Genomic DNA, 144179 nt, shown 5'->3' with positions numbered 1-144179 from the left:
CAACTAAAATAATGCAAAATAGCAGAGATATCTAGAGCACAGTACAGCAGTACTAACCCTCCTGACTTCGCGTGGCAGCTAGAAGCTCCCTGCAGATTTCTTATTTTTCCCTTGATTTACAAGGTTAATTAATTACATAAATTTTCATATTAAATATCTGATCTAATGTACACTAAAAAATTATAGTCTTGCCGTTGTCAGGGGGCTTTGAGTCATGCTTAGAGCAAACACAGGTACATTACAAAAAATAAAAGTTGCTTTTGATTACTTTGACAAATACAGCTTTAGAGCAAGGAAGCCCAAGTCCTGACTGAACTATAAATGCCATTACATTTCCCTCTGGATGCAACAGGAGCTTTGCCAGAGGCTTCCAGGGAGCCGAGATTTCACCCACTGCATTTGAGGTCTCTGAACAAAATGATGTCTCCCTAACATTGTTAAAACATTTTTTTTTTTCCTGTAACAAATAGGAGCAAGCTATATTTATGTCCTCATCTCTAAAACACGATTCTCTATTATCTGTCATCTTTGAAAGGTCCTAGAGGCTTAGAGGTCCCTAACGACTGGAGAAAGGCAAATGTTGCACCCATCCCCAAAAAGGACAAGCTGGGGAACTACAAGAACTAAGGGGACCTTGTGAGATTCAGCGAGGACAAATGCCAAGTGCTGTCCCCAGGAGGGAAGCACCCCTGCAGCAGCCTGGGCTGGGGAGGGAGAGGCTGGGGAGCAGCTCTGCAGTAACGGGGTTCCAATGGGCAGCTGTGTGCCCTGGCAGCAAGGACAGCCACCTGCCTCGTGTATGAACAGGGATGCAGCGGGAAGGGACTGTTCCCCATTTCTCAGCACTTGTTAGACCACATCTAGACACCGCGTCCAATTTTGAGCCCACCAACACAAGAAAGAGGCGGACAAACTGGAGTGAGATCAGCAGAGGCACCCGAGCTGGTTGGGGACTGGAGCATTTGCCCACTGAGGAGAAACTGAAGGAACTGGGCTTGTTCAGCCTGAAACAGACACAGCTTCAGGGGGAAACCAACAGCCCCTCAGCACCTCTGGGGAGGTTAGCAAGAAGACAGAGTCAGACTTTTCACAGCAGAGCATAGAGAGAGAACAAGAGGCAGCGGGCATAAATTGAAACGAGGGATTCAGGCTGGATAGAAGGAGAAACATTTTTCCCATGAGGGCAGTCGGGCAGTGGAAGAGGCTGCTCAGAGAGGCTGTGCAGTCTCCATCCCTGGAGTTTTTCAAGACCCAACTGGATAAAGCCCTGAGCAACCTGGTCTGAGCTCAGAAGTAACCCAACTTTGAGCAGGAGGTTGGACTAGAGACCTCCTGAGGTCTTTCCAGCCTGAAGTACCCTATGAGCCAATTCTAGTATTCAGGAACAAAGTTCCTGATGACAGGTCTGTGTAAACTGCACTGCAACATCAAACCAATTTTTAATAATGTTCTAATTGGGAATTTTCCATGTAATAGGCTTTACAATGTATATTGAACCTTGAGAGAGAGAGCTGCCTGAGCTGAGAGAAGGTGATGAAGGAAGAATATTCCTAGATCTTTCTGGAGAACCTCTATGGCCCTTACTTACAGGTCCTTATACTGGGATAAGACTAGGATCCACAAAACCTCAAGTCCTTTTGTATTTAGGCATCTTCTGGATAAAGATAATAAGCTCCTATTTTTGCAGATACTCTTTTTTAGACCAAAATACTGGGGGTTTTATTTCATATATCATAGGCCATGGCACTTAGGCTGAGCACAGTGAGGACTAGGAGGTCTGAGGGGCAGGAGAGAAGGCATTTAAGAAAAGCCCCACTCTGCGACCTGGGGACGAGTTCTCGCATTCTGCTGCAGGATTGCCTCTGGTATTTGCATCAGCTGGCTTGAGGCTGCCTAGCTGTACACCTGGCTAAAGCATAAAAAATGGGTATCGTCTTTCTTTGTCACTGAATGTATTTTGGCTAAAAGAGGCCCTAACTATTATATTTAACCTTAAGTTTTTCATCCATTATACACACCTGGATCCTGCTGAACAAAACAGGCCCTTCCAGAAATTTCAGCAAAACCAGGGCTCCAGGGCAGGCTTAGGCATGGGACAGGCACTGGGGGTACCTCTACCTTGGGGGGGTTGACTGACTCCCATGGGCCGTGGGAGAACTCAGAGCTCATGGGGCATTTAACTGTTGAAAATACAGAGTTTGTAGTTGCCCAAAAGCTGGTGAGAAGTCTGGTTGGACCAATGCTGTAGACACAGGGGCCTGTAATCATACTTTGAAGGTTGTGTCTGTTAAGGATCTGGTTGAAACCGTATGATAAAAATTTCAGAGGGTTTTTGTTGGAGCTAGTTGTAGCTAGAATGATTATAGTCAGTAGGAGGATACTCACGTCTTTGGAAATTAACTATTTTATAAGCAGTATGAACCAGCATTAGTATTTTTTGTCCTAACCATAGAGTTACACAAGTTTTATGAAGTCAAATATAAAAATGAAAGTTCTGTCTCACCTTTGTTTTGGGTCTTGCCCAATTTGGGCATTTGACTTACTTACTTAGAAAATTCCTAAGTCAAAATTAGTGAAAAGATCATTACTTATTTTAGGAATACTTCTTTTCAAATTAGAATAGTGTTCATTGTCTTGGTGTACTGACGGCTTTTTCCTGACATGGAGCACTATTTCAAGCATGTGTTAATACTGTTAAGCTTTCAGTTAAGATTAAGGTTATACCTGAAATATGAGTGATGAGATTCAGAGTATCATGGGGAGCAAGGCTGTATGCATAAAACTGTGCTGTGGTGAAAATATAGGATTGCATATAAGAAATCCTCTTTTTCTTCTTTTCTTACCTTACAGGTTGGCATGGAATTGTTGTTTCTGTAGATTAGAAGCTCCTCAGATGTGAGATACGCTATATTACCTGTGCTTGGTGTCTTTTGCAGTCTTCACTTGTCTGCTTTTAATGTGAGGCCAAATTAGCATATCAAGCTGTAGATGTTAATTTACATTTTGCTCTCCAAGCAAACAAATAGCAAAGAAGCCATTTCCTTTCCCAAATTTTTACAAGTATCAAGCAATGTATTTGAATTTCTGTTATTACTCTAAAAACCTTTTTCTGATTATTTTCACAAAAATGTGAGAATAAATTTTGACAATAAATGTGATCTAAGATTCATTAGTTTAAAATATCTCTCTTTTCCAATACTTTCAACTATTTTTCTTTCTCTTCACTAAAATTCAGCCTTACAATTTTTTTCTGCTTTGCACAAATGTGCATCTGTTACAGCGTGTTTATATATTACTAGAAAAAATTATATACCTAATTACAATTCTGATGACGTCTCTCAATTTATATCCATTTAATACCACTCTCTTATTTCATTTAAGGAACCACTTTTCCCCAGTGTAAAATGTCACCATCAATACCACATTTGATGATGTTGCGTATCAATCTTTTATGCGATGCTAAATCAAAAAGCCTCTTTGTAGTCAGCTTCAGATGTCTCCCTACTTCACACCTGCCAGTTTTCATTGTCTTTCCCATGAAGAAGTTAATCACGTTAGTTAAACACAATTTTCCCTTTATATATCCATGCTGACTAGTGCATATCTGTTCATATGTTTCCCAGTTATCTTTCCAGATAATTACTGAAACAATTTTTGTGTTTTGTTTTGTTTTGTTTTTATGTAACAAATCATACCTAGGTAGCATGTATTTGGGAGGAGATCAGTTGGCCCTGAGACACTAGGCCAACAGGGAGAAATTATTTAGGCGATATCCTAATGTTACAAAGAAGAGATGTAATTGCCAGGGTATGGCCCTCTGACATGTTTACCATGTGTTATTTAACCTATCACTGTTTGTCAGTCTGTCTGTCCTATGTACATAAACTTTGATTGTGCATTAACCTTCTATAAGCACATTACTGCACCCAGTAACCCCTATTTAACCCCTCTTCTCAGCTCATTGATATAGAATTCAAAAGGATGTGATCAATTACTCAATTAAGGTAGATTGTAATCTAGCCAGGTATTTGCATAGCACCTACTCCCTTGTATACAATTACTTCTCTTCTTTCTTCCCCAGGCACTCACGTAATTTAAATGTCTTATTTTTTTACCCTGCAGAAGAATGAATAACATCTGAATGGTACTGTGTAAGAACCATTCCCTTTTCATTATTAAAATCATTACAGCTAGTCAAACACTTGCTGACAAAATATTTTTGGTTGGAAAACAGCCATTTGAAAATACCACAACCATTTTTGTCTAGAAGTTCATTAACAAAACTGAAAACTTACGTATTGTTACTATCGGCACTTGGTTTTGATGCTAAGATACCAAGTAATCACTCTCATCAAAATGAAACAGTAAAATCATCTACATGTTTCAGGGGCAACACTTAACCTGAAATTTCCCTTTGTAGAAAATGGTAATGTCCCAAGTTATTATTCCAGTAGGGAATGCAATTTCAAAAGGTCAGAAGTGATCATGAAATAGATTACTTGCAGGGTTTATGGCTATGTGGTTTTCTGACTGTCCTCATGCCAGCCTCAACGGGAGGGCTGTTCTTTATTCTCAAGCTACTTGAAATATAGTGTTGCCAGTCACCACTACAGGATCTTCCCTTTGACACTTACAGGCAATACCTTATCAGCTGCTGACAATGTGGAGTTTTTCTTACTGTTACTCTGTTTTGATTTTAAGTCCAGTCACCTCTTTGGTTTTTTCCTAGATACCAAACCCATGGCTGTACTTTGGTATAGTTTCGTAACTCCACTTGAAGATGCATTTGTAATATCCTAGCATCATCTGCCCTTGTTAGACCCCTGCCCAACCTTTGCACCCCATACAATAAATCTCTCCTCCTTTTCAGATCTCATGCAATCACCCTTTTCTTTGGTCTTAGTTAAACCCGCCTTTATGATTTTTTTTCCCATTTGATACCACTTTAGAAGGCCTAACACTCTTATATCATTGTACAGGATCATACCATTGTATGGGGTTCTGTTGAATTTCATGTATGATCCTTCGTAGGTGCTGTACATCTGGTTTATTTTTTATAAAGGTCACACTGGAAAGCATCCATTTATCTTGCTCCTATTCTAGTTGTCCTATTAGTTATCCTAATTACTGCTACTATATTATATTATTTTTACATTAGTGGTAATAGAATTGGAAAGTCTAGAGATCAGCTATTCATGGTCCATTGTGCAAAGAACTGCATATGCAGCTATAAAAATCGGCATGAGTTTTATTTAGCCATAGGTGCATTATGACTATTCACTGACAGCACTTGGAAACCTCAATTTCTATTTCAAGTCAGTCTGAAGAAAACTTTGAAGTTGAGCTGTACTATCAGATAGAGCATGGACCCTTGAAACGCAGCAGTGAGGGTCCCATGCTATTTGTAAGATTTTAATACATTATTACTTTATTTCTTGCACCTGTGGTGGTGTGCAGCAGACGTTCATTTTTAGCTTCTCCCATCTCACCAAGGACTTGTCCCTCAGCACCTGGGAGTGAAATTCTGGTGAACACAACAAAACACAGAGTAAAGATGCAGCTTATTCCAAGTAACGATTTCATCTAATATAAAAATATTATCCTGAAAAATGTTGAAAGAATGATGTTACACACAGCCTCTGCCTGTTTAAGAATGCCAATAAATCCATACAGGAAACATTAAAATCATCAATGATCTGCTGGTGATTTTTATGCTACAATTTATCTAACAAGCCTTCAAGCCATATAGTTGTGCTGTTAAAGAGCAATGACTTTTAGTGGACTCAGTTCAATTAACTGCCGACTTAACTTTTCCTCTGCGTTGTAATTAGAAACAACAGCAGCTGGAAGAACATTTTCTGCATTTGTTTGTTTGCACTGCTTCTGAGACAACAAAGTGAAAATCCCAGATTATTGCTGTGATAGCTTCAGGAGCCTTCATGTTTACAGTGTCTTGACCATGTCTCAGATTAAATATATTTGGAGGCCAAAGGCCAAAATCCTAGGCCACAGTCAGACATTCACTGCAGAAATGCTTGTTTAAATGCTGCTGCCCCCCCATTCCTCCTTTCTCTGCATCCCCAAAGCAGAGATGCCAAAATAGATTGTGTAAGTGGCTCTGCATTTTCCTGAATCCAAATATCAGCAATATCAGGTACATTTAATCAGCTGTGAAAAGCTGTTTAGGATAAACTCAGTGACTTTGCAGCGAAGACAGTGTGGGTCCTCACATGAGCCATTTTGGACACGCTGCTGTTTGAGGCTATGTTGAAATTGCTGCTAACTGGTTTCACGTTTTGTCCTTTGGCCCTCCCACTTGTCGAAGGTACCGTGAAGTTGGAGGTGGCTGCTGTCTTCAAAAATTCCCTGTTCATACTGCGTGTGACCAGTGGGTCTACCACCTCACCTCATTGCATCCTTCGCAGCATCTCCCTTCACTCTTCTAATTGCCTTTGAATGAAGCACAGAATTTTCCACTGGCCTCTTCCTTCCCCCCTGTAATTCCTTTCAAAATTATATTAACTATTTGGGCTTAGTTAAAGGTAAGCTGAGATGAAACAGTTGGGGGCTGGAGCTAAGGAACTCCGAGAGTTGTAATCTTATGAGTCGAGGCAATTACACGGAGATGGCATAGTAACTAAAAATTAACCAAACTGTGGCTGTGGAAATCCCAAGATCTTGCTTTGTAATGGCTCTCAAACAAGCAGGGCACAGGCTTTTCTATGGTAGGCAGTGAGCGTGAAAAAATCACACCTGATTTGCCAGGCAGGGTTCATTGACCAAGAATTGACTATGAACTTATTTGTCAGCAAACATACAGCATTCCTGCACTGTGCCAGTGACCCAAATCCATTCTGGTGAGTCTGAAGGGATATGACATTTCCTTAGCAGACTGTCTTGTTTGTATTTATTTTACATTGAATCCACTGACAGCACCAAATTGACTTACACAGTAGCTCTTTTTAAAGTAGAAAAATTCCACATTGACTAACAAAACTAGTTTTGCTCCCGGGGAAGATACACAGGTGTCACGCGGTGCTACTTTTGTATTGCTGGTATATTAAAACAGAATAACAAATACTTGCCATATGTTTCTCCACTGATTTCATAACATAATGTAATAAGAGGAATACCCCACCTAGATGCCATTTATGTGCAGACAACAGTTTTCCTACTTCAGCTTCCGACACCTGGCCAAACCCAAAGCTGTAGTTATTTTAATGTCAGCTGCCCCTTCTTAGAGCAAAACCTCACACAGTGAATGTGGGAAATGGCCAGGAATCTAAATAGGTTCTCCTGGTGGATGGATACCTTACTGTGAAATATTGAAAGGAATCTTTGCCAGAAAAAATTATCTACACAATTTTCCTGTTTTCCTGAAAAATAAAAAGCTCTTAGGGTTTGATGTAAAGTGGGTCCCTTTGGTTTGCAAATCTGTTGTTAGTGTGTCTTTACAGAAAGTGTAGAAATTCTGAAAATGATACCGAAGGCTACCGCCCGGCGAGCTGCCTGCTGCTGCCCAAAGCAATGAGCACCAGCTTTCAAAGAAAGAAAAATGTTTTAAAAATCAGTACTTTGGGTTTTCATGTCAGAGCCTTAACTACAAAAAACCCAGTTTAAAATACGGTCGAGACACTACCTACGTTGTTGTGCTCAGAGGCTGAATGCTGCAAAAGCCTTAACAATCCAGTGTCTTAGATGGGGAGGTGTTTTATACTGAACCCAAAGCCATAATGAACTGTGTTGTCGTCCACTAATGGCACACAGGATATTTACCGAAGATGCTGACACTTTGTAGAGACAGGTAGACAGGTGGACTATGGCCCAAGAAGAGCAAACGTGTTTTGTCGATGGCAGAAGAGCAGTTCTTTAGTCTTATCTTGGTTAGGGTCAGACTCTGACAGCCTTCTGCAGCTTTGGTAGTGCATTACTCCTTCAGTAACTCAACTGCAATTCAGGAGAAAAGGAGCATTATTCAAGGCAGGTAAACAGAGCAGAACCTGGCCCTCGGTCAACAAGTGATTTGCAGAAAGGTCTTTTAAAAACCTACTGTGAATGACTGTTTACTTGCCTTGAGGCAGCAAACAAAGACAACCTCCAAATCCCACTATAGCAATTGGCAAGTGTAATCCTACCCAGCGTATTTCAGTTCATTTCAAATACGCTGTCCTAAGTGAAACGGGAATTTCAAGGAAGCAAAGTTAAAAGATGCTGGCAAATGAATCTCTGCTACAAAGGCTGAAATGGGGGATTACAAATGAGCGATCCCTTTAGTTAGCCTGCTAAATTGGTGTGCAGGCCTGGAAAAAGAGAACAATGAACACCTCCTGACACCAGGCTGTTTGTCTGGTGAGTATCCCTCAGTGCAAATGTTGGTACTGTGTGAGTATTTTTTGTGTTTCTATAAAGTCCTAATGAGCTCCTTGGGTGAGAGTGAAACCCTTTGCTTTTTCACACTGTGCTCAAGACCCTTAAACTTCATGGGGTCAGGCCTAAAGAAAGGGTAATGGACCATGAGGTCCAGCTTAATAGACCTGATATTAACACAGCAGCAAGAATGTCACCAAATGCAAAGTTTAGGGCAGGCAATGAATGAAGTATTTGTTACACTTAAATAATATACAAAGATTATAACAGAGTAGTGGCACTATATCAATGTCATCACGCGGGACTTTGAAAATCCCCCATGTATGAAATAAGTTTGCAATGCATCCTTGTATTATAAACACCACAATTTACCTACATGCCTTAAATGATTAATTAATGTATGTTAAATGTCATATCTAGCCAATAATATTCATCAGAATTTCACGTTAATCTTGGACCTTGAAAAACCTATGTGTAAGAAAACCTCTCTAATCTATCAGATCACAGTAAGACAATATTTGCATATGAGAAGCAAACAGTTTATTCATTCAGTGGCTGAGATTCCAGTACTGGCAGATCAACGATTTGATTGGAAAGTGAATGAGATTTCTCACTTTTAGTTTAGCCCTGAAATGCTTACTTATGCATATAGCATCTCATCTGACTAATGAAGTGATAACTCATGCCAGTTTATGAATCAATGTGGGGCCCGAGCCTTTGTGACTCTAACATGCATTTTAATATGAAACAATAAAGTATCATGTGCTAATGAAAGCCCCAATTAAAGCAAAGGAATAAATACAGATATTTAGGAACACCAGGGATCAGCAATTCAACAACCTATTTGATAATTATTTAACTTCTTTTCATAGGCAAACGTTTGTAAGCCCAGAACTGCCTAACACTATATTTGAAATAGCCCTATATGAAACTTTATTTGTAGATAAGGAGCTTTTATTATCTCCATTTTGTATTGTTAGAAGAATTAAAATGTAGATATAAATAGTGATTTGGTGAGCTTTCTGAAAGTAGCAAAAAGGTATTTCTAAAAAAACATTTTTCATTGGGCAGAGGTTACTTTGTCTTTTAATGACTGACTGAGAGCAAAATACTTTCCAAATATATACTTCAAGGAGCAGCCATTCTATGAGGAGTGTGTATTGTCCCTTTAAAATAAGGCCCCACACAGATGTGTGGTGCTCGAAATGGAAAACAGAAAAATTAAGCAAAACAAACATTGGTAAAGTTACTGATAATATTTAATTTGACAAAAATAACTTCTTTTTACTTTGAAAAAAAGAAAATTCCCCACATGTAGATGCCTGACATCATTCTGACCTGGCATTCACCAGTATGCGCTTGCAGCTGATGGGAACAAAGAATGGCCCCCAGCTGCCTGGGCAGGAGGTCTCTTCTTTTGGTGAGCAAATGAAAATAATGGAGCGGCATTGCCTCCTTTTCTGCCAGAGGACAGCTGCAAACAGGTTGCCTAAAACATAGATTGTTTTTTTCCTTCTGAGGGTAATTAAAGGTTGATGGGTTGATGGAGAACAGGTCCTCTTCTGGGGGACTTTGTGTAGAAACTCACGCATTGCTGAGCTTTCCCCGAGCTGGCCAGGGAGATGGCAGGAGACGCTGAGCTGGGCTGGCCCGATGTCCGGAGGTGGCAGCAGAAACTGCACAAAACCGTGGTTGTCTCACTGTGGGACTCCGGTGGAGACCTCCCTGTTCAGCATGAAAACTGAGCCCACAGCAGTTGTGTTTCTAAAGCCAACTTCAGTTGTTAGTCTAACCTCAGGTCCTGGGAAAATTATGGAGAAGATTATACTGGGTACTGTTGAAAGGCATTTAAAGAATAATGCCATCATCAGGCATGGACAACATGGGTTCACAAAGGGAGAGTCCTGTTTAACTAATTTGATATCCTTCTATGATAAGGTCACCCACCTAGTGGATGAAGGTAAGGCGGTGGATGTAGGTTTTCTGGATTTTAGTGAGGCTTTTGATACTGTCCCTCACAGCATCCCTCTGGACAAGTTGTCCAACTGTGGGATGAGCAGGTTCATGGTGCACTGGGTGAAGAACTGGCTGAAGGGCAGAGCTCAAAGGCTTGGGGAAGAGTGGCTGGAAAGCTGCCTGGCAAAAAAAGACCTGGGGGTGCTGGTTGACAGCCAGCTGAACATGAGCCAGCAGTGTGCCCAGGTGGCCAAGAAGGCCAACGGCATCCTGGCCTGTATCAGGAACAGTGTGGCCAGCAGGAGCAGGGAGGTGATCGTCCCCTGTGCTGGGCACTGGTGAGGCCGCACCTCGAGTCCTGTGTTCAGTTTTGGGCCCCGCACTACAGGAAAGACATGGAGGGGCTGGAGCGTGTCCAGAGAAGGGCAAAGAAGCTGGTGAGGGGCCTGGAGCACAAGTCTTATGAGGAGCAGCTGAGGGAACTGGGGCTGTTTAGCCTGGAGAAAAGGAGGCTGAGGGGAGACCTGATCGCTCTCTACAACTACCTGAAAGGGGGTTGTAGTGAGGTGGGTGCTGGTCTCTTCTGTCAGGTGGCTGGAGATAGGACGAGAAGAAATCGGCAGGGGAGGTTTAGGTTGGATATTAGGAAAAATTTCTTTACTGAAAGGGTTGTCAAGTACTGGAACAGGCTGCCCAGGGAAGTGGTTGAGTCACCATCCCTGGAGGTATTCAAAAAGCGCGTAGACAGGGCACTTCAGGACATGGTTTAGTGGGCATGGTTGATGGTTGGACTCAATGATCTTAAAGGTCTTTTCCAACCTAAATGATTCTATGATTCTATGAAAGGGTTGTAGTGAATGGGGCTACATCTGGCTGGTGGTCGGTCACCAGTGGTGTTCCTCAGGGTTCAGTTCTGGGGCCAGTTCAATATATTTATCAATGATCTGGATGCAGGAGTTGAATGCACCATTGGCAAGTTTGCTGATGATACCAAACTGGGAGGTGCTGTTGACTCTCTTGAGGGACAAGAGGCCTTGCACAGTGATCTAGATAGATTGGAGCATTGGGCAATGATTAATGGGATGAAATGTAACAAGTCCAAATGCCAGATCGTGCACCTGGGAGGGAGTAATGCCAGGCACAAGTATAAATTGGGAGAGGAGTGGCTGGCAAGCAGCCCTGCAGAAAGGGATCTGGGGGTGCTGGTCGGCAGCAGCCTCAACATGAGCCAGCAGTGTGTGCCCGGGGAGCCAAGAGGGCAAACCCCATCCTGGGGGGCATCAAACACAGGATAACCAGCCCGTCAAAAGAGGGGATTATCCCGCTGTATTCAGCATTGATGCGGCCTCACCTCGAGTACTGCGTGCAGTTCTGGGCCCCACCATTTAAGAAGAATGTGAAGGTACTCGAATGCATCCAGAGGAGGGCAACAAAGCTGGTGACAGGGCTGGAAGGGATGTCCTGTGAGGAGTGGCTGAGGACTTTGGGCTCATTGTGCTGAGCTCTTCTCCCTGGGATCCAGTGATAGGACACATGGGAATGGTCCAAAGCTGTGCCAGGGGAGGTTTAGAGTGGACATGAGGAAGCATTTCTTTACCAAGAGGGTGGTCAAACACTGGAACGGGCTTCCTAGGGAGGTGATCGATGCCCCAAGCCCGTCAGTGTTCAAGAGGCATTTGGACAATGCCCTTAATGACATGCTTTAGCTTTTGGTCAGCCCTGAAGTGGTCAGGCAGTTGGACTAGATGATCATTGTAGGTGCCTTCCAACTGAAATATTCTATTTCTATTCTATTCTTTTCTTTTCTATTCTATTCTATTCTATTCTATTCTATTCTATTCTATTCTATTCTATTCTATTCTCAACTGATGAGCCTGTCTCCACATTTCCAGACCTCTCAGGCCTGGATGGCAAGCCAGGCTGCACAATGGAAGAGGAGGCCATTAAAAGCAAAGAGACAAATTGCTTCACTGACCTCTGTCTCGTGACTGCTAGAAAAAGATGAGGAACCAAGGTAACTGTCAAGGCACGCAAAGAGCGTTAATATTACTGACTGCAACATTCTTCTCATACTGACCTCAAAACATAGCACTGTACCAGCTACTAGGAAGACAATTAACTCTATCCCAGCTGAAACCAGGACACTCTTGCAGAAGTATTCGGTGCTTGTCCTCCATTTTTTAAAGTTCGTGGTTTAACATTTCATTTAATCATGAAAACATCATAAAACATAATAATCCTTTAAATATTAATCATTATTCTTAAATTATTTTGAAAAATGGTTCTCTGTGTTTTAAAACTTAGTGTTCTTGAGTAGGGAAGGAAGTTCGTTGAACTCATGTATTCTAATATAATGTCCCAGACTTTGGTATAGCTCAAAGCTTTGCATGCAGAAGCCCTACATGGCTGAACCTGGCACTTTCCAGTAGCAGCACTGCTGGGAAGTTACCTCAAGAACAAGGCCACCAAAATTATAGTCAAGAAGGTGAGGTTGTGCTAGACCACCATGCTGGATGGAAATGCAGCTCTAGTGCAGAAGTATGCATGTCTGCATGAAGTATGAGCTTAAATTGTATCAATACTGAGTGAAATTAAAGTAACATCTTTAAAACATCTTCCTTGACTTAGGACTCTGTTCCATTTTGAATTTGACTTGGACACTTAAAAAACAACTTCTTCCATCTGTCAATGAGGACATACTCAGTGATCCAGGAGAATAGGTGCCTTTTTCCTCATTGCAATGTGAGCAAAGTGACCAGAGACTATCAGATCAGAAGGAGAACAAAGCGACTTTCAGGTTTATCATCTGAGGTTACTTCATACCATCCACAGTTGGTGAACATATGTTGCAGCCTTGAAAGAAAACAACAGCTCTGCAGGATTTTAAGCTTTTTATTGAAAAATTATTAAACCAGCAATTCAAAGTTAATTAAAATCCAAACCAAACTATTCTAACTTTAGGAAAACTAACTACAATGAAACAATCCAGTTACGAATTAAGCTTAATGAGAATCAAAGTAATTATTGTATAAATAAAATATTATGAAGTCACAAATTATTCTGAGCAGTGGGTGAAATCATCAAGGAAACACTGTGTGCATTAAATCATAAATTTATGTAACACAAACTCAGAGGAAGACTTGAAACGTGCTCTCTCAGTTCTTGAACAAGTGTTATGTGAAGTATGGAAATATGAGTATATACACACATATGAAATATGCCTTAGCTAAAGAGGCAGGTAGGGAGGTTAGGCTTTTCTGTCTGGTGTTTTCCACTGGTTAAGGTTAGACAGCTTCCTGCTCATCATTTAGGTCTTCTAGATCACTTTTCAGGTGTCATTTCAGGTAGCAGGTTTGAGATGCACTGATTGAATGGGGACCTATGCTCTGATTTTTGACAATCATCTGGCTCAGACCACATGTCTCGTGAAGCCTGGTGTAGATGATGCAGTAGGTAAGGAAAAAGATAACATCTTCAGATTGTACGGTCTTTGGAACATGAGGGTTAGAGCTGTGGCCAGCCAATTTCATTTCTGTTTGATATTTCATACCATGCAGTTCTCTTTAATCATGAGGCTCCTCAGGCTAGCATGATATGTGGCTTCTTACTGTTCTCATTTGGCCTGAAGACATCGGTGTTTTCCAGAGAAAACCATGTGTCCCAGGTTTTCTAACTCAATAAGAAAGTACAGTCCATACTCAGAGGCACATACTCAACTGGACATCAGTCTAGCATGCAGCAGGCTTGCACTCAAAATATACAAATCACGAACTCCAAAAGAGGTGACTCCAGAAATTGTTTTGTCTGTCTCCCAGCTTCTCTATGAGGAATAAAAATCCCTCCTAAGGAATAAGAACACTATGTGCATCTATGTATGTATACATATATATGCGTATGTATTTTTAAAAAATACAACATACTTTGAAAAAATAATAAACCTTAGGAAATACATGAATTTGAAGTTCATACATAGTAAGTTTTATACCGGTTTATATCTCTCTGCCTAGATATGAGGTCTTGACCTATGTGTCTATGCAAGTTTTGAACAGGAGCTAGTAATTTTAGAAAGCTCTTATGTTATGCAGGGCTCTGAAGAGCAGGAGTATAAACACACTCAGTCTCTTGTGGAACGGAAGCAGAAGGTCCCATTTGTAGGCAAGGAATGTGCTTTTATAATGCTTTTTCTCTCTCAGGAGCTGTATAACTTCTGAATTATATTTTAACATTTATACTGCTACTACTACTACTATTAATAAAATAGTCACTTACCCAGATGTTGTTCCATCTTGCTTTACTGTAAATCTAAAAAACCTATTGTTTCCTGGGTTTACACTGTTACAAATAAATCAGAGAGATCTAGCAAACTCTGAGCAACTGGACCAAACTCTCCAGAACATGCAGTGCCATATATCTTGGATCTTGAAGTCTCTTGTATTTAGATTGTAAGTATTCATTCCAATAATCATTCATTCCAATATTCATTCCATTATTTCATGTATCACTTAGCTTTTAGCTGGAATTTTTCTCGCTCTCAGCAAAGACGTACTGTAAGTGCTAGTACACTTATATAAGTGCTCACAGAGTCCAGAACAGATCTTATCAGAAGTGGCATATCTCAATTCTGGTGATGGAGAGAACAGAAACGGGATGCGAAAGCCGTTGCCACAAAATTCTAGCTTTGTAGAAAGCCTTCCTCAGGAATGATGTAGCGTCTAATATATGTTACCATATTAATATACTTAGATTAATAACATATGCCATTTTGCAGTCATCTGACAGCAAACACAGTACAATCTTCTCCCTGACAAAGATGACAGAAGAAAAATATAGCGATAACCTGTTATCCTGTTACATTCCTTTGCAATGACAGAGCTTGGTAAATGCATTTCCAGTAACAGCCTTCGCACAAGGCTGTGCACTAAGACCAACAGACAAGTCAGCTGGCAAACAACAGTTCAGGGCTGTGGCCAGGTTTCTCACCCAACTGCCACTGAAATCCTGGACTGCATCTGCCAGGTGGAGAAGAATGGGTATGGTAAGGCTAACTCGACTTACTTCAAACTCAACTCCTGCTAGTCAAGAGTACAAGTACATGTGACTCCAAAGCAAAAGGCTTCCATCTGCCGAAAGTTATAGTGTAAACAATGAAATGAGCAATACCATTCCTTTCCTGGAAATCTGGAACTGTTTTTTCAACATGACAAAAGACCATTTTTCAGTATAGCAATGGTAGCAAGAGCTCTGCCCACAAAAGTTTCCGAGAGTATAGGTAGCCGGGGGTGAAAGCCTGCCTGTTCAATAGTGTCCTGGGCTTAGATTGTCTCTCCAGTAATTGTAAACTAACAGTTATTTCCATAGACAGAATTAAAACAAAACCAGTGACAAAGTGAAGAATAAATACTTTGTTCTCAAACCTAGGCAAATCTTCAAAACTTTACACTCGAATGATCAGAATAATGGAACTTCTCTTCCTAGTGTGAAGGTGCAAAATGTGTAACAACCAATATTTTCCCATCCAGTTAAGTACTGAAGGGTCTATTCTACACTCCAAGCAGAATCACATCAATATATCAACTCTGTTTTGTATTGTGCTAGAGAGAAGCCTTGCAAGGACGCTGAGAGACAACATAGGACACGTAAGCACCACTAACTTTCCTCTATTTTTATAGCCCATGAGACATCATTTCCCTCGTAGGCAAAATCAAACATCTGAATCACTCCTGCATAATGGTTGCATCCTGTCTGAATTCCTTTTATTTACAAATGGATTTGCAGTGTACTGAATCAGATTAAGTACCAGTCTGTCACAGTGAAAACAGAGATAACGCACTTCTTTAAGTGGCTGAGAGTAGAGGAAGAAGACTGTAAAATATAAAGGCAAACACTTTCAATCCAGTTACTTTACTTCAGCACACAGAACTTGGGAAGATTACTTTCACAGCAAAATGGGGTCCCATAGCGGACCCCTTACGGTCCTATAGGGACCCTATTTCTTCTGTTAATTAAGGCAACTGCTTCTACTTAAGGGTTTGGCAAAGATGTGTCGTGGTTTAACCCCAGCCAGCAACTAAACACCACGCAGCCGCTCACTCACTCCCCCCCACCCAGTGGGATGGGGGAGAAAATCAGGAAAAGAAGCAAAACCCGTGGGTTGAGATAAGAACGGTTTAATAGAACAGAAAAAGAAGAAACTAATAATGATAATGATAACACTAATAAAATGACAACAGCAATAATGAAAGGATTGGAATGCACAAATGATGCGCAGTGCAATTGCTCACCACCCGCCGACCGACACCCAGCCAGTCCCCGAGCGGCGAATCCCTGCCCCCCCCACTTCCCCGTTCCTATACTGGATGGGACGTCACATGGTATGGAATACACCGTTGGCCAGCCTGGGTCAGGTGCCCTGGCTGTGTCCTGTGCCAACTTCTTGTGCCCCTCCAGCTTTCTCACTGGCTGGGCATGAGAAGCTGAAAAATCCTTGACATTAGTCTAAACACTACTGGGCAACAACTGAAAACATCAGTGTTATCAACATTCTTCACATACTGAACTCAAAACATAGCACTGTACCAGCTACTAGGAAGACAGTTAACTCCATCCCAGCTGAAACCAGGACAAGATGGGAATGCTGGATAAGGTTAACCTCCATTTTGGATTATTATTTTCTGGGGAATAAAATAGTGCCTCTTGCAGACAGAGACAGAGGAAAATATGTTAAACTGAAAACATGTAGTGAACACGCAGCCTCTAAGCGCCACTCTCGACACAAAAACATGTTATCCAGCACACGGGACTCATGATCAGAACTCAGGTTTTGCATTTGAAAGCAAACAAATGAGCAATCCTCCCCAAATGTTACTGCATAGTCCTGCTTCCTTATCTATTGCAAAAGGAAAGTTCCTATCGGAGTTCATCTGCCATTACTTTAACTTGGTGGCTCTCCATGCTGGGGGTTCCCTCGCTCCCTGTAAAATCAACATACATTGAGATCCAGTTGGTGAAAGCTGCTGCTTTTCTGTCTGCACCTGGGGTTTCCTTGCTGAAGAAGGGGAAATGGGCATGTCGGGGTCGAGGAAGGAGATTACCCGGCACTGAGAGTAGCTGGAGACAGCAAACTGGAACTTTGCAACTTTGGTTTTCCACCGATGGGAGGTCCAGACAGACCTCACTTCAACCGGACTAGACGGGACATGCCTGCCTCTCAATGGGAGTTTGTAACAGCATTAAGTGAATGAAACTCAAGTAATTACTATAAGCTCCCTGACAGCTTCTCCTTCACCCTTCTTCTTCTGCTCAGCTGTACTGAATGCAACTTAGAGTGGCCCAGCTGGAAAAAAAAGAAAGTTTTTTTTTAAAAACCCATGGGGTAATGCCTTTTTCTCTTTGGCGGAGTGCATTCAGTGGGCTAGGGTTTGGAAAGGGAAGAAAATAAACCTAAACAAAAAAATTTAAAGTTGACTAAAATCTTCAGTATTACACTCTCTTATTTTCTTTTTGTTAAATTTTGCCTATTTTTTAATTCTTGGCATGAGGATCCACAGGAGGAATGGATGGAAACTCCATGAGTACCCTGTACCGGGGCAGCTTGTCCTTGTTGCAAATTTGCTTCCAGTACACATATGTCAAGAAAGGACTCCCTGGGACCAACACCACCTATTTTGGGGATCAATTTTCTAGAAGTCTATTTCTCAGATTCTTGTGTGGTGAACAGGACTGCTGTTCCATGTTGCAACCCCCATGCTGGGTTGGCAAACCTAAATTTTCAGTACCACAAGTTTATTTGTGCAAGTGAAGGCTTTTTTTTCCTTTGAAAAAGCATCTACTAGGCATTGAAATAAGTAACTGGGAGGCAAAATGTGACCAGCACTTGTGTATTTTCTTGTGTATTAATCCTTTGCATGGTTAAAAATACCAAAACATTCTTATTCAGTGTAAGTTATGAGTTAAATCCTCTTTATGGAAGGAACTTACATAGAGGGGAAATAAATTAGTATGTTTGAATATAGAGTGCATAAACCATACAAAATGTTTTCCTCCTTATATTGTGTGTGGTCAAATTTACATCAAAATGCCAGCAAATGTCTAATATTTTTTAATTGTTTAAAGGCCTCCAGAGGTTTAAAACAATAATTAAATGCATTTTTTTCCCTAGAGAAATGTCACCTAATCTGCTCTAACACCATTTCCAAACCCCAACCTGTTAGTATAACAAGCGTCTTTTTTGTCTGTCTTCTCTTTCTTATTTTCTCTTTTTCTCTTTTCTCTCTTCTCTTTTTTCTTCCTCTCCCCTTTTTCCCTCCCCTTTTTCTTCTTTTCTCCTTTCTCTGGGTGAGTGAACTCTGCTGTAGCCCTGGGCTGAGGTGGTAAATGAGAGCATGCTGCCACCAGGAGGCTGGTTGCCTTGCTCTGGGTTTCACTCCAGCAGCTCCCTTTCTGCTTCAAAGGTAGCTTATAAACAATCCCCAGCTCTTTGACATGGCTCGTGGGTATATAAATAGCAATAAGGGAGAACTAATGAGCTACCCTAGGGCTGCATATAAATTATGGCTAAAAGTGACTTTAGTTAAGTGGCTATTACTGCCTACACTGGGCATGCATGAGTGAATGTGTGTTTAATTGCACTAACTTGATTGCCACATACTGCTAAAGACACCGGTGGAAATCACTCCGCGCTAGCGGTGGAAATCACTCCGCGCTAGCGGTGGCTCTTTCAAACTGGGTTCAGGAAACTAAGAAGTGCCCAGATGAAATAACTATGTACTCTTTCTTATAAGAACATGACAATTTGATATTATTAATCTTACTAGTAAAACATTATATTTGTATTGGGGGGGGGGGGTTCAGTTACTTTCAGTAGCAATTTAAGTATATTTCTAGATTACAGACATATACATACATACTGGGCAGGTGTAAGTCTCCTAATGCAACTGTTAGTGGAGCTACCTCAGTATGTATCAGCTGAAGAGCTTTTCCTAAGAATTTCTCTGTAGGAAAACGCTGGTACTACAGCTACATGCTGCCCTCACAGTCTCTGATAATTTATTTAATGTTATTTGTGCAAAAATTTATACATCAAAAAAATATTTTATCCAAAGCTAATGAAGAGTTTTCTTTTTTCTAGAGAATCTAACTATCCAATCCTGGACTATTCAGCTAACCTTTTCCATAAAGATCCATTTTTATAGACAGGCACAATGCTCTGTAAATAAAAAACCCTCATCTTTACTGATCTGTGAGTCTGGAGTCTTTCCATTGCCATTCCTTGGTCTATCAATGATTTGTCCTGTGGTCTTGGGAGAGTTTCCTAGCCTAGCAGTGTCTTGTAATCCTTAGATCAAGATCAACTAAATAATCATCAGGAATTATTAACCTCTACGGGATTGGAAAGGAGTTCTGAAGCATCATGGCCTTTCCCTCCAGCCAAAATGCCTAGTAGCATCCCTTCCCCCAGAGACTGCAATAACATCTGCTGAGGCTTTCTAGTAACAGCTTGCTTCCGACGGTGGTGAGTGACACTGTAGGGGTGAAGCAGCTTACAAATGCCATTTTCACACACCCCATCTCAGTACCATTGTTATACACACCATTTTATAGATCCTAATGAACACTAGTTAATAAATTACCTATGTTTCCATGAAAAGCCATCCCAGGTATGACTGGGGAAAGGACTCGTTTATAGTTCTGATTAACAATATCATTCATCTAGACCCCTTAAAAACCCCAAATATCCGCAATACCAGGTAGACAGTTGGCTCCTTTACTGAACACTGAGACCATCCGAAGATGGCCGATATGGCAGTGGGAAGTGGGGACAGCTCCATAATGTTCCTATGGGCTGGCAGGCACGGCTGAAGGGTCCCGAGCTCCCAAAAGCAGCCAGAAGACATTGTTTGCCTGTGCCCGTAGCTCTGCTCTCCCACACCTTTCCCAAAAGCCAGACAGATCCCGGCAGTTTGGCTTACTTGATGGGCACCTCTCCTGAATCAGGAAGAGGCAACTTCTCAACGTCCAGATATTCAAAGCCCATAACATTTGTATGGCCATATCACAGAATCATAGAGTCATAGAATGGTTTGAGTTGGAATGGACCTTGAAGACCATTTAGTTCCAACCCCCCTGCCATGGGCAGGGACACCTTCCACTAGACCAGGTTGCTCAAAGTCCCATCCAGCCTGGCCTCGAACACTTCCAGGGATGGGGCATCCACAACTTCTCTGGGCAACCTGTTCCAGTGCCTCACCACCCTCATAGCAAAGAACTTCTTCCTTACATCTAATCTAAATCTACCCTGTTTCAGTTTAAAGCCATTAACCCTTGTTCTATCACTACATGCCCTGGTAAAAAGTCCCTCCCCATCTTTCCTGTAGGCCCCCTTTAGGTACTGGAAGGCTGCTATAATGTCTCCCCGGAACCTTCTCTTCTCTACAGCTGAACAACCCCAACTCTCTCAGCCTGTCCTCATAGGAGAGGTGCTCCAGCCCCCTGATCGTCTTCGTGGCCCTCCTCTGGACTCAACAGGTCCATGTCCTTCTTGTGTTGGGGGCCTCAGATCTGGACACAGTACTGCAGGTGGGGTCTCATGAGAGCGGAGTAGAGGGGGAGAATCACCTCCCTCGACCTGCTGGTCATGCTGCTTCTGATGCAGCCCAGGATATGGTTGGCTTTCAGGGCTGCAAACGCACATTGCTGGGTCGTGTTGAGCTTCTTGTCAACCAACACCCCCAAGTCCTTCTCCTCGGGGCTGCTCTCAATCCATCCTCTGCCCAGCCTGTATTTGTGCTTATCTATGTGCATATCTATTTCAAAATGTAAATAGGAACAGCCAAATTGCAAGAGCCACTCCACTTCTCTTTAAAACAATCACCTATTTTCTAGTTTTATTAGGAGCTAATGGGCAGCCTTTTTTTCTTTTGTACTGGTGGTATTTATTCTATTTCCTCTACTAAGCTGTTGTCCTATTCACAAGAGATAGCATCTCTCCTTTGAATTTGTGAGTGTGTTGTACCACTGGCCATAACCAAAGCAGCCAGAACCATCTGGTAATTCATTCTTAATGAAAGCATATGTTTAGAAAATTACCATTTTGCTTTGTTTTCTGTCTGTACCCTGTTGGTGTCAGCATCCTCTTCCTATATTCTGCACTTCAAAAATGATAAACGCATTTTAAATACTAAGTCCAGCCTGGATTTTCAGGGATGAGTGCAACTACAAAAAGTTTCAAAGAGCTCTAGGAAATGGAAATTCACTAAAGAACTGACTAGTCCGACAAGGCTCAGGCTAATGAATGCACAAATAAACTTCACAGGAGCTGCTGCTAGTCTGTGCTTCCAGGCTTGAGCTTCCTACCTACTTTCACTTTAATGTACGTTTTCCCTTGGTGACTCACTTTGTCTGCACAAGCCCCTGAAGGCCTTCTGCTACAACCACCCTTTCCTTTTTTATACATCTTGGTGTATGGAGTCTCTTTAAACTTTGACCAGTTGAGTCAAAAGGATGCTCCACAGGTGCTGATCCTTTGACCTCACAGGAAAGGAAGATTTTCCTCATCTGAGGAAGCTATAAGGAAGCTTTGCGGATTATGAAGGAAGAGGCTATCCTCAAGGAAGCCCAAGCTACCATACAGATGAGGAACCCACCAAAGAAGAGAATCTAATGCTCAGACTCGGTTAGACCTAGTGGCTGGCCTTCCATGATGCTTCCATGACCCACTATAGCTCCCTGTGGGGCCAGAAAGAAACTATTCCTGGCGTTCAAGGCTCCGAATGCTACTTGAAGCCAGTTAGTCCGGAAACGGCATTACTCTTCCCAGTAAGTGGCAGAGGGAGGTTCCTCCAGGCTGACTGAGGTAGGAGTGCTGGGGTGAAACACCCCGCTTCTGCGGGCTGGGCACAGAGAGGTGCTACCACTGCCCGCTTGATCACCCCTACCTTGGTGTGCAAGTAGGGGAGGAGAGGTAGAGTCCTTCTGGTTGAGGTATGAAACAAGCACAGGCTATAATGATGTTTTTCTGGTGCTCTTGTTACTGTCCTATTAATTATTCATGGCATGGTACATTGAAGGAGTTTCACATTTTTTAAAATAGTTACAATTTAATTTTTTAACTTTTTTTTTACAATTTTTACATTTTTTGACATTTTTTTAAATGGTTACAATTTGAATTCTGCTCTGCCTGGCAGGACCATGGCTGCCCCAGCCCACCTCCCAGAGCCTGCTGGAACGATGGCAAGATTCTGGGGAGAGATGCTTTTCCTTTTTGGATATGAGCTGCTATTCAGTGTTTGGAGTCTTACTGGAAGTTTCCTTCAGGAAGAAAAACTGCTGTTAAAGTCAGATCTTCTTCTGACTTTTGTCCTTTTTATGTACAAAGACTAAAAACAAAGTTATCAAAAAAGGGCAAGCACTTTATTCTCAATTTCAAAATCCGTTCAGCAGAGCTCTCACGGAAAGACATCTCTGGCTATAGACTTTTTAAGAGTCCACATGCCTAATACTTGCTATGGTTATCACCTTGCTTTTCTAATGTTTCTATGTCAGCCTGTGACAGTTTTGCTGCTTCTCTTCACGTCCAGCTCCATCAAACAGTGCCCACACCTCTGCATTTGTATTCAGCCCAAAGAAAACCTTCTCTTTTATCTGGGATCCTTACAGTGGTGTACGTTGCTATGTTCTTGGCAATAGTTCTTTTTGTTTCAGCTATCTAATTCCACGAAGGAGCTTTACTGTTTCTTACATTCTATTCTGAAGGAAAAACAGCTCTTAGGACCAACAGCTACAAGGAGATTTTGTCCAAGCCCTAGCCTAATGCACCCTAACCCAACCTCACCAAAACCATCTTTCAGAACAAAATTCTGACTTTGAGATTTGACCTTTACAAAGGTCTGAAGTTCCTAGAGAAAACCTCTTGTGCTAATTGGATGTATCAAAGTTGAAAGTTCAGACTGTAGAGTCAGCGATGTTCTTCTTCAACAAAAAGAAATATAAAACCAGACCAAAATACTGTATCGTGTTACTGCAAGGCAGACATTGCAGCCAGTCTGGGAATTCCAGGCGTATAGCTGGGGGTAGCTCAGCACCTCAGTTTGTTCCCCTCATGACCAGAGAGGACTCTTGTCTTACACTGGGCTCCTTCCACCATCAACCGATCCATCAGCGCATCAGTCTCAACTCACAACCAACTGCGCCTGGCTGTAATTTTAAAGAGCAGTTCTGTCTGATGTCCCTTGTGTCTCATATGCACGCTGTCTCGTGCATGTCGCAGAGCATCACTGTTCCTTATCGCTAGAAGGCCACACCAGGAGGATGATCCCCAGAAACATCTGGGAAAAAGCATGTTTAGGGCCCTTTGTGGGACCAGGAGAAGTGTGTCTCCAAGGGCAGAAGCACCACAAACATGTGAAGGAGGCTCTCCAGGGCCCTAAGCAGAGAGACAGGCATGGAAGGGATGAAAAGGGACCAGATTTCCCTCACACCAGTATAGAGGTGAGCCCCACTAAGGGCTGCCCCCCTCCTTTACCTCTGCTAACAGAGAGATGGATGGATTCCCACATTCCCCAGGAATGGCATGGGAAGGTTTAAAATCCTCATCTCCTCCCTGAAATATTGGAGTGCTGTTCACAGCCCTCCAGACTAGAGCAATGGGGTGTTTTCCTTCTGGCTTGTACAACCTCCCTGTGTCTTAAACCAAGCCCCAAAACCGAATCAAAATCCATTTTCTCTGTGCTGAGATGAACTGGAGATCAGTGGGTGTTCAGCAGGAGCTTCTTGCTGCAAATGCAAAGGGTCAGTCACTGCCAAGGCAGCCCACTGCTCGTCCCTGTGCCTGGCTAAAATGCCATGTCCTTCTTCTCTAATGCGTGACCTTGTGTTAAAAAGGTCTTACCAACCATCAAAACATAAACGTGCAAATGGCAAATGCGAGAGAAGTTCACAGCGCTGCATCCGCAGGTAGCTGCAGCATGTGTACGTTGTTCGATGAGACTTCTCAAAAACTGCCGGTCACATTTGGAAGCAGAAAAAGTCACCGTGCAGAGGCAACTGAGTCCAGCATGGAGCAAGACATTTATATTCAGTGGCTGAGAATAAAACTGGATACAATATTTTCTGTGGCATTTCGGTGGCAGAAATCCATCACTCCCAGAAATGATCAGGCAAATTATTTTATGCAAGTTTCCTTCTCTGTTGTAAATGATGTAAATACTGTATGGATAATATAAACTTGTTTGTATTACACATGCATAAAGGCTGCTGTTGAAAAAACTTGTAAGGTCAGGGATCTTCAAGTTAGCAAAGGCTTTTGCAACTTACATTTTGCACTAACTGCAGTTACATTATAAAATACTATTTTCACCACAGGACCCTTACTTCACCCATAGGGCAGAATGTGGGACCCACTCGGAGAAGAAACCATTCGGTGTTCTTCTTTGGCCACGCTATTCTGCATCTACCATGGTCCGTGTGCAGGGCTGTGTTCAACTAATTTTCCTATGGGCTCTGCTCCGACACTCCTTCTCTGAAGCAACTCTGTCACAAGCACGTATTCATAAGGCTTCCCACAGCAGGGCTTTAATATTATCTTATGTTAGCTAGCTAAGGCTCCATTCCTGAAAGCACTACTTATTATGTGGACCTTTTTGTCCACATAATAATTATGTGTAATTATGTTGTTGTGGTTGTTGTTGTTGTTCTTGTTGTTGTTTTTCCCATAAGATTTATGGGAAAAAAGTAACATGATGCTGTTTTATGGAGTGTAAACTAAAGTACACACACTGGGTAAACCCACTAAGGATGTGCAAACAGACAGCATTTTGGCATTTCCTAAATTCTTCTCAATTAATATCGCAGCCATTTCATGTTGTTTAATTATTTGTAATGTCATTTTAGAAAGAGTGACAAATACAGTATTTTGACATGCCACATTCCTACAGCCAAGCCAAGTGGCTCCTGCTTAAATAAGTGCACCAGAAAATAACAGATTATTGAAAACAATTTTAGCAGAAATTAACAGAATTAATATTAGTCTTGTCCAGTTAAGGGTGACGTTTGCAGTTTAGGGATGGATATTTAGAAAGAGGGTAATCTCCTAGCAAAGAAGTAAATAAAGGTTAGTGAGCCAGGCCCAATATTAGACTTTGCTGGAACAGTTCATGTACAGGGCAATTGGAGTATATGGCCAACAAAAAAATCACTAAAAGTGAACACAACCTCTTGGGGGGTCTTGAGGTGGAGGGAAGGGTCCAATTCTCATTGCACCCTACCCATGGTAAGATGAAGGCTGTGCTGCAGTATTTCCACAGAATTTACTGTATCTGTTTAGAAACTGAACTTCATAATTGATGCAATACAAAAATATGGTGGTGAAATTGCAAATAAGTAGGCAGTGAAGGTAGTAGGTAGTGTTTCTGAAGTGAACTTGCAAGTTAATATAAGCAGAGTTGATTTTCTTCTCGCTTGTTAGCAGTAAAAGGCTGTAACTCTATCCATGCCTCTGCAGGGTACGCACAGAATTGATCAACGCAGAGGTGAACTCTTCACTTGAGCTGTGGTTACTGAAAACCATCGGCTGCTTTCAGGGGAATCAGAGTAGCTGGTGGCAACACAAATACAGTAAAAGCATCCTGGGTGTCCTGAGGGGATATCACATAACAGGGAATCGACCGATCGTTCAACAGTACCTTCCACGAATGTGTTGCTGTGAGAATTAGCATGATTTAATGGGCTATCCAGTGTGGACGAAGCGTGCCCCAAACAACCTGAATTTACTGAACTGATTCTCTTTAAACTTGCCTTGAAAGGGCCACAGCAATCGTGTAATTTAGTTTCTGCATACTTAGTATAATGTGGAAAATAATATGCAGGGCTATTTTGGGTTGCAAGGGCATATTGGCTTAGAGAGAGAGCGCAACACATCAGGCATGCTACCATGTTTATGTAGCTTCTGGACTGGCTGACTGGCAGCTAGTCAGCTCATAGCTTGGGCAAAATAAGCTCCAAATCTGTTCACGCCCTTCTGTGCATTGGCAGGGATGTGTCTCCACTCACATCCCCATACTGAAACATCGAATTTAACAGAAAATATTCTCGTGGTATTTGACTTTGATTTACTGTTTCCCTAATATTTTTCCTTCAGAATGGAAGGTTAGGAAGAGTAAGAATGAAGAAGCAGGAGCTGTAGTGATTTGGTGTCTCAGACCCACATTTGAGAACGGTCACATCTGTAAACGGGGAGGATTTCTTGCTTTGAAACATTAATTTCCAATTGCAACAAGCAGAGTTACTGTTCACAAAGCAATCACCATGGCTTCAAACTGCAAATCGGGAAAACTGCTGCAAAGTGTTAAACAGATCTTCTGGTATTCTGCAGGATCACAGTATGGCCTTGACCACTTTGTGATCTACCAGTTCATCGGCATCCTGGACCCTGTGGTTAGGCACCTAATTTCTGTAAGGAACGAGATAGGTATAGCACCTTTCAGAAAGAAACTCGCTTTGAGATGGAAGGGGAATGCTGACAACCTTTACCTGGAAAAGTTCAAGCCACAGAAGAGCATTATGTATTTGCTGTATTTCCCCTGGTCTGATTACAATACCTGATGTGAGGATGTTTCTGCTGCAGCCTATGTGGTCACAATAGCGAGGAGCTTCAGGTCTTCACACACCAGCCTGAGCAATATTTCTGTTTCTCCTTAGAGGAAGTCAACGAGTTCCTCATCTGCATGGTTAGCCTTTGATCCTACAGTGCTTGAACCCAACTAGCTGATTTCAGGAACCTGGGAGTCAGGAAAAACGCTTGTGCTATTTCTTGCATTTTTTTCTACAACCAGCCCCAGGCCATTTCTGAGTACAGGATACTGGCACAGTCATACCTTTAGTTTGAGCAGCTACTGCTGGTTTTCACCTCAACCATCAGGTGAGTGCTTTCAAAGGCTTTTATTTCTTGTTCGTGGAATTTTATGTGCCTGCATTTGGGGGAGAACAAGGTTCCATTTAATTCCTGTTTATCTCACTCTTGAGTTTCTCTGGGTTGGTAATAAGTCAGAGGCAAGTTGTTTGCAAGACGTCATCTCACAGCTCCGTTGTGAGCACGTTCACGTAAAGCCGCATTCTGCCCTTGTTTACACTCTGCAGCTCCAGTGGTTTCGCTGGGGATTTGACGAAGGAAATAAGGTCAGGATGCAACTCTTTGAGTCCAATTCCACCGAACTTACTCTGGCAAAAAAAACTCGTGGGTTTCCTCCTCCTAATACCCAATGCAATGGGAGGAAACATATGTTCCTCCAAGTGACCATGGAAACTGGTGCCTGGGTTTCCAAGGTGATTTTCTGGCAAGCAGCCAAAGGAGGAAGCGGTAACAAAACAAGATCCCGTGCAGCAGAAAGCATCCACATTCCTGCCGATGCAGCAGCCTGTGCTGAGGAGGCCGAAGCCACAGAGACAAACAGAGCAAACTCCTCACTTTAAAATCACCGCAGGTGTCAAACACACGGCAAAGGATGGGTAACTCAGTCTGCAGTCCCAGCTGCCTCACACATCTCTCTGCTTCCTTTCCTTCTTCTATCTGGTGAAGGATATCGGTCTTATCCAACTAACAGCTTAAGGCTCATATAAGCTTACTTTCAATAGAAGATAAAAGAGAAAAATGACACAGGGAAAGAAAAAAGAAGCTGCTTAAAGCCAACTCATACCTTGAGGTTAGGAAATTCTCACACTCTGTAGATATACATATTTTTTTAATGTTTCATAGTAGTAAATAAGAGTGTTTTTCTATCTTGCATTTTGCTAGACATGGAAGATATGCGAAAAAGGATCAATTTCTCTTTCAAGTGCAATAAAGAGACTTTGCAGAGCACATTGGTATTCCTCCCGGGGCTCCAAACCAGCATATAGCAGAACCCCTCCTTCCACATCTTCCAGGAGGACCAGGCCTCTCCTTATCTGCCTATCAGCGTAATTCCTTCCCAGAGTACAGGTGCAACACAGTGAGGTGCAACATGGCACAACAGAGTGGCGAAGGAGGAAGGACTGGTGACAAGACCATTCCCTTTTGCAGCAGAGAGGAAGGGGAGTTGAGATACACATGCAGAAATCTGTTCTCCTCTCGCTCCCGCGCAAGCATCAGAGCCTGTCACAGAACACTCTCACATCGTGAATTGTGGAATCTACTGATGTACACCAGTTACATGACCACAAGCAAGTACAGACATAGCTAATCTAACGGCGGAACAACCCAGCAACAGGGATGTTATTGAAGACGGGATGAGGGACTGTTGCAAATTAAGACCACCCCCAGCAGGAAAGCTACCCATCCTGATATAAAAAGTCTGATCCGGAAATAGCAGAAAGCTGTTTCCTTTCTGCTGGAAGAGAAGGAACCAAGGGAGTTTGAAGCTTCCCTCTACCTGTCGGGAGGAACTGCTGAGTATCAAAACCTCAGACATGAATCAAACTGTTGCTAAGTGTTTCCTTGTGCTTTTATATTCATGCTTTCAGCTATAAGTAAAGCCTTATGAAACTTGATTGCCAGGTTTTTCATTAAAGCCAGAAGGTCCTATTCTCTCCCTGCAGGATACAGTTATTGACAAGTTATTTTAAGATTGTTTCATGGCCACAGGATAGAACCAAATTATCCTTAAAACTGCTGTGAAGTATTTTGTCATTAAATCTTCACTTATCTAATTGTGGGGTTGATTTCAGAATTCCTCTTTCTTCCTCTCCCTTCAGCTTCTAATGGAAAATCTGTGCTTGCAAGTGGTGGGGGAGATGTACAACAGCAGTCACTGAAAGCACTTTGCCTACCACAAACACAGAGCCTTTCCGAAAGCACGTGGAGGGAGCACTTGCTTATCCCGCTGGAAGTACAGCAGAAATGAACACTAGCTGCAGTGTGGGATGCATCGGCATCGCCAGTAAGGGGAGGCGGTGACGATCAGGGGAGGGCATGTAACCTGCACGAGTTAGTCTGACTGTGCCAAGACAACCCTTTCCGATCTTATCATCAATAAACTCCCGTTTGCATATTTGTCACAAGGTAAGTTCAGGTTTTTACTCCGAGACTGTATGTTCCACTGATAGCACTGCCCAGTGTAGCCTGGACACTCAGTTATATCTTCTCAGAGCGCTAAGACAAAATCTGTTTGCAGTCTCACAAGTGTGGGACATACCTTGTCCATCAGGTAAACGTGATGCCCAGATACTGCCGCTAATTCAGAGCAGCTTGGTATATCCCCATGTAAAGGGCAGCAACATGCAGAGGTACTAGCACAGGCTTTGAAAGGACTAGTCATGTTAGTAATGTACCATACGTGAACTAACTAACCCATGTGGGTGACTTTGCCTTCCATACCACCTACCTATAGTAATGATTACAGTGTACTGAGCACTTGCAGGGTAAGTCGGGATAACTGAGAACGTGCTCTCTCTTAAAGAATGAGTAAGATCTGCTACAGTCATTTCCTGTGACTTAGGGATATCCAGACAGATATGGGACTAAACTGTTTTTTTGTAAGTACAATTAAAATATTGTAAAACTACTATAGCACACTGCAAATTAAATGATTGTAAGCCATCGTTCATAATTGACCTGGTGCAATAACCCCATTAACCCCCTGAAATTTAAATATGCTGAACTATTTGAGTTCAAACATTTGTGTTAGAAAAATAAAACTATTTGAACTCTGAGTCTCTTATTCTAAGATATCCATTGGCCATATATAGACCTTTCCTAAGAATTAAAACCATTGTATTAAACAGGTCAGAAACATCAGACAAAAAGTTTGCTGTAAAATTACCATGTCTACATCCCATACTAAGGACAGCTAGTGAAAGAATGTAAAATGAACACATAGGTAGGAGCCAGCGGAAGACTTGGCAGCACTTATGAGACTTCTACATAAAGTAATTACACACGCCACTGGTCTGAGATCAGGTATTTATACCCTCTTTTATATATTGTAGTTCACATTTTATTGGCAATTGTTATTACCAATTCACTTCAATAGAGGGCAAAAGAGACTGAAGTTGTCATCTCAGACTGGAAGTTGCATGCAAGAATGAGAATTGAGAAATCTGGGAGGATTACAAACAATTGGAAACATGACCAAAGTAAAAGAAAAATACTAGAGCTGGACAGGGTTTTGGTAATTTTAATTTCCCTTAATGCTTCACTGCTCTCCCTATCTGTGAATCATACTGAAATAAACACCAGAGCTTGGTGAAACAAAATGAACTCCAAACTCTTCACAGTCAGTCTTCTCTAGTCTTAAACAGATAATAAGCACTAATTTAACAGCACCAGGGAATATATGGTTTGGTGAACTGGAAGTACATTCTCCTACATCTTCTGTTGCTGACTTTTAATGCAGCAAATTTCTGAATAATTCAGTGCACTTAAGGGAATTTCTTGTGGGGAGTGACCATTTTATTTGGTTTTATTTTCTCTCTGATTTTATTTCTCGATTAGAACAAGGGCTTTGCAGGCTAATACAGCATTTCAAATAGTCTCTTTTCTGTTAACTGAGGTTCAAACAGTTTCAGTAATGCTTTCAATTTCACCTGCTTTCAGACACAAAGGTACAATATCCCAGCAGTTATTAAAAAGTCTAATGTTTTATGAAATGTGAAATAATAGACTTTGTTTGGTCTCCAGGATAATTACTCCTTTCATTCCACCTAAGAATGCAGAACAGAAAGACAGCTGTGTTCTCTGCTCTGGAGTGAACCCCACTGTGATGGACCACTTCGACCTTCGTATCCTTAAAGAACTCCTCACTTGTCTCCTGCTATTCTTCCCAGATTTTGCCTTCACTGATATAATTTGCTGTAGCAGCCTTAATACAGTTTCTTTCAATAACTGATAGCTTTCCCACAAAACTCTTTCCCTCCAAGTTTTTTTAAGTACACTTGACCTACCAGTCTTCCACATTTGCTGACTGTCTGCTTCCTTGATGCTCATGGTCTTTATTCTGCTATGACTATGGTTTAAGCAGTATGGATTTTGTCCCCCAGCAGTTCACAAGCACTGTGAAAGACAACATTTGAATCCAAAGTTATCTTGATGAAAGAGAAAGAGTTGATCAAATGAGGAAAGATAATAAAAGCAAGGGGGGAAAAATGTCCACTTAGAAGCAGAAAATCAACTACAGAAATACAAAAGGGTAAATAGCGTGACAAAGAACTCAACTGCAGAAATTAATCTAAGACTTATTGCAGAGTGCAATAGAAATATGAGCAGACGATGCGATACTGCTGCAAAAAAAGTAATTGTCGCTCTGGGATATGTTAGAAGGAGCATCACATTCAGACTGGTACAGCAATTGTATTCACTGCGGGTGAGTTGTTACCTGGAATACAGTATTTGTTGTTGGGCGCTGTACCTTAAAATAAAGGGTTAGGCAATGAAAGAAGGTGTACAGAGGTACTGACTCGTAATGAAAATATTAAGATGTCAGAAATGAAGTATGAGTAGATATAGTTGCATAAGCATGAGAACAATGTAAAAAATGGACTATATTCGTAAACAAGGACACAGTCCACAACAGTAAGATCGAGAACTGTTGCCTGTGTTAAGCCCAGGAGGCCTGCACTCCAGTAAAACCAGAGAACAGATTACCTGTCAGCAGAAGACCCTACCCTCTAACAAGAGGAAGATGGGAAGAAGGTAACAGCACATCATATATGCCATTCCTTTTCCTTTCAGCCCAGCTAGAATACAGACTATGGCCTTAAGGAACTTGGAGCAGACTTGCCTAAAATTTATGGAGGTAGAAGTGAGCAAATTCTGACACAGAAGAATCATGCCACAGTGATTTTGGGCTCTCGAGTATAAAAGACCTGTCCAAAAATTAGTTTCTCATTGCTTAACAGATGTGATGAGGACCTGATACCTTGTGTCCCTTCGCAGATTCACAGGTTGGAAGGGACCTCTGGAGGTCATCTGGTCCAGCCCCCCTGCTCAGGCAGGGCCACTTAAAGCCATTTGCCCAGGACCATGTCTAGATGGCTTTTGAATATCTCCAAGGACAGAGACTCTGTGTTCCCCTTGTCCTCTGTACTGGACACAAGTAACCCTGGCCAGACCACCTGAACACTTACATCTTGGTTCTTCTAGGTATGTGAGTGTGGGAGTGTAAGTGAATTAAATCATTGAGAAAATGACTGTGAGTGGGTAAAGCTAATGTACTTAGAGATTTTGTAAAATAATATCACCTTCTCCTTCCATAGAGTCTCATGCTGAGCTTTTTACACTAACTTCTTATAAGAGAGGAAAGCACAGACATTGATACATGCTGGAAGGCTGAAAGACCCGAGTTTGTGTAGTCTGGATGAGAAAAGCTTCAGAGGCATTAAGGTGATAGTTTTCCACATGTAATATGTTATTATTAAGAGGACAACAACCAGCCATTCTCATGGATGCTGGGAGAAGGACAAGAAGAAAACAGCTTCAATTGCTGCAAAATTATTTTGGCTGTGTAGCGACAGGAGCGAAACTCTGGCAAGAGCTTACCTGGGGACCTCAACGGACTCCTCACCGGACACTGTGAAGCACATGACTGGCAAATATTTGTCGCCAAGGTCTGGATACGTTCAAACCTGTCTTACTGTGGGGCTGCTGGACCAGACCAGCGTTCGACAGCGTATTTCTGATGCTCAGTGCCAGATTCATTGTTGAAGGCCCTGTGACTCAGAGACCCTGGTGCCAGCCCAGATCCATGTCAGTTAGAGACTTGGTGCCTGCGCCAAAGTTTTGTCACCGCTGGACTAAACAATCTCTTTTCGTCTCTTCCTGACCTATGTTGTTATGGTTGCTATGAAACCCTTACCCATGGAAGCAATTTTTCCACTGGCTCCATGGTCTTCTGCTCTGTTTCTCACTACCAGGAATGTTAAAACATTTTTATTTCTTCTTCAATAAAATTGAAAACAGCCAGGCTTGAACTGGGGGGGGGGGGGAGAAAAGAATTTGGTTTAACCTAACTTCTTCACTTCAGCTGACTTTTGAAAAAGTCTGTTTGTTGGCTAGAGGTTACACAACCACAATTCTTTGAGTGGATCTGTTGTTATTATCGGTCTGACAAAGAGATGGCAGCAGGGTGGTGCTGTTGCATTTTTCTCTTCCTTTGCTATTTTTTTTTAATCTCTGTTTTTCAGGAGTAACAAAACCGAGCTTCTGAAGCTTTGGTGCTTTACGAGAAGTACACATGGAAATATTTGCTTCAGGCATAAAGTTAAAAAACAAATAGCTATACATTTTCAAAAAGTTTTATGGGAATTTTAGACACAGTACTCTCATTGCCTTTTCAGATAACTGCAAAACTCAGCTTTATAGTAATCTATGAAATTGAACGTTCAGGTATTGAGGGCTGAATGAAGCCTACAAAATATTCATGTTCTGTAATTGCTGGGAGAAATCTTACAGTGGACTGAAGAGGAAGATCCTCTACCTGTAGTTTTAGTAGGATCAAGTTAAAAAAACCCACATTTTGTGTATAGCCTCCTGGTTTTGAAATGCTCCTCTTTTCTACACTTCCCCCACCCCACTTTGCAGGTTTTTAATTACATTTTCATTCATGGAATGCAAAAATAGGAAGTGTGTAACTAAGGTAACAATGATGTCCCTGGTGTGTATGCGAGAGTGCACAAATCTCACATCAGAGTCCTAAATTGGACCTTGTCTGTAACAATCCCTGCTCTCCTCCCACCATTTAGGAAATAAGGTCTCACCAGTGGGACCACAGTTTGGGGAGGACCCACAAGAAAGGAGGGCAGCTGAATATTACAGAATACAGGTATATAATGATGTGGCTGCAACTGTTTGCCGGACGCACTGAAACCATGTGGTGTCTGTGGCTGATCCAGCCTGGAGTAAACGCTCCTTGGAGTGGTGTAATTCACTCTCTCCTTGTAACCTCACTAAGTGCAAAACCTGACAAGTTGTCCTAACAGTGAGTAAGGCACATGCTGGGATGGTCAGAAGCAGACTCGCTGTGTCGCAGGGCAGCACACCAGATTTCTAACTTGGGACACAAAAAACCACGTCTTACTATGCGTCGTTACCCTCTACTGGGTATCACCCTATCGTATTGCCCTCCTTCTCTGTATTGCCCTCCTTCTCCAGTTCAGCTCTGTGAGGCTTTCTTTATCTAACAGAGTGAGAAAAATGCTCGGTGTCAGATGGCGCAGATAACGCTCTTTTGCTAACATGGGTGCTGGCATCAATAAGGTTGAGAGGGGTAGTTTCTGTTCTGATTGATTCACTTATGTCCTTACAGACCATTTCTCTTTTCGAGCGATGAGTGTGAGGGGGGTCTTTGCTAAGCAGAGTTGCTCCAAAACTTTCCAATTAAATTTCTCAACTCATTTTTGTCAGAAAGCACTTGCACTTAGACTCGCTGTACTGCCAGGCCCTGCTGTGACCCTAACACACAGCTGCTTGACAACAGATAACCATATTAGCAAGTGATAAGCTTATCTGACAAATGGATTTTGGTTCAGATTCTTGGTTTGTACGCTTTAGACATCCTGGCTCTTGTGGGCCATTTGGGTATCAGCAATAGACTAGAGATTGAAAATAGATTGCTTATAGGGCATTTATTGCTTTATGCAGAAAAAAAAAAGGTTATCTTGCTCTTCTCTTATCTTCTCCTTTCCCCGAACACGACTCCCCCATTTCTTCAATCCATTTTTCCAGTATTATTTCCATTTCTCCTCACTATTCAAGCTCGGTCCAGTTCCTCTCTGGGCACCCCTCCAGATGTCTTTCAGTTTTAGGAACCCTCCACTTCCCCCCTGGAACCAACACATGTAGGTAGATTTGTGCATTGCTGAGGACTCAAGTCCCCCTTTTATGAGTACTTCTGCCCCCACCACATTTCTGCATAGTGACCATTTCGCATTCCCTGTGTTGCAAAATTCTCCTAGTTTGTATCTGGAGACAAAGATGGAGCTGAGGACAAGCTCTTGTGAAACAGTCAACCGAGATGAATACATCAGTAGAGCTCTAGAGATGGGCTTTTTATTCAGTCCGTGAGCATTCCCCCTCCAACTTCTGCTACCTTCTCCAAATAACTCTGTCAGTACTTACTGGTTTGGGGCTTTTTACATATGTGGGCTTCCCATTTTCAGAAGTATTTGGCAATGGTGAGTTCTTCAATGCTTGGGTGCATAATTTGGCCCACTTCAGGAAGACCCACGGGTTTCACTCCTAAGCCAGTTTTCAAAAGGTAAAGATATGGGCGAAACAACCAGAGGAATCGTTGTAAAATCTTCACCCTGGATCCCGTCAAGAAAAACTGTTCCCTAAACGGTTTTAAGATGGCGTTTGCTCAGCTTATGATAGGATCACGTATATGCGTTTGACGATGGGGCCAGCTGCAAAAACCAGAACAAAACGCACAATGAATACACGTTTTATTCCACGTCCCCCCTTTTGGTCCTTCAGGATGCTATTCGTGAAGTAAGTAAGCGCGCTCGCTTACAGAGCGCAGGCTGTGACCACCCTCCCTGCCTCCCTCAGCCCAAGGACCCACCAGCCGAGTCCCTTCGCCCCGTCCCGCCAGCCCCTGACAACGACGTGAGGACATGGCGCCGGTCCCGCATCCCGCCTGGGGCTCACCTTTCCCCAAATCCAGCGGTTTCAGGCGGGAGCTGCCACAGCCTCGCTCTCTCTCTCTACCTTGCCCAGGTCCAAGGGCGGGATCTCCTCTCAGCGCTTCCCCGCCGCTCCGCCTCCGGGGCAGGCCGGCCCTCGGGGCGGGCTCGCCTCCCCGGCGGCGGGAACGGGGTGAGGAGGGGGGGGGGGGGGGGCGAGGAGGAGGAGGAGGAGGGGGGGGGGAACGACACACCGCAACTTCGGGAAGATGAATGCGGAGAACCAAGATGTGCTGCTGGATCTGGAGGAGGAGGAGGAGGAAGATGATGATGGGGAGATCGGTGAGTAGGGGGCTGGAGCGGGGAAGGTCTTCGTCCCCCGCGGAAGTTGAGGGGGGGGCAGCTGCTGGCGCCGGGCTGGCACGCAGGGTGCTCGCCCCTCAGCTCACCTCCTTCTGCTACAACTTCTGGTGGTTTTCCTCTGGAAAATACGTGCTGGCTCTGTCCGTGCTGCCCGGGGAAGGGGGTGGCCGGGGGGTTGGGGGGGGTCTTCCTCAGGGAGCGGCGTCGCCGCCTTCCCGCTTTCACCGCATCAGCCCGGGCGAGTTTTCAGAGAAACACCGAAAAACTTGACCTGTTCCCTTTCCCTCTCCCGAGGAGGGAGGGAAAGAAAAGCGTGAGGCGGCCGGGGAGCAGCACTTGGGATGAAGCGCGATGCCGGAGACCTGGCGGTGTTGGCAGCGATCTCCCAGCCCGCAGGCACAGCCGGGGCCGGGGTGGTTTTGCTCCCGTGGAAAATGCGAAGCATGCCATCGCCCACGCACACCCACGGGCTCGCAGCAGCCCCCGGGGCTGATCCCTGGGGCTGGCAGCAGCTTCAAGGGGCAGCAGCTAGCCCGACTCCTGCCAGGCTTGCCTGTCTTCGTTTGACAGCCAAGGAAAGGAGGGGGAAAATTATCCCCCCCCCCCCCAAAAAAAAATAAGGGGGGGAGCAAATTGGCAAAGCATAGAAAGATAATAATTTTGCTGGAAAACAATGCATTTTTGTGTCCGCCAGAAATGCAGACAGCAAAATGACCGGAGAGTTTTAAATTCAAAGGCGGTGTATGTTAGTCTTGTCCCAAGAGCAGCAGCCCAGGACAATGACATTTGTATGTACTGTTGGGAATGAATTCTATTAAAGTATTTCCAGAAAACAGCCCGAAAGGGGTTGGTTCTCAGCTGGTTCGGGCTGAAGGGGTCTATTCATTTCACAGATTTACTTCAGTTCAGAAGCTGTTTTCAGCTGCAGTACCCAAGATATTCTGAAGCCTTTTATTTCTACTTAATTTGTTAAAACGAATCTGACAAACGAGGAATGCAGGCAAAGGTCAATTAGACAAGCAAGTAGAAGATAGATCTGTATATATACATTTTATCAAATAAAAAGGGTTCCTGCTCATTTGCGTTCAAAAGGTTGTGGATATTTTTACTGACAAGTACTGAATTTTGATTTTTTTTTTTTAATATTGGGACTGAATTTCTGCATTAGTCAAAATTTCTAGTGGCATTAACTCCCTCTGACACTTATGTTGCCTCCAAATACTAATCCTTAATAATGGCCAGTACAGTTTGCCTCATTTATTCAGTTAGCTCACTCCAAAAGTGTATAAAGTTTGAGCCTCACCCAACGTCTGTGGCAATCAGGGAAAGTCTTTCCTCCAACATTACTCGCCTTTGTTTCAGATGCTGTCGGAGTATCCTTTGCTTTACAGCAATAGTCCAAAGACAAATTCAGTTTTCCATATGAAGTGAGGTGGAGGGATTGTTTGACTCCACTCCCTGAATCAAAGGGTGGATCAGCACTGCAATGTAGTAATCAACACATGCCTTTCTCTTTCCATTCTTCACCCCAGAGAACAATGAAATTGTTTCCTACTCGTGACTCTATCAAATTTGGGGTTAGTTCAGCTCCCAGAACCAGCAAATCATGAGCTGCATGTTCTGCTTGCAGGATACAGCAGTTTGGAAAAACACATGCTATGTGGCAAAATCGACTAAAAATTGAGCAGCAATGATTTCATGAGCTGTTTCGCAAAGCCTGTTACGCAGTGCCCGGCTCTGTCACATTTGCTGTTCTGCCTTGCAAAATGCATGGATAATAGTCTCGAGGATTTGATGTTAGGTATAATTACAGGAGATCTATTTGATTAGTCTGACAAACTTGTAAATCATCCATTTACCTCCAGTTTTATTGTACCACTTGCATCTGCATTTTTCCCAAGAAAGCCATCCCTGCTTTAACAAGGAAGCAGGACTTCTGAACTCTTTCCAGTCCTATTCAATATCAGTCCCAAGTGCTTATAGCTCATCAGGAAAAGCACTATTATGGCATATCAAAGCTTGTAGTCATGGCACATAAAGGGAGAGCTCTGGCTCATATTGGCACACAGTTGGTTTTGGTTATCCGTGCTGATGACTAGCAAACCACTCACGTCAGAAGCAGACTTCGGCAGGAGTCCAGCAAAAGAGCTGGACTCATGAGCCCCAACCCACAGGAAGGTACCACAACCACGCTGCCGGCTGTACATAGCTTTGAAATGGATTGTTTCGGTCAGACTTGTGCTTAAGGAAGAAAGTCTTGTCCTAAGGTTAGGCTTTTTTGACAAGTTGAAAACCTTTTTTTCTAGTGATTAAACAAGATGGGCAACTTTTTCTTTTGGACTCAGACTGTTTTTGAGAGGATTGTTACATTAGTGGCATCAATTTTTTTTCTGAGATACCTTATTACCAGGCAGAAACGATGGGAAGGACATTGACCTGCGGTTGCCACAGGATTTAAAATTCTCCAAACCCATTATTTCCTGCCTACAAACTGTAAAGTTTTTCTTTCCCTGGTGCCAAACCTCATACCATATCTAAATTAGTTTGCTTGTTTGTGTTTTGGGATTTACAGAATATCTGAGTGTGTTTTCCAGAAAAATTAACTTCTGCAGACAATATCCAGAGGCATCCACTCTGACTAACCATTCCACATGAAATACTTTTCATTGGCATATGTCAGCATCTTGCTTACTCTTTGTTGTCTTGGTTCTGCTCAAATACATTCCTAGTTGTTCCTTGAGCCTTGAGTGTACAACATCTTCCCATCTTTTGACACCGCTGCAGTAATCATCAGGCCATGCTTTATAGCTGACCAAGAAATGGATGTTCACATGTTAACCTTTTTCTTGTCACACAGTAGATACTGTGCTGATGAGGATTCCAGCTCTTCTTTCTGAAAGGGATTTCATGTTGTTCTTCAGCAGACGTTTTTACCAGCTACAATAAAAATGTACAGCGGCGCTGGCTTATTCAAGCAACATTATTTGTGGAGTTGCAGCCTAAAATAAGCAGGTGTGTGCAGCCCACTGTACAACTGGAACCCTGTCCTAAGGGGTGATGTTGTAGTCCAGATGGTGAAGAGCAGGCATAGCTATTCTTCACCTCATTACTTTTTCTCACTCTTCTGTTCTCTGCTTGTTTCCTCATGGCCTACACTGAATTTTATCATATTGCCTAGAGCTTCTATTTTTTCCTATTCAATAGCTTCATTAGCTTGACCTGCTTCTCACATGACCCTACAAATATTATTGATATCATATACTGTACTCCAATATGAATATACAGGATACCAACAGTGTTCTACAAATTACTCCAGTGTTTGCCTTCATGATGCTGTGAAGTGGTCAATTCTCTACAGAAGTCTTCTGAAGGCATTGGAAAGCCTGAACAGTTAGATTCCTTGTTTGACAAATGTGGCTTTGTCCTGCCATTTATTAACTGTAATCCCCACACTGTGGGAAATTTAAAAGTGGTCTACTCGGCAGTAGGTGCAGGGATCAGATCTGATAATTTCATAACATGCAAGGCTTTATAAGCAGATTCTTTAAAAAAAAAAAATCTGTTTCTGGAAGGACAATATCTTGCTTTTCAGTCTATCTACCGCAATGAGTAAGACTGCCCCAGCCCACTCTTACCACACCTGATTTTCTTCTCTTTTTCTTCTCTGTCTTGTAATCAACCTGAAAATTATTGGGGCACATTTCAGTCACCCACTCCCCTGAAGAAGACTGTAGGATGGGGATGTCTGATGAGCTGAGAATCAAGAATTTCTGCTCCCCAATTCTGTGCTCTGTTTGCAACGCTGTTCTCGCACGTGTGCATCTAGGGGATGAGGAACAGGAGCAAGCAGGAATGTAGACACATGGTCTCATTTATTCTGGTTTGCTACTGGGGCAGTGAGAGACTCTTCATGGTGAGCTGGGACTTGTAAAGATCCAGGAAACACTGGCCTGCGATACTGGTCAAAATTTAAACTACCTTTCATGCCTTCATGTTGTTCCTCTTATATCTGTTACTGTGATGGTTTACCTGTGTTTCTTTCTCTCTTCATACTTCAGTAATTTTATTTTTTGACTTTCTACCCACTTCACTTTCACTGAATCCAAGCCACCCAGGGGTAACAGCCTTGTCACCGAGTATGGCTGTATTTGAACACTATGCTGCTGGTACCGCTCACTTTTTAATTCTGATTCAATGATTTTTCTACAAAACTACTAAAAAACACATAGTGAGAGTATAAATATTTAACTACAATATAATTACTATTTTGCAGCTATTTATAATTCATAATCTCTGGAGGTGATCAGAGTATTTCAAGAATCAGAAATTAGGAGACTGATATACTTCACAAATTTACCAGATCTTTCTCTTTTTAAAGTTTTTCTACTATAACAGAATTCCCAGTTGTCCATTAGAAACTTCCTGTACTTTGAAAGTATTCTTTGTGCCTGTGTTTTAGACTTAGCTGTACTGAACAGATGAGCGCGGTTTACAGATAAATCTGTAATCTGTAGGACGGACTTGTTATCTGCCATTGTATCAACTTGTGCCTTTTGCACAAGGTTAATAGTAATAGTTTTGGTTTTTTTCCTGGTTATTAAGTCATTAATTTTATGTCAGATATTTATCACAGGTGATTCCTTAAAGTTTTTCCTCTATTTACACAGCTCACAAGTTCTTTTAAAAGGAAAAACACCCTATACACCTTTATGCTCTACATCTTAGATTTTTTAAATTACTTTTCAAGCGTTATCATTTGTAAAAAAGAAAACTTATTAAAATTGATATGTAGGAAACAGCCAGGCGTGTGTTACATGGTACAGAACTCCAGCAGTTCCATAGTTGTTGCAGTTATTGAAAGTAATGCAATCAAAAACTCGCAAAAAATGTCCTAGTATCAGCTGATTTGGAATTTATACAGTATATCAAACTGCAGGTAGAGAGCTTGAATTTCAGGAGACCAGAGACATGGAAGGGGTGATCTATGCATACCATAACAGACGTCACACAAATGGGCCTTTCAGAAGTAATTAGAGAAGGATTATGAGTAAGATCTGTTACGATATGCATGGAAAGTTCAATAAAGTTGTTATCTTTTAAATCACCTCATCCTAGTATTTCTTGGTACCTGCCATTTCCTAGGAAATGATGGGTTGCATGCTGTGGAATTAAGGCCTAGTTTGTCACCAGACATGTGGCAAACCCCAAGGGGGAACTGATACTAAAACTGATGTTTTCTGCCGTGGTAAAAAAAAATACAAAACACAGGAATGATTTGTATGGGTGCAATTGACTGTCATAAGTTAAATAGTCTTTGTAATGCCTTCCAGCTTAGCCCTTAGAAAGAACAATGGATTTTTTTCTTCTATTGTTTATTTTTATTTTGAGATAATACTTTCTTGTACCCGCCCTAAAAAAAATTAAATAAAAAAGCACTAGCCTAAATTTGGGATTAACTGGGGCAGGCCAGGAAAAGACTTGCTCATTTTTGTGAATTATAAATAATGCACAAATAATGAAACTAAATGTCCTGTGCTTGACATGAGAAGATCTTTGAAAAAAGGTGCTGCAGGATTTAAGCATATGGAGCCGCTGCAGGTGTGTGTTTAACAAGGTGATGCATTTAACAGGGTGTGAATGTCACAGAGGAGGGCACTGAAGAATGGTGACATGGGTTGGATTGTGTATTGTTCGTACATTCAGAAAACAAAGGTGGGGATGGAACTATTATGCAAGTGCTGATCTCTGTATCCTAATGAATAGAAAAAATAAGCTTGCTTTTACTGAATTGTTACTATTGCTTAAGTGCATGTCTCTGGCATAGTCCTTTCTAACAGTCTGAAGTATTGCTCTGTAGAATATATACGTTATTAAACTGATATTTGATTGATGTTTTTAATATAAAATTAAAAAAGCATTTCACCAAGGCACGGGCCTAGTATCACTTGTAAGTTTTTAGGGGTATTTGATTCAAATCCACGCTCACAGTGAATGTAGGTGGAACAGTTTTCCCACTGAAGAACATATGTGTTCACCCACTGCACTGGCTGCGATGAGAGCCTGCTGGGACCTTGTTAACATTTTGTGTTAGGGATCAGGTCTGATGAATGTGGAAGCTGAAATGAAAGCCATAGGCCGTAATATCACAAACATGTCAAGCCAGCACCGATTGGCTTGGCTACCAAAAGAAGTATTCCCCCCACAACCACCTTAAAGCGGCAGCTTAAGACTTCGTGGCATTTTGGCCTTATTTTTCATTGGGGTGTATCAGTGGCAGTGTGGTAGGAATGCAAAGCTATAAAGAAGGACACTGTACCCTTTATTTTCTTATTTCCAGTGTCTTATGTGGGAAACGAAAACTGGCAGTCATGCGAATTGCCGTCAAACAATGGATTTTGTTAGATAATCAGTCTAAGAAAGCAAACATCTGAGCACAGAACCCTTTGTCCTCTCCACCCTTCACACTTTCCTCAGGCATCCCACATCTATCTGAGGGCTTCGTGACAGGATGAGTGTCTTGATTGCTTCCTGAGGAATTATACGGGCATCTGAAATATATTTTTTGCTTGGTTCAATGGAATTGTTTCTACCCCTTGTTCTGAGCTGTCCCAAACTCTGCATATGATAACAACAGGAGACATGTAGGCACAATCCCCTGCGTGGACTTCAGAAGTGAGATCCCAAAGCATCACTAGAGCTAATGAAAAAAAAAGTCCTTAACCTCAAGTTGGCTTGATTTAATCTCTGAGCAGTCTCCACTCCTCTGCAGGATTCAGAATCACTCCCCAACCTCCTTATGTACACATGGGATACCTTCTGTCAAGAGGTGTGCCCAGGCCCCATGTTTGTATACACATGGTTTAGTACTCTGCCTAGGAGAAGATAATTCACCTAAAGCAGTTGTTGGTTTGTCAGGGATGGGCTGCTGAGTGGCGAAGGGTAGAGAACGGAGAAGACTTACACTCGCATTAGCACCCGGCAGCCTGGCATATATTCTTCCATTGCATGAAACTATCAAATGGGAGTATAATCCCTTTTTCCCATTCCTGTCCTGCATGTCAGAACCATTTCCTCTTCACAAGCCTTTCAGTTCCAAACCTTATCAATATAGATGGTCCGTTTCCTATGCAACAATTGACCTGTTGAAGGGCCTAATATTACTGAATGCAAAATAGGCAGAGCCTAGACAGTTTTGCTAACGGCAATAGCCATATTAATAAAATGTGTGTGTTATGTTTGTAAAAGGGCAAGATTCAGACCAGCATAGACCCTGTTAGCAGGAAGAACCAGGAAGACCAAATGGTTTTGGAAAGAGACCACATTTAAACATCTTTAATGAATACCAGATTGAAATTGGAAAATTAACAAAAATGTATTAAAAGACAAACTGACTGAACTTTAAGCAGTGTAGTTACAAGTCTGCTGGAGCATAAACATTCTTTAATTGATTTTATGCCTCATGTGGTAGAAATTGCAGCTTAGTTTCAAAATATTGTATAAAGGCTGAATAAGATTGAACCCTTCAATTTAGTGTTTACATTAAGTAATTTCCAACTAAACCACTAATCATCAATAGTCTTTAGACATAACTGAACATCAAAGTTTTGTAGGAACTGCCACCAATAGCAGATTTGGCTTTGCTTGTATAGTTTCCCTTCCCTTCATTTTTTTGTTGATGGGTTTCCCCTGACCCCATTAATCTGGTTAGTCAGGTTCTCCAGCATTTTTTAGATGTGATTTAGCATGGGACGTTAAATATTTGCATAGGAGACTGCTTACGGTACAGTCATCAAAATGAGCTACTGCGCCAGTGTTCTTCTGTAGGAAGCAGCCACCACCTCTGTTCTGTTCAAGCGCTGTTTGAGAGCAGTTGCTGCAGCAGAATGTCTGATAACTTGAGTGTCCATGGTGTGTTTCTGTCCCGTGGGCTTCTAGCTGGGGTGGATCTTTTGCTAAGACATCTGACTGTCACAGTGTCTACAGGAAGATCTTTGTTCCTGCTCCACTGCTGCAGCAAAGACCCAAGACCTGTCCCTCAACCATTAACTACTTTGGGAAATTACAGTCAGATGAGGAATCTTCACTGGGTAGGGAAGAGAATTTGGAACGAAGAGTGGGAGCAAGAAGCACTTGTGTTGAGATTCATTGAGTCTCCTATGCTGTGGTGGTGCTGATGGGGTTTGGTCAGGAGAAGAGGATGAGATTAGTGACTTTTCAGTGGGTGAAAGATTGTGGGTTCCTTTGTGGGAGGAATATTTAACTAGAAAACGTCATCTGGATTGCAGATCAGGGTGGAAAGTATGAGAGCCGATAATAAAATGTTGTCAGTGTAGCAACCCTGCTGAAGATGCTGGGGACTGATATGAGTAATCCAAGGACTGTGTAATCCAAGGCTAATCCAACCTGCTGTGATCTGGCACAGCGCAGGAGTTGAAGAAGAGCCACCCACGTCCTGCCTGTGGAGAAGCTGGGGTCTGTGGCTGTCAGTGGAGGGAGCCTGAGATAAGCACCGAAAACTAGAACTTAGGTCAGTGGAGAGACTCCTGTCGCACACACTGGGGTCTTGGCTGAAGGGTCTGGTAAAATAAGAAGTGTCAAAGAGCTGAAAAGAGTTAGGAGATGGAAGTAAAGGCTAAACATCTGCTGAGTCCTGGGTACAGACTAAGAAAGAAAGTAAGTAAAAAGGAAAGAGGAAGAACTCTTGACAGTATTCATAAGGGTAAAGCCGACCAGTGCAGCTCTTCACCTATTTATCTGGCTAGGAACTCATAAGCAGTGGCATAAAGATTCTTCCAAGTCAGTTCATCAGGAAAATAAGCTACAGCAAGGGACTAAGGTAATATAACTGTGGGTGCAGTGAATTGAAATAATTCATCTGTGGTATTTTCGTGCGTATTTTTAATATATAGTAAAAATCACAGTGTGTTCATAGGTAATTTATCCAGCAGGAGAAAAAGACAGTCTTTATACCATTACTTATTTGCAAAAAATTTCCAGTGCTCTAGGTTTGGCACTGCACTTAGAGATAATAACATTTAACGAAACAAGACAGAGATGGTGATCCAGAGGGCTCTACCATTGCCAGAGCGTTTTATTATTTTTCGTGCAATATTAGTAAAATTATTAGCGTTCTCTTTCTATGTGTTTTTTCCTTAAGTAGTCTAATGGAGTTTTTATAGACGTTAATGAACGAGGATGAGGTCAAGCAATGCACATGTTACCCTTATGAGTAGTCCCATTGACTACAGTGGGAATAGCATTATTTTTGTAAATGCTATTCATAGTAGAGAATGCAGAACTAGTCCCTAATGGAGGAAATATCTTTATTAAATCTTTCATCATCTTCATATATACTGATTTATTCTAGGAAAAATAATTAAATTCATTTAATTATTCTGCTGTCTATAAAAGACAAGAAGGGATTTGCACAAAAGGACAGTTTAATCTATAAACTGATGGCTGTGCTTAAGACAAACAGCCCAGCAAAAACTCCTACAATATTTGGTAAGACTTAAATATGTAATGTATTATTAAAAAAAAAAAAAACAACAAATCAATATGACCTGAAGAATAAATGAGTCAATGCTGGATTTTTATTTCTTTTAACTTGTTCCTTGCTGATAATAAAGTGAGGAGAGGAAAAGCTTCAGGGGCAATGCAGTCCGGCCAAATAGAGCTCCAGATGTTTTTCTAAGTTTATTGGTGTTTGCAAGAGCAAAGGTCTCTTTTAGACCTCTCACACACAAAAGAGGGTGGGTTTAGGTAGAAGTTTGTTATTAAGCTGCACTTGTTAGAAGAAAAATCTGAAGAGTCCTTCAATTGCTAAAACTACAAAGTATTTCCTGATTAGGAAACAAAAGAATACAGTTTATTTCTAAATCCTGGGTCCAACACTAGGAATGCTTGCAGGCATGAGCCTTTGCACCTACACACACAAAGTAGCTCAAAAATGCCTGTATGTTTTGACTTTAAACTTAATATTTTCATAGTCAAAGTAATTAAAAGTATCTTTCTGGGAGTCTCCTGTAAACACACTGTATAACAGCTAAGTGTAGGAAATACTTTAAAGCAAACATTCTGAGAAACTCATTACAGAAATTCAAATATATCTCCTTGGAGACATGTAAATTTAAGAGCAATGGGTATAATTTTATAAACAGATTTCAAACTTAAGATTCCTAATTAGATAACTCATTGATCCATAGGCATTGAAGTCTAACCAAACAGCGATTTGCAATTACAATTTGGTTAATCATTTCAGTTCCCAATGAAAAGGCTCCACAGCTGCCTGGAGGCTTGGCATTGGTGAGGAACACCCTGGGATCAGCTTGGCTGCTAAAAAAGCTGTGTTTGTAGCTTGGGGCAACTGCTTCGTATGGGCTATCCTCCTGTAAAACATACTCGTTCCCCATGTAATTGGGCAGTAATTTTGACAGTATGGTTGGGGTTGATCTTGGCAAGTCTATCTCATGGCAAAAGCAGCTTGTCTTCTTTATATTTCCAGCCTAAGGACAGCTGATTTGGGTTAGTTGCTCTGGGATAAGAAAAAAAAACCAACCTCACATTATTTTAAGCCATGAAGAAAAACCCCTTCAGGTTCGAGACTGCACTCGGGGACTGGCAGAAGTCCAGGTGCATTTGTTCAATGATGGGCTTCAGCACTGGAGCGGGTGAAAAAACAACTTATCACACTCTTGACTACAGTCCCCGCCGAAGCATTAGGTCACAGTCCTTCAACAAATCAGCCTTCAGAGATATGCATGTTTATTAGGCCAGGTTCTGGGCATGCATGTGATCTAGACACAAAAATGATAAACAGCTTATGCTGCTTCTTGATTTTATCCTTTGTACCTCTTAAAATATCAGCAATGTTGTGGTTTAACAGAGCTGATTTAAGTCAGATCTCACTAACAACTCTGAAATTTCTCAGGGAAAGAAAACACATAAACCCAATGACATTTTATGATGTTTGGACCCAAGTAGTGTAGTACTTCTGATAGCTGTTACATTGCCAAAATTTCACATACTCCTCTAAGCCTATGGTAGGAATCCTGATTTTTACAGGATTACCTGCAGCTTGCTCCTACAGTCCTTACACAACAGCATAAACCTCTGAGGTAGCAGGCTGCTGGTCACCTCTGCGCACCAGTCTGCAGGGACGTATTACAAGCCAAACATGACACAAACATGAGAACGATCCTTTTGAGTTAAGTGGAACCGTCAGCATCCATAAAGTCATTTAAGTATGTAAATGTTGCAGTCTCAGCCCCCAGAGACTGTATATTGCTGTTCAGAGTGGGGTTTTTTCAGTGTTGGAGGTTTTTTTCCAGTGGTTTATCTTCCAAAGCTATTCATGATGGAAGCATAAATATCTGTCTAAACAATGGTACTCCATTTATCGTCTTTCTTTTTTGTTTGTTTCCTCTAATTAAATGTTTATCCTGCACTCTAAGATGAGACCAAATGTGTCCGTCAGAGGAGTTTCTGCATCTCTCACTGCGTACAGTTCACAGAACAAACCCACTGACCGTTCTCCTCAACAGAAGGTTCCATAAGAACACCTTGTGTACAAAAATAAGCTCCAGAGAAATCCTGTTTGGCTTCAGAAAAAGTCTTTCAGTTCTTTTTCATCCCCTTCACTATTTTGTTCCTGGTTTTATTGTGTCACCTTTAGGGTCAGTGATTCTCTTGGCCTTTGGAGTGCCAAATTTGACTCCATATAAGCAGATCTGGTGCTTGCAGAAGAGAAATGTCACTCAGAAGTGACATAAGGTGCCCTCAGGCTCCAGACTGCACAGTCAAAGTGCCAACCTGCAGCAAACAGAGAGAGAGGAGTTACGTGGCCATTTCATGTTTCGGCATTGCTCCACTTTGCAGATACTAAACCAAAGTCTGTGGTGACAGGGAGGGTGACCATTGAAATCCCAGCTATGTGAGTTCAGCATGAACATAGCCCACCAGGGCTGCGTGCAGCAGGGGACTGATACAGCGAGTACTTACAACCTTTAAGGTTTTGTCTGTGTATAATGCAGGTCAAAAATATGACAATAAGTAAGATTAAAAAGCTTTTCTTTTACATGGTCAGGCAGCTTTCGAACTGTGCTAATGTAGGGAACTGAAGTCTACAGAAGTGAGAAAATGTGTATTTGATATTTTAAAAATTCCTTGCAGTCTAGTGAGCAAAGTTTACTTTCAGGGAGGTTGAAATGTGGAATTATGTATGTTTCTGGGGATCAGCACTGCTCTTTTTCTCTTTGTCTCTGAAAGTCTATGAGCAGAATTTTATGCTATTTTTTAACTGAACATGATTGCTTCATTTCATAGTACAAGGGAAATGAAAGTGCCAGCACTTTTCTAAATGCAGGGTTTTCCACATCTGTGGATCCTTGTCTAACACGTCCCCTTGATATGGGACAGTAAGAAGTCAGGCAAGCCAAATCTCAGCTAAAGGTTTTGGTCTCAAATGTATATCCCTGCTTTTTGGAATGTACATTGCTATTGAAACCAGCGGAGATGTTTTGCATCGTTCATTCTAGGCATAAACAGTAGTTTTTCAGTAACAAAAATATGGCTTGGAATTTAGCTGTCCCACCTTAAATATTCCTGAAGTGTGTGATATTTTTGTTTTTCGTTAAAAGCTAAGTCATGCCCCTTGCAGAGAGCTCAGAGGGCAGGCCACCGGAGACCCTCTGTGCCTGTGAGAGACCCCTTGCAGTCCCCTCAGTGTGTGACTACATTAAAGAGTGGCTGGCCCAACTAATGCTGTCACCTATTTGCTGTCTCTTTTTGGTGTTTGCTACTCCTGAAGCCCTCTTCTCTTCCTCCTTCTCTGTCCTGCCTCCACCATGTGAAGGGAAAGCAGAATGTAGTGTTTTCACTGTGCTAGCAGAAGATACCGAGATTGATTCATGTGCTGCAACATCTCCATCAGCCTGTCACTCTAAGGACTTTCAAGAAAACTAATAATCAGTTAGAAGGGCTGAGTGCTAAATCCCTCCAAAATGAAGTTTGTATTTAAACTTAGAGCTCTAAATATAATGGCACTGTGAGTTTTGGTTTATAAATACAGGTAGGCCTAAAAAAACAGTATAGAGAAAGTGGATAGTGGTTTGTCTTTGGATTTGTCTGTTTCTGTATGTTTGCTTGCAGCATTTGTTTCATAGCTTGTGTGGTTTTTCACCGAGTTATAAATGAGTATGGCCAAATGTCAAGTTATTGATTTGTGAAGTCCATACTTTGGATAAAGTGTAAACAGATTATTTTCTTGATGGATTTACTGGATCCTACTTTGTTGTCTGTTTTAAGAGATCTCCTTGATTTCATGCTATCAGTCTGCAATTCAGTAGTATCTTCGGAGCTGAGAAGTTTATTCACCTTCAGCCAGAAGTTGGAGTTGACAGAAGAAGTAGGAGATTAAATCCTCTGGCTTGTGTTACAGGGATCAAACTGGATGACCTCGTTGGTATACCTTCCTGCCTTACAGTCTGTGAGCTGGATTCACGCATTTCGAAAGGTCATTTTTCTTCCTCTCCACACAAAAAAATGAATCTGCAGTAAAGCCACTCTGGTCTCCTCCTAAAAATAAAACAAAACTCGGCATAACCAGTGTCAAGGGGTTATGACTAGCCTCCTAACAGCCCATCACACTTGCTTTTTCCCTACTGTTATAATGAGATGGGTAAGCAATCTTACCTAAGCTTAAATGAAAAACACATCTGTAGAGGCTGCTTGGGTTTTTTATCTGAAAACTGTTTTTTTATATCCTCTCACTTCCACAGTTTTGAAGAAATGGGTTAGAATCTCAGTGGAATTGAGTTTGTGAAGAGGGGTATGGCTGGGTCCCTCAGCACTGTTTGTGGTTTCATGAAGATCTGCAATGCTGTGTGAAATGAGCAAGCTCCGTGGTTGTTCCCGTGTTACTGCCGTCTGATACGTTCATAATATCATAAAACAGTTTAGGAGGACTCTGTAGACACCAAAGTAAAATCTCTTTCCATGTTTTCCAAAGCAAAGCTTGCATCTCCTCTTTTGTGGGATTTTTTAAAGATTTCATGGAATTACACTGCGGTATAGGTGAGACAGGAGGAAAACAAAAGAATTTCTGTTTGGCTTTTTACTCATTATTCTTGCTGCTTGGTTTTGTTATAGTTGAATGGTATCTAAGATTCAAAGCCAGTCATTTTTCATCAGCGTCATTACTGTATAGTCCTGACTTCTTTTTGCTTTCTCCTGAGATAAGCTATCAAAATACCTATTATTTTCCACATTTTTATGCTACCTGCCAATCAAAAGGAGACTTGTACTTTAAATTTCACCTGCATTCCTTCCTGATGAGTCCTTAGACTGAATTTACTCACTCTGGGATCCTAATCTTCTAGGAAGGTGCAACAATTGTTAGAGAATTCTAGAAATGACACTTCATGCCGAACTATCATGTGCTTACTTTGGTGGGTCTATAGCTGCCTCCACTGTTCCCACTCTGAAAGACCTATTGACAACGGTGGTCAATGCTGAAATCTGAAGTGTGACATGACCCAGGGAATGATCCCTCTATATGTGTTGCTAATAAGCACAAATATCTCTAGATACCCAATGCATTATTAACATCGTTGCACATCAAGCACTCGAAAGCTCTTGCTATCCCATGGGCAGCACTGTTGATACTTTTCCTCAGGTATCTATGGCATCTGCCTCAAGGTGTGGAGTAATACATAATGTGTCTGAGAAGATTTCTACTGTGCCACCTCATGGAGTGGAGGGGAATCAAGACTTGCTGGTCTTCACTCTTCCCAGTGTCAAGAAGTGTAAGCAGCAGTTGCAGGTTCAAAAGGTGTAGAGAGAAATTAATGAATTAAAAAGCCATGAGATGATCTAAAACCAAAAAGATACTGCTTCTGTCTGATTGCATACCATGGGAGCTTCACTGCCTCTGTGCCTTCATCTCACACTTCAGAACATCGAGTGGTGGTTTTGGCCCTGAGCACCATTGGTCACTCTTGGGGACAGGAGGCTGGGCTAGGTGGACCACTGGGGTGATCCATAAGCACATTCTTGTGTTCTTATGTGCCCTTGTTCTTCTGTGGCTGCACAGGCACTCTGTTTCTTAAAAATCACTGACCTTGTGCAAAACCGGTGAAGGAAGTCAAAGCCTTACAGTCAAAAGGCAAGGCAAGAACATGGACAGAAGGAAGGCTATAGGCCAAAGACTCGTTATAACATAAAGTTAAGGACTGGGAGCAGGCAGTCTGTCCAAGGACAACAGCCAGGTGCTAGCGCTAAGGCCCGCAGCTGAATGACCACGGGCAAGTGCCGAGTTTCCTTCTTACATCTGATAGAAAGGACAAGCCACCGACGAGGCTCACAAGCCAGATCACAGCTCGCCCATCCCAACAAGAGGCTGACTGCAGCCAAAGGTGCGGTCTGATGGTGGCATTATCTTAGAAAGCCAGTAGCATTACCAACCCTGCGTAAGCTCAAGACTTGATCTGGTAAATGTGCAATGCCTGATCTGTGCATTCACGTCACCTAAAGCTGGGGGCTCTTTACCAGTGACTGAAACGATCGGGACTTTCAGCATGGCATTCTCTTTCCAAAGGAATCCACTGCATTTTTCCATCTTTGTCTTGTAAGAAGACTGTAACGACTGTTGAGATCTTACCTCCTTCTACTTCCAGGTTCTCAAAGTCCAGGGAAAAATGTTTGTAATCACTCTGGGGTTTGTTTTTATTGCCTTCATATTTTCCAAATGTGTTTGTGTATAAGTTTCTTGAGTTGGTATTTTCACATGCATCTATTTTTCTTTAGTTGTATAGTGGACTTTTCAGTGCCAGGCAGAGAGAGCATATTCTTATTTTCCATCAGTCTGTCCATATTACTGTTACTAGAAAGCTGCGGGCACACATGCATCCTTCTTGTTAATGCCTCTTTTCCCAGAAAGTAATTTAGAAACCTGTGTCTTCAAAGCCACAGCTGCTTGGCATGAAGCTACCAGACCTTGCCCAGCTGTAGTTGCTGGGCATCATGAATTGAATTGTCAGCAGAAACCAGAACTTTTTTATTCAGAGTGATTGTAATAAGCTAAAAGACACTGGGGTTTTTTTCCATCATGGTACTGAATTTACACTAATGACATTACTCTGAACTGCCTTTTAAAACTTAAAAATTTGATACGTGAGTTGCTAAGGAAAAGTGTCCATAGTTATGATGATTACTTTTCTTACAGTGCATTTTGAAATTACTCATCAGCAGCACAGAGTGCTTCTACACATGGACCACTAATCAAATTGTCTGATTAGGTGAAATCCTAGACTTTCAGCAGTTTCCTCATGCCAAATTGCAGTAATAATTGTTCCATCACTTCTGCTCAAGGGAATCTCTCAAATGCTTCAGATATAATTTCATTTCTAAACTGACTGTATAATTAAATAATACAGTATAGCCAGCAGTAATCTTTCTCCATATTTAAATGTAAATATTACCGGTTGCCAACAGGAGCCATAGCATCCCTAATTGGCTGTGGCTAATTATATATTATGTCTAAAAAATGTTAACATTAAGGTTATGAAGTCAAGCACTTAGAAGTTAGGCAATGTCAGCATTAACGTTACCCAGGCAACTTCAATTTTCCTGCCATTTGTTTGCATGCATGTTACAGTTTTTAATTACACAATCACTGTTCTTTTTTCCCCTCTTAAGTCCACTGCCTCATTCAGTTAACTGGTAGTAATTGCAGATTTCTTTTTATCTTCCTCATTAAGAGCATGGCTCCAAGCCTTGTTTAACTCAAATTATCCAAGCCTTGTACAGCATACATTTTCATTCCTTTCCTCCTCTGTGTTTCTATGGTGCTTTTACCACATCTGAGCACTATGTCCAACAGGGATGGGAGTCTCAGGAATCCAGACCCCCATGACAGGAATGCAGGCTGCTGAGGTGATAAGATGTGGGCACTGTAAAACACTTTTGAATGGGTTGTGCAAAGGCAAGATGCTGAACAGAGAGACCCACATCCCACCGGCAGGCGTCCCTAGAACACGTCCGTTGGAGGACCGTGAGAAAATAATTCATTTTCAACCACTTTTGTACAATTGGGTCTTAACACTGTTCTGGGTTTATGGTTGATAAACTCTCTGCATTTCACACAAAGTTGTCCAAAAAATGCTCACCAATCACAAAAGCTTTGGGACTGATTTTTCAGAAATAAGAGCATTTCCCAATCTTGCTATTCCAAGTACCACACTGTACTTCTCCAGCTAACTTAGTGACAAATGTCCAGCTCTGCTGTAAAAGTGCTGAGTTTCCCAGCTGTAACACCCTGGGCAGTTAGCTTGAAAACTCTGCTGTGGAAAGCTCAGCAAAACTTTGTTCAAGGAGCTTGTTCAGCATCACGTGTATTAGATCCTGAAGCTGGGGCATACATAGGGCATTTTGCCAAGGCCGCACGCAGATTCTTTGACAATCAGAAATCTTTCTTCCTTTCAGTTTTCCTACAGTCTCTATATCCTATCCATCTTTTGCAAAAACAAGTTAAAGGTCTAGACAGACAAGTTCTCTTCCTTGGCCAAACCTGGAGTCATCCTTGTTGCGGTATGCAAAAGGAGGTAGGGTCCTGAATAAAAATAATAGCAATTTGGGGTTTATAATGAAAAATTACTTCCTTTGCTTTAAAATCCACCAGCATCTCCTGCACTACATCAAGTGGTACTGCTGTGTACCTTTTACCTTTTATGGAGTAAGAACCACTTCTGAAATGGGATGAGCAGGATCCAATCTCTTCCTTTGTCTTCCTTAAAATAAGCATCAGTGATGACAGACGGTCCTGAACCAGCACTATTTCAGTGTTTGTGAGTTTGAGTTTGGAGTCCTATTGATCTGCTCAATTGCCATATTTGGCTACAAATTTCTATTTTTTTTACAAGCCCTGAAAATCAGATTCTACCATGTAGAGCCGTATTAACTAAAGTGGAATGATTGAAGTTAGTGATTTAATTTACAGCTCGTAATAACTAGTAACCCATACAGAGTTCTTAATCGTGTTTTGAATTTTTATTTTAAAGGCTTTCTAAGAGAAAGAGGTTTTTCTTGTTGATTGGTAGAGCAGCTAAGACAGTAAAACCCTTGTGTTCTGCTGGATAATGACATTGCTGAGGGTACCACAGGGGCTACACCCAGCCTGGTCCTTGATGACCCCCAGGGGAGATGCCCGCGGTGGGTGACAGTGAGGCAGGAGGCTCCCGTTAGCCAGCGGCTACATGACCGCTTTTTTGGTTTGTACTTCTGGACCCAAATGTTTTGGTTACTCCCAAATCCTGTTTTAGGTACCTACATCCCTTCTTTAATTCCATAGACACACATTCATTTCAGCAAGTATATAGCTCAATGCACACTTACTCTGATTTTTAATTTCTTGTTGAATGACTTCCTTCTTAGCTACTAGATAATAACTATTTATTCTGAACTTGTATTTAGGTGCATCTTGTTGGTAAGTAGAGTTAATTACCATAGAGAAAAACAACATGCAAACATGTTTATTAGTTATCTTAAAGATGCTGAATACTTAAGAAGAATGTGCATTTATAAAACATTTTGCATTTAAAATAATTTATTAAGCAAGGGAAGCATTAACTATTGTTAATGAAATTGATGGATTGATTAATGAAATTGATGGATTCATTCTGGTCACTAAGGGCCATACGCTGTGTTTGATGTAATTTGGCATAAAAACTGTCAATCTGCTTGGACACTTTTGAGTACCCCAGCAGGAATTTATCTGTAACTTCATATGCCTAACACCTTCTGCAAATCTGTCCTAATGCCCTTTGGGTTTTTAGAATTAGTGGATCTCATCCTCTGCCACCTGGATTTTATTTACTGCAAAAGAAAAACAACAGCCTGTTCTTCTTGATCCCTTTTTCAGACAGATTATTCCAAGTAAAGAAAATTTTCTCTCAGAACATACTAACAAAACTAAAAATAAAAGTTGTCTGTAAGCTGGTGCTGGATTCAGTGACCCAGCTGATCCCTTATGTTCTTAATGTGACTGAGGGTTATTTCTAGGGTTATTTTCCTTAACCCTAGAAATTAAGAACTTGCATTTTTGACAGCAGGAATGACAATGTTTGCACTATTGTTAAAAATGAAAGAAATGAAGTATATATGTATGTGTGCCTCAGTTTGTAACAATGTGATATAGGTTGACTCAATCATGAAACAGGCTCATTTGGCAGTCAACATTACAGCAGTTTTCTACCTGATTCTATACATATTTAAAACAAAACAGCCCTTAATTGAAAAATTTAAGGCGGCTCATTTGTTGCATCATTTTAATATATTTAAATTACTTAATAGATTATAAGAAGGTGTATGTGGAGAAGAGAGGTTGATTCAAGACCACATTCCAACCTGAGATTAATGCCTGAAAAGATTATCAGCCTAAAGCCTTCTGACTTAATCAGTCTAGCCCATTATTTTATACTCTGACAAAGCTAGCTAGCTGTTTGACATGTATGCATTCAGTGTACAACCAAAAACCATACCAAATATTGTTTAAAATTATAGCAGGTAGGCGTGTTAATACATTCTAAAACCAAAAATTGTTTCTGTATCTATATACTGCTTATTGACAGATGAGAGCCAAAATAATTCTTCTTGACAGCCATTTCAGCTGAAGGTGGGTAAATTGTTTAGCTTCAGAAAAAGCATTTGGAATAGTCTAATTAGCAACTGAATTTCTGCAGTGATTTATAGTCAGCTGGTGTCTGATGTGCAGACTGGATGCAGACAGGTTGGTTCTGGCGTGCATTGCAGCAGTGAAAACCAGGAGCCAGCATTTGCATTTCAGCGGATTACTCTGGTTTCACAGAATTGTAACTAAAAAGTCATTAGCCCAGTGTTTGTTTTCGAAACTGAAGTTGGGGCTAGTCCAGGGCTCATTGAAATGATTTAGGATTTTTGCCACAGGTTTTGGGCAAGTGTCCCACTTTGAGCTCTGAACACATAAGAACTGTTTGACAATTTGGTTACTGAGCCCCTTAAATCTTCCAACTCAGTGCCTCTTAAATATTTAGGCACTGCTATCAGCAGAATCATTTCCACAAAGTCTAATTTCTTGTTCTATAACTGCCTGCTAATTACTTTATTATTTTTGGTGAGTGCCGTGGTTTAACCCCAGCCAGCAACTAAGCACCATGCAGCCGCTCGCTCACTTCCCCCCCCCCACCCAGTGGGATGGGGGAGAGAATAGGAAAAAAGTAAAACTCATGGGTTGAGATAAAGACAGTTTAATAGGACAGAAAGGAAGAAAATAATAATGATAATAATAACAATAATAAAATGACAATAATAATAATAAAAGGATTGGAATATACAAAACAAGTGATGCACCATGCAGCTGCTAACCACTCACTGACCGATGCCCAGTCAGTTCCCGAGCAGCGATCCCCTCCTGGCCCAACTCCCCCCAGTTTATATACTGGGCATGACGTCACATGGTATGGAATACCCCTTTGGCCAGTTTGGGTCAGCTGCCCTGGCTGTGTCCCCTCCCAACTTCTTGTGCCCCTCCAGCCTTCTTCCTGGCTGGGCATGAGAAGCTGAAAAATCCTTGACTTGGTATAAACACTGCTCAGCAGCAGCTGAAAACATCAGTGTGTTGTCAATGTTATTCTCACACCAAAACATAGCACTGTACCAGCTACTAGAAAGAAAATTAACTCAATCCCAGCCAAAACCAGGACAGTGAGCTACCCCGACTCTGAGCTGGCTGTTTCAGGACATGGGGTGTTAGACTAGCAATACTCTGTATTATATTCCCAACTGAATATTTTCCTGTTTAGGGTTAGTCATGAAAGAGTATTTGTTTTTGAAAGTCACACCACATGTTCCCAATCCTTTGTTTGCACAGCTGTAAGAGAAGATAACTTAATGGAAAGAATAGTCTTTCAAACAGGAAAGAATCATCTTCCAAGACAGCCATTTCACTTCCTTTGTGATCCAGCAGAATCTATAGCTTCATATTGGGTATGCTTGGGTGTCTGAAATGAAAATCAACGTTTTTCTTATTCTGTGGCATAGATTAGGTTTTGGGTTGATGATACCTGCAGATCTGCTCTGTGTGAGGGCACGAAGAATGTAATTTATTGACAGCTTGAAAAGCCATTTTGGCATTACTAATTGTCATTGGTTTTCTCACGTGCTGTAAGACTGCAGGTGACCATAAGAAGAGAACAAGACTTTCACACGGAAGGCAGCTGTATAGATCCCTTATTAACTATAAATAATAGGTTATAAAGTATAGTTTGTTATAAAAATAATTCAATTTCGCTTCTAATACCTAGCTTTTCTGAAAGTGAAGAATATGGGGTTTAGTAGTATGTATTCTTCAAATAAGGTCTACAGGTATGAAATAAAACTAATTTAAATACATTCCAATCAAATAACTGAACTTAAAAGAATGAATGCTACTAAATGCAAGCCAATAGCATTTTGGTGGAATGAGGTGAGACCATTGATAATTTGTGATCATAATGGCAGCCCTCATATGTGAGTGGAGAAAAGACTGTATGCCAGAGAAGAGCTAATCTGGGAAAGTCACTTCAACCCAGACAGACCTTTAACCATCAAAAAGATCCCAATAATAATGTCTTCACCTAGCAAGGAGCAAGGTAAAAAGATCAGACCTACATTTTGGCAAGATAACCTAAGACATTCTTTTCTTATGTCTTTGCGTTTATTCATTTACTCTGTGAAGTGAAAGAAATTAGGCCAACATATCATCCTAGCTAAGGAGGATTTGATGTGGGGTTTTTGATTAAAATTGTTTAGGTGATTAAACAAAACTATTTTATATGTGGTTTGATATATAAGGATCAAGACCATCAAGAATATTTTATGTTTAAAATTGATTTTTTTAGCAAAGGAAGTAGCTCAAGGAACTTAATGGCCTTGATTAATTTTGTTTTGGAGCTATGGCTCTCATTGCCTCTTTCTTTGATTCATATATTTAAAAAGGAAAATACATATTCTTGGTTTTTCAACTGCTAAATATTTTCTTGGCTCTGAGAGTACTCCTATACAATGAACTGAACATATGAAATAAACTACAATAAAGAAATATTCCGCACCGGCAAAAGAGATTGTGGCTGTCAAAAACCAGTATATCAGTCCAACAGTTTCTGTTTCCAGAAAAATTCGACTTGTGCAATGGTTTTACTTTACTTCAGATTTCAGCAAGTATTACATATGGCTTGAATAGCTGACATTTAACTGAAAAAAATATTTGTTCTATGATCAGTCCTTAAAACAGGTTGTGATCTGTTCTGATGGGCTTTTTTTAGTAATAACTATTAGATTAATTTTTTAATTTTATATATACATGTGTAATTGATGTATAAATTAATATATTAATATATTAATTTTGTATGTGTTAATATATTAATTATATATAGTTATATATTAATATATAAAATCTGATATAAATTAACAGGAAGGAAAGCAATTGTCTTGTCTAGTCTAAATAGCATGTGTTCAAAGTTTTCTTTGTTCATAGCCCCAGAGCCTGTAGTCATTTTTATAACAATATCTTCACTTCCTGGGTAAGTGTTAAGATTTGGAAAAGCACAATCTTCGCTCAGTAGGGAAACTCCTTTGTATTGTCAGTTCTCTGCCTTTCTGATCTTCTGGAGCATTTAAACAACATGGCATAAATTTGTCCCCTTCTTCCCCCCCTTCTCTCCCCAAAAGCTAGGACAGAATCATATACTTCAGTACCATAATTTTATTATTTTTGGACCAAGAGACAGAGGGCTGGACGTTCTTAAGGAAGCTGCCATCTACATAAAGTCCCTTCCAGGACAGTGGCTTTACTGCAGTCCCCAGCTGGTATTCAGGGATGACTCTGGATCTTTAGACCGATTCACCTGCTGATGATGCTCTCCATTATTATTTCCACAGTTTTGATACAGTGATTGCCATTTCTTCACAGGGCACCCTGGCTTGGATATGTCAATACTCATCCTTTTTGAGAAAATTAGTCTCTCTGAAACATTAGTTTTATTCCAGACAGCAGTAGTTTGTTCTTTTTTATGCAATAAGGTGAAAGTAATTTGACTTGATTAGATGATGGGCTTCAGAGTAGTTTTCATTCATTCCAGGACTCAGTTCATATCCGGTATTTTACCTCATGCCTTCTCCTGGCTTCTGAGACAGTACCTGCGAGGTGAGGCTTTTTGCTTCATTGCCTCTTGGGTACCGTGCGTGATGGTGTGATGAAACCGATCTTCTGCTAGCAGGACTGCAGCCTGCCAAGGTGGGGAGATACTGCCACGATGTTGGTCTGGTTTCTGAGGAGGTGTGTGATGCAGGATCAGCTCTACTTAGAAAAAGCAGTATCATCGGGGCAAAGCCCACCATCTTTGGATCTTCTCGTTTATCCCAGCAGATGGGAACAATCTGACTCCATCCAGTTCTCTGAGCCTCACGGTGGCAAACGTGATGTGATCTTTTCATTTGGTCTTCATTAGAACAGATAGACTTTGCTAATGACTATTTTTTCTGTTCTAATGTGGCAGCAGGGCTGTCAAACAAAGATTTCAGGGAATGTGTCGATTCAGATAAAACTTGCATGTAAACATTTCCTGATATTTTCCAGCCAGTGAAGTATTTTGTTATTAATTTTCTTCGCAACCTATTTGAGGTCTAAAAGACTTAAGTGTGTCTAATTGTGTATTTACGTTTTTAGTTTTCTGTATGTTGTGACTGTTGTTGCCTAAGGCACGGCTACACGAGGGCAGTGCTGTGAGCTAAGCTAGAGCGTGGGTTCGAAGCACACCATCTCTTCAGTGTTCTCCTTTGGTAAATACCTGCTACCCTTTCCTCCCATGCCTTCCACCTGCATTTGCCATGCGACAGCATTGTGCGTGCAGCCAGGCAATGCAGAGAAGTTGATGCACCCCAGCACTGCGGTCTAGCTTTGCAACAACTCGTTTTCTGTAATCACGCTGTAAACTTCCCTGCTTATGGAGGAGGCACTCTATGCAGCAGGCAGATCCCACCGAGCGGCTGAGCGGATATTCTTAAGCACATCAGTTTTGTACTTAGGAGAGCACAGTATTCTATTAATTTATTTTTCCCCCTGTAAGAACAGGATTTGGGACTTAGACTTTTTAAAATTTCTGTGACAGACAGCATTACAAAATACTCTGAGGGAAGTGAGAGGTGATATAATATCTATAGCAAAGCAGCAATGCCTGGGGATTCCAGACATCGCTTCCTGGCTTTACATTCGTGATTGCTCATGAGGTACCATGTTCAGTGCCAGGGCTGAGATCTTGTCCTTTGCAATGTCTCACAGGTTTGTTGAGGGAAGTGAAGTACTAAGTGCTATGAGTTTGGTGTTGTAAAACCTTTTGGATTTCTCAGAATAATTCTGTGCCTATTAATTTGGCTTATGTAGGTGATTTACAAGCTTAGAGTGCTGCTGCCCTTTTTCACATTTGATTATTTCCATTAGCGAGGAAATTGATCATAGCCAAGAACCTCTTTGGCACAAAACGTCTGGCAACTTCAGGCATGTTTGCAATGTCTGTGCTTATAGACCCAAGCTCAGTGGTCTTTTCAAACATCAGCTTATGCAATATCTTTGTGGGTTTCTTGTCATTAATGTTTTTCTGGGCAGCATCTTTCTTTTCACTTCTGGATACTGCTTTTTTTCCATTCTCAGGCCTCTTAATTTACAGTCTCAAAAAAGCTGTTTCATCCCTACTGCCTGTGCTTTAGGCAGCTTCTCTTATTTCACTATTCAGATTCCAAGGAAAGGTTTAATTCTTCTTTATATTTATCCCAAAGGGAGAGCCACTTCCATGCCTATCAGCATTCCATAGCCTCTCACCTCTGCCATAGCAATAGGTGGAGATTGCTAGTAGTAATGTTCATGAAAGCCTTTAAAATTGAATTATTCAATGGGAAGATCACTGAACTTACAAACCCATTCACTGTCAATATCAATTAACTAATGAAAAGACTGGACATCTTACGTTGGCTCTCAAGGAATTTTAGGATCTTTATTCAATCCAGTCAGAAATGCTGGCTGACCTTTGAGAAAGCAAAGCCATAGAGAAAACTCGTAAAACAAATCACAGGTAGAATCAACAGTAGGATTCATCTCCCAGGGCCTGGCCCAAAGTGTGGGATGTACACAGGTTATAAAGCAGCAGCATGGGCTTAACATAGGCTTCTTAGTACTTGTGTATAGGCATATTTGAGGTAAGGTGTGAAATGCTGACAGCGCAATTCAGTGTCCTGGATTGCAGAACCATCTCCAGGCAGCTGGAAATACCACTGATATATTGGCAGCTCAGATACCACTGAGATGTTCTTGTAAATTAGCATGCACAGATTCAGTACTTAAAATTTTTACAACAGCATATTTTGTAATAACTAGATTCTATGAGTACAATTCAAAGAAATTAGACAAAATGTTATGAAAAAAGCATATGTTGCCAGGATTACTTGAAGTTAGAAATTGATGTATTGGTCAGTTAAAATCAGAGTATGCCGGCACAAATCCAGTAGATTTCTTTGTTCCCTTACACCTTCTTTGCTTTACTTGGCTGAGTGGTAGAGGATAAGCATCTACACTTGATGTGCTCTCACCCAAACATTAACAGGAGTGATAATGCTTCTGAAGTAGAAATAGGTAAGCAGAACTATTATTTTAATATAAAATCTCAACACACTGGTCTTTTTTGGACATAACTATGAGAACACAATGACCAGCCTTACACTCAGAGGAAGCTGGGTCTGGAAAGGACCTCAGAAACTCATCTGGGCCATCCTCCTAAGGTTCATGCCAGATTCAACTTGGCTTACCTTGTTCCAGGATATTTAATTAATCCGTACTGAAGAATCTCTGATGTTGAAGACCTCACATGACCTCACCTGCCTTCCCAGGCAGTCTCTTCTACTGCTCTCGCTCTTAGAATATTTTCCTTAATGTCCAGCCCCAAACTTTTGTGCTGCAATTTTCTTTCTTGTCCTTCATACTTAAAACTGACCTTACCATAATGCTGGAGGGGAGGTGGGAGAAATGAATGAAGTGATTTTGGGGGTAGGAAAAGCACTTTGTGTGGGTGCAGGTTTTTCTGGCAAAGCTGAGTTTTTGCAGGTAACATTTTTGTACTTCCGAGATGCTAGAACGGTCTCTTCCAGCTGAAACCTGCACAAATAGGCACAACTGTCCTTGCAAACCACTGCCAGAACAAATCTTATCTAAGTACACATTCAGGTAGTGTCAAGGCTTTGTAGTTTTGGCTTCACACAAACATTAATCTGTATTTAATTTGAGAGAAGTTCTTGGCTAATGTCCCATAAGAAGTGAGAGTGGCAGGTCCCTTTTGCGTAAGTCCTTTCATTGGCCCGGGGGCTGTACTGAGTGGTATTTCAAGTAAAAAAGTGTTAAGATGCTAAATATTGATAAAATGATAACGTGTGCATGACACTCACCATATCATGGGGAAGATGTGCTGGCCGGAGACACTGAGGCAGAATCAAATTGTACTCATGTATAAATTTCTCCAGAGGATATTCCTGAGCAGCCTTAGATCCATCAGGATTTGGGAGAACTGGAGTTATCCTTCCTGCTGTGAATGCCATGTTTCCCCCTTCAGTTCTGGCTGAAGGGATTTCTAGACAGCACTGATGAGGGGTGTGTAGTTACACATCGTGAGGCCTAAGCAAAAAGGCCATTTTAACTCATGATTCTCATTACTGCAGTTCAGTGGCTGGCAGAAGTCTTCGTGTCTGTATCCACATCTGCTTGTTTTGTGTAATGACACACAGAGCTTCAGAGCAGATGTTTATATTTCAAAGCAAGATGCTTATATTTCTCCTTCACTCTGCCCATTATATGTGGGCAGAAACATTCCCTCTCCTGTGGGTTTGCAGAAGCACTTTGTCTCTGGGTATCTTTGTGTCCAGATAGAGAATAAAGAATGCCCTAAGGAATGTAGGGTGATGCCCATTACACTGACATCAAGAATATGTCTTTGCCCTTCTCACACTAGTCTGAGCTGAACCCATTAAAACATAATGATGTGCATATACAGCAATCTTGCAGTAGCTGCTGAGGTGCTCATTTTTTCTGAGTCCTCATACTATTGTCTCACCATGTAAAGTTTGTGTGCTGCATTAGTCCACATTTTCCTGCTCTGTTTTTAAATGCTGGGAAATGTTTCTAAAGATGTTAATGTTTATGAGAGCTCACAGACTTTGATTAGTCAACTGGCCAACCTTTGGGTTATGACTCAAATGTTTCTGAAGCAGTGTTGATGGAAAAATTCATGGAGCTGCTTTTGTCTCCTCCCTAGAGTACACACTATCACCACAGTAGAGATCTGGAGACTGACAGCTCAACATCTGGAACGACGTCCCTACCAAACTCTCTGAAAGAGTATTTAAACCAGAGAATTCAGATGCTTAGAGGCCATGAGAGAATTCTGTTGATTTGTAAAGAGCGGTCTTCTTGTGCTCTAAGTGTTTTGATATATCTTCAGCTGGTATAAACGAGCATCATTTGTGAAAAAAAGCTTCTTAAAAATTCTTGAGAATTTGGCCACATATCAATGAAGTTTTTAAGCCAAAAAAACAAAAAAAAAAAAGGCGGGCATATCAGTTATGTTTGTCCTGGCATAGTATCTAATAGGTGTTTAGCTATCCTAAAAGTACTATAGATTAGATTATTTTAGAGTTTGGGGGCTTTCTTTTAGTATTATAGTATTTTTTGATAAGTTGAGGCTATCCTTTCCCAACAACACTGGCATTTAGGTACCACTGATATCCATGACCCTTTCCTCAGTGCAGGACAGACTTAGCTAAGACACCTCTCTATTTTAAGGATCTAAAAATAACACATGGGGTCCATCTGCCTGCCATGCATAGGCAGAAAGCAGCCTTCTCCCTTCAGCTACTTGATGTTATCTTCAGCCTCAGGTTGTTATCTGGCTTCTTCTTAAGATCCAAAAATATTTGTTAAGAAACTAAAACTAATACCTTGCAGCAATTGTAGAGCTTCTGTAACTTATTTCCAGCAGCTTTATTAGGATGAATTTGTGTGTTATCCAGAGCTTGATCTGGTGGCGAGTATTATGGAGTAACATACTTCATAAGATCATCTTAATTTTGTGCTGTATTTTCAGGAAACCAATTCAGTTTGCAGGTTGTTGGTTTTTAACAGGTATTGAGGAAATGGGTGAGGAGTAACTGGGGCATCAATACACATAGAATTGTAGGTGTGTTATTAGATGATGTGAAAATCATTCCTGGTATAGAGTGAACGTTACAGCATCAGTGCTTATCACATCCATTCTAGGATTTTTGAAGAATTCCCTGGTACTGTTATTTGTTATTGCCTGACTAGTACGGTCAGCATGGGATAGGGTTATTTGTGCAGGTGGAGTCAGTTCTGGTACCCTTATTCATTGAAAGATAAACATAACTACTGCTAGAGTATGGATAGAGTTTCTGAAACATTAAATAACACGAACTAGCAAAGGGATGCTTTGCATCCCTGTAGCTTGGTCAGGATGCTCTCCTAGCATTAGCTTGTCATCCTGGTGAAATTTATGTTTTGCTCTCTTGCCACCTGCTGATTATAACTGAAGCGTGAGATACAAACATTCTGTTTCTGAAATACTAAATAAATGCAATAAAGTGGATTCTCCACAAATCATTAACAAAATTTTAAAAACCCCCAACACCTACCACACAAAATGCTGAAAACGTTTTAATTTTTTATGTCTATTTTTAGTCTTGGAACTGAACCAAGTGATTATTCCCACTTACGGAACTGTGCTGGATCAGCAAAACCTTCATACTCCTGAATGGGTGGGTACTTCTTTACTTTAACTATGACTACCTGTAATTTTTTCTCATATAGATATGCAACAGTCAGTAGCTGTTCCAGAAGACTAGCATTCCTTTGCCTTTGCAGCACATGCAGTTCATCCGCGTGACTGAATCCGAGTTGCTCTATCTCTGTTTCCCTAAAAGGTACCTGAAGTCATTGACTCAGATGTGAAAGCGCAGGTTGACACAGGCGCTGGACTCAATTAAAAGTGACCAATATATATTCACTGTAAACTGATACACACACATACACCTCCTCTCTATACATAATTTTGTACATGCATGTGTAGGATTTCTGGGTGTGTATGCAAGGATAAATAGTTATGAACACACCCTACATATAAACACACATACACTATAGAGTCCATACACAGCCAGGTATTAGTTGGCTGACATGTGAGTTCAGAACTCATTTTTACAGAAAGCCTGGAGACACCAAGAAATTCCTTACTCCAATCAGAGATTGAAGTGGCAAGAAGAAAAAAAGACCTGGAGGTGTCCATTCCTTTTATCCAAAGCTCAGATTCCCCAGCTCGCCTAATGTTTTCTGCAGCTAACAGGCTTCTGGCTCTAACTCAGGATCCCCTCAGATCTCATTTATCATTAAGGGCTGGCCAGTTGACCCCAAAAAGCCCTGCAATGGCACATGCTTTGTCAACCTTATGCCCAACTGGCATGCTGATACGTCCAATTTTCTTTATTCCCCTAGAATGGTACAAGTGTGGTCTGCAGTTGCACAAGGAGATAGCTATAAGCCTGGATTAAAAAAGGTGTAAAATCATATACTTATCCTAAATCTAACAGAACAACTCCATATAAATCAAAAAAAGCCTGTTCTGTGTTTCGTTACTCTAATGACAGAGGTTGGTGTCACTGGCTTTGGGTGTGTATAGGTTGTCTTTTCTATTCAAGCTACCTCTACAAGTGGATCAGTGTTACAGGAGAACAAGGCATAAAGAAACAGGATCAACAGTTTCAAGAATTGCTCGTTGGACCTATTAATTTTGAGCACCTAAGAGCTTCATGACAGTTTTCACATAGAGAAATCATTCAAGAAAGTACTGTAATGGTGTCACCAAGTAATGTGAGCTGGAGCTGGTTCCCAGTCAGCCCCGTCCAAGGCATTGACATTTAAACTATCAGCTATTTACAAATAATTGAACCTGCCTGTGTGTTTCTTTACCACTGCCTACTAGATCCTGCTCCAGGAATGACAGCCTGCTACCGCTGCTACCAGTTGTCCCTTTAGCTGCACAGAGGAGGTCTGTTATGACTGTGGAGGTCCAGGTCCTGCTGACTTCTCCGCCTATAAGGAAATATGTTGTTTTCTTTATATGACTAGGAGAACATACAATACAATGAAGAGTGACCTAAAAAGTTAAAAGGTGCAAATCAAGCATTCACATTCAGGGGGTTGAATTAAGCCTGCCCTGTCTTATATGTAGATATTATGACTGGAGATGTTTAGATAATTTATTTTTCAGCCTGGCCACCAGACTGAAAGCTATTTTGATTCATATCAAACTGAAATGGGAAATAATCATAAAAGAAAGAGACAAAGGATTTCTGTGGTGTTAGTGCATTTCGAAAGCAGTGTAAATGAAGGGATAGATTCACTCTTCATTGCACCAAGGTGCACCAGAGCCTTGGGGAGCTGCTCTAGCAGCTTAGCTGGCAAAGTACTTGTCATAGTTATGGGTCAGGAGGGTTTATTCTTGCCTCTGCTGTAGGAAACAAATACCCAAAGCACCAGGAAATTACTTTCCTTCTGGAAGCTGGATACCCTCACCTCCCCTGCCCCTGTCCCAGTGTTTTGCAGCAGGGTGTTCTTTGTTTGAAGCTGCTTTGGTCTCTGGAAAAATATTTAAACATTTTTTGGAGCATGAGGTGTAACCAAGAGCTTCCATTTCCCAACTGAGTGCCCTGACCAGGATGTTATAAAAATCCTTCTTAGACTCTCTGTGGTTCAATGAAATTTTTTTTTCTGTATTTATATGATGTGAAATAGCATCAAAACAGCTAGAATGTCATATACCTTGTGGTTAGAACAGTCTCCTCCGAGCAGCCTTGGTAGAATTTATTTTTATTTCTACTGAAAATCGACTGTCAAAATCAATTTTTATTTTTGGTTACTCATGTTTACCAGCAGTTGTAATTTCTGCTCAGTTTTAGCAGCATCTTTTCTGCACTGCTCCTTCCGAGTCAGGTCTTCCTTGTCGGCCGCTGGGCAGTTTCAGTGAGGTGGAGGGGCCAGAAAGATAAAATTGAGATCTACTGAGCCTGTCTGTGAAATGGATGAGTGCTAACTGTAGCTAGAAATGGAAACTAAATAGGAAGCCTAACCTTAAACGATTGAATAGAAGGAAAGTACTGCACCTGTTGTCTAAACTTAGATCATGCTTTGCAGCTGGAAGTATTCTGGAAATGTGATTTGATTTTGCAAGTCATTGTGGAGTAGCCAGGACTAAGTTACTGGTTAATAAAAAGGGTCCTGTTCTTCTCATGGTGCCGTCTCCAATTAGAGGATCACATGCTAAGTTTGCCACAAGATCCCTGCCTCATCTGGCACAAGTAGGACATTAATCTCCAAAAAGCCCAAATTCTGCGAGAATGTTGTTTGTAGTACTTCAGCATGGTGTAAATGTGGCAGGAAGGAATGCAGGGAAGGAATGAAAGGCTCTTACAACTAGAGAAACTCAGTCTGGTCCTAGATAATTGGATTTTATCCCTGCTCCTGCTACAGGGTTTCTGTGTGAGACTTGCAAAGTCACATCCAGCTTTTGTTTATTTTCTGAGTGTCAAAGGGGAACATCTGTGGCCCTGTTTGCATTAGTTTAAAATAGTCACATACGAACCTGAAAGTGAGTGCATTGCTCTTTGAAGAGAGAGAATTGCTGAGCTCTCTGGAAAGATGTCACTGTCCGGGTGTCTCAAGCTGGAACCCCAAATTTAGAAGACAGTCAACAGGTTTTAGCATTGATCTCTAGATACCTTATGTGATCACCATTAAAATGAGGGTTATACTGTTACTTTCTCTCCTGGGGGATCTTGTAAAATTAAACTTCTCAACATTTGTACAACACTGAGATTCTATGAGGAGAGTACCACAGGCACAGTCAGAAGGAAATCCTTATTTTAAGCATTCAGACTATTTAGATGAGGTGTAACAAAAAAAGACATTGAATGAAGAAGATAATAAGGAGTATTCTGTAACTACTACAAGGAGGGTAAAAGTATGGCATGTGGTTGTACAATTAAGTCATGTATCATAAACAGTATGTACAAGGAAGACAAAACTGCATAGACAGCATTCATTCAAGCCTTTTCCAGCTCTCAGATGTTTCATTTTGCAGTCTGATCTGCTTTATAGGTAGATAGTTTGAATTTGGATGTAACAGTAAGATTTTTTTCTTGAGAGTCAACATCTGCAGAGCGGAGGATAACTTCTTCAAACTGTCTGTTACTGCTGCCCCTCAAATACAATTTCTGCAGCGAGAAGGCTTCAGGGAAGTCTGAAAGAGTGAATTTCCCAACTCCTGCATCCCAGGAAAAGATGGGAGGTGCTGAAAAGCAGGTTTTCAGCAGCATACTGTCTTCACCTTTCTTTAAAATTAAGTCTGTTTGGTCTCTTTCTAATCAGGAGTGACTGGAATTCCTTCTGCAGCCAGCAGCGACCTGACGCTCAGACAGGAAGTCAAGTGGGTGTCTGGTCCAAACTTAGCTCAGGGGACAAGGCATCCCGATGCCTGGCTGGTTACCAACCGCTTTCTGCTGACAGAAATGTGTGACTGTAACGATGCCCCGTATTTTTCTACTTTGTCTTTAGCCTCAGTTTATTTCAGTTTGTTACACAGCAAAAATTTCTTTGCATGTTGAGGAAGTGAAAAAAAAAACCCCACCTTCTTCTGATTAAGTGCTTGCTAATAATCTCATTGTTGCTAAAAACAGAACTAAAACAGTCCTCTGTTGTTATTAGCAAATATGAGTCACAAGGAAAAAAGTTAAAGACATAACAGTTTTATGGCCCTACGGAGACAGACCCACGTTAGTATGTGATATGCAAATAAACTTATAGCTTCCAGAAGTTTCTTATATATTATATATATATATATCTCTTATATCTTCCAGAAGTAAATGCTTGTGTTGGTCTTAATGTCAGAGAGTTGTCTTTATTGGTCACTCAGAACATAAAGTAATAAAAGATCTTGTTATATAGCTGTGACAGTGAGAAGAAGTTTATATTTCTGCAACATTTTCTTCAGAAGATCTCAAAGCACTTTACAGATAATTATGTTTCATGATATCCTGGTAATATAATTTGTTTCCTTTTTATTTACTTGATTTGAAGTTTCCTGAGGCCTGTAGAGAGAAATAACTGTGCTCCTAAACAGGCAGTCTGAAATTTTCACCTACGTAAAACCCACAACTGAAGTGTAACCTGCGGGTCCCCCGCAAGACTGTTGCCGTGCTCCGGCGGGAGGATTTTTTGCAGGTACCTGTCAGCAGAGGCGATGTTACACAGGCTCTGCTCTGCTCCCTTGTTTCCCAGAACTGATTCATTCCCTGGCATGCTGCAGGAAGCTGTTTTGAAGCATATCTGAAAATTATGTGAGGTCGCAGACAAGTAGTTTATCCCTCCAGTAATGATTACATTTGGTGCTATTGACAGTCACACCAAAGGCTCATGGGGACAAAATAAAGCACTTTTATCCTCCCAGTTAGATAAGTCATTCCTGCAGAATTTCTTGTTCTTTAAAAAAAATCAGCTTACAATACTGTGCTTGTTCAGAGTGTAGTAAAGAATAAATAACTGCAATTCCTGAGCAGATATTTTTCTTCACGCTTGCCTCCGTGCTGCCCTTCCCACCACTACCCCCACTGAATGTTTAACAATATAATGCCCAGAGAAGCCAGGAAAAGTGAAGACAGGTTTCTTCGTAATGCCACCATTTTTCCTCCCCTGGCGTGGAGCATCGCTGCTGCTGAAGGGAGCTTTCCACTGGCATGGTCTCCTTTCGTCTCCCGCCGCAGGCATCACGTGTAGCCATGGCTACAGGAGCGCTCTCGAGAGTAAGACACGACAACTCCCCTCAGATACCGGCAAGCAAGCCCGGTTATACGTGCGGAGGAGCACGCGGTGGTCTCCCTCCTGAGGAGCTCTGAGTCAAGGGGCTGAGGGTCGGGGCCATGATGTTGTCACCTGAAGTCACACCGGTTACCTCAGCCTGCGTGGAGGGGCAAGCTCGTCTTCATGGCCAGCTTGTCCCTCCGCCAAGTGCCAGTCTGTGCCGGGGGCTGGGAGAGCAGATGCTGTTTACCGACGACTGCTTGTGCTGGATTAGCAAAGAGCGCGGGAAGTTCCTTGTTCCTTCGCCGCGGTGGCCGCGGGGGGCTGGAGTTGGGGAGGACGAAGGGGAGGTGTGTGAATGAAGGGGTGTGCGGGGCAGAGGGCTGGCAGCGCGATTGATGGCATCAGGGCAGCACTTCCCAGCTCCAGCTGTGCGTGCGTCCTCTGGAAGTGAGGACCCAAGCAGTGGGTCTGTAGAACGAGGCATTTGGCGCTGAGGAGGTTGTGTCTGGGCTTTTTTTTGGCTACCTCCAGTCTCATTCCTTGGAGCGAAGAGCCACTGATGCTCACCCGACCTGACCCTGCTCTGAACTGAAACGCAGAGGTACACCCACATGAACGTGGCCGTCCTGCCTCTAGGCTAGCCCACATAGGTGTAACCTAAGTGTTCCAAAAAACTTTATCCACGGCCAGGTCCTCCTCTCCTTCAGATTCCTTCTGTTAATAAAGCAGCTAATAGTTCCCTGTCTCTCAGTGGTAGGCAAGCGGTTGATTGTACAGCACCTGGAGAGTTCAGAAGAGCCGTGGAGTATGTGCTAAATATAATTAGTGTTTTACAGCTAAATGTATTATATTTTTTTATTTATTAATGATGTTAATCAATATTAACCTGCTGTCCACTAGGGTATTATTATAACATTAGAGTGCACAACCGATTGCCTCCGTCAGTACTTAAAATGTGATTATGCTGAGGCTAAGAAAATTAGAAAGTGCAGTAAATAGACCCAGCATTTGTTTCTTCTAAAACAAAGAGGTATCAATGGGCCTGTTCATTATTTTGGGTTATAATTTGCTACTGATACTTAAGAAAAATTATGTATTGGAATTTCAGCCTCATTAACTTATGTGTCTATGCACACAAGCTTGTGTGCATTTGTATGATAATAACATTTGTAATACTGTCAAATAATATTACATATTTTTTAAAAAACAAACATTGTCTCAAAGGAATTATTAACTATAGAGTACAGCACATCTTTTTGGTTTCCAGTCTTGTTTTTCCCCTGGTAATTATATTGAATAATATATGATTTTTCATTACAAACTATCCAGTAGGGATTACAACATACACCACACATCTCAGTTAATGTGACTGTCGGAACCTTAACTATTACATTCCCATTTGCATTTTACTTCTTACTTTTAATTGAGCTGCATTTAATGTTCCACTACAATTTATTTGTGTGGGTCTTAATCTTGATCTCTTAAGTATTCCAGCTTAATGAGTCAATTCTTTATTATTTTATTGATATATAAAGTGTCTATAGATAGGTCAATTGAACAATGCCCTTGAGATTAAAAGCAATAGGGATTACATTTAAGAAGTTAGTTTCATAAGTGTGAACTTCTGTCTCTCTGGATTCATGCAGTCCAATATTGATTAACCTTTCAGCTATATTCCATTATATATAAGCATAGTTTGAGATAGACAGACAGATAGATAGATAGATAGAAAGAAAGAAAGATGTAGGTATATGGTAACATGTATATACTCATGTGGATGAAACCACGTATGTAAGTAAATGCATGAGTCAGAATACTGATTAACAGGCAGTCTTTCATCTGGTTATTGACAATCCTGTTAAGCCAGTTATCGCTAAGTTACGTACTAGTTTTATAAGCTTAAAGGAGACTACTTGTAAAGGAAAAGGACTTAAACAGTGAAGTTATGCAATCACAAATTATGATCAAAACTTGTTAGATCAAAACTTGATCTGATGTTTGCTGTCTGCCATTTCTTTCTTTTCTATCCTGTGGATAGGTCATATAGGAAAAAGAGCTAAAAGCTGGAGTGAAAAAAACTCAAAGCTATTACTGCTTTTACGCTTTCAAGTGCTTGAATTTCACAACTAAACTCTGTCTCTTTAAACAGAAGTTATTATAAATGCTGTTTCTAAGATTCAAAAGACGAAGAAGCCTAATTAAAAAAACTTCTGGCTTATGCAGCGGGAACACTTCCCCTCCTTATTCATTATCACAAGGTTTGGGCTCTGTGTTTCCAGCATTGCAACACGGAGCAATTTTAGCCCTGGCCAGAGCCTGCTGGGGTCCCGGGGGGGAGCAGCGGCTGCGGGGCTGGGCTCGGTGCCTGGTGGGCTTGGTTCCCCCCACCCTCGCTGCTGCTGCTGCTGCCCCAGAACCTCCCAAGCTGTCTCCCAACAGGGGCCGTTGGCTGTTGTCAATGCTTTCCTCCCGATGGGAATCTAGTCAACGTGAAATCATTGTGATTATATTTTAAATGAGACTGGAAATGGTCACAGCAGGGCTGCATTTTACACCCATGGCTAGTCCTCAGCGGGAGGAAAACTTGTCAGGGTCAAGTCTGATTGCTTGATGGGACTATGCCAACGCTAGCGCTCAAGAATTTAGAAGAATTTCTGCGCAAGTCCATCTGTGACTTGCTTTGGGTGATACTCAGTGTCATTGTGGTCTGGTGATGCCATCTGAAAGTTTAAAGCAATTTTTTTCCTAAAACTTTCTTCACAGTGTGCAGTTGTATGTTGATTTGGTGACTGCCTAGGTAGTTTCTGAAAGCTAGGCCAGATTGTGAAACCAACATAGAATATACACGTATATTGGCTTTATGTCAACGTGTGTGTGTGTGTGTATATATATATATGCATGTATGTATGTCAGCAGCTGCTTGCTGTCAGGTTTGTCACAAATCTCTAGGCACAGGTGGGATTCAAAGATAACTGTTCTAACCAAGAATCTGCTCAGACTGTTTGAAGCAACTAAGTTAACAGGACCTCCTTGCAGCAGATCCTAGCCTTTGCACATACAACATAAAAAAATAGTGAGCTTAAACTCCCCTGAGTTTATTTAAACGATGGAAATTTTGTCATAATTACGGGGAGACACATCTTGGTTGACTGTTTTGGCTCAGCCAATAAACAGTAACAAAATAGTCCACAGGGAGAGGTTTAGAATAAAACTCCTGGGAAATTTTGTTTTGGAAACACTGACACATGTGGTTCCTAAAACATTGTATGCTCCCTGGAACTGGGGTGCTCCTGACTGAAGACTGGCATTCTTCTCAGTTTTACCACAGTTGAAGAACAACCATTTCAGTCCGCACTTAAGGGGTCTCTGACACCATAACCACATTTCTATGTGCTTTTCTGTGGACTGGACATCCCAAAGCTCCCCAAACTGGACCTGGCATCCCTCATGAAGTTTGGTCTGCACTGACAGGGAAATTTCAGGGATAGGACATCTGGGAATCAATTCCATGTCCCCAAAGGCACAGCATGTTCAAGAGATTATTCTGGGTCATTTTGCCCAGCCTGATCCTGCCCTGGGCCACCCTGCATGCCCAGCTATCTGGAAGCCAAAGCTCCTCTGCAGTTCTCTATGGGACTCTTGCCGCCTTTGGAGATCTTACCATCTCTAATGCAATGCCAAGTCCCATTTCAGACATTTGATATCTATCAACTTCAGTCGCACTGCCCTCATTAACACCACGGAGGGATTTGGCCAAGTACCTGAGAGTTTGGTGCTCATTACATGACGATTCTGATAACGTTACAGCTATATATTACCTGAAAGAAGGGGTTGTTACATGTGACAGTGCCCTCAGAGTACTCTAAGAAACTACAAAATCATTACTTGAGGATTCAGGTTCCCCCGTCATCAGTGTCTGTATCGTTTCACACATGAAATAACACATTAAGATGTTATTAGTGGATATGACAATCTATCCTACTTTCCTCCGGGGACTAGATAATGGCTTATGGATATATTAATCCTTTTGATTTTGGCATATATTATAACATGATGGATGTGTGGCGTACAACAATGTTTTTTGGTTGCTGAGATGTTGCAAATGAAAAGGGAAATAAATCCACATAGGATGTGTCCATTTTGAGAGTTCATCTGCAGCCTGGTCATGTTCTTTTTTCTCTGTGCAATGATGGGTTTGGGTATTAGGGCGCATGAAATTACTGGGATTTTTGTTTTGGGGGTTTTTTAATTGCAGTGATGCTTAAACTTCTGGCGGGTAAGAGGACAGATGGGAACGCACTAATTCTGAGTCTCCCATTAGGCAACAACATAACTTGTAGACAGACTATCTAACATTGTATCCATGATGGCATGCAAATTTCTTGACAGATGCATTGTTCGGGAATGGTGCTGCATCCCAATGCTCCTCCCATTGCCAAAAGCTAATATGCTATTTTTAAAGAACAAAGTTAGGTCAAAGTTCTGCTGTTCTTATGTCATGCAGAGACCCCCCAACTTTTTTTTCTCCATTCTACTCCGTGCTACTTTTGTTGTCACTTTGGTGGTCTTCGTGTTATATGAGTCTGATGTGTTGAGTTTCTCTGTTCACTGAAATACTGTGTAACAGGAGGCAAGTAAGGTACCGACAAGTAAAGTTCTTCATATTGACCTATCCTGCCTGCCTTCCAGGCTGATTTTGATGATAAGCCTGACTCCTTGTTCTTCAACGATGGGCAGCGAAGAATTGACTTTGTTTTGGTGTATGAAGATGAAAGCAAAAAAATGACTCATAAGAGGAGTGATCGTAAAAAGCAAAAGGTAAGTTATTTTCAGGATAAATCTGAATCATTTGTTGGGTGTTAAGAGCAGTAGGCAGAAAGGACAGTAGTGCCCTCACCCAGAAAGGCAATTGCATTGCCCTGTCCTAGGAGTACTCTTGGGAGCTGGGAGACTGAACCCCCTCAAACTGAGCAGGGAGCAGGGGTGAGCTTAAGCCAGCAGACTGCTGTGTAAATGGGCAGAGCACTGCACATCGTGTCTGTCAGTGTGTGCTAGGTGACCTCAGAGCATCCTCCTGGGAGGGAATCCTTCAGGAGATGTGAGCAGAAAAATGCTGCTGTCAGGTTCCCAGTTAGAATTAGACACCCCGATCTTCAGACTAGGGCAATATTCTGTACCTACAGTGATTGAATTAGGTCCCTAATGGACTTTTTGGTATTAAAATCAGGGTATTCAGAGGAACCCATAGAAGGAGGCAGCTGACCAGGTGCTCCAGATCACAGTTATAAATATAGCTGCTGACATTCTGCCCAATAAAGCACCTAAGTCATTTATGGGAAATAACTGTATGTCACTTTACCATCAGAATTTCTCCCTGTAACACTCCCTCCCTTGACACTTCAACAGCTTGGCCCCCCCTAGGGACCTTGCAAAAAATCTCTGACTCAAGCCAGTGACTGCTTGATGCTCCTTAGCAACTATGAACGACAATCATAGATTATTTTTAACTATTATTTTTTAATTATCTCAGTAGTTCTATCAGTGGACTACATTCATTATGGTACCCAGGGCCACAAAAACAAGCTCAGCCATACCATTGAGCTATTGTAATTGTGAACTGCCTGAGAAATATCCGTCCACGGGATTGTAGTCCCCTTGGCATCTGCGTTTTCCCACCCACCCGCTTCCTTCTCTGATGTAGCAACTCTCCATGTTCCAGCAGCAGCCTCTGGTAGAGACAGGCAAGGACAAAGATAACACTGAAAGGACCTCGTATACAAATAATGATTTGCAGTTAGGAAAGAGAAGAGTAGGAGTAAAAAGGCCTGTACTAAGTTGGTTGATATTCATTACACAGTGTTGTCGTTGGCATTAATGGGGCAGCCATAAGGAATGTCGTTAGTAGGGTTTGAGGGAGTCCTGCAGTGGGTGGATGTTGCATTACACATGATCACAGGATCAGCAATAAAAATTAATTGAAAGAGCTAATTAGAAACAAAAAGCTGCCCCTTTGGAAACAATTGTTTTTATCAATTAGCATTTTACATTTATGTTTTTAATATTTGGCCATTGCCCAAATATACTTAAAAATATAATGAGTCTCTTTTCCAAACAGTGATGGAAATTAAATGTGAGCAATGGAGTAGTATTTTTAACACAGCATTAATGTTAGGACATTAACCAGAATGAAACCATGAATAATTAGACCAGGAGATTGTGGGTAATGCGCTAGGTGCTTGCAAAAAAAGTTTACTTTCAAAGGTCTCAGTCCTACAAAGATCTGCAGCCACACTGAATCTGTGGTGTGCTGAGGAAGAAGAAGCGGTCTACCTACACGCAACAAAGGTGAAAACGAGAATATATGAGACTAATGGTCAGACAAGGTGAAGACTGAGTGGCTGGAGAGCAGCTCTGTGGAAGAGGCCCTCATGGTCTTGGTGGACAGCAAGCTGAATAAGAGCTAGCTCTGTGGCCTGGCAGGAAAGTGGCCGACAAAGGCTGTGTGGACAGAAGTACTGCCAGGAGATTGAGACGCGTGATTGGGGTGACATGGATATGTCGGAAGGAAGCTGAAAACAGCAGTGATAGCAGTTTTCAGAGCCAGGATTTCCATGGACAGGGAGAATCTGAAGCCATAGGGGTACTGTGGAAGGTGTAGGCAAGAATTTTGATACTGGGAATGCATGCGGTGCTGAAAGGGCAGTAGAAAGCATAGAAGGAGACAAGGATGAAGAAGTGGCAGTTACAGAGGACTTCCAAGGACAAGAACAGAGGATACAAGTGTGATGACACTGAGCTGGAGAACTAATGATAACTAAAAAATTCAAAGTTGGCCATGAAACAGACAAAACACTACACATAGGGTAAAGTACCAGAGGGTACTGAAAGGTGCAGGAAGGAGAAGAGGGAGCGAGGAGAGGATTTTTTTCAATGAGTCTGTCACATAAGCTGAGTCACCTGGTCATAACCAAACTCCTGTGATACAACTCAGAAGTACTGGCTCCCTCCCTCTAAAGCCTCACAGACAGGTGTCGGCAGTTTAGAAATGCATTTCTAAATCTATTGTTGGAGGAACAGTCTTTTAAAATGTGAATAGATGTAAGCTTTCTAACTTTTTAGGATGGGATGCGTGCAGGTCAGCTCCAAGCACACAAACGCGTTAGTCATCTCAAAGACAGAGAGGTCCTTTGTCTCACTTGAGATCACTTGCCATGCAAGTGGAAGAAGCTGTATGTGCTGCAAATCTTCATTCCCTGAGCAAAGGCTGCACAGACATTGGCAGCACTGATAATATTTTTCTTCCTGTACCTCCTCCCGAGCGGGATGCAGGACGCTGCCTTGGGACCTACCTTACACTCATACTAGGAGTGAAAGGAGAGAAACTGAGAAGTAACAAAGAAAAAAATGTGAATAGAATATTTGAAACTAAGAAACAAAACACATATACCTTATGTCTGAGATGGAAAGGAAGGTGACATTTATGGTACAGTTTTGCATCCTTGGAATTCCAGGGAGAGAATTAACATTTTGGCCTACCACAGTTCCCAGAATGGTGTGGGGATGGTGTTGCCCAAGATACATACAAGTCTTATAAGTGTTGGCATAAAACCTACTTGATAACTTGTCCTACTGACACTGTTGTTTATTTGGTTGTATTTTTTTCTGGGGCAAACGACTTCTACCCTTGTGATGAAATACAACCAAAATGAGGAGTATTGCCATTTACTATCAGCTTTAAATACTGCAAACATCACTGTCTGTCTCTGATCAATGATGAACTGAAAATGCCAAATTTTATAAGCAGTATCTTGTGTAATTCAAGGTGCTTTAAGCCTGAATAGGTTCCTTGCTCCTGCTATTCTTTCTTTGACTCCCTTTACAGTTTTATAGAGCTATTATCCAGAGCTTTATTGTTCACAGAATTTGGAAACTCCAGCTTATTAAAGGATAGCAGATCCAGTGAAGTCTGTTCTCTCCTCACCTCACTGAGGTCAGCAGCAAGGTCTCCACTGGCCATGTGCAACATTACAGGTCTGTGAATTGTAGGGACCAGGAGTGTAGTCGCTGGGACAAATTCTGTCTGATGCACACTGCACCCCATCTGATTGCATGACGTGGAAGTTGGGGCAGAATTTAAATTGTCAGTGGACATCTATAGGTCTACATATCTGAAGTGAAAAGTTTTGGGTGCTGCACTGGGTGGCTTTGTATGATACTGAGAGTAGAGGAGTCCCCAAACACTTAGTGAATTTTGTCAGAAGGATTTGAAAATCAGACCTAGGTATCTAATTTACTGGATTCAGAGAAAAAGGGCACAGATCCACCTATTATTCTGCAGCAAGAGAAGAATCGGGTCCTGGGACTATCATTATATTTGATTTGAATGGCTTTCTGTCCTTTTTCAAAAGAATTACATGAGTGTACCTGAGAAAGTGGCCCAGCATTAAATTTATATTCATTAGCGGTATTCTTGGGAAAACATCTCAGACGACAGAAGGAAATAACTTAACTAAAAGCATGGGGGTGATTTGGATAGAGGGAACAAAAATACAGGATTCTGAAGCTCTTGGAGATGTGCAGTGGTGCTGTGCTTCCCTCATTTTCATGTGTTTCTGAAATCTGGTTTAAAGGAGGCAAAGTCAATCTAATGAAATGACATCCTCATGGAAGTTTCTAACATAATTTACAGATCCCAAAGTCAGCAGATAAGATTCATATATGCAACTCAATTCAAACTCCAAATGTTTTTAAGTCAGTATACAATTAATTTTGCAAGCACTAGCAAAAATCAAACTCTCAGGAGCAGATTCCAGAAACTGTACCTTGCAAGCAATTGAAATTCCTGCCCAAAGCATGTTTTTTAAACCTACAATTTATGTACCTTATTTGTCAGGATAGGTTACCATCAGAATAGAAATTAAGTATCACCAGTCTTTCCAGGAATGCTCCAAAATGCCAGTTTTATCCATTGAGGTCCTCAAGAAGCTCACTGTTGAAAGTTAAAGGGTTAGCACCAGAAAGGTGAGTTCAAAATAAATCGATGCAGAATGTCATTCTAGTCCATCTGCTTCCCTCCAACAGAATTAAACAGAAAAACTGTCAGTAATTTAAGTAGGAATGTGGGCAAAACCTTCATTTCCAGCCATGAAGTAATCTGTGCTTTACAGAAATAGATTTTTTTTTCCAAATTAAATGAAAACTATAATTCACAGAGAATATTACATGCATGTCACGCATCTTTTTTTTTTTTAAGTACGGTCTGACGGAGAACTCCAGCAGGGCTAGAGAAGTTTGTCTTCATAAGCAAACAATGAACAGTTCCTGCCTCTAGACTTACTTACTTTAGATAACCAACACAAAAAAAAGCTTGGATAACCTTTCAAAAACTTAATTGTACTTCTCCCACTGTTTAGCATGTGCCATACCCAATCCCAGATTTTTACTTCTTTGCCTAATGGGTGGAAGGAAGGATGCCAGAAGGATGGGAAGACAAATGGAAGGAGGGAGTTACTCTGAAGTTACTGCATACATTCATAGGACCAGAAATGGGTCTTTCCAAACAGGGTGACTAGAAGCCACTGTTGAGAGCAGGGCTAGACTGCAGTATTGCCAGTTCTGTGTGGTCATGAATCAGGTTTCAGAAAATCACAAGGCTGTCTTAAAATCAGAGCGTATCTCAGAAAATATGCATTTGGAGTTCTTTGGGTTTACTTTTTTTGTGTCAGCCTTTATAGCATATTATGCTTCACATTTTTGTGATTATCTTCAAACATAAGGGAAAGAAGCTTACAGAAGCAGAGCTTCTCAATCAATTAATTTCCTGATGCTGACAGCTGGGACTTTCAGGAAAGCTTCCAAACACCATCGAAGAAACTGTGAGAGTTGGCAGCTAATATTGATACAGTGATCCTCTCCTCTCCACCCCCTTTAGCTGATTTCCATGGGGGAGGCTTTGGGCCCCATGCTGTTTCTCTTACTGACTATGATTTATCTGTTGCCTGTCAGGTAAGGCAGAGGTGGCTATTCAAGCACTCCTTCCTTGTTAGGATTTTTCCCCTGAAGCCACACAGATATTGTTGTGGAGAACTTTTCTCTTTGTGCAAAAGAAACTAAACAAAGATAGGAGTTGGCATCCTTCTGTCACTGTAATCAAAGCAAGTGCTCCCTACCATTTATGAAACACAGAGAGAAAAACTGCTAGTGGTCTGCTACCAATTTCCAGACCCACAATCTTGTTAGTCTCCTCAGCTTGGCAAGACAGTCACCAGACATTGAAAGGATTATGGGGAAAAAGTAGCTCCCAAGACCTAACCCTCTACATGCCTGTAATACTTGGCATTTACTTACACTGTGCTTTCACTTTCTTAAGATTGTATATGATTATGCATTCTGTAGTGTCTTAGTCTTTTGGCTAGCCATTCAATCATCAAAATCTATGTCAGGTTTAGATCAGCAGCATTGCCATGATTACATTATTATTACAACTTAGGCTTGCAGGTAGCTGAACAAAATGCCGGATACTAAAATAAACTTTGGATAGTCTCCACCTTCCAGCCTAATAAGCTATCATATCTTTATGCTGTATTCCCCAGCCAAGGCAAAACCACTATAGACTCCTCTGGGTAAAAGTCTAGCTCCTCCATAGATCATCATGCGCATAATTCAATCATTTATATAAAATAGCAAAGCCCCTAATTAGCAAAGCCTCCCAGGGGCTTCGTTTCTCACTACTTGCATTAATGCATTATTAGAAACTTTAATATTGTCAACATTCCTCTAAGATTTTGAGGGCAAAATTAATTTGGGGAAGTCCTTGCCATAATAAATTATTAAAGCAATCTGAATGGTAAGATTTAAAAAAAAAAAAAAAAAATTAGACTTCTACAAATGAGAATTGCCCTGCATCCATCTTTGTGCTATTTAGGAGGAAATAAAACAGGTATTTAGCCCTCTGCCTTTTTTATTTGCTGAAACAAAGTAGAACTCAGGTTGAAATAGTTTCATGACTCAGTATTATCCACCTTACAAAGAACCATGTGAATATGGAAGAAGCAAAGAGGTAGTATGAAATGGCAAAACAGTTAATAGTGGAGTAACAAACAACTCCTGTGTTGTGTACTACATATATTAATGATCTGATAAGGGGGTTGAGTTATGATATAACACAAATTGTAGAGGAAATCATTATGTAGTTTACTCAGAAGCCAAGATGACTGTGAACCTTTAGCTTTGAAGGAGAATGGAGAGCACTATTACCTATGAAATGTTGAAAAATGCAAGGAAGTATGTTACTGCAAGGAAAAAGCTCATTCAGATTTGGGATTCTAAGTTAGCACTGTTAGTACAAGGAAGAGACTTAGATGTCACAGGAAACAGCTATATTAAGTGTCCTCTTCAAGGTTCAGCTACCATCAAAATTCTAGATAATAGAAAGGATTACATATATACAGTACGTTATAAATATGCATACTACATATATATATACACAATGTTATATAAACAATGAAAAAATATAAAGAGCATTATACTGTCACCAATGAACAAGTGGATTAATGGGACATGGAGAGATACCTCTATGAAGAGCGCTATCAAAGTTTGGGATTGTGGTTTTATCTTGAGAAAAGAGAATAATAATGAGAAATGTGGTAAGTAGTGATGAAAGAAGAAAACGGTTTGAAAAATTTGGCTCTTCCTATCCCTAACCTGAGAAGAAGGTGATATTCACTGGAATAAAAAGGCAGAAGATCCAAAACAGATCAAAGAAATACCTTCTAACAAAATATGAAATTAGTCCATGGTGACCATTGCCACATGCAGGTGCTGCAGCTCAGAACTAATGAAGTATAGATGGGATAGGCTGTTTATATTATTACTCACTTTTATAATTATTAATTGCAAGACTTGCTAGAGTTTTGGAAAAATAGTTTTTTCTGCTTTGGGGACTTACAACAGTCTTTAAACATTAAAGAACTGGATGAAACTTATGTGGACATACAACTGGCCTGTTCTGTGGAACTCCTGAAGATTTTTGCCCTTTTTGCTGAAGCATCTGGTTTTTGCCCCCTGGAGTGAGTGGGTCTTGGGTCTAGTCCTGAAGACCAGTTTCCATGTACCTATCAAAGTTCCTAAGACTTTATCTAAAGGGTCGTTCATTGACTCTGGTCCTTCACAGTAGCAACAGGCCTGGATCTTAAGCACAGATATTAAGGCAGTTGGTCTGGCTATAGAGAACCAGCTGACAGAAGCCATTGGACCATTCTTCTTTTAAGTTCCTGTAGTGCTAGGTGCAGAATCCTTTAAGCACAGGGCATATAAACAGCTAAAAAATTGGCCAGTGGCATGAAAGCAATCAGGGAGTAAGAAAGCAGTATTACTAAGTGACTCAGAACCTCGCTGCATGCCTAGCCTAGCCTGGTTCAGGAATAAAGCCATCGGTCCCCAGTGCGTTAATGTCACCTCCTTCTGGCAAACTGCTCACAGAAGCCCTCACCCGTACCCATGCTGATATTCTGACAGGCAGTCTGTAGGCCAGGGAAAGCTGGCTACCCTTGACTTACATAAAGAAATAGCTCATTGGGAACTATCCGGTTGATGCAGATAGCTTTTAAATTGGATTACTTCACATGAAGTTTCAAAATTTCTTATAAATCCCTTATAGAGATGTATATTTTGTATTTGGAGGGGAGAGGGGCTGCCTGTCTCTGTGGTTTTTGGGGGGTGGTCATGTGTGCAGAGAAGCAAATTCAAGATTGCAAAGACATTTCAGATTTTTTGTAACTTACTACCTGCCAAGTGCTGGTAACTGGGAAGTGAAATTAATATGATCTGTGAATTTCATCTTTACTGAGGAAAACTTGTCTTGTCCTTCTGGGGACATTGAATGTTCCTAGAACAGCACCACTGACTCTACAAGTGCTACAGCTCTCGGCTTCTTCCTTTGGGAATGCTTATCCATGGACTAAAACGTAGAGGGCTACTACAGTTTGAACCACTGTGTGAACTCATACAATTACTGTGAAAGAAGAATAAAGTTATGGGTTGCTGGAAGGAAAGTGTGATGGAAAGTCCTTGAGATGAAGACTTTCTAAAGGGCAGATCAATGGGGGGAGGGAGGCTGCAGTCAGTAGTCCAATTAATGACTAAAGGTGAAGATGACAAGTTTCAGGGGTAGCTGCTCTCAAAATTCAAAACCTGGGACACATTTTTACCTCTGTAATGTACCAGAAACTGAAAGGGTGAATTCTCCACAATTGCATTTGAGGGCAATATTGCATATCAGACAAAAAAAACTGATCAGCATTAGTAGATAAGGCTGTACCTATGACCACAGTAGCTGTCAAGTAGGCTCTAGAGATAACAACCCAACAATTCTTTGTTTTGGGAAGCAATTCCATTCTTCTATGCATACATATTTGGGAAATTTGGAACAGATATTTTACAGTGTTCAATACCTTTTAACAGAGGAAGAGACAAGTATATGAATCAAACCTGATAAACAACGGCTTGCAACTTGAAGCAACGAGATCGGTGAGTGCTCTTCTCTGTGTGAACGGCTGTGTCTGAGAGCAAAGCTGCCCCTACGGGAATAAGGAAACCAGATATATGAATTTACTGTAACATTTCTCTCCTCTCAGGAGAAAAAGGCCCACCATTTTTCTGTCAGTAGTGTCTGTGTGATCTGATGCAAAATCTTTTAAACTTTGTGTCCGTTCCTTCCTCTGCAAAATAAAAGTTGGGAATCTGGGAGATTACACAGGTCGTGTTTGCTCAGCGCTTGGAAGATAAAAATTACTGGCTATACTCAGAGGAGAGGTTCTGCCCCACTTTGACTCTGTAGGACGTGTGGGAAGCCAGTGGGTGTCTGGGGCAGAACACCCCTGCCAGAAGAGCAGTGACCCTGCTCCCCGCAAGGCCTGGCACCGTGCAAGTGGTTGTAACTCTCATGCTTTGTATATTTTGGGCTGTGATGTTGCCTGCAGGCAGTTCAAGAGCGCTGTGATAATGCACACCAGCTGCCAGAGCCGCTGCCTCTTGCAGGGAGGGTTGAGGCCGCTCAGAGCCCCTTCCCCTTCCTGCCCTGCAGGGCTGCAGCCCTCCGTCTGGGTCCTCCCGTCCAGGACAGTCACCTCCAGTCTAAATTGGTTGTCGTTTGGTAGTCTTTAGTGAGCTCCAGAAAAGGTCGCTTTGCCTCTTCCTCCCAAATTAGACTCAGAATCCATGGCATCAGGGTATTTATTTGATTTCTGCAGCGAGGGCTCCTGCTGCACATCCGAGGATGCGGTCTGGCTCTTCACATTCCCAAGAAAGTAAACCGCTTGCTGGAAGTCTGACGTGGCCCTCTTGCAGTTTTCAATAGTTCTGCCACGATCAGGACTGAAAAAATTTTGAAACTGGAAGTTTCACCAGGCTAGATCAGATACCTGTCCGATGTTCCTGAGCCAACGAGCTACATCATGTAATTTCACGAGGCTGCGGCTCACTAACACAGGGCGTCAATAGAAGGTCTGCAGGCCATGTGTAGACAGGAGACAAGGGTAGCTGTCAGGGTTCCCGCTGCCTACTGGTGCTGGTTTTGGCGTGCAACTGGGAGCAAATGTGCCCTGAGCTGTCTTTCTCAGCAGTCTCGGCTGATTTCCCTCTCCCCATTCTCCCTGTGAAGCTGGGAATTCACGTTGCCCAGGAGCACCCGTGGGTGCCTAGCCTGCTTTCATCAAGTCACGTCACCCTGCGGTTGAACTTGAGCTGCTGGGGAGTTACTGGCAGCTCCAAAGCCACAGCTGCCCTGCCAGGCTACACGTACAAACACTCCTAATTAACCCATGTGGGAGAAGCGTTGTTAAACTTAAATTGCTTTGTAAAATACTTTGCAGAGTTGTAAACATTAAGCATTAAGGGAACATTTAGCTGTCTTTTTTAATATACTTTTATATGCCTTTATATGCTCGAGTGTGTCTACCTCATGTCAGTGCTTTTACAGAAGCTAATGATGTATTTGCTAAGATGGACAATGAATGCATCTTTGAATAGATCATCTATGAGATGTAAAAAAAAAGAAAATTCTGGATAGTTTAAGAACGGTTATGAAAAATCTTTGCTTTCATTTCCTTACACACATATTTTCAATATTCTTTCACTTTAGGTTTTGGATGAAAAACTTATTTTTGTGAAAGTGCATGCGCCTTGGGAAGTGCTGTGCATGTACGCCGAGGTTATGCACATCAAATTGCCTCTGCAACCCAATGACCTGAAAACGCGAGACTCAGCTTTCAACTGGTTTAGTAGACTCTTCAGAGTGGATGAAAATATCATCAAACCCGAGCAAGAGTTTTTCACTGCCCCTTTTCAAAAGGAACATTTGTCCAACTTCTATATTCAAGACAAAGACACATTTTTCAATCCTGCAACTAGAAGCCGAATTGTAAGTCTGTGGAGTATTTCTAGCATTTAATCTTAAAAAGAAAAGATTTCTGTAATCAAATCAGTGCAATTACCTTCATGAAAGCATCCTGAAAAATTAGAAATATTTGGGATGCAATAGTCCTGCGTCATTTATGAAGCAGTCTGGGCAATCCAGAAGGAAAACATACCTTACATTTGTCCCATTTATGTTCCACCTGAATTTAAAGGAGGGATTTGAATGGTTCATATACCCAGTGCAATTAATTTTGTCTGCACCGCCTACCCTTTCCTGACTCAAGTAGATGCTGAAACAGGTATAGCTGTGTATGATTACTTTCAGGTTGCAAGAGATGCAAAAATATTTTCTAAATTTCAGGTTCATTTTATCCTGTCCCGTGTGGAATATGCAACTAAAAACAATGTGAAAAAGTTTGGCATTAACAAATTACTGGACGCAGGAATCTACAAAGCGGCATTTCCCCTTCATGATGTAAGTCCAGTGCTTGTAACTAAAATGTATTTTGAAACAGAGGTCTGAACTGTTTCTATGGGGTTTATATCAAAAGATACAAGCACTATTGATTGCCTCACTCCTTGACTGGTTGTTATATCCACATATTAGAATAGGACACAGTTTGGCTAAACAGGTTTTCTTCCAAAGCACTATTGGTTAAAAATGTAGCTCCATAACTGAAAAACAATATATTTCATTTAGGAGGTGTTAACCTTATATTCTCTGGGAGATGTAGTTCAGTAAAGTGCCTGGCCTGAGTGATCGTTCCCATGATGCACTGTATCATCAGTTCTAAATCAATTTTAACATTGTCTCTTTTTTCATTATTATTATTATTATTATTAATTATTAAAATTCCTATCAAATATCAACATTGTTAATAAAGATGTAGAATACAAATCTCATCTTAGGATGCGTGAATGTCTCACACAGTGGGAAACATTCCCACAGTTCCCAAACATGGTGACATATGTGCAGGGACACTCACGTTTCTGCAGGAAGGCTCTGTCTGGCCAGTCCAACACCTCAGAGGTGGTGTCAGAATCATGTGGAGAAAAGTTTAACTAGGTTGAATTTAATCTTGCAATAAGATGCAAGCTTTTGTACCTACACTTCTGAAGCTTTTTAAAGTAGATCATTTAAAAAAGCAAGTTATCTGAAAATTGTTTTGTGTACGAAGGCTAGCAATAGCACAGAAAAAGAAAATGAAGGAGAAAAAAAATCAGATTTCAGAGTATTTGACTAAGGAAAAAACTCCATGTGAGGCTGCAAATGGGATAGAGGAAGCAAAGACTGCATTATATCTATTATATACCCACACCCCCACACCTCCTCCCTATCAGAGCCACCATTCTGTGTCCGAGGTGTGTTCTGTTGAGAAGATACTGAGAACATGGGAGGTCAGGAATGGTAACTGCTTCAGCTGTTTGGACTCTGCTTAACATATTCAGGAGGCTTCCAAGGATTTCAAGGAAATCTTTAAGGCAGAATCAAGACAAATCATGTTTTTTGTAAGTGACCCAAAGCTTTACAGGGTAGAATTAATAACATTGTGACTATCCATTTTTAAGGTTTCCTTTTAAAGATTTAAAACCTGCCTTGCAGGCTATTTCTATCATGGCATGGGGAATTTGGACTCAGTATGCCTAGTAATTAATGACTGTCTTTTTACACAATTAAAATTATATATCACAGCTACTGTGAAAATCAAAAGTAGCCTATAGATTTCTACAAATGTCACTTGTCTTCTTGTATCACAGATATAGAATGGAAAATTCCCTCAAATAAAATAGGCTTTATTGAAATAGGTTTTCAAATAACCTAGTAAAAAATACAAGGATTATCTCCATGTGAACTCTCTTTTAAATTTAAAACAGAGACTAGAAGCCCTGGAATTATCCCTCAGACTTTCCAGCCTTCATTCCAGTACAATATTATTTTGAAGCAAAGCATGTTAGCATGTTAGAGCTACTTAAAATCAATTTTAATTCAGTCCTGTGCTCTAATTAGAATGGATCCTTTCCTATTTTCTATGCATAAGTCAAGCCAAGACGCTGACATGTGCTTAGATTTAAGTTCATTATGAGTCTCTGTTATTTTCAGCTCACGTATGTAAAGCGTTTGCTTTAGCATTAGGTGCCTTTGACAACCTTCTATCCTGAATCCTGGTGCACTCCCAGAGCTGCCTTCCTGCTCCTTTTCTGGCTTGCAGTGGGACTGGGCAAAAAGGCTATTCCAGACTATGGGTTCATGGCACGGGGTCTGCAGAGATGAGATCCGTGCTGCTTAGATTAACGGTATCTTCTTCCCACGCTCTTTCTGTTTTGCAGTCTAGTTTTAGGCACCTGTCAACTGATCCTGACTGCCCAAGTGAACGATATCTTCTCTACAGAGAATGGGCTCATCCTAAAAACATTTTCAAACTGCAGCCCCTGGATTTCATCAGGTTGGTGTGACCGAGGCTGGGCTAATGCAGAGGGAACTAGGAATTTACATAGCCGGTCTGGTTTTGGGGACATCACAGTGGCACAGCTCAGTACTGAGGGCAGGTACATACACCTGCACCAGCTCACGCATGTGAGCATACTTTGAGCACGGTTTCATGATAAACCAATTCATGAAAAGGCAATCACTTAAAATTTTTCTTTGCAAGGTATGATCTTTCTCTCTTTTTCCTTTTTTTTTTTCCCCTTCCTATCCTCTTATAAAAGCATAAAAGTGGTGATAGAAATACCCAGCTGTAATACTTCTGCAATCACAAAGTTCAAACCGGAGGAATATGACCATATGAATTGGCACAAAATGTCTGAAATGAAGAGCCATTTGAAACAGAAATGTGAATTTACTAGCATTTCAGAAAAAAACCTTTACCCTCCACAGGAAATACTATGGAGAAAAAATTGGAATCTACTTTGCTTGGCTGGGCTTTTACACTAATATGCTGATCGTGGCTGCAGTTGTGGGAGTTGGCTGTTTTCTGTATGGATGCCTGACAAAGGACAACTGCACATGGAGGTACCTGATCAGGCCTATTTTAATATCACGTGCAATTTTGATCATTCCCCTACAGTGGGGAACTGTACGGGGTTTGCAAGGCACTGCATAATAAAAGAGGCAAAATGAAAGAGCCAGAGAACAACAACAGTTATGGATTTGAAGGTAAACACATAAAATGTGAGCTAGAGGAGTAATGGATGTCCATGGACCATTACAGTGGGAGACATGTGAGAGTTTGTTTTTTCAGCATTTTCTTTATATTTTGCACTAGGTTCACCACACCTAGGGCAGAAACACAAAGAAAGGAGTGACAGTCGGAAGTCAAAACAAATTGCCATAACACATCTTTTTCACTGCGGTAATCCTTAAAGGAGATACCCAAAGACCTCAATAAAACCCCCAAAATTTATTCCCTCTCTTTTGAGAGAAGAAAACAGGAAGAACAACAGCACAGAGGGTTTCAGCTGCCCAGGATACGTTGGGAGGAGAGGCACAGCCATGACACAGATTCCCTCACCAGATCATGCCAAAGTTCAACCATGGCACAACGACCCAGGGAAAACCACCTGGGTAACTGTGCCAAATTGTCTACGGGCCATCACACTGTGTACCCCCTTCAAGCAGGGTGTTCATCTTTATAAAATGTGCTGAAGGGCTGTTCCGGAGCTCTGCTCCTGTGGCCAATTTATACCCATTTAGCCTTATGCCAGTATTATCACTTAGTTAAATAGTTCATCTCCCTCCTTGGTGTTTACCCTGCTGATGTATTTGTAGAAAGCAATTACATCACGTTTCAGCCTCCACCACACTAGGTTGTTGTGTACTAGTTAGATGGCAACTTTTTTGCCATCTCTTAGGAGGCAGACCTGCCATCCCTTGAATTACCCTAGCAGCCCGACTCTGCATGTTTTCCAATCTGATCTTCTTTAGAAGACCACAGGGACTAGGTAGCCATTTCAGTTCTGCAGCTCTCCCTTGCTCTGGTACGCTCTTCCTTCTCCCCTCAGACTTGCTATGATAGCACCTGTGAGCATGGACGTGTGGGTTTCCTGTTGAATAATGTGAGATCTTTGAAGAGTTGTTTTATTTTTAATGTGAGCAGTTCTGAGAATTGCCACCATGTACAATGGATGGAAATTATTCTCCTCCCATGTCAACCATTTTTGAGATGAGGACTAAGAATGGAAATGGGGATGTGTTGCTGGGGTGGGGAGGGGGGATTCTTGAGAGCAGATCACTGGTAAATTATTTCTCAATTCCCTGAGATTATGTGCAAAAAAGGACTAAAGAATTTAGTGTTGGTGAGTGACTGACTAGTTTTGTTTTTAGCCAAGAAGTATGTGATCCCAACATAGGAGGTAATATCATAATGTGCCCTCAGTGTGATAAAGCGTGTACCTACTGGAACCTCACCATCACCTGTGAATCATCCAAGGTAACTACTTTTACAGCTTATAGGCATGCTATTGAACTTTAGTTGCAGTTTCTCTAGTACTGCATATAAAACAATGTTGTTCCTCCACTAATGTCCTGCAGAATTGCTAGAACTGTGCAAATAGTTGTGTCTTTTGATACAGTGACTGAACTTTGAAAAGTAAAAACAATAATCACTCCACTTTGATCTAAGATGAACAAAATGGTTTTTTTTTATTTTACATAATCCCCAAATATTTGATACGGGACTAAAGGGGGTTTTTAATCAAAAATTAATCACTTTGGTTTCATTTGAGGGTACTTTTTCCTTTGGGGGCAGGGGAAAGAAAACCCACATTCAATTATTAAATCAGTAGCTCTGAATCAATTTTGCTGAGGAAATGTTTAAAGCACGTTTTGACATTTCTAAATTCTGCCCCACCCCTCCCCAAAGAAGTTATCTGGATCCATGCCTTGAATTTAACCCGTGTTGTCAAGCAGGAGACGGGTACATGGAGAGGCTGATGTGGGCCATGACAGAAGCTGTGACACAGCCATGTCCTGTTAGATGTGATACAGCCAGACTGATTTGGGTTTATTTTATTTTAATTAAAAAATATTTAATTATACAAATGATGTTTCAAAATCAGGAGATCCGAGTGCTAATTCTCCCTCACATTGATAATTTGTGGTGTTATTTCTTTTTTATTAAAAATTTTAAAAATTAATTAATGTTGCTTATATTTTTAATTCTGGGCTTTGTATTTAATTTCCTTAATTTACTGGAGGATGGTGTACATTGACAGAAATTGAGGAAACACTATCAATAAAGATTGTTTATTAAACTACATAAAAGCTAAAAATCAACATGTTCAGTAAGCAGCTTCTGTTCTGGGTCAGTGTAGAAGAAAAAAAAAGGTCGATTATATTTTAAGCCTTTTTTTCTTTTCCATTTTTCCAGAAACTCTGTATATTTGATAGCTTTGGAACACTGGTGTTTGCAGTATTTATGGGCATATGGGGTAAGTCGATTTCAACAACTGTGGTTTGTCATCTAATTTTGGCCAAGCCTTCAGCATCAGCCAAGAAAACATGGATAAATTTGCAACGACTTCATTTTCTAGCACTCAGGAATTCACTAGTAGGTAGTTCCGTAGAAGATACGTACATTCACAGGAACTCTTTTTTAGCATCATAAGAAAACAGAAAATTGTAGAACTTAAAGTTGGTTTTCAGTGTCTGTTTTGTTTCATTTGATTTGGAGAAAAGTCCAAGAGAAGTGATAAGAGCTGCCTCATGTTCATCCAGCAGGAGCCAGCCACATGCTTAAGTATATCTGGCAGAGGAGCGGTTTTTTTTCCAAAGAGTTTTGGAGCTGCCTGTGCCTATTAACAGCTGTGTGACTGTGCAAGGCAATTGAAAAACAGTCATTTATCATGTTTCCCAGGAATTTTTTCCTCCTGTCTTTATTTAAGAAACTGATTGTAAAAAGTGTAGTAGTTACAAGCACCAGATTTATCTTTTAGCAGAGAAAATGTATCTGAAACCAGGATGTTTCCCATGGGTGAAACCACTTGGTGCTGTATTCAAGGCATCAGGCAAGGTCTATTTTCCCAGAAGCGGTTTCATTTGTTCATGTTATGAACTTTGTTAACTGGCTTTTATTGCACTGTCTTATCCAGAAATTACCAAAATAAGCTCAATGTTAGTTCTGTATGCAGGACACTATAGAGAAAATAACTCATGTAACATTTTGAATTCATATGTAGGCTGACAAGAATACATAATTTGCTTTCTTTGTAAAACGCATTGTATTTTTATTTTCCAATGATGACCTAAAGTGCTTCAAAATAGCTACTGCTTTAAAGCAATATAAGATGAAACATATCATTTCAAAAAGATTTCTTTCAAAATATATGCTAAAATCAAAATACCAGTAGGATATTCTCTAAATAAAAGAAAATTAGAAGTTTGATACTAATGTAATCTCCTGTCATCTGAATAGTTAATTTATTTGCAATTTGCTTTTTAATTAAAATTGTGTTTCCTGTTTTGAAGAATGGTTCCAAGAGTAATAATTACAAAGTTAAGCTGCATGGTTATAGTGATGGCTGCAAGGTCTATTAGTATTCTTGTCATAAGTCCACTATATAAAGAGGTGAATTGTATTACAGAAATTCAGTCAAAATTGTACTGAATCCAAACGACCCACGGTCCTGGTGCAATTCCAGCTGTAATTTTCATCTTGCTCTAATACTTTTTTAGACCTCCTGGTCCAAAACAATTAAAATAATATCAGATTTTTAGACATATTATTGCATCATTATCATCAATACACTTTTAATAATTGCTTTTTTTAGTCTATTCCCTTCAAAGATCTTAAGGCACTATAAAACACCAGGGAATTTGGCCTCAGGAATTAGTCCTCTATACATTAATGCTCTGGACCAACACTTCTGCCACTTCTCCCATGATGGTATGATTAGATTGGCAAAGGTCATGAACAAAAGGCAGCTTCCACTTCACTTGCTGCCATCGCTGGATCCCCTCCCTGAACAAGATCAGTTAAACAAACAAATGTTCTCCAACTTTTCAGCCCTTGGTGACACAGCTTCAGAGGCAGAATACCCAAGCCATACTGAATGGCAGTGTTGAGGGACACGCGAAAGGGGACACCACAAATCACCAGTGTGAGGGGTAATTAGCACTCAGATCTCCTGATGCTGAAACGTCATTTGTTTCCACTGTTAAAAAAAATGCTGGTTCAAAACAAAAGGCAAATGTCAAATCCAGCAGCCGCTCCTTCCCTGCTCTGGAAGACACAACTTGGCTGCTGGCTTATTTTAGCTAGCAGAAGTTTTCTTTGCATTGGGGCTGAGAGCGCTCTCCCCATGTTATGAGCCCTTCTTTCACTGTTAGCACGGAGGCTATCACAGAGGGAAGTCCTGCACTTCTGGATTTGCAGCTGGAGCAAATCAGTACAGCCTGTAGCCTCCTGTGATTTGGGCTGGGCAGCAGTTCCAGCTTTATGGAAGACTAATCTTGCTCTGCAGGAGAAGGCAGATGCGATCCTCTAGCCCACTGCTTGGAATGGCCTTTGTGCTTCTAATCATGAAGTAGCGGAGAAGTCCTGGTGAAAGAGGCCCCTGAATAATCAGGAGAGGAGGGTTTCCTATGGTTTTGCCTGTGTGCAGATGCCAAGGACATCTCACAGCCCAGCCCATGGAGTTTTCTCGTTTTTAAATGCTTCAGTTTGGGGTTTATTGACCACACCTGATTTTGGAAATAACCTTTAATGTTTGGACTTGTAACCACATGCCATTGTTGTTTCATCATTCAGGATGAGGGGCCAAACTAATAAAAAAAAACCACTTTTAGGGTTAATTACTCCCAGACAATGGGAGTAATGAGGAGTGCAGGGGTGGGATACTAACTCCTCCTGGAGGCAGTGCTGCAGACCCACACCACTCAGTCTGAGGATGCGCTGTCTCCAGTAATAAAGTATCCGGGTGTACCGAGGAGCGTGGCACTGACACCCGTTGTCCTGAGCCTTCTCAGCTGGGTCTGTCATTGCCTCTGCTGCCAGATCTGCCTGCTTCATGACTCGGGACAAAGTAATGAGTTTGGCTGGGTTCATGTCTAGCCAGTACCACGTAGGCATCTGTGTACTTGGTGCCCCAGCGCTTCCCATTGTAGGAGCACACACAGTCCAGGGAAACGGCTGGGCCAGCCCAGAGAGTTTCTAAGCTCTGTGCCGTGCAAAAAGAGCTGCAGCCCCTTCAGATTCCTGCTAGTGAGGAGGAAAGGCAGCTGTGTTTAAGCAGCTTTACCTGAATCATCATTGGTTCTCGTAGTCTGCAAACTGATAATTTGTCCACACAAAAATTGCAGACCGAATGAACGTGAGCTTTTCCCTGTGGCAAGTTTTGGCATGCTGAGTTTTAATTTTCTAGGAGTCCTGCACTCTCCAGCATTTTGTCTTCACCTATCCAACCAACTTGATTTCTTATGCACCCCATGATAAACTTTTTCAAAAGCAGTCTATAATATGAAATCCGAAGTGCTCATATTCTAGCCTTAGGCAGAAAGCAAATAAATGTATATGCATTCCTTAGCATATGCTTACAACACTGTTTGCCTCAGGTTTCTCTTATTAAAGTACCTATATATCCAAAGCAATAATTGCATAAAGGAGTAGATCCAGTTATTTTCACTATTGCATTAGCCAATAAGGGTTTTGTTCCATGTCTGTGGAAAGCTGTATGGAAAACTGAGCCACATGTTAGAGCCCAGGGGGTCAAGCAGTGTCCAACGCTCACATGTATTGCTCGCTCTCTTTATCTTCTGGATAGTTACTTTGTTTTTGGAGTTTTGGAAGCGGCGGCAGGCTGAACTGGAGTATGAATGGGACACAGTTGAGTACTTAGAGCAAGAAGAACAAGTTCGCCCAGAATACGAAGCTCGATGCACTCATGTAGTAATGAATGAAATCACACAGGTAAGGAATATTTTGATAACTGGTGATGGCTAGTGCAATAGACATGTTGTGAGAGGATACTATGAATGTGGTGAATCTGGACTAGAACTGTATAAATCAGCAGTGCTTCAAGGAGAGTTGATAAGCTGGCCTGGAAATAGTGAACTTATAAAGTACAGATGCATGGCAGGGAATTTATACCTAACTGTAGGCACCTTAAAGTAGTTGCCTGTTCGAGGAGGTTGCACTGCTGAGGTTCCTGTGTCATAAATAAACAGAAGTAGGCATCATCCCCAGCTTAGGAGACTAAGTCTACTTTATTAAATCCCCCAAGAAATGATTCAGTGTTGCTGCCAGAGGCCAAGATCACAGAGCATTTGCTATCTTTGCCTAAGAATGCACCAGGAAAAAAGGGTGAAATAGAGGGAAAGTTGTTACATTATGCATCATGCCAAGACTGGTTTTTTAACCAAAGATGTTTCTGTTTGAAACATGTATAAATAGGTATTGTTGCTAAATCCATGTGGATGCAATTACGATTAATAACAGCAAACTCACAGGGACAAGGGTAATCCTCATTTCAATGAAATAGGATTCATATTTATGAGGATCTTAGTTTAGATCTCTATTTATTATACATTTTGAGTAGCTTTAGCTTCTGTAGCTTACTCCAGTTCAGCTTCACTTTTTATTATTCTCTATCAATATATTACTCTGGTGTTTATCTGATCATTTGCATTGCTTTCACATTCCATCCACATTATACTAATGTTTATTAGAGGGCACTTGTAAAGTTTCAAAATTAACTGCCATGGTTGAAACTATCCTATATAGATCTTCTTTTTATATCTTGTACTACTGTCCTGGTTTCAGCTGGGATAGAGTTAACTGTCTTCCTAGTAGCTGGTACAGTGCTATGTTTTGAGTTCAGTATGCGAAGAATGTTGATAACACTGATGTTTTCAGTTGTTGCTCAGTAGTGTTTAGACTAATGTCAAGGATTTTTCAGCTTCTCATGCCCAGCCAGTGAGAAAGCTGGAGGGGCACAAGAAGTTGGCACAGGACACAGCCAGGGCACCTGACCCAAACTGGCCAATGGTGTATTCCATACCATGTGACGTCCCATCCAGTACAGAAACGGGGAAGTGGGGGGCAGGGATTCGCCGCTCGGGGGACTGGCTGGGTGTCGGTCGGCGGGTGGTGAGCAATTGCACTGCGTATCATTTGTACATTCCAATCCTTTCATTATTGCTGTTGTCATTTTATTAGTGTTATCATTATCATTATTAGTTTCTTCTTTTCTGTTCTATTAAACCGTTCTTATCTCAACCCACCGGTTTTGCTTCTTTTCCCGATTTTCTCCCCCATCCCACTGGGTGGGGGGGAGTGAGTGAGCGGCTGCGTGGTGTTTAGTTGCTGGCTGGGGTTAAACCACGACAACTACAAAAAGCCTGGTTCTGTTTAAAAGCTTATCAACCTATGCCACCTTTAATGTATAAAGGCATAGCTAGAAAGTTCTTTTCAGACAGTTCAAAGAGTGAAGAGTATGCTAAAACATAATGATCTTGATCCTCAAGAGATCCTATAAAGACTCGGTGAATTTTCACACCACCATACTGAGGTACGCATTTTCCTTGGGAAAGCCATACCATTGTTCTCATGGGATAAATTGGGAAATACGGAGATCGGGGACCAAAATCTTAGTGCCTGCTAATTTTAGCCAAGGAGGTTTGAAAGATAATGACCTTGGATGCCATGGTCAGCAGAGAAGGATGGGTCCATGAAAGAGGACTATGCACCCTGTCATAGCTGAAGTCAGTGAGAGCTGAGGACACTCAGCCTCTATGGAAGTCATTTTTATCTTAGAATGGGCAGCAAAAAAAGACACATGTAAAGGCAAGACTTTTGAAATCATGAATAAATGTGAGCTTCCAGGACAACAAAGCAGGAAAGGAATCAAAACCAGAGAATTCTTTCCTTTTTTCTGCCCTCAATATCATAAAGGGTTTAATTGCAGCACCCAAAAAATATGAAGAAAAGCTTGGGTGCATCCTTGATCTGCTTCTAAATCTTTTACAGCAAGAAGAACATGTGCCATACACTGCCTGTGGGAAGTGCATAAGGATGACTTTCTGTACAAGTGCAGTCTTCTTCTGGGTAAAGTTCTCCTCTTATTCTTTCACCTCATGAATTCAATTCTCTAGTAAGTGTCTAAAAAAAGATCCTCTTGAACTGAACAAAAGGTAACAAAGGAACAGGTTCAGTTGGATTTCCATCTGATGCAGAATCCAAGCCCGTAAGGTATGGGACCCACATGGAGAAGGTAGCTGTAGTCACTGAATACTCGTTAGCTTACAGTCAACAGAAAATACGTCAAAATATTCTGCAGTTGTAGCTTGTGAGTTATGCTTGTGAATGTGGTCCATTTCCCTCATTATTTTAAGATAAATGTCTTGCTTTGCATGGCAGGGGGGAGTAGGGGAAAGACTTTGGTTTATATGCTCTCCTCCCTGCCAGTTTCTATCCTACCTGTTCCAGCCATTTGCTTCAATATCGTGTCTCACAGTCCTGGGCTTCTTTCAGGTTTTTCATTTCACATAACAGAGCAAAGCTGGGTGTTCTCTAATCTTCCAGAGCTGCTGCTTTAATTACAACTAAAACTTGAAAGCAGTCCAGTCACCCATGAAACAATATCTAACATGGTGAGCATGCCCAGAGAGGTCAGCTTGAAAAGCTCAGTGGTTTAGCATGCTGTGTGTCCTCCTTGCCTGTAGCACAAACAGCAGCTGGAAAAGACCTCATCCTAGGAGACAGGAGAGAGATAGGAGACAGAGTGGTGGCTGGCAGCCCAGGAGACCCTCAGCGTTAACACTTCTGAAACACAAAGGAAAGAATACTGGCTTGCTGTTGGATTTAAATAGGCAGGACTTCAGGTTGAAGTGAAGAGATTTGGTCTGGGTTTGTCATTTGTGTTCCTGCACTCTTTTTATGTGCAGGGTAGGGGGAGGTAGGTGGATTCATGGCAGTTTGCGGAGATAGTGGAAAAAAGATTCACAGCTCCATGGACCTCAATCTGAGTAATAGCTACAGAACTAGCAAGAAATAAAAGCAGGAGGAGAAGCAGAAAGAGGGAAGGTGGCAAGCAAGATGGGGTGCATGGATCATTATTACGACTCCTGCAGATTACATGACTTGGCTTAAAATTTGTCTGTTCCTTTCAGGGGCCTGTAGTTTGTAATATTATCACGCAAAAGAGAAGGTACAACCCCTTCCATAATCAATGTAGACTTGCTAGTACATTTGCCATCCTACCAATTGCCCAATGTCAAAAGAAAGAGGGAGATATCTTCTATCACATCCCTCAAGGCGTAAGATTTGATTACGCATCTCATTATCTTTGCTCGCATCGGTACAAACCTTGTTATTAGTCATAAAACAGACCATCTCTTTTCTTTCCTGCAGATTGACTATGCTGCATGAAAAAAAAGGCTTCTTTTATGGATTCTGTATTTATTGCCTTCTATCTTATTTGATCATCCTCTTGCGATGGAATGACAGGCACACAATTGGTTTCCTTTTGCCTATTGTAAAAAGTGTTTCAAACTCACTTCTTCCTAAAGCAAATGGTTCACCATTAACATCTTTCTTGCGCTTCCTTGGCAGATTCTTTTGATTATTGCTTCAGTTATTGGAATCATTGTCTACAGGCTCTCAGTTTTCCTGGTGTTTTCTGCAATGTTGTCACAGCACATTAGTGGAACGGAGACGATCCTCAAGTACCTGACTCCGCAGACAGCCACTTCAGTAACTGCTTCACTCATCAGCTTTATAGTCATTATGGTTCTCAACGTCGTCTATGAAAAAATGGCAATCCTGATTACTGACTTTGGTATGCCACTGCTGTACCTCAGATAGAAACTTGGGGTAAAATAGGAAGAAAAAATACCATGTACATGTATAATAAGAACTCCAATAAATGAATACCTGTACCACTTATTTCAGAATTTTCCCACCAAGTCATACAATACCATCTAGAAATTTTCAAATACGGATTTTCTCAATATCAAAGGAATATGATATTCAGCTCTTTGCCTGAAAACTCCTTGTATAGACAGCATGAAAGATCAATTGTTTACAGTTTTGTGCTTGTGAAACAGACAAAGCAAAGAAAATTACTATAATAACCAAGCTTTATGAAAACAGATCAGTAACGCATAATGCATTCAATTACATTAGCTTTTGTTTATGGGGAAAATAGCTATTTTCTTGTAAATAAATGAAATAAGGTCACTGTTCCAAAGCTAGATACCATTCCCATGTTATTAAATAGATAAACAGTCACAAATATTATTATTCTTTATATCCAGGCCATCAACATTAAAGTAGCTATTTTACTTTAGATGTGTGAAGTAGTGCGGTGTTTTAATATAGTTTCACTTAATACTGTTTCATCAGTTCAAAGTGTTGCATTTGCATCTTTCCTGAGTGTGCTGGATTTGGGTGCTTTTTTTTCCCTGAGTTATCAGAATTTTTGCTTGTTCTTTCTCTTTATTGCCAGGGAACAAGTTCTTTCCTTTTTACAACCCATATAGTTTTAGAATTAGCATAATGGTTACAGTATACATGGGAATTACGTACAATCTAATTTATAATGCTCAGTCATATTAAGGAATACAAGGCATACACATACTTTTCCAGCTGAGGCTCTAAAGCAGCTTGTAGGTTACTTGTAGGTTGGCATTTCTTTTTTAGTTTGTTTTTTTTTCAATTGCAGAGCTTCCAAGGACACAGACTGATTATGAAAACAGTCTGACCACAAAGATGTTCTTGTTCCAGTTTGTCAACTACTATTCTTCATGCTTCTACATAGCCTTCTTTAAGGGTAGATTTGTAGGTCACCCTGGAAATCCAGTTTATTGGCTAGGAAAGTATCGCAATGAAGAGGTAAGAATGTATGATAATGTTTGTTTTTAAACAGCAGGAGCCATTAGTCCAGGTATTCTGCTACAGTTAGGAGTGTATAACATAGTTGTACATATTTAACATGAGGGTTCAAAAAGTGACTGCCTGCCAAGCCAATTGCCTCCTTAGTAACCCCTAGCATAAAAGAATATGCCACGAGACCAGTTGCGCTTAGAAATGTATATTACATGTACCCAGACAAGCTTATTTTCCCATGGTCCAGCAATCTGTGAATTGGCACATGGGAAGGGGAGAACATCAGCAGAAGCATTCCTATTCTGCTGGATGACCCTCGCCTCGTGACAGCACAGTACAGACCTGCATGATTTCACCTGGTATTTCACTCTTTCACTAGTGTCCTGTCAACCTATCATATGTGACCATACGTGGCCTGGAATTGGCTTTTGCATATCTTACTGGAAAGGTTTGCCTAAATAGTCTTCTTGTATTGCTTTAAGAAATGTTCTCATAATAAACCAGGAATGCGTTATTTTAAATGCTTCATCTGTGCCTGAAAAGTTACCCAACTTCAAAAATTTTTCCTGTCTCTCCTAACCTTCAGTGTGATCCAGGTGGATGTCTCCTCGAACTCACAACTCAGCTTGCCATCATAGTAGGAGGTAAAGCGATCTGGAACAACATTCAAGAAGTGCTTCTTCCGTAAGTTGAAGCTATTAAGTGATCTGCTTTTTCATATTTGAAAGATACTGCTTTTGCTTGATGTGTTCATGCATTTGGTCACTAAATTTGATAGGCGCGTATTGTATTCTAAAAAGCATCAGACTAGTTTTTTGGGGCCTTTTTAGACAGTTTGGATATTTTCGGTCTGGTAGCTCTGAGCTCCTGTCTCTGTCGTTCTGTTTGATTTTAGTTGTAATCAGAAATGCTTCCTTCCTCTGCAAATCAGACTCAAATGTGTTTCGGGTTGGATACTTAAAACTGAGGTTATAGAAGCTCTGAAACTATTAAACTAAAAACTGTTGCTTAATATTGAGTGGATTGATTTGTTGTTATACATTGGGCTTTTTAAAGTCATGCATAAGTTACTAATTTAACTCATTTAGTTTTACAGTCATATTTGACATTCATAGTGCCTATAGGTTCTCTTTCAGTGGGGCAGATCTCTGGAAGGTCATGTTTTAATGTAAACAATAAGCAAAGTGCTAATCACGAATGCCCTCCATTTAATTTAGGTTAAGATACTATCCAGGACTCTGTTCCTTCTCCCAGGACTTGTTCTTTATTTTATGCTGATCAGTGGCTGTTATGTTGCTTGGAGTAGGGAACTCCCAGTTTACTCATGCCCTCCTGAATGCCATAATCACCAGCCCATGGCATTGTATTCCCTCTGGCTGTGGTTCTTCCAAGCCCATGAATTGTGCTCCTTTGCTGCACTCACTTCAAAGCATGTCATAAATACTGTGTAGGGTTGAGGCTAGGGTGCTCTGCTGAGATACGGTGCCTCCCCAATGCTCTGTATATGCTGCTGGTTGCAGGATGGACCTGTACACCCATCCTTCTCTTCAACATCTTCTTTTAGCTGAGGAAGGGTCCCTAGACTGAGCATGCCTGCAGATGTCAGCTCCAGCCATAAACGACTGACTCCTCCTTCTGTGTACAGGAACTACATTCATCTGACGTGAATTTTGAATTCACTTCCCAGGGTGACAAGTAACATTTAGGTGTTGAAATGCTGAGTATCACTTCTGGATCTGGTTCATAACTGCTCCCTCATTCTGCATCTCTGCAAGTATAAAAAGAATCATTTTGGTTTTTTCTCTGTTCATAGACATTTGCCCCCACCTTCCTTTTTTTGAATACGGTTCTTTGACTGCTGAAAATGGCTACTGCCAATTCATCAGTTTTCTTAAATTCTCCTGCAAGCCTTTCAGACGAGATCAGCCTTACCTCAACCCCTGTGAAGGAGCAGCTACTCCTGGAAACTGTTTCCAGGCACACGAAGGACAAGAAAGTCATCAGAAGTAGTCAGCCTGGATTCACCATGGGGAAGTTATGGTTGACTTGGTTACACTCAAAGAGTTGTGGTCAACAGCTCTATGTCCAAGTGGAGACCAGTGACAAGTGGTGTTCCTCAGGTATCACTACTGGGTCTTGTCCTGTTTAACATCTTCATTAATGATCTGGATGAGGGGACTGAGTGCTCCCTAAGCAAGTTTGCTGATGACACCAAACTGATAAGTCAGAGGGTTGTGCTACCACCCAGAGGGACCTTGACAGGCTGGAGAAATGGACTGACAAGAACCTCATGGAATTCAACAAGAGGAATTGCAAAGTCCTGCACTTGGGGGCCGCCCAGCTGGAAAGCAGCTTGACAGAAAAGGGACTGGGGTCCTGGTGGACACCAAGTTGAACATGAGCCAGCAAAGTGCCCTCATTGCAAGGAATGCTAATGGTATCCTCGGCTGCATTAGAAGGACTGATGCCAGCAGGTCAACGGAGGTGATCCTTCCCCACTACTCAGCACTGGGGAGGCCACACCTAGAGTACTGTGTCCAGTTCTGGGCCCCCCCAGTACAAGAGAGATGTGGACCTACTGAAGAAAGGTCCAGCAAAGGGCCAGAAGGATGATGAAGGAACTGGAGCACCTCACATATGAGGAGAGGCTGAAAGAGCTGGGACTGGTCAGCCTGGAGAAGAGAAGGCTCAGGGAGGATCTCATCAGTGTGTACAAATACCTGAAGGGCAAGAGTAAAGAAGAGGGAGACAGGCTAATCTCAGACGTGCCCAGTGAGAGGACCGGAGGCAATGGGCACAAACTGAAACACAGAGGTTCCCTCTGAACATAAGAAAACACTTTTTCACTGTGAGGATGACCAAGCACTAGCACAGGTTGCCCAGGGAGGTTGTGGAGTCTCCATCCTTGGAGATACTCAAAAGCCATCTGGACATGGTCCTGGACAACCAGCTTTAGGTAGCCCTGCCTGAGCAGTTGGGGTTGGAGCAGATGACCTCCAGAGATGCCTCCTAACCTCAACCATTCTATGATTCTGTGAATTTTGTGATCAGAAGGAATTCATCTGTCTAACGACAGGCTTACATTTAACTTGATTTTTTGTTACCTTGTATTTTACATGTCATTCAGCTGTACAACATAAGTATAAATCAGTATGATTCTGATATATTGCCCTTTCACACTCTTATTTATGGTTGTAAATAACCACTTTCAGGATAAGGCAACAGAAGATTATGCTCATGTTTGAAGGAAATTTTCAGTAATTCAAGAATAACTAAATCCACTGTTCAAAGCTATAGCAGCACAAATGTCAATTTTTTCCATTTACTGAACTTTTTAGGTTATTTTACCAATGTTAGTGGTCTTTTTCTCCCTGGCTGATAGTTGGGTTAAGAATCTAATCGGAAGATACTGTGGAGCTACTAGATCAGAAAAAGTTGTTCCACGCTGGGAACAGGACTACCACCTGCAGCCCATTGGAAAACTTGGACTGTTCTATGAGTATCTTGAAATGGGTAAGTAGCAGTTTAGTTTGGATTCCCTACCACTGCTGGATACAAACATGCTCTAAAGAAAATCTTCATACAAGCAATGCTTAATAAGTGTATAGACAGAGGAGCCATTAATGTTTTCCAAGACAAGTTTTGATGGGCCATTACAGGTAGTTTTGCAAGCTTTTATTAAGCAGCTAAGCCTCAATCAAATTTGTAAGTAGGAAACAGCATGTGACTGACTGTACAAGGAGGAGTATTGCCGCTTCTTTGCCCCATCCTCCAAGAAATGCACCCAGAAGGCAGACCGCTGCCATGTTCTGGTGTTGTACAGCAGAGCCCTGTGTCGGACTGCTCTGCTGGGGCTCTGCAGTCACCAGGACTTGCCACTGGCCTCCTGGGAGCTGGCAGATCTCCGGTTTGTTGCTACAATCCGTTCTGTCACAGCATTGCCAGCGTACTTGTCGCAGCACTCGGACACCCATAAGATGATCATTAGTCCAGGCTTTGCAGCGCAGCACTGAGACAGATGATAGTCATTTGATTTCCGGGTCTTCATGATGAAGACATAAGAAAGAAATGGATGTTTAAATACCCAGAATAGTTCCTCTTGGTGTGTTGTGACTTGTAACATTTTCCTGTCCCCTTCACCTAGCAGGTTTTTTCAGTACTGTTGTGCTCCTATCTTCTCATACAGAAGATTCGCTAGGACCTCGGCTACCCTTTCTTGTCTCTCTCTCCCACAGTTGAAGTATATAAAGTATACATGCTCATCCATGCTTATCTCCAGTAAGTGAAAGCCTCATCGATGTGTGTAACCTCTCCCTTTGACAGTTATACAGTTTGGCTTTGTTACTCTGTTTGTGGCATCGTTCCCCCTGGCTCCTCTTCTGGCTCTTATTAACAACATGTTGGAAATCCGGTTGGATGCGTGGAAGCTGACGACCCAGTTCAGGCGCATGGTTACACAGAAAGCACAAGACATCGGTGCCTGGCAGCCCATCATGCAAGGCATAGCCATTCTGGCGGTGGTCACCAATGTAAGTACGGTGCCAACAATTGCAAAAGACAAAATGCCTTCACGGCAGGTGTTACATCCAAATGTGGGAATGCCACGTGTGGCAATGTAGCACTTAAATGATCCTAAATGAATTACGAGCATCAGTCCCTTAAGACTTCAGCCCCTGTGAAATAGGCTCTCAGTTACTTTCCAGATGTTTTGGAAACAGAATATGGCTACTGTCTAAAATATTAGATCTAAAGAAAAGAAATTTTATTTAGATTTGCTAGCCTTCAGAAGAATCTGTTACATATGAAGACTATAGCACCTTTCTAAAATTATAACGCATAGTATAAAGACCTTTTCTTAGCCGTAGACAGTCTACAGCTAAATGCATGATTTTTGAAAAAAATAGGTTGCAGTTTAGCTAAGTTATAATTGATTGTGGTTTCTAATTGTTACAATTCTTATGGTCAATGCCTTCATATTTGAATTTGGCTTTAAGCAATTTTGCACTTAAAACAGAAATTCAGCTTCTTTCTTGTGTACTTAAAAATACAATGTGTGCTCAGAATTGCAGCATTTACCGTTTGAGGTCAGAATGAATTTTCTGAGAATTTGCAAATTAATCTGTTTTTCAGTTGGATTTAAAATTAATTTTAAAAGAAGTTCTTTAAAATATTTAGAAATTTTTTTCTGATGAATATACTCCTAACAGTGAAGTTCAGACCTTTCAAATTTCCCATATCATTAATTTACCAAGATCTCATACATAGACTGCATTGTGGGGAGAAAAATAATCCATTGGACTTTACCACTGTGAATTATTTGATTGCTTATTCTTAAACAGTAGCTAATATGTATTATCTTTCAAAAAACTCTCACTGCTGGCCTTTCTTAAAAGAGCAGTGACCACTGGTTTCCTCTGCAGGGACAGTAACACCACAGACTGTCCATGGTTAATAGCCTTTTTCAACAGGGTCACCATTTTCTGCTGTTATTGGTGAGATCAGGGATCCCTTCTGACACATTTAAAGGTAGTCACTTCCTCCAGGACCTCGCCCTTGCAGCAACAGTACCTTATTTTCACTCAGTAGGAGTTTCTGGCGAAAGCAGTTGAGTCTAAAGACAAGAGTTTATCTTAGCCCAAGCTTTCGTAGGAGGCTCTGCCTATTTGGAGAATGGTGGACTTTGGGTAAGAGGAGGGAGATGGAGCTGAGCACTCTACTATAGTTACTAACTCAATAGTTTGGGGACTTACTGCAAGTAAAAGAATAATTCAAATTTAAATAAGGACATGAACTTATAGCCCTGTATCTCAGGCACCTTCTATAGTCATTAGGTGCTTGGCTGGTCTGGGGTCTCAGCCCCAGGGGTTGTGCTTTACAGAAATAATATAGGGGTAGGTATGTGCACCTTCTTTTCCCACACCCAGATGAGTGTCCCTGCATATTCCTCTCTCTTTTCCCCCCCCACTTTAAGAAGTCTTTGTTTTGCCCCTGGAAGGATGAGGTTATTTTTGAAGAACGGATAGATGAGCTTCCATGACCTGACTGCCTATTGGGTTATTATCTTCTCAGTAGCTCATTTTCATTATTTTGGGGGCTGGAGGTGGTACCATATAGAAATAGGAGTCCAGGGTGGATTTCAGTGATTAGGAAAATTTTAAATGTCAGCCTTAGCTACCGGATGTATTTTCAGGTATTGGAAGGTCTCCCAAAATGGCCATTATTCTTGTTCAGAACTTTATTTTGCACTATAGCAATTCAACAGGTATGGTAAACATAGCTAGGATGTAGAGAGGAGACTCAGGAGGACATAAAGGCAGAGAATTAAGCACAGAGAAACGTCAGAAGAAAAAAGGGAGCTTGAGGATGGAAAATTTACAAGAGAATCTGGGAGACAGACAACAAGCTTGAACATATGCTCCATCTGTTTCGCACTGCTATGCTGAGGCAAGCCAAACATAAATCCAGCTGTTCTATAGGCATGTGAACATCCAAAGCCTACTAGTAAATGTGGTGTTAAAATTAAAAAAAAAAACAACTGATGCAACTTTGGTAACACATGTTCAGATTGTTAGAAATGTCAGGTGACGCCAGAGATACTTTGGGGCTCTTTTGGTTTAGTGCTTGTGCAAAAGATTGTTAATGATAACTCTCCTAGCAAGTGATGCAATTCCCAACAGATAATGCAAATTCACAGATGAAGCATAGTTTCATCTAGCATAGCTAGAAGTAGAGGCAACATTATTGGTGCACCAATATCCTCTTTTGAACTATGCTGCTAGAAAACTTATAAAATAAAAGGCAAAAAAGTTTCTGGTGCCCTGGAAGAAAAACAAATATGTTATGCTATTGGATAAGCTAACTGTCTTTCCCAGTCAATCCAGCTGGATCTTGTAATACCACTATGAAATTAAAAGTTGTATATACTTCTTAAGATTACTTTAAAATATTGTTACAAGTACCTTAGTCATAGTCCTTATGATATTCAGGGCAGAGTTAAAGTGCCCTTGGTGACCTCAGGGTGACTCAGACATGTGTAGGCTTCCGTTAGGAATGTATTCGTGCCCTGCTTTCTGCAGAAAAATGACCCAGCAATAGGTGTCTGTCACTACCCAGTCACAGCCCACCTGAGGCTAATCTGACCTTTGCAACTTTTTCCATTCCAAATTCCTCTTTACGTGCTACACCCCTCAAGGCATCGCTGAAAACATGGAGTCCTCGATGTGCAAACGTGTATTTACAGCTTGGTTTTACTCTCTGTTCTCCTTGACAGGCACTCAATTCCAACGTTCACGTGACTGTTAACTGCAGGCATGTTTGTTTTAGAGTCACCCTTTTTGGAGGTCTTGCGTCTTAGATTAGATAGTTAATGCCAGTGTGAATGCAGTGCATTTGCCGCTGACATTGGTGGGGCTATTAGCATGCAAGGGGCACAGCACCAGAGACTGTCACGTTCAAAAGGCCCTGCTGCAAGTGTTGTAAGGACCTCGAAGAGATCGGTATTTCTTGCTAATGAAGTGTGGAATATAAAGCCATGTACTAGAGCAAATGCTAGAAGCAGTTTTCTTCCTTTAAGTAGGTTTTTTTTTCTTGTTTGACATGCAGGATCTAAGACAGGTCATCAGTCTTTCCTTTACCATCCCTGCCTTGATTTTTCCTTAGTACACAGAAACTGCTTCTTCTCTTCTATGTGACTTGTTACAGCTGATTAGACTTGGGTAGTATATCGTCTTCTCCTTCATGCATTACCTTTGTAATACCTGCTAGTAATGTGGAAGCAACTTTTGCACAAAACTATCAGTTTTGAGACTTGCCACTCAGGCACTGGACAAGTTATTGCATGATACCAAAGCATCTGTTGTTGATTTGAAGACTGATTTTAATTAGTTACGGTATAAATGGAAAGCTGTGTGCAGTAAAGCTTGGGAAGTAAAGGATGTGCTATTTGTTTGTAGTTCTCCAGTGCAATACTCTGAAATGCAGCCCATAATTCAGGAGGAAAGAAAATTTTTCCTTTGAGAGGACACCTTAGGATTAGCTTTCGTATTTCTGTCCTTGCAGCTCTCTGGAGCACATCTGGAGATCATTCCAAGAGAAGGAGGAGAGTGAGACAGGGTTCAGATTTAGGATGATGAGAGACCTGGGGCCTTGCAAAAAAATTCAGTAAGAGCAAATATTAAGTTGTGTAAATTACCATATTCCAGCATCTTTCTAAATGATACAAAGAAGCAGCATCAAACTCATTTGGTCCAAAGGGAGAAGGGATTTTTTTGCCTTACTGTTCAGTTGCTATTAGTTCATCTATGGTCTGACTGGATGAGCTAATGAACAGAAAGCAATTATATTTAACTAAAACCTTCTATGCTTGCACTTCAGCTAAAAACAGAGTAATTTAGGTGTGAGGTCGTCTCCCTGCAACTGCAAGACACTGTAATATATATTTCTTGTCAGCCAAAAACACCTACTCTGCATGTAAATATAAACAACACATAATTTTCACTTCATTTCACACTGGCGTGTAATGCTTAAAAACAGTTTTTAAAAGTGCATGCCAACTAAATTTGATTTAAGCCAGAGTACAGTACAAAAAAAAAAATCTTATCCTTGAAAATTTTAAACAAGTTTATTTTAGTCTTAGGACGCCTCCCTTTTCTTTCTTATCAGCCAAATTAACTTTCTCTCAGCTGAACTCAATTGTAACAATATCCTGGAGAACCAAATATAGATCTTGGACCACGGTCTCAAAAGTGTTGTTTCTGCAAACTAGAGTTTAGCTTCTCAGGTGCTTCAAAGTAAGCCAGCTCGAAAGGTAAGCCATTGGGATAGCGTTCATCCTTTGGCAGTGGTGCTACTTGAGGTGGGGTGGGTCTTGCACCCTTTTCAACTCACCGCCCTTTCCCTTCCCTGTCTTTTCCCCTTGTTGCTGTCTCTTGTGTTGTGCTGGCACCAGCACTTTGACAAACGTACGATGAACCAGACCAGGGAACGGATCCAGCGGGGATTCCCAGCCAGATCAGCACCACGATATATCTGGCATGAGTGATCAGCACAGGGCATGAGTGAACTGCTAGGGCAGAGGCAGGTTGTTTTACCTAGAACTGTGACTGTTTTACCTAGAACTGCCACCAAAGCATTGTTTGAGGAACTGTAGAAGAGGTGTCTGCATTTTTTTTCATCCTTTCTCCTCTTTCCCCTTCCTTTTTTCTACAAGTGTCACAAATACCTCCTCAGGTCGGGGCTGTCTTGCTGGGAATGCTGCACGGAAGTGGACAGCTTTCGCCCCATCTTATGAAAATAAAGAAATACAGACTGCATGAATCACAGACTGGCATGAAGGGGAATAAAATACAGATGTTAAGCAGCTCTTCTGCTCCTCTGTTACCCATTACTGCTTAACTTTGCCCCTTCCTCTGTCCCATGCCTTTCCTATGGTTTTTTTTCTGCCCTTTTTATGTATCTCTGCCTAAACCTCCCTCCCCCGATCCCATTAGAACCCTACTTCACAACTCTCTCCTCCATGTCTCTGCCCTGGTTCTTTCCATCCATGTTGTCAACTTTTTTTTTTCCCCTGCCGTGGGACAAAAGACTTCTTTTTCAGCCAGAGTGCAGCTCATGACTCCTTCCTAGGTGCTAGGCACTCAGCTGCAGATCTTGCCAGTGGAAAGTCTTCCTCACAGGGAAAGCTTTTGAATTTGCAATAGCAGAGGAGGAGATTGGATTAAACATAGTCAACCTGTCCTCCAGAATAGGATGTTTTGGGAAGTTCATGAGTTTAGAAAAGACTTCCCACAACAAACCCACAGATCCAATTTCCTACCCAGTTTGGGACTAGCAGACTGAGTAGGACAGGGACTCTCTTGGGAGCAAGATAAAAACAAATGGTCACGTCATATGTAAAACAGCACTATGCAGCTGCTACTAAAAAAATTATCTTGGCATCAGGAGCAGTTTCCACATGTACTGACATTGAAACTTATGAGGCAACAACTGCCAAATGAATTTGGGCTGGCTAGCACCTCAGAAAGAGTGGGACGTTTCTAGGGTCAGAGGTGGATCAGCTATATATATAATTTATTTAATTCCTTTACTCAAACCTCAGGGTTCCTGGTGAAATTTAATTTTTTATTACTGAACAACTCTTCTGTTGTTTCCACAAGTTTCATCAGGCAGGATTTCTTTAAGCATCTCATAAGTACATCATCTGATAGCAAGTACGTTTGCTGAAGGTTACCTTAGAGTAGTTTAAGGTGAGTTTGGCTGCTGACCTCCACTGCATGCTCCTGAGGGAGAATGTGTATTATAGTATAACTTTTTTAAGGCATCCAGCAGAGCTAGCATAATTTAAAAACCGTACAGAGTGCACATTCCAGAAAGAGATTGTTTTATGCCCATGAGTGACTACGTGCTCATTCACAGAGGGAACCACTGACTGGGAAAGCACATATTTTCTATTTTTAGCTCATACTGTAACTTTTGAGGTACTACGTATATGGCAAAGCCATGCATATTAAGGCTTATTTCTTAAATGCTGCTTTGTTTTTTTGTCTTCTTTTTCTGAAATGCAGGCTATGATCATTGCTTTTACATCTGACATGATTCCTCGTCTGGTTTATTACTGGTCCTTTTCGGTCCCTCCTTATGGGAGTCACAGCAGTCACACTATGAAAGGGTATATAAACAGTACACTTTCTGTCTTCAATATATCAGACTTCAAGAATGCAAGCAAGCCATTTTCCCCTTCTTGGTTTGGGAACCAAACGACATGCAGGCAAGTGTCAAATAACCATTCTTTTCCAATGACAAAAATAAATACATTTTTTTAATATCTAAATCATCTAATTCAGTTAACAGTATCCAGTTAGAAATGTTAAAACACAGTAAAAGCCAGCATATTTTGAATGGCAGAACTGAGTGGAAGTATTCACCCATAAGTTTGTGCTACTCAGAAAATTCTTACTTTATTTTGGTTTTCTCATTATTGATAGTCTTCAAAAAAAACCACTTTTAAAGTTTTATAAGTAATTCTTAATACAGTGGCAAAAAAAAAGGACATTTCAACCAAATATAGCTTATTCTGCAGATATGATTTTACCCATTACTGTCGTTATGTGCAGCTAACTGTTCCTGGATGCATTAAGCAGGGACATGTCTTGCTCCATCCTCTGGCCACAGTGCCGTACTGCAGAGATGCCTGAGACTAGTTCCTGACTTTCCTACCTTGCTTTCAGATATCGGGATTTCCGCTACCCTCCTGGCCATCAGCACCAATATGAGCATAACATATACTACTGGCATGTCATTGCAGCCAAGCTGGCTTTCATCATTGTCATGGAGGTAAGTGTATGGAGTTTTGAGCGTTACTTATTTAAACTTCTCTGCCCTCCATGCAGAAAATCCTTCAAAGACATTCTGTCCAGGCATGGCTATCAGAGCTGGTGAGGTGTGCTAGCATGGGCAAGAGCTTGGGAGATGTAAATTAAGTGTAGCACCATTAGAAAAAGAAGTCTCTGAAGTCATGACATCAGCTGAGGATTGCCCCCGTTTGCAGTTTCTTTCCTCAAGAGCTGTAAAATTATTTTTAGTATCAGAAATAGAAGGGATAGTTACACTAAAAATATTTTTACATATACTTAGAGGAAGTTTGCGCACAGTCTCATGAATACATATATATAATACATGTGCGCTAGCAGAGTGAAGTCTATAAAGACGGTCACTGCAAGAGGTGAGTCTCTAGATCAGCATCAAAAAGCAATTGCTCCTTCCTCTGCAGCTACACTCTGGGCTTATGAAAGATAGGAGTCAGTCCAACATGAAGGGAGAGGAATATTAGGTATTATTTCCTTATAAAATCTACTTAGGTCTGGATCCAGGGACTACTGAAGTCATCAGAAACATGCAACTGGTTAGATCAGATTTCCCATAGCAGAGAAAACTCCATTGCCGCAGAGTCATTTGAACAAAACCTAAAACACTTTTAAAAGAAATTGTAACCACTATTTCCATGCAGGGGGGGAAGCACTGGGTACCAGGGTTCCCCCCCAGCAGGCAGAGAAGTCCTTGTTAAAATCAGAATTAGAAAATCAGAAATTCTTGTTTATCAGACAATTATTCTATTCATTAGTCATGTCTGCTTTTTAAAATACTGTTCCACTGTGATAGATACTGGTACAGAACCAGCTCAGAGTCTTAAGAGGTAATGTGACATTTCATTTATAATAATAATAATAATGTCCTGTTCAGCCTGACTGACATTTTTTCATTTTCACCTTCCCCAGCATGTCATATACTTTGTGAAGTTTATTATTTCATATGTAATTCCGGATGTATCACAAAAGACCAAGAGCAAGGTCAAACGAGAGAAGTACGTAACACAGAAACTCTTGCATGAGAACAATCTCAAAGTTGTGAAAAAAACCATGGGGAAAATAGCCGACAAAATTTTCAAAGGAGTAGATAGCGCTTTCCGACCGAAAGCTGAATAAGTACTTTTTTGTATAGAATAACAGTATTTAGCCAACTAATACTTGTCCAGATATTACCAATAGCTAATCAAACACTTTGGATTAATTCCTTTTACTAAACATTGTTTCTTGCAACTGTTACCTGCTCATTTACCTGTTTCCCTTGGACATATGCAACCACTGCGACTCAGATAAGAGGTTTTTTTAAACACTTTAGCAGGACATATTTTGTTAACATGTGAAGATAAAAATTGTTTATCATCTTAAGAAGATGCAGATTAATTCTCAAACACATAGAGTGCTTTATTTAGGCATCACCTATTAGATCTCTTGTTTGACTTGAATAAAACCTTACGAACAAGAATGATTTGTTGTTAGGATAACATCACGTTTTCTGAAGGAGTTTTGATTACTCGCTAATGCAAACCCGAACTATAAAATGAAGAGGAAAAGCCAAAACATGAAGGAAAGAGAAGGAAAATGCAACTCAAAATCATGTTGTTAAGCCATTGGAATTGACATACTAAGCGCTGTTGTGTGCTACACTGAATTAGCTATGCATACTGAGACTTAAATGGATAACAAGATATTTCAATTAATCATGGACTTGGATCACAAGAAGCAGCAGGACTGTAAGCCCATCCTGTTCATCAATCTCTGTGTAAACAGGAGAATTGCCTTCAAAATCAATGCATAAAAACTGACTTTACAGCACTCCAAGTGAGTAGAAACCTCAGGCATTTTATCTTTGCCCAGTCAATGTACTTTCATTAGTTCACTTGCCCATCCTGCTCTGAATGACCATAGCCTTGAAGGTCTCCTACTTTTAACAGTATATAAGTGTTAGAAGTCTTCTCATGTACTAAATCAGTATTTGTGGATGGCTGTCTTTTGCATTTCTCCCACCCCAGAGGCACCGTGCTCTTCCCTGAGATTTCGACACAGGAAGAATGTGCAGCTGGACCTGTTGTAATACAACATTGCTTGATAAAGTGAATTCTGACAAGACCATGAATCTATTGAAACTGGAGATTGCAATAAATGATTTAATATGCCTTAACCATGTTATGAAGCTTTAAATAACTAGGAAGGATGTTAGAGGTGTGGATACATGTGCTAGAGCCATCAGTCATCTTCAAATTAGGCTGCAGAGCTGCTTGGCTATTTTGGCTCCAGTTGCAAGCTGGGAGTTAGGGAATTACAGATTAAGCTTGTATGTAGAGCTCCGCTTTGTGTCTGCAGCAGTGATATTCCAGATTATTAACTTGCTTTGTCTTTCAACAGTTTTAGGGGACCAATTTCTACAAATTCTGACAACCAAAATCCTGTTAAAAAATCAAAAGTGTGCCTGTACTCTGTAAACCGGGAGATTACTGTTGTATTTGTAATTTTGTACTCTTGTTAAATCTAATAGATATGCAGAATTTTTAGGCAGATTATTCATACAGCTTTTTACATAATAAGAAGTTCATTTGCAGAAACTATGTAGCATTTGTAAGATGTATTTTATCCCATTAATAACCAGAAGGAATCAAATGTCTGAGTTTTGTAGCAAAACTTCCAAATACTGACTGCTGTGCACCTCAAGCCTATTCTTTGAAACAGCAACATTTAAACCAGAAGAGGTAGCACATGAGGGGAGTCCTTGCAGCAGTCATGATACACAAGCTTTCACTCAGCAAGACTTTAAGTGATTGCATGGAGGAACGCTTGGTTCAAAAATCAAGGAAAGATGAAAGAAAGAAACTCACAGGTTCCACAGAACCACTTGCATTTCTGACACTGAAGGACTGAAGGTTACTTATTATAATGCCCAGAAAACTTTGTGTAGACACCACCTGAAGACAAAAAAAAGACACAGGACAGAAAAACAAGATAGACCGTAACAATAAATGACAGTCAACCAGAGCAGCGATAGAACCAGTGCTTCTTTGCACAGGGAATTCTACCCTTTGCCATTTGTTTTGGTTTCGTCAGAATCATGACAAGTCTTTAATGTACCAGGAAGCAAATATAAATTGAGCAGATGGACAAACACTCAGAAGTGTCTAAAGAGGGCAGAATTTCTTACCAAAATATATCCCCTCAATACTGGTTTGACCTTTTTCCCAGATCACAGAGCGGTTGAGGTTGGAAGACACCTCTGGAGGTCACCTGGCCCAACCCCCCTGCTCAAGCAGGACCACCCTGGGCTGGTTGCCCAGGACCATCTCCAAGGATGGAGACTCCACAGCCTCCCTGGGCAACCTGGGCACCGTGAAAAAGTGTTTCCTGATGTTCAGAGGAAACTTGTGTTTCAGTTTGTGCCCACTGCCTCTTCTTCTGTCACTGCGTAGTATACCAAACTTCTGTTTAAAACAGATTTTTGTCCAAAAAGCTGCTTCATGGAATAATTTTAGTGAAGTACTCAGGACTTCCCTGTGCAACATGAGTTTGGTTAGAAAGGCCAGTTAGCTCCTTTCAGACTTGGAGCTTTTGATTTTAGCTCTGAGCTGACCCTTCCCCATCTGCAGTTCTGTTCAGCCGAGAGCATTTTCATACCCCCATCAGTGATCACAGCACCAGTGTGTGCCTTAAATACCTTTCAGGTGGGGTGTTGGAGGACTGAGGAAGGCTAGGAGGCATCCTGTGATAAAGGAAAAAAAATGCAACACGAAATGGACCGTTTCAGGTCATTATTTGGTCTTAAGGAAGCATTTATTGCCCTCTTTGAGAGGTAAAGAGACTAGGGAACAAAGGAGTTGAGTGCCTTGCCTGAGGTCACACTGTGAGCAGTGGCAGAGCTTAAGGCTGATTTTTCAGGAGTGCCTGGTCTTCTGCTCCTTGTTTGGTTCCTGTGGCCTCTCTCAGTTGCCCCTTTTTACATCAGTTGGCAGCATTTATATTTTGTAGTTTATATTCCTGCCTTTAAAATAATGATTTAAAAAAAATTCTACATCAGCAAAGCGTGTATACCTATGACTTGGGCTCCTCCCATAATAAAATCCTAACCAGCTTCGGGTGTGTTTCTACATTACCGTTTTTGTTCAGATCAAGAATGTGCTTTTGAAACTAGTCTTCCACTTGTCCCCACTTTCTGGTCGGTGCTTCCCATCACAGACTGGTCTCGGGGCACAAGGACTGGATCCCTCTTGGTTTAAACTGAACCAGAAGGCATGTTTTAGATATGCACTTAATGGTCTCTGACAGGCACTTAGTCCAGAGAGCTAAAACCACAGCTAGGCTGAAGTGAGCAGTGAGTACTGTGTGGGCATCATCTAGTCAACATCAACTTTTTGCTCTCGTGATTTGCTTCTGAAGTGCCACACTCCTTGCTAATGTAGCTGTAACGTTTCATTTCAGAAGACACTATCAGGAATTCAGTTCAGTTTGCCATATGCACAGTGTTATTCACAGCACAGTTCTGAATGAGAGAGAAAGAGGAAAACCAACAGAGTGCCTAATAATTGCATTTTAATAGTTTGATTTAAGCTGTGCAATTTCTGTAGCCTCTACCTCCAGCTGCTGAAATGTGCTCTGCTTGTACACAGGGAGCTCTGCGGAGGCATCAGAACAAAATGGGGGGGGCAGTTGCCAAAATATGAGTATTTGCAACTTTTTTTTTTTTTAGGCTAGGTCACTTTAATAATATTTAAAGATTTGCTTGAAGGGAAAATTAACATTTGTTTTAAACTATGAATCAATTTTACTTTTTTTTTTACACTTGATATGTAGGCCAGACTCTTACTTTGTACAGATCTGTTGAAGTCAGGGTGAATTTGGACTAGTGACCATTTCATTGCCTTAACAAGCACCATAAATTGCAGACCGTCGCCACTGTTTTAGACTCTATGTATGTTGATAAAATTCAGAATGTTAAGAATGTGGGTTTTGTATTTTTTCTAAGAATGTTTGCTATTAGTTTCTGAATATTAAGATGTCTTTATATTTATTGTCATTAAATAAAGTCTATTTTAAAATAACAACGAATCTGATGTTGATTAGCATTGTTTATTTTTCCATGAACGACACTGCTGCTGCCAAATGCCCCATTTAAATTCTTACAGTGTCATCCCTGTCTAATTTCCATATTGCTCCTCTTTTTCAATCTTTTTCCATTAAACTGTTACTAGTACTGAAATTTATCTCCTGTTTTTTCTGCATCCTCTAGATGGAAGTCATTCCTTTCAACACCAAGTCGATGACAAGGACCATTATGTTCTCATACAAATAAACAGTTTAGGTCTTTATACCCTTTCACTCCTGTCATGATAAACCCTGTGTTATGTTTCAGAGTCATCATTTATTTCTTCATCTGGATCGAGCCTGTGATGCTCCCACCTCCAGGCAGTCCACCCGCTCTGTCTTTCCCTGCCAGCCAGCCATCAGTTCTCTTCTGCTTCTGCTCTGACTCTTCCGCTCTACTTCGAGGAAACCCTTTTCTCAGACTTAAGAGAACGGGAAGGTTAGAGAGTAATTTTAAACAGAGACCTTCTTTGCACTGAGGTGTGTTGTTTGTTTCCCTTTGGGATTCCCAAGATCTGCTTTCAGTAGCTTTATGATAGTTGTGGAAGCAGAGGTACTACCACTTCCAACTTGTTTTCTGCTGACCAAGGGCTATGTGTCACACAGATGCCAGTACCCAAGCTCCTTCTGCCGCTCTTGCATCAATTTGGCTTTTTCAGAGTGAGAACAAAAGAAACTTCGTGATGAGGAATAATAAGGGTTATTGTCCTACAAGCAGAAGGATATAGTATCATCATAGGCCAAATCTATATGAGGATGGGGTGTTTTTAAATCGACTGATACATTTAAAACCCTTCAAAGAACAAGCTTTAGTATTTTTCTACCTAGTACACAAATACCCAAAGTAGCATCTTACTTCTGGTGGTGCCTGCTTAGTTTTAATTCTTTCTGTCACAGCATGGATGACTTGAGCTTATTTTGGATAGCCAGTATGTGCCAGATGAAAGCAAGCTGTGCTCTGCCTCACCTGGTACACCCCACCTCGTCACTGCACCCCACCTGCACATCACCAGAGATGTCAGCAAAGGTATCAGCAATTCACACCAAGTCTAGATTTTTCTCTGGTATGCCCACCTGTCATTTCCAGTCTACTAAATAAGGCTGCATTTCCTATACAGGGGAGCAGCACTGGTGGCTGCAAGTTTTATTTTTATTTGCATTTATATGGACCTCAACCATGGATCAGTTACAGGTACACAAAACACTGAAAAGATATGGATGTAGTTAGTCATAAATAACCTCCACATGGCTTGGGGCAATACTTGCCTCATAAGAAAATATAGTAACAAATTTTTTCCAGGAACGTTGAAGAAAGTGTTTTTTATTTACATGCTGGAAGTGCATCAAAACACGAGCCTTTTAAAGTTGCTTTCTACAATTTTTATTGCATTCTGTGATACACCTATCCTGTAAAAGCAATGCTAATCGCTGGGATTAAAGTTACAGTTTATCAGTCAGCACTGATGCAAAGAAATTAAATCATTTCTCTTCCTTTTAGAATCGATTCATCAATTCTCTGGTTATTCCAGGCAGTCCTAGCACAGGGTGTGGAAGCGCACATGTCAACACATCCTCTATCCTTTCAAGCACACACATACATGCACACACTGATGGGTGTTCTGCCAACTATAAAGAACGTAACTCACGGCCTGCCTCACGCTGCAAGATGCTCTTTTCCAGTAAAGAAAAAAAGGCTTCCATCCAATTGTATCAAGATATATTATTCTCTATAAATCTCCAGGCTAATGTAATCTCCTAAATGCTGACGAGAAAGAAAAAGAAGAAAAAGCACGCAACATAGACCATGGAGAAAATCCTACTGTGTGCCATGGTGCAGCGAGCACAGACCAAGACACCAAAAAGCCATCTCTAGCATATGAAAAGAGAGAGTTTATGGGGGGGAGGGGGAGAGAAACTCAAATTCTTAAACTGTGCAACACGAGGGAAATCACAGCCAACTCTGACAGTATTAATGCAGTATCAGGGGTTTGGTGTTGGTTTTGTTTTTTTTTTTTAGCTATTCATGTAGCACCCATGTAAGGCTCTCGTGTCATTTCTCAGCTTCTGGGTGGACATCACACAACAAGTGGCTAAATAAGGTGTGCTGGCAGCCACAGCCACCTGCGGCTATCGCCTTACGTCCGCGTTCTCTGGGCTCCCACTTGGTCTCCTGTTACAGCCGTATTGTGCTCATTCATGCAGTCATTTTCTAAACCGGTCTGGCTGCTCAGAGTGAGCAGAGTTACACGTAAGCCTCTGTGGCAAGGCCACTGCAGGACCTTCGCTTGCCGGAGCCTGGCAAGCCGGTGAAAATAGTGACCAATACCCCCAGCCCAGCACTCAGCCCTGAACATCCATCCGCTCCACCAAGGGTCGGTGGCTCTTGGGGTTTGTCACGTTCTTGGGTTTTACGGAGCTGAGAGCAGCCTGGCTACCAAGAGGTGAGCCGGGGATAAGGTTACTCATCCCGTGAAAATATTTTGATGGCCTTGCCAGCATAAGCAGGCAGGGGCTCTGCCTCCTCCCAGCCACCCCAGGGCGGCATGGGTGGCTGTGCTGGCCACAGGCGGCTATTGCCGCATGGGTGGCTGTGGCCACATGGGTGGCTGTGCTGGCACAGGCAGCCTGGCAGGTCACGCTGGGTGGGAAGCCGGGGACGGGGCAGTGGGAGAGGCAGGCCAGCCAAGAAATCTATCAAAATGCAACCGAATGTGCTCCTCATCCCACGATTATTTTAATGAGTGAAGAAAAAGGGACTTGCCTGCCTGCCTGAGCTGGTTATCCAGCTGAACGGGCAGGGCTGTGCCTTTAAGGGTCCCCTGCACAACTGCAAACGGGCAGGGCTGGTCTTGGCACCTGGTCTGGGTCCTCTGAATATCCCTATTCAGGGGCAGCTATTGTGCCTTGAGCTCACGCTTCACCTGGAGCCAAGTGAATTTTCCAAGTTCCGACGTGCCCTCTGCGCGCTCATAACTTCAACTACGTAGAAGATCATGCAGACGGCTAAAAATTGGCAGAATCGGGCCCTTCGCCATTGTCTTACGTGCGGTTTTGCAAAGAATACCGCGCTGTTATTTCTGAGATAGATTGCCAAAATGTCACCTGGTCTCTGAAAACCCCCGGGATGACCAGGGAGTTTTGTGGCAGAAGCCTGCGGTGCAGTTGGGGACAGAGGTGACACCAGACAGGGGTATCTGCAGGAGATTTTGGCCAGAGGCAGAGGTCACGGGGGCGAGGGGCAACAGCAGCAACCCCCCCCTCCCTGGGTTACAGCACTGACAGCTATGCTAAAGCAAGAGCTCACAAATTCTTGCCATATCTGCTGTTAATTAGTAACTACTTTTAGTTAGATCTGGGGAAGGCAAAAACTGATCTGCCTCTCCTGGAGCACCGTACGTCAAGATTAACAATAGGTTATAGACCTGTTACAGCTCACAGCAGTTTTCTTTTAAAGAGATGCTAAAGTATCTTTTTTCTTCTCTTAAAAAGGTATATACGATATGCACATTACATATTATATCACTGTTTTCACGCAGGACTACAAATAAAAGGGCTGCATTTGTGCTCTTCATAACTTAAAGCTTTAACTGGGAGGCATAAATACAAAAAATAAGCCGAACTGATTTTCTTTCCTTGTCAGCCCGCTCCCATATTTTTTTCCCCAGTGATCTATAAGGGGAAAAAAAATGTCACCATCCCCCAAGAGCAGCCATTAACAAATCCTTTCTTATCTTGCAGCTAAAGTAATGACATCTTATTGACAGCGCAGCAGAACAAACAATGTCTTATTGAAAGCTCCAGTGCTGGAGGATTTGGGCTGTCCTCAGGACTTGAGACCAAGTAATGAAAACAGGTTTTGCTACTAAATCAAAGACAATGACTGCTCTAGTTCTCCAATGGCCTTTAGCAGTCCCAGGCACAGAGAAGGTGTGCATAGCTCACCGAGGTATCACCCGCACTACAAACTCAATCAAGTATGGGGACCTTACTACGAGAAGGATGCCCGAAGTAGCAAGCAGTTAAAGTATGATCTACGGCACGTATGGGAACGATGCTGGAACTTTTTCTCACTGCTGTACTTGATGTATCGATGGGCCTGGCAATACAGGTCCATCCATTTCTTGCAGCCCGGTTTAGCCTTACCAGAGCCTAAGCAAAGTTATTTGCTAATTTTTGTACCTCATCAAATTAATTGGACCAGCTGAGGACATTTTTGATGACTGAACATGAGTTGGTGATTTGGGTTTTGTTTTTCATGTCTGTGTATGATCTTATTAAAATTATTAATGTACCTTTGTTCTTTAGCTAGATTCTCCTTCTTGTAGGCTCCTCTCAGCATCCTGTGGGTAAGAAGAGATTTTTGCAAACCAGGAATCAGAGTTAGGTCCATTGTATACATATGGCTTTGTAAAGCTGAAAAGTCAGTCAGATGTAAAATGTAACTGTGCCTCCCAAATTCATCCAAGCAAAGGGGAAACAGAAATGCAGAAAACAGATATGTTGTAGAACTGCAGCCCACAGTTTCAATTAATCTAAGCCACCTCTGTCATAGTTCAACCACCCCGTGTTCCCAAGCAAGCTTGCCCGCACATTTCTCCACTATCACTTGTGTTCATTTGACACCGTGGAGAACTAGCTCAGGATGCAGAACTGGGAGAGACCAAAATAAACCAGTACAAATACTGAATATTCTTCAGCCAGTCCAGCACACTGAACCAACTCATCGTGGGGCCAGATGGACACAATTGCTGGTGCATGGAAAGAGCAGGGCATCACGGCAAGGCACAGCAAGGTAGGACAGCAGCACCCACTTGGATTGCTTTAAACCCTCAGGGACCCGTGTCCTGGATGGGGAGGTGGAAGAGGCAGCTGAGCGGGTCTAACAGATCGCTGCTACCAAAAGGGTCCTCGCTCGCCCTCTCCATCAACCTGCACCGTGCACTTCTGCACAGCATTCCTCAGGCCCTTCGTGAAGACGATGCAACTCACCAACCCAGCAGAAAATTACCTCCATTTTTACCTATTCAGTTTTAGTCTGGATCAGCTAGTCAAACCAGCTCATTACAGATCCAGCCAGCACCAGAACCAGTGCAAGGGGTGAGGGAGCACACAGCCAGAAGCTGGGGGATCGGACCTGCCCTTTCAGGGGTAATGATAGGTATTAGATCAGCTGAGCCATCCTCAGCCTTGCATGGGATGAACTGCAGCTCTCACAGCTCCATTACTTCACAGAAAAGTAACTTGGTCTGCAAATGCTTTTTTCTCCTTGTCTTTATTTGTGTGTTTACAAAGCCAATGCATCACATTTGTACAGCACATATATAATAGACTAAGACAGAATGTGAACATACATTAAGCAAGTGCTCGATTTATCAGTATTAAATTTAACAGATCTTAGATTAAATACAACTTTTGCTGTTGAGTAAACAAAGATTAATATCAAATCCTGTCTGTGCTAGAGCAGGAGTGAGCAATATGTAATGTCTTAACTTGTGAGTACGCATCTTCAAAATGCAGAGTCGAGGCCAGAAGGAAAGGGAAAGGGGGCCGAATTCAAATCCCTTGAGGAAGCTGAGCTTCCACCAAGGCTTGGCCAGGAGGCAGCTGGAGGACCTGCAAAGGAGCGAGTCTTGTTCTCAGAAGTGGCTTCTCAAAGAGACGTTAACAACGCCGGCAAAAACTGGCTCAGGAAGACCACTTCCATTTTCCAGATACCCCTCTTCAATTAAAGCTGAATTCTCAGGAAGAGAAAAACTTATCAAATATTTAAATAGGCATTTTTAATAGAGAAAGAAATTCTTACAATAACCAGTCAGGACATTCCCAGTGGTTGTCCTCCCATATTTGCTACTGTAGCTTCTACATGGGTGTTAGCGGCTCTGTACAACACCCTAGGAGGTGAGCTCATTCTTGATTTAACGGGCAAGAGACAAGCTGTGGATTCAGACAGTCAAGCCCAAAGAGACAATTTTCAGCGTGGTGGATGGTAGGCTCTCCAACTTCCCTCTTCTTCACCCAGGGATAAATATAGCATGCCTCAACCTTGACTCTGAGGTGGATGCTTTTCCCTCCTCCAGATTCAGGATTGCCTTATTTGTGCACATGACCTAATAAACATGCTCTGATTTGTCTTGCTTTCACAAAAATTAGAAATACCCAGTTGACCCACTTTGAAATCCCAGAATGAGTCACATTTGTGCAAAAATTCCCAAATCTTTGCTTTCCCCTGTTGCTTATGGTTTTCAGTTGGTCTTGCAAAGAAAGAGGACTGACTGTACTTGCTTATGGTCAAAATGCCATCAAGGCAGTTCTTCTTTGCCCCACACTGGTGGGCTCTCTCAGCAGCAGCACGCTCATCAGAATCCAGCACCACCACATCTAAGTCCAACACTTGGCCCTGGTCAGCCTCAGACATAAGCCTCGACACCTACCACTCTTTATCTCATTATCTTTTTTTGTTTTATCTTTCCACTGTGACAGGAGTTTCATCTCTTTAAATATAAACATCCTCGTCTTTAAATACCAACAGCCTCATCTGGTCTATCTATAATTAAGCCGTTATTAGAGTAGCTTACTTTCATTTCACAAATGAGTATCATAGCTCAAGAAGTAAAAAAAAAATTCCCACAAATTAATGTTTTGCTCTTTGCATTGATTTCATTTATTCCTATTGTCTGGCCTTAAATAGGATTACGTCTTGAAAGGTCAGGGTACCCTGCAGATAAAATTTTTGATTGTCCAATACTGGAAGGGTTAGAAAATTGTAACCACATAGTCTGAAAAAGTAATTTACTACTTTACTTCAAGAATCTCCATCATTCAGTTCATAGACTCCTTAAGTACACATTATGTAATGATTTATCCTCAATCACACTTCTAGTATGTGAATGGAAACATTACATTTGGTCACAGTTTGTAAAACTGTTACAGTTAAGTCTAATCAGCTCTTTTCAACAATTCTAACTGCAGGAACATAAGGTACATCACAGCTATTCTTGATGCAGACAAACAGCTTTCCAAAGAGGAAATTTCATGTTCAGTACAGCCAAGTATGATGAATCCCACCCCCACCCACCCACCCTCCAATTTCTCTAACAAAACCACTGGAGCCGTTTGCACTCCACACTTGCAAAGCACCTTCTCAGTCGATGGTGCATTTCCATGAAGGACAAAGTTCTCCAAAAGCCTCTGGAAACGTACTTTGCAGAAAGATCAGAAAAGCCATCTTTGGTCTGTTTTTCCTCTTTGGATTTGACTGACACAAAGGAACCTGGGCTGTACTGCCTTCCAGGTCGAGAAGGTACCTCTGCATTCAGTCACAGTGAAACAGGACGTTGGTGAGGATTTTTATTATAATGAAATAAAAACTGCAGAGAAGATAATCACAATTATTAAGGAGCTTCAGATATCTTAAAGAAACAAACGAAATACCAAATACATTAATTTCTAAAGTGGTTGTCAGTAAAGAAACACAAGAAAGGACACCAGTGATCTGCTGAAGAGTCCCATGCCTTGCCCTTCTCTAGAAGAACCCATCTCTAAGGTGACACAAAAATACATACCCCAAGACTTCTTTTTTTCCTTTTTCTTGTAAAAATTATATATCTCAAAGTAATGGCTGAGGAGGCAAACTGTACTTCTAGGCTGATACTGATCTTGCTGCATGTGCAAGCCCAGCCGCCCCCGGGGCTCGCTCCCCCAGCAAGGGACACAGCTGGGGTGGGAGCATTCCTCCAGCCTGGCTGATGGCACCACCACTTAAAAGCACAATAAGAAAAATGGCCACTGAGGGCAGAGGGAGAGGCAAGCCACAGGGCCAAGTTTCACCTAAATCAGCATGATAATCACATTTCTTCGCAGAACATTGTCCTTAACAGAGGTTGTTCTTCACCTGATCCTTAATAAAGGGGATAATAGCTCGTGAGAACAACAGTCACAGGAGATATTTCTAGTCAGCTTTTGTTCTTGGACTTGGCCAGTTTATGTGCAGCCTAAGGGTATAAAGAGAGAGACTATAGAGGGGATTAACAGACTTTCTTTCCAGCAGGGCTCATGTGCCAAAGCGATGACTCTATTAGCATTGTTCCCCCCCCAAAGGTTTGTTTCACTCAGAAACCAGCACAAAGGCACCAAACTCTTTCCTGAGGCCCCGTTTTCTCCTCCAAAGAGGAGCTGAGGCTTCAACTGCAGATCTAAATGCTTTGGAGTTTATCCTTCCACCTGGGACGACCCAACCAGATTTTTCACCTCCCATGTACAGACCATCATCAGGGAGAAGGTTTCTGTGGGGATTTTACCCCCCTACAAGCTCCACATCAGCAGAGTCACTTTTTTAACTACAGCATTTGAACACTGAATATTATTTGATGAATAGGATGTTAGTGATGACTGTGGCCTTTCACTCGCCTGTGCTAAGGAGACAGCACACAAAACATCTCCCGGGTACTGTCATCCCAACAGAATGTGATAGAGGATGGGGGGAACAGGGATTCAAAGGCTAAGCCTCACGTCCCCAAGTTTTAGGGCTCCGGAGCATCGACATCTGTATCTGAGCAAGCCAGCCTAGGATCCCTTTGTAATTAACAGAGAAAAACTGGCACTTTTCAGGTATGAGCCTTCTGATCCCTTTGATTGGCACTGGGATGTGGTGAATCTCCTGGAGGTAAACGGGAACTGGCTCAGTTGTCTGCGGGTGATCAGGCAAGGTTGTATTTCTGCTTCTGTTCGCCATCACACATGGACAATTCAATTTACTAAGCCCCTGGCTTCTCGGTTTTCTTTTTTTTTTTTTTTTTTTTTTAAACACAATCTCCTCTTTGCAAAGCTTTTTAAAAATGAAGTGTTCCCTTTTTAGGGATAGATCTCACACACACACACAAACATCACGGAGAACATGGAGAGGCACAGCAGAAAGTGCGGTGATTTCCCATGGAGGGAACAGCTGGAAAAAGACAACGGGACCACATCCGTCACCGGAGGAGCAGCAGGACCTCGCTCTGCACTAGGCACTTCATAGGACCCACCAAAATGTCTGCACATGTGATTAATTATGATCACAAGTTTAAACAGCTCTTTGGACCAGCTCTAGGTTCACAGCACACCAAAGGACTGAGCCCTTGCAGTCTATGGCTAACAGCATTCCCACAGATGCATCCTTAAGCAATTTGAAAAATTGATCATTTTGAGTTCGACCATCCATGTGGTGGGCAAGGTCTCTCTAGTGTGCCATAATCAGCTGTATGATCCCGTCCGATATGTGCCATGCTCAATATAAGCAACGAGAAACAACAGTCTGCATGACAGGGTAATCATTCATCCCGGGTGCCTTGTGCAATGCCGGGATGAAGGCTGAGAGCCATCTAAACAGCTAAGTGTGAATTACTACACCATAACTCAAAGTCAGTGGTATCTTTTATTAATCATTTATAGAGCTGTGTATTATTAATATATGCAGAAGCAGCTGTCTCTCTCTCTGGTGGAATTTGCTTTTGTGAGCAATTTGGGGGAGACCAAGGAGATGAAGAAGCAGGAGCCCGGCGGAGCCTTCCCGAATGAGGAGGAGAGCTGCAGAAGTAGGTCACGAAACCTCTCAGTAGGTAGATGGGTCCTTCCCTCACTAGGCTATTTTTAAGCACACAGGACCAGATCCTTAGCTGCTATAAAGGAGTTTGGTCCCACTGACTCCATTGCAGCCAGACATGTTGACACTCCTTGAAAATCTGGCCCGTGATTATTTAAGTATAAAGAAGTACCCCCCGACACACCCCAATCACAAGCCCCAAAGCTATATTGAGTGTGCAGTAACACCAAGCGGGACATGCAACGCACTGCAATAACAGTAAAACTTGAATGTTCCTCAAGACATGGGGCCAAAGTGCTTTTACTGCTTCATGATGAATACATTACAGAGATGAAGCTGTCTCTATGTATTTATAAAACAGATATTGCCTTCTTAGCCACTGGTCTGTGTTCTTTGCTTACCAACACGTTAGAGCTGCCCTCTAGGACTTCTTCCACTTGAGGACTGAATCTCTGAACCACTCTGGAAAATTAAAAAGCACTCTTGGTTTTACAGAAATCAGCTCTTCCTATTTAAACACCTAATTAATTTCATGGCAAGCATTTCCCGGCATTTTTTTTTTTTCAATCTATCTACAGGCTTGCTGTCTGCAGCGCTTTCCAATACAGCAAGACCAGCTTGTTTAATCTGCTAACATTTGTACATCAATTGCTCCATGAAAAGGCAACTTTAAGGAATGAACTACCTATCTCTTAGCTACCTTTAAAATTAAGTAAAAAAACTTTTTTTTTTTTTTTCACTAGAGCTGAATAGGAAATATTTTCCCTCCCCAAAGATTTTCTAAGAGTCCAAACTGTTTTATATTCCACAACCCAAGGCAAACCCAAGACCTTGGGAATTTTTCCACAAACAGCTTTAAAAGCCCGGAAAAGGCTGGAGAAAAGCATTTTCACCTGGGATTTGGGGAATGCAGACTGAGGTCCCTATGCCAATGCCTAATTATCTAAAATGATAGTATAAAATAATTTCAGTAGAAGAAACTCACAGAGTGCTTCCCAGCTAACTCTTATCCCAGCTGACTCTTATCCCAGCTACCATGCAGTATTTGGGTGCGCTCCTGCCAAGTTTGAAGCCAGGGAAGTCTGATTTGAGTCAAAGCCTTCAGCATCCCACGATGGGCCCCGGATACTCACCCATGGTGGGAGGAAGAGGAGAAATGTTCCTCCCTGCTCCTCTTTTCCTTCCTTCTCCTCCTCCTCTTTCCTCCCAGCTTGGACCAGAAACACTGTACTTTAGCCAAGAACCTTTCTGCAAGGATTCGTGTGTGTTAATAGAAAAAATAACTATATTTTGCATTAACAGATTCGATTTAGATTAATCAGCTTAGCCATGACAAAAAAAAGAGTGAAAGATCTTTACTCCACAGAAAGTGTGTGAATGAGCAAAAATACATGTATATGTTCATATTGATCTATAGATCTCACAGTGTGAAAATTAACATCATTCTACAAAGCCCTAAGACCAAAGTACTGCTGCTAAAATACATCCAAGTCCATAACATAGAGTAGGTAAGGCCAGAGGCCTAACTTTTCCTAGCTTTGTCATGTGATTTGACTGAAATAAAAAAATCCAGATTTTATTTGACCCTTTCCCATTAGTGACATTAATATATGCTTTGAGGCCATTTATAGTCCAAAAGCTGATACCAGCTAGGACCGAAAATTTTGGTTGTCAAACAGAGTTGATTTTAAGATTGTTTTTGTTTCGCTTTTAGGCTGATTTTCAGTGCTGTGCATCTGTCAAGAAGTGTGTTTGGTTTTTATCCTTGTTGGGAGATGTGGTGAAAACCTGATCAGTGCTTTATATGTTTATTTTAACTTGTAGAAGGGTGGGAAAAGTTCCATCGCTTTTGTATTAATCAGGAAAAAAGCTACATAGATGCTAGGTGGTTTTTAAGATTCACATTTGTAAACTTGGGTGTTAGAAGAATTTTTAGTTAAGACATGTGAGTGCTTTTGGATCTGGATCTTAGGTATGTACCAAATGCAACTGAACAAATTTTCAGGGTTGTAAATTAGGAAAGAGCACAATACAGAAAGAATCTTGCAATTTAAAAGAAAAACCCTTGGATATTTACATCAGTTACAAAGGTATGCAATATTTTCTGATATATAGTTTACATTTGTTGCTGATGTTTTAGCTTAGAAATAAAATGAGATGCATGGTACTGCATGAAATGAAGTACTGATTTGCATTGCTTTTTAAAGACCGGATTTATTTTAAAACCTGTTTTCTTCATCGTAACACCAGAGTAGCTTTACTAATACTAGCCCAAGCATTCTCACTGCTTTGGGAAGCCTCAGGGCAAAGCGTAGTCCCGCTATGGGGACAAGCAGTACGGGTGCCAGCTCCCACTCCTCCCGAAGGAACACTGTGGATGGGCTTCGGGATCAGCGCTTCAGCCAGCTGTGGCACTAGCCACTTGCATTTTTAAATGATGAAAAGCAGAAGAGGAGTGCTCCAGCGTCCGGATTTTATTTCCAGGAGATACAGACACCAGAAGTCAAGCTTTCAATTTCTTCCTTTTGGTTTTGGGGGGTTTTTTTTGGTTTGTTTTTTTTTTTTTTTAACAAACTTAAGGCCCCATCCTTCAAACTTATCATCACCAGCTTATGGCCAGCATGGGTTCATATGCGGGACCAGAGCCACAAGAAGTCCCAGCGCTGGAAGTCACCCTTTGGCCGCTGCCCTTCCCCGCTCCCACGTACCTGCAACACCCCTGAGCTGTTTCCGAAGGCTGTTCCCTGACTTTCCAAAGTCCCGAGGGCCATGGTTGCAAGCTGGTTTTCTAACAACGCACTGTGCTGCTAACAGGACTGGCTCTCTGGGAAGATTTTCAATCGTTCGGGATACAGCTGACTGGGAATTTTTCAACACCACCTATTTTTCTTCAGGAAAAAATACCAGTTCGTCAAAAGGGAAACCTCAAGGAGAAATCTGGCAGTGGGAACAGACTGGAAAAAGGAAAAAAAAAAAAAACAACTTTTTTTCTCTTGAGAAGGTGGGATTTCTGCTGAAGTCCCGAGAGACAGACAGCCCTGGCCCCGCACACAACCCCTTCATCTCCGAGGCCTTCGCCGAGCCGTGCAATGGCCCCACCACCTCACCCAGCCTCTGCTAGGGTTCGAAACAAACAGCAAAACCAAAAACAGGAGTAAAGAGTGGATAACCCCACTTTATTTCCAGGGCTGGTGAAGGGGTGGCTGCGAGCCCATGCGCTTGCTGCAGACTGTCCTGGGGTGGAAGCAGCCTCTCCTCTGCCCTTGGGTCTGACCCAGCTTAGCAGAGGCATTTTGGGGGGTTCAGTTGTGGAAAAGTCCCCTACAGCATCCAAGATACCACTTGCACGTAACGCGCGACACGTGTAGCACACGTGTCTCTTGTCTGCGCGGTAACAAATAAGAAGATTTTAAAGGGACTTGCTCTAAGCTATGTGACTCACCCAGAGCCGAGCGCTGCCGTCTTTTTTCCAAACTCAAAACCAGGAGCTGATGAGAGACGTGGTTGCTCTTTCACACCTTTGTGATCTATTTCTTCAGAAACATCTCTCTAGGACTAGTAAATGGTAACTTAATGGGCTGTTTCCTCCAATATCCACCTTTTACTGGCTAAATGCAATGCAATTTACCTGTCTGATGGATTAGGAGAGCAATTCCTCCTCATGTAAGGTAAAGCCCGTAACTCACATACCACTCTGCTCTTCATCTAAAGTTGCAGTATGGAGTTTCACTGCGTTTTCAAAAGACAGGGTGAACAGGAGCAGGGCAGCAACTGAATTATTTCTTCTGTACTCATTTATCTATCGTGCTTCTGATTTTACGTTGCTTCCTTTTTAGTGAATTCAGCCCCCCCTCAGGTCTCAATCCTTCCTCCCTTTAGCTGAAGTGAAAGGCAGCTTTAAAAAAATTCAGAATTGCCTATACTATACGTAGAGGCAAACCTGTCGCCAACCATCAACGCGTTCCTAAATGACGCAGTGTTAATGACAGTGGGGCAGGTCCTGCTGATGGCCGGTCCCCAGGGGTACGGGAGGAAAGCCAAGACACCCCCCCCCCCGCACCGGAGACCCCACCACTGCTATTAATAGTGAGCAGACACACTTCAGCAATCCAGCCCCATCGTCCAACAAGCTACAAGTCTCAGAGCTGCTCATAAAAGCATTCACAAAGGCAATAATGAAGTTATTTAAGCAGCTTGTTTCTGCCCTCTGGGAGAGAGGCTGTTATGATGTGATCTAATACAGGGTCTATTTCTAAAATGCAGTGTGTGTTGAAAATAGGCTGCAAAATAATGCTGTTAGTGAAGGTATTAAAGATAAACAGTTATTAGCAACAGTCTTTCAGCTGACTACTAAACTGTATGGAGTGGAATAAAGATGAGGGCATTTCACAACTGAGGCAGCACGAGTTACATTATAAATTTCAATATGCTGCCATGCTACACGAGTTACGTTAAATTATTTTTCCTATATTTGAACTTATCAGCTGGTCCTTCTTTCTTTAAACAGGACATTCTCCCATGCAAAATCATTAAAAGCCTATTAACGTGAAAAGGCAACCTACTTTGAATGTTAATAAAATACAAATACAGATTGTTACACTTGCTTTCCTTCTTTTTGTTTTGGCCAGACACATTTCTAGAGATTGGCTGGTATGGCAGGAGTGGTAAATAGCTGCCTGTCCTCACTTGCAGCAATGCAGGGCAGTTTTCTAATGTCATTATAAAAATAATTTTCCAGATATCTTTATAAATTAACTTTTGCATTCATATTCTGAAGAGTGGCTTAGGAATCTTTTAAGTTGGGAAAAATCTCACAAGATACGAAGATGATTATGCTATGTTTTCTATCATTTTCCTGCTGAAGACCACTTGAGAAAATTTTGCTCAGTCTAAAAGCAAGTGACTTTTATTCTAGAAAAGAACAAATATGTAAGACACCAGCTCAACAGATGTGGTTAGGATGGAAAAGCTTATATATTCTTAATTATTGCTTTTAAAAAATATATATATACACAAACACTAAATTTCAGAAGTTCACCTGAAAAAATATTGCAATAGTTGTGTGGCAGTATTACTTTTACACTTGACTTTGCAAATGATCTTTCACTGCTTCGCATACATTAAAATAAAAAAACCCTAGCAACCTGATGTCTGGGGCCTAAATAAGCATTCCTATACTCAGTCATCAGAACAGTCATCCTATGTGTTTTAGGGGACACAAACCTGGTTTTTTTGCCTGGGTGTTAGAAAGGCAATTCCTTTACATAGTCTTCTATTCTACTATTATTTTTGTCTACATGTATACTCCATTTTCACGTGAGCATCCCAAAGCCACCCAACCCCCCATAAACTGAGATCTGTACGACTGCCTAAATTCCTTAGATAAACTCACCTAAGTCAGGTTAGCATGTACAAAGGCCTCTGAGAACACAAAGAGGGCCAGTCACAGAGGGCTATCAGATAAAGCATCCCAGCATCTACTTTACAGCTGCTGTCTCTCCCCAAATCCCCTCTAACCACTGTACAAACCATTGCAAGTGAAACGACATTAATTGGGTCAGAAAAACGAGAAGAAAAATAGAACAGAAATATAGCAAAATAATATAGTAAAGGGAATTTAAAAAATAATGAAAGGAGACATGTCTGCACAGCGCATCCCATCCAGCTCCAGCTGCTTCGCTTTGGACTTGGGGGGGTGCCCCAGTTTTTGCAGGGAGCTCACCTGCAGCCTCAGCCATCGCTGGAGTCAGCCTTTTGATATTAAGAGTAAAGATTCTCTCCAGGAGGAAAAAAGGGAGTCCCTTACACACCTACATTCTGTTCTTTTTGGGGCGGAGGTTGTTGATATTGTGTTTGAAGTGATAAGCATTGTAAAGCTCTGTGTCTAGGGCTCTATGCTACATACTTAAGTCAAAAATAATTTTAAAGACCTAATCAGAGAAGGCTGTATAACATCAGCTAGGCAGTGCAGAGGCTAGGCTGGTAGGTTTTTTTCTTCCCATGAATGCTCACAAATTTGAGTTTGCTTTGAAAACTCAATGGTACTTCAAAACACAGGAGATGTAAGAATAAAATTCCCATTAGCAGCTGTTAACAAGAACGATCAGTGTAAACCCCTTCGTATTAAGACAAGAATAAACTCCTGGAATTCGAGGACTTGCTAAGGAAGAAAGAGAATTTAGAAAGAAAAGCCCCAGAGACTCAGATCTCCCAGAAGGATGGGAGCAGCGATCCACTGCCATCCCCAGGGCTGGGTCCCTGCGAGCGGATCCCGATGCCCCAGCACCTGCCTTGGCCCTTCCGGTTTCCCAAATGACCACCTTTCTCCCGGCAGCCATCCCTGTGGGGGTTCGCTGGGCAATAAGGGACCAGCCAGAGTACCCAGCCCAGGCACGAAAGATGCATTTTTTTACCATTTCTGGGGCTTGCCAGGTTACAAACCCAGGTGTGCTGTGAGCGAACCAGCGAGCAAAAGGCAAGGATGTGGCACTCTCCATCCCTGCTGCTACTGAAGCCGTGCAGCAAAAAATGAAAAATTCATAGAATGAAGTACACTGACACAAAATTGAATTTACTGAGAAAGGCCAGCACTGTCATTGACTACTTAGGGAACTCGTTTGAGTGAGTCCTCAGAGATTGTTACAATGGTTGTTTCCTACGAAACACAGAGGCATGAGGTGGCTTGTTTTTAGGACTTGGTCTCATGATATCTCACTATCGCGCCCAGAGTTACCAAACACCAAGTGTTTACAGCAAGAGGCTGGGAGGGCAGTAGCCCTCTAATTACCAGCACCCGCCGGGGCACCCAGCCTGGCTCACGGGATGGAGAAACCAGTGTGCAGCCTTCCCCAGCATGCACAGCTGCACCCAGCTTTACCAGCAACTCTTATAACCCAGGAAAGTCTTGTTACAAAGCACAATCTCTTCAAACATTACTTATTGCCTGGCCCTGTGGATGTTTGTGTATTATATGGAAAAGTATCTCCCTTCCCTCTGGCTTGGAATATTCTCTGACTGCCCCTGTTTTCACGGGTGGGAAGCAGGGACGACAGCTGCCCCTGCCCTACCTTCCCTACATTAATGGTTTGCAGCCTTTTTATCCCCAAAAGCAAAAGAGGGACAGGGCAGAGATCCTGACTGCAGCCAACTGGCAGGGAGAGGCAGGTAACAACAGCTTAATTTGATTACATTGTCATGGACCTCTAAAGGTCCTTTAGCAGATCACAAGGGGTGTGTGGATGAGTCCTTCTAGACTATTTATTATTTCGTCTCCTTTTTTATGTCTCCTTTTTATTTGTCTCATCTCTAAGGGAAACAACTCCAACCTTATCAATCTCCCTTGATATGAGAGTTTTCCTTTGCTCCAGTCATGTTTGTCACCCTTCCCTGAACCCTTTTTAATTCTCTTGTTATTACTTTGAAACAAAGATGGATGGAACAGCAGAAGCAGAAGCAGTTCTCCAGCCGCAAGACGTGCGAACTACAGAAAACCAGGTCAAGGCTAGACTGAACTCTGGAGCAGCTCTAGCGAGGTCAGGAGAGTTACGTCAGGAATGAGTGTATTCCTCTTCAGTTAAGTTTCTTGCCAACTTCACTTTCCTTAGTATTGCTTAGGCTGTGAAAAGCGACTGTTGCTGACAACAGGTTCGCCATAGTGCATGCAACTGAAGTCACGTCAAACATATTTTAGCTGGAAATATGGATACACGCAAGCCGTCCTGAGCATTTTAGCAAAATCATGCCTGAACCTGTCTGTACAGCATTGCAACACCTGACCACAGAAATGATCTGGCCATCATCTCAGACTCCTGTTCAGATCACTGCCAAAAGGAAGGGACAAGAAACCCACTACCAATTAATTAGGGGCCTGCCTTTTGTTCCCATGGCTTGTATCATCCTGTGCTGTCTAACAGGGTTTAGATCTTCTCATTCTCCATACAGAGACGTTTCCTTGTTTTTATTTTTACTAAATCCTTCATTTTGGTGCATCAATCAATACCATAAATTAATAATATGCCATTCAGGATATGCTGCTTTTCACTTCCATTTAAAATTGCCTTGTTTTGGCATTATGCTCAAGAATAAGTAGGAGACCTTGATTTTCTGTAACATTTATTATTTTGTGCATCTTCCACTCCATATTGACTCTATTCATACATTCACTTTTTTATCTGCTTTCTGAATCAAGCAGCTGTGGTTCCCCCCGTCTCTCTTTATACAGAATTATTTCCAGGCTTTTAGTTGATGCCTCTTGGTGTGGCAAGACTCTGCTTTGTCCGACGACTCTGTAACGTAAAGGAAACCTGATGCAATACAACCAACCTCCCATTAAGTCTAATAATGAGTTATCTTTGTGTATGTTCTTGAGCTTTAATGACTTTCAATCAGGCATACCAATTTGGACCAGTATCTTGAGTGGTACCATCCTTCCTGCCACCCCATGGCCCTTGCAGTGCTTGATCTAATCCCATGGCAGCTGACTAGCTTTTCCAGCCCTTCTCAGCTCCTGGGGCTCTTTTCATCCATCAGTTTAAGGACACTGTAGAAAAAAAGTATGATGGAGGCACGATCAGATGAAGTGAACTGAGCTGAACCACATAAGAGGGCAGTGCTGGAATAACCCATCACTGGGCTATCTCACACCAAAACACCTTCAAGGCCCGGGCCTGCAAGATCTTCCCCCAGGCAGATGTTTTTGACTTGACAGTGACTATAATTGCTTCCCGTATTAAGGATGCATGGTGCAATATGGTGATTTGTATTCTGAAGATGTCGCCAGAGTCGGTATTAAAAGAGAAGTAACCAGCAAAAGCCAACAGAGGTCTAGCGATATGTGTGTTAGTGCCGAGCTTGGAAAGGTTTCTAGTATCTTGAATTACTTCATCAAGAACAAAAATGAAAGGCTGCCAGTAGCCCAGTTTCATGCAAGTGATCCAGGTTTTGTCAACCCCTGCAGACAGCCTCGTCTCCAGCTGTAACCACAGCCGCCATGCAAGCACCGGCCCCTTCTCCAACTGCACCAGAGCACCCGTATCCTTCCCCACCACGGAGCTGGCCTCAAGAGCTGACCTCCTTCTCTACCGAGGCAGAGAGCAAAGGGCTGCAGAGACACAACCTGCCAGTTCCCAGCTGGACTCTGCTGAATAAGAGCGTGTCACAGATCTCTGTAAGATTTGCAGTCATACGCAGCCAAAAGGGATATTCATGAATTCTCACTTTCAGTCCCATTCCATTTAAAAAGTGCTGTCCCCTTGAGATTTTTTTTCAGTACTTGCAAACCTGCCAGGTTTTTTAACATATAAATAGGAACATTTAGTAAGAAAACAGGGACATGATTCTAACTCTATCAAAATACATCTGATAGAAAGAGCTTTTAGGAGAAAAAGAATTGAAAAGATTCACTGCTTTTAAAGAACGGTTAAAACCCATCTTTCATTACAGCAAGACCTAGGAGGAATGGCTTTGATCCCTCAATATTATCGGAGCAAAGGCAGTTAATACCTTCTTCTAGAGTAGCAGCATTAGCTTTTGTACAGAATTCTTTAAATGACTTCCAGGGCCATTAAAGTCAATTGTAAAACACCACTGCGTTTACCTAACCAGAATTTCCCCAGCAGATCAGTCCACAAAAGGCTTTAGATGTTGCAATATCAAGTGTTGCAATTCTGAACTTTCGGCACTTTTGGCCGGCTTCATCCCACTAACTTTGGGAACCGAAGCCGGGAACAAAAATCTTGCTGAGCTCCTCTGAAGTCAATGGAGAACTCCAGGCAATAGTTTAGGCTGACTGTTACATGGGATGAGTCCAAGATCTTGGCTCCCCCAGAAATAACCAGCCCTGCGTTATGTCCCTAGCCTTCCTGTTGAATACATGGAGACATCCGCGTATTCCGAATGGGATCTAGGAAAGCCACCAGAAGGGCTGTGAACCCTCTCCCCTAGCTGGCACTAAGGGGCTGGGGGTGAAAGCCTCTTCTCCCTCAGCCCCAGAAAGCTGCTGATGTGACCTTCTCGCTTTCCTTTCTTTCTAGGAGCAGCGAGGACACCCATCCAGGTCTGTGGGAGCCTTGGCCACTCTTCTCTGGCCAAGGCAATTTTAACCTAGCTTTTGTTGTGGCCACCAGCATATAACTGGATGGCGCTCTCCCAGTTTCTCCCGGTAAATTGTTCAAGTTTTTATGAGATGATTACATGTCTTCTTAGGTTAGCAAGCCAGAAAATTACTCTCTAATCTAGTCACCTGGAGTAGGAGTGGAAGAGGACTGCATTCCGGTTTCTGCTCTCATGATTATTCAGTTATTTGACATGAACCATTGATTGGAGAGAAAATCAAAACCTTGATCTGATAGAAGAAACGACCACGTTTAGTGGATATCTGAGAATACCTAGGTACTCTCAGCAATGAGATGGTGTTAGTCATGTTCCCAACCTATCATTCAAGAAATTAAGGACTTTACTGGCAGAAATGTAGGTGCGTAGAGACTTAAGATCCTGCCAGGGTCAGCAGACAAGATTTTAAGTCTGTATTTATGGTTTGACATCCCCATATGCATGTAGGATGTGCTAGAGATACTACTGCTTCCAGCTTTCTCTACAACATGAATCTTACAGGGAAGTCCAATGACTGCAAACAAAGACAACACCCTGGACTCATTTAGTCTTGTTCCCTCTCCCACATGTAGATGGAGGCATACATGTAGCACACTGCCATTAATAATTCAAAATTATATAAATATGTCATTTTTGAATGACACAAGGAATGAGTTGACCTGCTATCTACATACCACTCACCATGGAATACTGGCACAGAGTGTTTGCCAAATAAGATAAATAAATAGGGTTTTACCTAGTGGTCTGAGAAATAAAGCTCACAATGGGCAGATCTGTTTTAAAAACATAAATACACTACTAGGAGACAACCACCGAAGGGAATGGAAAGTCATGTATTTTAAGCAAGGAAGCAGCCCAAGGAAAATGAAATGAAAATGAAACATCAACATAAAACAATGAAAAAAAATTGGGCAGGATAAAAAAAACAAACCAAGAACACAGAAAATAGAAAAATTGTAGAAAAGAAGAAGAGCCATCAAGGTAATCAGCTGACAAAAGAAGTCTCTGAAAAGCATTTTCATGCATTTGTGCACTGGAAAAGAATAGTCTTCTGTTCATTTACATGTACTGTTTGGGTTTTTTTTTCTGATTGCAAAGCACTACAAAATGCTTTTGCGCAATATATTCCTTATTTTATAAAGCTCTCATAGAAACTACACACATACTTAATATGTATATAAACATATTTTATAATAAGATAACTCATTGCTTAACTTCACAGTGAAAATGAAAATTATCTGGCTTTCAATAATGAAGAAGAGAATCAGATTCAGGTTAATGAGAAGATTTGTCTGATTAACCTTCTCCACAGTCAATGACTTGTAATGGTCCATCAGTCATCCATGCCTAGGTAGTGTTGCCAAATGAATTCAATCCATGGCCAAACATGTATTTTTAGAAACAATCATAGGCCACTAAATAAAATCTGGAACCACGTGTTAGTCAATGAACATCAGGAAATCCATACTTAGAGCATTCAAACACCTAAAGATGCACTCTGCATGACCAAATTATTAGAGTTTACAGTCTCACTGGTATTATATACCCAGGTGAGAATTGAATCATAGGAGGAAAAAGGGTCACAAGCAATAAAAAATCCCCAGAGATTTTGACTTTTTAATAAAAATTATTCTGCATAGTAGTGACTGAAAGATAACAGTGCTTACCAATTGGAAAATGACATTCCTGTATGTAAAATTAGTTGTTGGTCTTAATCCAGTCATCAGCAGTGAGAAGGTAGCTGTATTATTAAACCCTCTTGTGCTCTGATGGAACAACGGCTGGAGTTTGAGAAGCCAAAATAAGGAGGTAAGATATAGACTTAATTCCCTCTGTTAATGCTGTGGTTAAATCATCCCCATAGAACAGTGTGGGGAAATTCCCTTTTCCACTGCCTTTCCAGTATCTGTTACAGAGATAAATACAAGTGTCCTTTTCCTGCCACTTTTATTTTTTCTTCAAAAAATAAAACCAAAACCAAAACCACAATGTACAAGCGGAACCCAGGTGTTGGTCTATAGTCTTTCAGGTACTCGAAGGGGTCATTTTGGGAAAAGGCATGTGAAACCGTTTAGGATTTTTGTTGCCATGCTCGAGGCCATAAATCAGGCACTAGCTGCCAGAAGTTAAGAATTGTTCCCGTGGGTGGTTTACTACATAATATTTTCACAGGGTTTGTTGAACCTTTCTTTGAAACATACGGTATTGGCCACTGTGCAAGAAATGTTAATGGACTCGTCAGACTCGTGGTCTGTTAAAACACGGCAATTCTTCTGTTCCTGTGGCAATTAATAGAGCAAGGACAACAATTCATTGCCAGTAATTTATTGGATAACCATTGTTTTTTCTCTTTATGAACTGTCACAGACAAAGGTCCAAAATTTCAAATATGGCTATTATTCCAAACTAGCTGTGATTCCCTCTATAAAAACCTTCCAGAGATTAGAGGGTTCATTAAGATCAAAAATTTGAGAGTGTGGACTGCATTAGTAGGCTATATGTTTTTTTCAGGCTTCAGTCAGGCTCATATCCGCAAATAAATATCAAAGCATAAATTGAAAACATTGAACATTACAAATGAATATGTGATGAAAAACTACCTTTTGAAGCAAAGAACATATATGATGCCTTTGGTGCACGCTTGTGACACAAAGCTGCAAAAGACCAAGTGCTTATAAAACCAAATCATAGTATGTGTTGAATTTCAAGTACCAGATACTCAGCCCTCAGAGCTTTTTTTTGCCAAATTCTGTCTTTTCTACATGCCTAGCCAAAGGACGGACCCTGCCTCTCACCTTGCATCGCTGTGCTCTCTCAGGGCAGAATTTGGCCTTCGGTGTCAGGGATATACCCACAGCCCCATGGGTCTACCAGCTGTACTGAGGGAAGCATCTGGCCAGCAACTTGGTTCTTCAGCACCACTTTCTTAATTATGTTTTGCTAATTATGTTATTGCCCTTCCTCTGAGGAAGTTCCTCTCTTGTGAGAACAGTATTAACTCAATTAATTTAAAAATGGAGGGTGTTTCTTCTTTTTTTTAACGGAGCAGAGAGCATTCTAAAAATGGCATGGAAAGGAAGGGTACCAGAGCACAAATACCTCTGCTGCCTACGTTTGGCCATCTCAGACTAACAGAAATTATTCTCTTTCTCTTTACCAAAACTATAGATTGTGAGCAGAAATGGGCAAATTACCTCTTTGCTGTAATAATCAGGAAATAATATGTGCCTAATGTAGGTCATCATTGCTTCACTTCATCTAATCCTCTATGAACAGAATATTGTTCTTTTACAACACAAAAAGAAAGAAAAAATATTTGATCGATATAAACAACATACAGGACAAATCACTAGGACATGGGTAAAGAATACGCTCTGGTAAGCAAAAGGTAAAATCATAAGGAGGCAAGTCAGGAAAACATTTTGAGAGACAATTGGCTAAAGGAATTCAAAGCAGTAGTCAAACCTGCGAGCTGGCAGTCTGTCGGGTAATCAGTAAGGCCCACAGGGCTTCCAGAAAGAGAAAAGCTAATTGGACTCGGTAACCACGAAAGAGGATCTCGGGGAGATTCCCATTGCATGGGCTTTCCTGCTGAGAACAAATAAGAGCGGCTCAAATGTAGTAGGGGAAGATTTAGGATGGATCAATAAAATGGGCAGTAATGAATCAGCAGGACCGTATTGTATTTCCCCAGGATTGTAAAAGAACTGCTAACTGCAGCACACAACCCCTTGCTTAAAAGCTCCTAAGGGAATAAAAAGGCAGATGTGATCCCAGTTTTGGAAAAGAAAATTAGAAAAGCTTCAGAGATCTACAGACTTGTAATTCTGACTTGGGACCACTGACCTGGGAAACTTATGATAAAGCGTAGAACTAAGAGACACTGGGAAAACACAATACAATTGGAAAAAAAATACTATGACTTCTGTAGGGAGGAAAATCTCACCTGATAAATCCACTGAGCTCCTTGGAAAGAGTCAGTGAAAGCACAGACTGCAGTGGTGCTGTCAATGCAGCATACTTGCGTTTCCAAAAAGGTTTTGACGAGGTCCCTCCCAAAAGGTTTTTAAATAAATAAAGCTCTTGTAGTCAAAAAGAAAGGGTAGGAACAAAAGGTCTTTTTTTTAAAAAAAGGGAGATTTCCAGAGGAGTCCCAACAGCATCTGTGAAGCTGTGTGCTCCATTTACCCATAAATCATCTGAGAAAAGTGAAAAGCAGTGTGGCGGAGTTTGTTGATGGCACAAAATAGTTTAGGGCAATATAAACAAAAGCTGGCTACGGTGTGACAGAGACAGCTCGCAATATGACACATGTGGGATTCATCTTACCTAACTACGGACATCTACAACATAGCTGTTAGAGAAACCAAGTGTCACCTGAGGATCCTTTCGTACTCAGTGGAGAGAAACAGGCACTTTTAAGGCTCGATTCCCCTGGTCTGTTTGGGATATATACATTAGAATCGGGGGAATCACAGCCCTAGAGATGCCTCTTTCTCTCTGCCGCCTGTAACGGGAGCACACGGCGACTGGCCCAGACGCCGTTCATCTACATTTAGTCTGATGAACATGCTCTGAGTATGCAGGCAGTAAAATAACAGACAAAATTCAATGTCAATAAATGTAAAGTAATGAATATGGAGGGAAACAACCTTAACTAGACATATATAACTTAATGGATTTTAAATTGGCTATTACCGTTCGGAAAAGAGAACTAGGAGTCGCTGCTGGTAGGTCTGTGGGAAGCTCTCAGTTCACTGTTAACAGCGGTCAGAAAGACACACAGCTTTTTGTCAAGTGTCGGAGATTTGGGGACTCCAGCTGCATAATAACACAGGTACAATTTAGAACAGGTCAGACCAGGAGCTTTATTAACCATGATCACAGGGAGAGAACATTTGGACAGCATCGCCCTCTCTGCTCCCCCGTGCTCTGCCAAGTGATTGCAGAGACCCAGCCTATGGACTGTGTCAGCATATAGGAAAGAAAAAAAAAAAAACCAAAACCAGAAATGAAATGATGGCATTGTGTAGATGGTGTGAATATACCCTGTCTTACTGCTGACAGTTCAGGTTCTATTTGAAAAAAATCATTGTAGAAATGGTACAGGTGTAGGAGAAAGACAAGGGGGACGGTCCACAGGTTGGAACACCTTCTGAATGGGGAAAAATTAAATCAGCAGGACTCGTTATGTGGAAAAGAGACATTTAAGGTCAATAAAATCAGGAGTGGTGTGGAGAAGATGCTCGCTTACTCACTCTTTGTTGTAATTCTACCAACGTGAATGGAAGGAAGAAAATGTAAGTCTCAGAACTAGCTTGTCATCACAGGCATTTTGACAACAGCATCGGTCTGAACCTGAAGTAGTGAAAGCCATGAACCACCGTACTGTCCTGGAGCCAGCTCCCGGGAGGTGCTGTGTGGGTGGGAACAGCAGAAGGAAGATGTTCCAGGGCAACCTTTAGGGGAAACGGCAGATGAGAGAACAAAGAAAAAGCTAAAAGAAGGGTCATCACACCCCATGCAACATGCAACTGGAGAAGCAGGGGACTGCCAAGAGTGAAGGATTCCGAGAGCTAGGAGAAACATAAAGCTTGGAGAAACCCTGTGCGTAATGGAAGATAAGTCAAATAAACATGTGGTTTCTTAAACCTTTCTTAATCCTCTAACAGCATAGTGTCTAAGTAGAAAGACAGCATACTTGCTGTGAATCCCAGGGAAGCATGTTCCCTTGCTGTAGGTAGATTATCCAGAGCTGCCTTTAGCACAAGGCCAGTGGGTAATCGCCTGGGGTGTCATTTAGAGGACAAAGTTCAAAAGGGTCCTAATAACACACAATGAAACAGAAAACTGTGACAGAGGGTAGGAAACACTGAAACATCTGTAGATCTAACAGATTGATCAGAACTGTGATCCTTCCACAGTAAGCAACCTCAGAAAAAAACCTGCAAAACTGAATTATGTTTGATATATTGCATATGCTATATAAATATATAATATTTTAAACAGTCTGAACATAGGCATTTGGGAAAATGTCTAAGCTGCTGATCGAAGATCGATTCTTAAGAACTCCCAAAACTGCAAATCCAATAATGTGCAACAAAAAATTGTGAATTAGCAGTTTCCATGTTGGAAACCTTCCAAACACAGATAAGACTATGAAAAATGGCAGCAGAAAAATTAAAGAGAAGTAGAAATCTTCTTCCATGTCCTTCACAATGGGTATACAACAGCTCCATGCAGGAAAGAAAGTAGATGTGCTTCCAGCCGTTGCAACTGCTTAGAAATACATCAGATAATGATGTTCTGTCCTGCTTGAAAGAAAATAGAAGAGCCGACTCAATAGTCAACAGACCTGTACTAATAACCTGGGGTTAAACAGAATGTTTAAACTGCAACCTTTGCAGAGCTTGGAGAAATGCAGAGGTAATCCTTCTTGCTGGAAAGAGGCACAAGCTCAATTTTCTTTACGGACCCTCCTAGCAGGAGTGAGAGCCGAGGCTGGGCAGGAGGGCAGTGGCGGCGGTGGGACAGCACAGGCTGTGGTGGCTCCGCTTCCCCCCGGATCCCACTGAGCCACGGCTGGCATGGAAACGTTCAGCACATCGGCAGGAATACACCCAGCCCTTTCCATGGGGATGCAGGGCACAAAGTCTCTGCATCTTTTTTTTTTTTTTTTTTGCCTCTCCCTTGTCAAAAACTCACGCTGGATGATCTAAACCTTTGTGGTTAACAGCTTATTTAATAAAATATTGATTTTTTTTTTCCTCATGCTTTAGGAAATAGGATCCTCAAGCACTTTGATGAAGTACTGTAGTTTCCTCAGACTCTTTTCAAGGTCTAACTGAAAGTCTTAATCCTAAACTGAATGTTTCCTATTAAATTATAGCCATATTTCCTACAAGTCCTATAAAAATAAAGTATGCCCACCAAGATCGCCGATGAAGAACACCACAACTTTTCCAATTTCTCCAGCGGCAGAGGTCCGTCTACAGCTACACCTGGAAAAATGGATGAGTGTGGTTTTGAGAGGAACATACCCTCACCAAAAAACAGAGGAGTGAAGCAATAAAAACTGTAATGGTTACTTGCTAACTACAACTAAGCAAAGTGGAAATTAAATGGTATGTATATCTTAAAGAAAAAAAAAGTAGCATGGGTAATTTCAATACTATAAAGTGCAATTAGATAATATATAAAAGAAATGTGTACATTATTTACTTCTAACAATTTATAGAGATGAAGATGTACTATGAACTAAGGTATATAAATTTGATTTATCTTTTTAAAAAAATTGAAACCAGAAACCAACAATATTTTTTAATTGTAAATGAAAATAAGAGTTATCTGCAGAGTTCTGAAATAGGATTTAATTGCGTTTAACCTGATGTTATAATACAAATATGGAATACAGACATCTATAGAGAAAATTTTTCAAAATACCCATGGTATTCCTATTAGTATTCATCATAATGTAGTTAAAATAGAACCACATTAAAGAGTAACAGTACATTTTGTTGATGATGCATAGGAATTGTAACTCCGAACTGATAAATTCCAAAATAAAGTATCATCATCTGAAATACTGCCTATGGAAAGAACATTTTAAATATTTGTCAGTTTCTTTCACCGGTAGGTTTGTAATTTAATGGTTCACGTGAAAATTTATTTTCAATCTAATTCTACTTTTTTTTCCCCCATATGAGTTCCCTGGAATAAATAGGGAAAAAATATTTATTTTTCCTGAAAACTTCTGGAACTTTTCTGTACCATATCAATCCTTTCTACAGAGTATCAAAGAGACTAAATATGTGCTGGAAGCCTTTCTGAACCAGGATTTTCAGTTTGCCCAGTGAACAGCATCTGGCTGCAGAGCAGTTTTAACCAGCTTTAAAATTTCTGTCCTTCAAGTATGAATAAATGGGCTCCTGGTTAGAAGAGCTTGTGATCTTCAGCCGTCTTTAAACTATGTTTAAATTTGAGATAAACATGGGTTCGCTGCACATAACTGAAATCATTTAAAAGTGTAGTCTACACACTAATGCCAACTTAAATCAGCTGAGGATCTAGTCAGAAATATTGTCCAGAGCACTCACAGAAACCTTACACAGTTGCCTGTCTGCATATTTTCAGTATACTCTGTAAGAGATTATGCTGGAGAAAGTCATAGGTAAATGTTGTTATCTCCCGTATGTTATCTGCACTGGCAAAACTAATGCTTTATGTTTTTCTCTTTTTAACTTTACACAATTAAGGCTTGCAGCCATTAGCAGAGAAGTCTGGATAGATAAGAGGAAAAGGTCTAGCACATTATGGTACTAAAGAAAACTAAAACAATGATGTGCTAAATGGTTAAACCAAAAGGAAGTGAAAAGTCTTAAAAATATTGACACTACTGCCAAAAGAAATGCCCATCAACTTGTTAAGTACCTTCAAGTTACTCCTTTTACTGTGATGAGAAAACAGCTAGAAAAAGAACTATCCATCTGCTGGTGTGCTACAGCAAGGTCGCTGCTAGAAAACAAAAGGCTTTATTTGTGGAAGAG

At 41.4% G+C, this 144179-nt stretch overlaps 1 protein-coding gene across 1 annotated transcript; it reads left to right on the top strand.

The window, feature by feature from the left end:
- The first annotated feature begins 36151 nt into the window (after positions 1–36151).
- ANO6 (anoctamin 6) lies at positions 36152–115895 on the top strand. The gene is made up of 20 exons (XM_052790512.1): positions 36152–36252; positions 65075–65151; positions 74933–75061; positions 83705–83770; positions 85383–85661; positions 86019–86132; positions 87986–88101; positions 88536–88670; positions 89982–90087; positions 91027–91087; positions 94418–94563; positions 96622–96699; positions 98206–98431; positions 99317–99486; positions 100067–100164; positions 102863–102993; positions 103804–104009; positions 110043–110245; positions 110706–110811; positions 111753–115895. Exons 1-20 carry the CDS (start codon positions 36180–36182, stop codon positions 111957–111959), a joined length of 2727 nt encoding a protein of 908 aa, XP_052646472.1. The 5' UTR covers positions 36152–36179; the 3' UTR covers positions 111960–115895.
- The last annotated feature ends 28284 nt before the right edge of the window (positions 115896–144179 follow it).

This window comes from Harpia harpyja, chromosome 6, assembly GCF_026419915.1.
Source record: "Harpia harpyja isolate bHarHar1 chromosome 6, bHarHar1 primary haplotype, whole genome shotgun sequence".
Lineage (NCBI taxonomy): Eukaryota > Metazoa > Chordata > Aves > Accipitriformes > Accipitridae > Harpia > Harpia harpyja.
Note: the sequence above shows the minus strand (reverse complement) of the source record. Positions and strands in the feature narration are given on the sequence as shown.

Excerpts from the sequence above, each read along its gene's own strand:
- ANO6 (XM_052790512.1), top strand. The coding sequence starts at position 36,180 with ATGAATGCGGAGAACCAAGATGTGCTGCTGGATCTGGAGGAGGAGGAG. Across the intron at positions 94,564-96,621 it reads TAATGAATGAAATCACACAG|CAAGAAGAACATGTGCCATA; the intron begins GTAAGGAATATT and ends AATCTTTTACAG. Across the intron at positions 110,812-111,752 it reads CTTTCATCATTGTCATGGAG|CATGTCATATACTTTGTGAA; the intron begins GTAAGTGTATGG and ends CACCTTCCCCAG.